Source organism: Hyperoodon ampullatus (genome assembly GCF_949752795.1).
Source record: "Hyperoodon ampullatus genome assembly, chromosome: 1".
Classification (NCBI taxonomy): domain Eukaryota; kingdom Metazoa; phylum Chordata; class Mammalia; order Artiodactyla; family Ziphiidae; genus Hyperoodon; species Hyperoodon ampullatus.
In genome coordinates this window covers 89,182,962-89,305,687 of record NC_136914.1, presented here as the reverse complement: position 1 = coordinate 89,305,687, position 122,726 = coordinate 89,182,962, and the positions used below count along the sequence as shown (strand labels likewise).

At 37.2% G+C, this 122,726-nt stretch overlaps 2 protein-coding genes across 7 annotated transcripts; both read left to right on the top strand.

Moving 5' to 3' along the window:
- Positions 1–1,056: 1,056 nt before the first annotated feature.
- GABRA4 (gamma-aminobutyric acid type A receptor subunit alpha4) lies at positions 1,057–67,531 on the top strand (the record flags this gene model as incomplete). 6 transcript variants are annotated; one of them, XM_079707265.1, is made up of 9 exons in its annotated part: positions 1,057–1,085; positions 1,561–1,679; positions 16,063–16,130; positions 17,092–17,312; positions 17,481–17,563; positions 20,223–20,366; positions 22,047–22,199; positions 29,590–29,849; positions 66,998–67,531. In XM_079707265.1, 9 exons carry the CDS (start codon positions 1,057–1,059, stop codon positions 67,529–67,531), a joined length of 1,611 nt encoding a protein of 536 aa, XP_079563391.1. The 6 variants fall into 6 exon arrangements, with proteins under 6 accessions (XP_079563391.1, XP_079563392.1, XP_079563390.1 ...); XM_079707264.1 differs by having other exon boundaries at positions 1,068–1,153; XM_079707263.1 differs by having other exon boundaries at positions 1,068–1,153; positions 1,561–1,760.
- Positions 55,969–58,503, top strand: LOC307055222 (serine/threonine-protein phosphatase 6 regulatory subunit 3-like; the record flags this gene model as incomplete). Its single annotated transcript, XM_079707253.1, has 1 exon — positions 55,969–58,503. One exon carries the CDS (start codon positions 55,969–55,971, stop codon positions 58,501–58,503), a length of 2,535 nt encoding a protein of 844 aa, XP_079563379.1.
- Positions 67,532–122,726: the final 55,195 nt, after the last annotated feature.

Sequence of the window (122,726 nt, the reverse complement as noted above, 5' to 3'; positions counted from 1 at the left end):
ACACACACACACACACACTTTCTTTTTTCCTGCTCTCTCCTCTCCCTCTCCCCAGCCATCCTTTTCCCCTCCCTGAAGCATTCTGGAAGTCGAGTCAGCTCTGTTGTGAAAGAAAAAGAGCGTCAACTGTCTCAAGAAGTGAAAGTGATTTTGACCAGATGTCCCTCTTCTCTACCTCTTTTCTGCCCTCCAGAAAAGGGATGGAGCAACAAAGCAGAGGGCCTGTGCGTGCCAGGCGGCTACGGATATCATAAAGGAATTTGGTATCTTTGCAGCAACAGCTTGGCAAAGGAGTTGACTACAGAATGAGGCTCAAGTCCACTTCCTAACAGTTTGGCGAGAGTCCGCCCAGTGAGTTGCAACCCCTTTTACCAGGAAGAATCTTCTTTCCTTCGGCGCCCCCCAACACCTGAAGGGGAGAGTCCCAGAGGTTGTTTCCGTCCAGATTTGATCCCCTCTCCCTATCCTGGTCTCCCATTCCCCAGGCCCAGCAAGCCCTGCCATGTCGCCCTTTCTCCACCTCCAGCCTTGAAAATGGGTACAAACAGGTCCTCAAACAACCTAAAGAGAGAGGAGCCTCAGGGGCTTAATCCACATCCCAGCGGGAGGGAGAAGTGGAGGCTAGGCTTTGCTGTGGGCGGGGACACCTGTGGTGGGGCGTGGCGAGCGCGAGGAGGGGCGGAAGCCCCTTGTTCTAATCCCCGGGGTTAAAGGTCGGAAAGAACTTGGCTCAGACCTTCCGTGCCTGCGCCCCACGGTTAACCCCAGCAGGTTCGGGGTGCGGGCACGAAATGGTGTGAAGGAGATACACAGCTCTCCATACACTGGAGAGCTCGGCAAGGAAAGGAGGGGGCGAGGCAAGGCAGGAACCGCCTCCCCGGCCCGCGTGCACACACGCGCCCACCGCGGCTGGGGCTGGCTGAGCGCAGGCGAGTGTGAGCGCGGGCGAGTGTGAGCGCGAGTGTGCGCACAACCGCGGAGAGCCTCTGCCCTCGCCTCGCACCCTGCTCAGGGCATCTGGAGAGCCTGGAAACCTGAACAGGCTTAAAGTATGGCATGTTGCAAAGATGGTTTCTGCCAAGAAGGTACCCGCGATCGCGACGTCCTTCGGGGCCAGTTTCGCCCTCCTGCACTTCCTGTGCCTGGCGGCTTGGTGAGTTCCCCGAGGTACTGGGGGCCAGGGGAAGATGGAGAAGGGGCCAGCTCTGGGTCCCCTCTGGCCGCCAGCCACCCCCCCACCAAGGGCGAATTTGACCCTCTGGTCTCCGCTGTAAGGTCAGCGGCCCGGAGCCGGGCTTTGCTCTGACCACGTAGACGCCGAGAGCAGAAGGGGCGCGGGGTGCAAGAAGAGTGTGGATATTGGGGTCCGTGTGCGCGGGGTGCGCCTTTCCTGACCATTTCTCTCTCTCCCCCATCCCTCCGCCCTGCCTCCTTTAGTTTGGGGCAAGAGACTCTTTTCCTAGAAGATAAATCTGTTTCCACCTGTTTGCTGATCAATTCTTAAAATAACCCCATCCGCCCCTGTTTTTTTTTTGTGTGTGTGTGTGTGTGCGTTTGCAGTTTAAACGAATCCCCAGGACAGAACCAAAAGGAGGAGAAATTATGCCCGGAAAATTTTACCCGCATCCTGGACAGTTTACTCGATGGTTATGACAACAGGCTGCGTCCTGGATTTGGGGGTATGAACGATTTCAAACGCGCAAGTGTGTCCTGTGTGTCTCTCTCTGCGTCTGCCTGTCTGTCTGTGGAAATATCATTAGGTATGCGTCGCGTGCAAAAATGAAAAATCTCTCAATCTCTCTCAATCTCTCTCAATCTCTCCCTCCCTCCCTCCCTCCCTCTATCCCTTTCCCTCTCCCTCTGTCTCTTTTCTCTCTCTCTCTCCCCTCTTTTGATGAGACCTCTGACCAGAAACCCGCCCCCACCCGTACTTTTCCATCTCCCTGCCCCCTCAGAAGATTGGCCTCTCCCGACCACCAATTACCTTCCGGGACCTGGCTGCCGGGTGGGCGAGGTTGAAGGGGAAGTGTCCGTAATGGGAACTCGAGGCTCAGCTGCCCTGCTGCGCTGCGCCCCGAGAATGGACGGCCCCCTAACCTGGCCACTGCTCAGAGCAGGTTGAACTTGACACAGCTGATCCAAAATCCCCTGTCCTCCCACGCGGAATCAGTTCCTCTACCAAAACCTCGACCCTGTTCTGCCTAGGACAGGAATCAGGGGCACAAGCTGCCTGCTCTCCTAGAGAACCCCATCCTTTCCTATTCTTTTCTACCTTGGGATGAAAGTTTACTTTATTTGGAGAGGTGGCATTTACTACCCTCCTAAGACTTTGGAATCGGGTATTTCTGCTTTATTTCTTCCTTCAGTAAATGTGTATAAAGGGTCTAATAGAGGCACATCCATTAACAGCACTGTTGTTCTTTTCCATATTCATAGCCCCTTTGCTTATGTAATGAGAATCTATGTGGCAAGCATTGTGCTAGGCACCAGGTTCAAAGAAATCTCAAGATATTATTCTTAACCTGAAACACCCCCTCAGTCGAGTTCAGAGAGAGAACATGCGTCTTCACCCAAAGTGTTGGCCCATGGCTTCTGACCACCAAGTTCCTGTTCTTCCCAGTACTCTGAGCTAGTTACCCTCTTGGGAAATGAGTTGAATAAGACATAGGCTCTATCTTAAAGGATATAGATACATTACTGTTTAACCCTCACAGCAACCCCAAGAGAAAGCTATTACTGTTCCTATTTTACAGATGAAGAAATTGAGGCTTGGAAAGATAAGCGACTGGTCCAAGTTCACAGTTAATAAGTGGTGCGGGCAGGATGTGAACCCAGATCAGGTTGTGTATTTAAAAGACAAACCCATGAAGACTAGGATGCTATCAGATACTCTGTGAAGAGTATCATAATATTAGAAGCACTGAAGCATTTCATTTAAGCTTCCTATGGAGGGTGCTTAAGAGATAAGAAGATGGGGAGTGTAGAAGGTAAAAGGGAGCAGCATGTTCCTGGGAAAGAGGACAGAATTAGACATTATTTCAAAGTTGTTTGGTCCCAGCCTATAAAGAATTGTTGGAAATAAAAGAGAAGTGGATAGATTAGAGCTGGATGAGTCTTTAGAGTCTGTCTTGTCTTGTTCTCCTCATTTAACAAAGGAGAACACTGAAGATTCAAAAGAGAAAGTGATTTATACAGGAAACATAGCATATTAGTGATAAACTGGAATCCGGTCTTGGAATCAGGAGGCACTTTTTTTCTGGATTTTATTGAGAAGGTTACAGAGAGCCATTGAAGGTTTTAATTCAGTTTTTGCATGTTGACAGTGATAAAGATGGATGAGAAGGATGAAAGATTCTCTTGGTTCTTTTCACGTTGCCTCTCCAGGGGTAGGATGCTCAGCACCGCATTTGGCTTCATGCAAATCTGAAAAGAGGCTTCCTTACAGAAGTGAATCATTTGTCAATGCACGGTCTTTCATAAGTGACTGGGAAATTATCACTTTAGATTAAAAATAATTTTGTAGATAAGGTTTCAGATGATGTGATGCCATTTAAGGCTATATTATATCAATAAAAGACGATTTATCTGCCCATAAAGTTTTTAAGCTTGACATTTCAAGTAAAGAAAAAAATGATGGAAGTATGAAATCACATGTAGTTTAAATATTCATTAGTGAATTGATGTCCCTGAACCTAAATTAAAGTGAAAAGTTATCATTGAAATCATATGGTTTTATTATTTAATGTTGAAAATTAAAATCATATCTATGCAGTTGGTTATCATGCAAGTTATAATTCAAAAAGAAGAAGGGATCCATTGGAGTTGCATCTTTTTTACCAACTTCCCTCTCCCATGATAATATATAGACAATAAAATGAATGAAATCAACCTATATAAGACATTGCTGGATTTTGGTTAGCTGCAGTACTGCTAAAATGTTTCAAGGGCAATATCAGTCATCTTATTTGTCTCTGCCAAGTGATCTTCATTGCCCACCTGGAGATCCTTTTATAGCTTTATGGGAAGGGGTTGAATTCACATTACTTTAAGTGTTAGCAGTTGATTAATTATTAATAACTTACCATGTAGCACAATTTTTGGGGTTGTTGCTCATAAATATTTGTGGTAAATGTAATTCATTTTTTAGAAGTGGGTCATTCTCTGTAAATACGTAGTATTCCAAATGTGACAGAGGAATAGTAATTCTTACCTGCAGAAAATGTGTAATCTGTTTACAAGATGTTATAAATGAGCATCACTGAAAATAATAAGAAAAATCATTGCTAGCAGAGACTCTTGGATGCCACAGGTATGATCCCTTCTTTGACATTTTATACTTTGTGGAAAGTTTGGCATTTTATAAATGAAATGAAAACAATTCAGATTTTGACCAGTGTGCTAAATACAGATTTACTCCCTGGTTCCTTTAATCCTACTCCTGCTCTCTGTAGAGCATTTACTTTATATCTGTTTATACAACTTAGCAGTGTTCCATACAAAATAAAGCTAAAAGCAAAGATCTGAATTGAAATTGGAAGGTTTGTGATTGCTCAGTAGGCCAGGCAAGGGTTGAAATAGATTTGGAAATGAAATTATATATTTTTAACTCGGCAGCACAGATTGCAATGGGGAAGTAAAAGGAACTGAAATGGTTCTTGCTTTTCATCCCTCCAAGATCTCCTTTCCCTTGTCTCCCACATTCTCCATTAGAGAAGGAAAGGGGAAAGGTGAGAAGGGAAGGAAGGAGGCAGAGTGGGAGAAGCTAGATTGTGACATCTGAGGGTAGAGTTCTTCCAGCCTTTGACACATCAGTCTGCTACTATCCAGAAGTAGCTTGCACCTGCTTAGAAGCAGCACACAGTAAACCATTCCACAAAGGAGCTGGAAAATCATCCCCTTGGCTCGTATCCACTTTCAACACTATTACACACCATCTTAAAAATGCATAGCTAAGGTACTAACCACCAGGAAATAGTTTAGGAAGCCAGCCCGTACCCACTTCCATTTATTGAAGGATTATACAACCTTTTGTGCATGTCAGTCTTTTGAGGCAAATGATCTGGAATAATAAATGCTTCCAGATACATATAAACAGAGATGATTGCCTTAGATCATCTTCTACAATCTCTCTGAAACGGCAGTGGAGCACCAGGGTCAGTTTTGCAAGGTTGTTCACCAGCACAGTAGGACTTCAGATGAGTAGGGTTTTCTACAATTTTGAAAACATTTTCACATACAGTGTCTAATAAGATTATCACAACAAGGCAAAAAGATAAGCAGGGCAGGCATCATCCTTCTGTCAGGGAGGAGGCTGAGAAAAGTTGTAATGAATTACCCAATAACCCTGTAATTGACAAGTAATTGACAAGCAATTGACAAGGCGGGAACTCACTTCTCACTCTTTAAACCCTTAGGCAGCTGGTCTTCTGCTACAACCACTTGTAAGACTTTTTTGCATCCTTCTGTTGAACAAGAGTCAAATTTTCATTAACAGACCTTCTTGTTACTAAGTAGTCATTAAAATAAGCAAAACTACATTTCCCCCAGAGGAGTGAAATGAGAACTTTTATTTTAAAGCTCTAATAACATTTTAAAATGGAAAAGCAAACATTGGGGGAGTGTATACACTTAGGTAAATTTGGAAGAATTTTCCCACAGAAATAAAAACTTCTTTGCAGTGTTTTCAAATGATCTATATCTCAACCTAAAAATTAAACTGATGTGCCATGTGCTAGCTTTATTAATTGAACATAGACAGAGAATATATTTTTGTAAAGTATATAGATGAAATGAACACTTGAAATGCCCAGGGCAACAGAAAAATAAAGCTTCATTCTCTTCTGACTTGTCACGTTCATTCATTCATTCATTCATTTGTTGAACTAATAGATAGTGAGAGACTGTTATGTGCCAAGAGCAATGTTAAGTTGTGAAGATATAATTCTGAATCAGATACAGGCTAAGCAGTGTAGAGAGATAAAAATAACAAGGACACAAATAATAAAGTAAATAAAGACAATGCTATGGAACAATCCAATAGTATGCTAGAATAAATCGGGTGAGAGATCTATTTCAGATACAGTGGACAAGGAAGTCTTTTAAGCTAAGACCTAAAGGTGACAGACATGGAAAGAGTAAGCAAAAGTTGTTCTCAGGCAGCAAAAAAAGCAAGTGCCAAGATCCTAAGGTAGATAATAAATGAGTGAGATTTAGACAGTGAAGGGTGTCCCGTGTGCCTGGAATCGAAAAGCAAGAGGAAGAATCTCATGGGACTAGCTTGGAGTTGTTAGCAGAGACCAGATCATACCAAACCTTTGGTAAAGGAGTTTCCTTTTATGAACCTGGACATCACTGGAGATTTTTAGGTGGAGGGAATGACATGGTATGACTTAGATTGTAACATGATCCCTCTGGCTGCTACATAAGAAAAAGAAAGACTTAGATATAAAGTTGGAACAATATTAGAAGCAAGAAGACCGAAAAAACTTTTTATTCCTTGGTTCTCTCCATTAAGTTAATGGTAGCTTGGAATAAGATGGTAGATGTAGCAAAGATGAATATAAACGGATAAAAGTGAGATATATTTTGAAGGTATAATTCAGCAAAGAATTGGTGATGGATTCCATATAGGTGGTAAAGGAAAGGGAGAAATCAAAAAGGACTCGTGGATTTTTTTAAGAAAATGGACAGAGAATAGTGTTATTTAAATTGGAGAGGATTGGAGGAGGAACAGTAATGGGAGGGAGGGTGAAATCAAGACATCCCTGGATATGTTAATCTTAGGATACATGTGTGGCATCCTAGTGATTGTACTTGTCTGGATATCAGAGGAGAGTTTTGTCTGGGGTCATCAGTATGTAATGCTGTGAGAATATATGTCTAGAGAAGAGTATAGGAAGAGCAGAGAAAAGAGCCCACAGCCAAGCCTCAAGGAACATTGACAACTGAAATAAGGGCAGAAAACGTAGAATTGTCAAAGGAGAATGAGAAGGAGTAGGCTGTGATATAGGTGGGCACTAGGACAGTGTGAGTTACAGTCAAGAGAATGGAATATCTTAGGAAGGAGGTATGAGACACCTCTCAAGTTCTTCCAAGATATTAAGTAGATAAGAACTGGCCACACGGAGATATTTCATTTTATTCACTTTCATCAAAAATTCATTGATCATATAATATACGCCAGGCACTGTTCTAGGATGGCACTGGGGATACACTGGTGAACAAAGGACACTGTTTTCTGCCCTCCTGAGCTGATACTCTAGTGAAAGAGACAGAAAAGGAGCAACAGAAATAAGCCAAATATAGAGTATGTCAGATGTTGATAACTCCTATCAAGTAATACAAAGCAGGGGAGGAGGCTGCAATTTTAACTAGAGTAGTTAGGAGGGAGAGACTTGAATGAAGTGATATTTGTTTTTTTTTAATTAATTAATTAATTTATTTTTGGCTGCTTTGGGTTTTCGTTGGGGCGTGCAGGGTTTCTCTAGTTGCAGCGAGCAGGGGCTACTCTTCGTTGTGGTGCGTGGGCTTCTCATTGCAGTGGCTTCTCTTGTTGTGGAGCACAGGCTCTAGGTGCGTGGGCTTCAGTAGTTGTGGCACGCGGGCTTAGTGGTTGTGGCTTGTGGGCTCTAGAGTGCAGGCTCAGCAGTTGTGGCGCACGGGCTTAGTTGCTCCGCGGCACGTGGGATCTTCCTGGACCAGGGCTCGAACCCGTATCCCCTTCATTGGCAGGCGGCTTCTTAACCAGGGAAGTCCCTGAAGTGATATTTGAACTATGATTCAAAGTAGGTAAGAGCATAAGCTGCATTTGGGTGGGGTCTTCTGGTTAGAAGTAACTGCGTGCAGACATGGTAAGCATGGAATTGTCACTGCAGTGAAGGTAACAGGGCTGAGGAGTAGGAAGGGGTCAGTGTGATATAAGGATGAGGTAGTATAAAGCTTTGCAGGCTGGTGAGAACTTTGCTTTTACTCTGAATCATATCAGAAGTAAATGGAGGGGTTGCATTAGGGGCGAGACCTGAACTGGTTAATTTTTAAAGGCTCACCTTGGTTGCTGGATTGGGAACAGTGAGTCAGGGTCAAGGGCAACTGCAGAAAGGTTTTTAGGATCAACCAGGCAAGAGATGATGGACATTTTGACCAAGTTGGTGGCAGAGAAGTTTGTAAAATTGTAAGAAATGGTTGGCTTCTGGCTATTTTTCAAAGTTCTAGTCTACTGGTGACAGCTAGAATATGGGATGTGAGAAAAAGGGAGGTGTCAGGTGTCACTCCAGAGTTTGGGACTTGAACCTCTAGAAAAATGGAGCTGCCAAGACTGTGGCAGAAGCAGCTTAGGGATGTGGCTGAACAATTGTATGTGAATATGTTACGTTTGAGATGCTCATTAGATGTAAAGTGAAGATAGGCTTGGAATTCAGGGATACTGGGTATGTCAATAATGTATGGTATTTAAAGCCATAAAACTAAAGAGATCACCAAGGAATTAATGGTGATAGGGAAAAGGTACAAATATTGAGCTCCGAAGTCCCAAGTGTTAAGAGGTGGGGAAAGAGGTGGAGGAATCTCTGTCCCAAGAAGACTGAAAAGTAGTGACCTTTGAGGTAGGAGGAAAACCTCAAAGAGAATGTACAGATGTTAAATAAAGAAAGAAAACAGTATTTCAGTGTGGAGCAGGATTGGTCGATTATGTCTAATGCTCCTGGCAGACAAAGAAAGATAAGAACATAAAATGGACCACTAGATTTAGCAATATCTACATTTTCAGTGAGTTTGACAAGGGCAGCTTTGGTGGCATGATGAAGGTGAAAGTCTGATTGCGTGGGTTCCAGAAAGAATGGGAGGAGTTTCTTTCTGGGCATTTGTACAGAGGAGCAGAGAAATGGGCTGGTAAATGGAAGGAGAAAGTAGCATCAAGAGAGCTTTTTTAAAAATAAGAGAAATAAGATTTTTTAAAAAGTTTGTGGGAAAAGTGCTGTAGATAGGGAAAAACTGGTGATATTGACAAAAGGAATTTTAGTGGATCCTGAGCATGAAAACTAGATTATAATAGATGATGGAGTGAATAGAAAGGGGAGAATTCCAGGCACTAGGCATAGGTATTTTCTTCCCCCAGAAGTTTAAATACGAAAGAAAAGAGAAAGAGGGAAGGTTGCCTTTTTTAAAGCTGTTTGTGTACCACTGGAAAGAGACAAGTAGAGAATAATATTAGAGTGGAGGGAAGGGATAACTGAAAGAAAGATGCCTGTGTGACAAGAAGAGACTGTAGAATCCAGAACACAAATTTACTTTCTTATGCTCTTAGTTTTTAAGAAAAAAGATGTACTGGTGCTAATATATATTTACAGGTTCTTTAGGGCAAGAATATGCAAAATGCATTTGTTGTTTCCTAAAATAAGCACTAAAAATCTAGATATAGATTAACCTAGATATAGGTTATCAGTAACTTAGTGGACATTTAGATGATATTTCACTGGGATGTTAGCTTTCTTTTAGATGAAAAATACATCAACTTGCATTTCGTATATCATTAAACAAATAGCTGCTTTATTATCCAGGCCTTTTTTATGTATTTATTTTAAAAAAGCTTCTGCTGCACAGAACTGGATTCTGAATTAATAATCCATGGTTCATGACACACTCCCATGATTGGTCCCCATATCTGTGGACCTTCTTTTTATCTATCCATCTATTCATTCATTTACTATAATAAAATAGAATACACTTAAATAATTAAACCTTGACAACTTACTCTGCTATATGGTCTCCCTCATCCTATTTGCCTGTCTTCCCCACTCAAAGTAACCACCATTCTGAGTCCTTTTTAAATTATTGCATAGCATGGGACTTCCCTGGCAGTCCAGTGGTTAAGACTTCGCTGTCCAATGCAGGGGGTGCGGGTTCGATCCCTGGTTGGGGAGCTAAGATCCCACATGCCTCGTGGCCAAAAAACCAAAACATAAAACAGAAGCAATATTGTAACAAATTCAATGAAGACTTTAAAAATGGTCCACATCAAAAAAAAATCTTTAAAAAAATAAATTATTGCATAGCTTTATTTGAATATCATTTAGCTTAACTTTACTCTTTAATAAATTGAAATTTTAAAAATTTAATTGTTTTGAACATGCTATTTACAATCTTTTGATGCTTTTTTCACTTAATTGTGTATTCCTAAGACTCATTCTTATTGTTGTATATTGCTATAGATCATTCATTTTGGCTGCTGCGTGATACACTCATTGCACAAGAACAAGCTGATTCATCTGCTCTGTTGGCAATAGGCATTTTGCTTGTTTCCAGGATTGTGTTGCTGTGAATATTCTGGCCCAAATTTCCTGCTGTAAATGTGCAAGAGTTTCTTTTGCATATATATCCAAGAATGGATTTTTCTGGATCTTAGTGTAAGTGGGAGTTCAACTTGATGAGATAATGCCAAACTGTTTTCTGTGGTAGTTTTACAAATTCAGACTCTCATTTACAGTGAATATGAGATTCAGGATCCACAAACCCTTCAACACTTTGGAAAAAGAATATATATGTGTGTATATATACATATATATATATGTGTGTGTATATATATATATACACACACATATATATGTATATATAAATATATATATACTTGAAATGGTATTTTAACGTGAAATGATTTGCATTTTTCTGATTTCTAATGTGGTTGAACATCTTTTCAAATCTTTATTGCCTACAAGAATTTTCCTTCTGTGAATTGCATTTTCATCTTTTACTCACATTTTATTGTTGTTTTTAGTACTTTATTTATTCATTTATTTGATGCCTTTAATATTTAAAAAGTAGAGCTTGATTGATAGGATCATACCATAAAGGAAGCACTAATCTTTAAGGTCATCTAAATAAAGCTCTATAGTTATTTGCTTTCTCAACAATATCAGTAGACATCTGTTCCTTGTTTAATATGCAGGAATGCTAGTTTTTCTATATTTTGTAAGTGACAAAGAGAATTAGAGCCTTATTTAAATATTTCACTAAGATTCCTTGCTGTTGTTGTTCCTCTTAAGTACTTTAAGTCTCTTGATTTGGGAAGACACATTAATAGTGTTTTGTAAGATGTAGCTGGATGCATGGATGTAGGTGGCTGAAAACCCAGAAATCTTTCCTCAAGCGCATGACTGGGGAGGCAATGTGGAGAACAGGGAATGAGTCGTTTCAGCATCTGCAGAACTGCTTAAGTCTCTTTCCTGGGTGTGATAGCAAATTGGATCCTATTACTGGAGAAGAAATTAAAAAGTGATATTTTTGTCCAGGTCTCTACAGCTGAAGTAAACAGTGGGGAATTTTGTGAAATGTTAATTGCCTTCCCACTTTCCAAGCAAATAATAAAGTTATTAGATTCATTAATAAGATGGGAGTATTCCTCTGAATTTGATCCTGGTGGTGTTGGCTCCTTCTTTCAAAGACTGTAGAAGATCACTTTGCCTTAGGAACTGTCCACTATATTTGGGGGATTAAAAACTATTTCCCTATTAGCAAAGTAGTAAGATTTTAAAATAAAAGACGTCTTTTATGTTACACAAATGCATAGAGAATTATGAGAAGTCCTTCCAAGCTGAAAATTATCTGGTTTCTATGTAATTATGCTCTTAGGAGGGTTGATTTGAACATCCTAAACAGCAGTGTTAGAGGAAGCGTCTCTAAGAATTACTCTTAATTGCATAGCGACCGTGATTCATTGAAAACTGATTTATTGGAAACCTATTGCATGTAAGGCCCGGGATTTGTTCAGGGAGAGGATATAAATATAAATAAAACACGAATTCTACTTTAATCAGGAAATATTTTTAGCTTAACTGATGTAACAAATGAATCCCAGTACTTTTTCCTTTGGGGAGATTTTAAAATCACTGCTGGAATGATATTAGGAACACAATCAAATACATAGTTTTCACTACCTGGTATGTGTAAAGCACTGTGCTCATTTGGGATTTCCAAGAGGATTAAGATTGGTCTTTGCTGTTAAGGAGAGAAAGACTCAAGCAGGCTATAATAAGAATAAGAGCAATGCATAGGAAGAGCTGCAGTAGTAACGTAGTTCAGAAACTACTCATGAAACAAAATGGGAGAGGTAGGTATGGCATGTTATGTACTAGATAGAAAATTATATGTAAATAATTAATGGTTGATTTATTATTTAATGATATAATTAGCATAGTAAATCTAGAACATACTTTGTAGATCAATCCAGGGGGTTATAATTCTGGCTCTGGAATATAATATTTAACCTCTGTGAGCTCAGTTTCCATGTCCATAAAATTCTCATGAAATATCATCCCTGGAGGGTGTTGTGAGGATTGAATGAAATAACATATAGGAAGAGCCTAGTATCCTGCTTGGCACATAGTAGGCCTTAAATAAATAGTAACAGTATCTTTGCTTATTGTTCTTTGGGAAGAACCCCATTTCTTGAGAGCAGTTCCACACATACATGCCCCTTGATCTGTCCACTCTCCATCCCAACTGCCACATCCTTAGTCCACGACACCGTCATCTCTCACCTGGCCTAGTACAGCAGCCTCTTAGAAAAGCCTTCTTCTACTCTTGCCTCCCTATAATTTGCTGTCCATACAACTGCCAGAGTGATTCAGATCATATATTTAGATCATATATTTTCCTTACGTCAAACCTTTGATGGTCTCCCAATGATTACGGGACACAAATCAGACTTCTTACCACAGCCTATAAACAGAGGTAGAGCTGGACTGCATATCAGAGGGAGAACACTTGCGGAAAGAACACAGGACAGATGATTAACCTCTGTGTTCATTTGCTTCAGCTGCCGTAACAAAGCACCACGGACTGGGTGGCTTAAATAAAAGCAAGTTTATTTTTTCACAATTCCGGAGGCTAGAAGTCCAAGATCAAGATGTCAGCAGGATTGGTTTCTTCTAAGCTCTCTCTTCTTGGCTTGTAGATGGCCATCTTCCCTCTGTGTCTTCACATGGTTTTTCTTCTGTATGTTTCTGTGTCCTAATCTCCTCTTCTTATAAGGGCACCAGTCTTATTACATTAGGGCCCATCCTAGTGACCTCATTTTAAGTTTATTCCCCTTGTAAGGACCCTATCTCAAAATATAATCTCATTCTGATGCACTAGGTGCTACTTCAACATATGAGTTTAGGAGGAACATAATTCAGCCCATAACAACCTCTTTCATGAAGATTTATACAAGTTTAAAACAGTGACAATAACATATTATAAATATGTTGCTTAAAACATACCACTTTCAGAATATGGCCAGAAAAGTAGGTGCTCTGTCCGAGCCTTTCCCCTTGAAGTTCTCCTCACCTGAAATGCATTCTCTCAGCTCTTCCAAAGGCTCGTGATCATCATCCAGATATCAGTTTAAAAGTCACTGCTTTGAAGATTGGCTAAATAATCTAGAGTGGCTTTCCCAGACTCTCACTCTGTTACTGGCCTCTTTTGTTTCTCTTATGAATGACAGCATTCTTCCATTTAATTCATTTCCTTATTATTTATACTTTCACTCCCCCAGTAGCATGTTAACTCCCTGAGGCAGGGAGCTTGCGAGTCTGGTTTACCATTGTATCACCAGGGCCTAGCATGGAACCTGGCATACAGCAGGTGGTCACTCAATAAATGTTGACTGAATGGGTATCCGAATGACATTTCTCTACCAATTATACGTTTTTAGGATCTCATTCAATCTCAAAGACCTTTGTGATCTTAAAGCAAATACTGAATAATGTCACAAATACCAAGCAGTTTTCAAGAATCATTGAAAAAGTAGTATGTTATGTAAGAATTTGAAAACATTCATTATTATCATGGAATCATTATAACCTTAAGAATTAGCATAAACCCACACACCTTAAAATAAATGTATAAGGAAAAATATGATTGGCCTAAATCCTCCCTCTCCTACCCTTCCCCCACTTCAATAGAACACCTATGGTATTGATATTTTACAGGACATGGTTTGGTAAATAAATACTGTTCTAGAAAACAGATAAATGCTTTCTGTGAACTAAAGTGAACAGCATCACCTAGGAACTTGTTAGAAATGCAAATTGTCAGGCCCCACCTTAGACCTAATCTAACAGCAAGCCTGGGGTGGAGCCCAGCAATCTGTACTTTAGCAAACCTACCAGGTGATTCTGATCCAGTTAAATCTTGAGAACCAGTGTCCTAAATTGATCTTCAAAGTAACTGGATTTCTCAAGATTCTCATCAAACAGTCCTGTTGTCAGGACCTACTCAACCTTATTTGTTCTGAGTAACTTATCTCTCCTTGTCCTGACTTGCACTGAAGTAGAGTTTTTAACACTTTAGCAGTTGTCCTTAAGAAACAAGCAGAGTGATTTTTTCCACTTTTGAATCTTTTTGAATGAAATCTCCATCTACTAGGGTTCAACACACATTACTTGCTTCCTGGATTACTGATCTATTCCTGAAACACTTTGGCTTTACTATCATATTTTTGTTGTTGTTGTTTTCATTTTCTCATTCAAATAAAAATTCAATTAACTTCTCATATTTATTCTCTCTGTTTTCCAAAGGTGTTATTTTTAAAAAATGAAAACCCATGGCAGATCAGCCTGATCTCTACTTTTTCTCTTACTATACTTCCAAAGGATATATTTTTCTTAGGATACTTATTCAAAAAAATAATTTTCTTTCTCTTTCAAACTATTTTTCTTTCTGTGGCTCAATCTTCACCATATAGAGGGAGAGATATTCTCATTTGTTTTATGAGGGTAACTTTAGGCCTAGGGCATTAAGCTATCCCAATTGTTCTTTGTCTTTTTTGGCTTTAAGTCCAATTGCCCAACCATTATTCAAGGGAAATAGTCCATCTTGATAGCAGATGTTATTCTTTCCAGTATGGAATAGGTCACCCCTGGACACACAGTGTTATAAACCATCATTTAAGAAATGATGTTCAAGATCACAACAATTTAAAATTTTTATTAGTAATTAAAATTGATATGTATAATAACAATTGCTATCATTATTGAGCACATTATGTTCTGGAGACTGGGACAAGTGATTTACGTGTATTATTTCAGTTAATAGTCATTAAAACCTTTACCTCTGATGATATGTGACTTGACCAAGATCATACAATTAGAAGGTGTTAGAGCCAAAATTGAACTCCAGAATTTCTGATTTTAAGCATCGTGCTAAACCCAGATTGCAGCAACTTTCCTTTGTCTAAAATCTGTGTCAGCCCATTGTCATGATGCTCCCACGTTTCTCTTCTGCCAGACACACCCATATACTTTTTCCTGAACCAGGTTTATTTAGACTTAGGAAAGAACCTCAGTAGTGGCCATTATTGGAAGAAAAGAGAAACTAATACCTGTTAAGTACTTTCATGAGAGACTAACTGTGTTCAGGGTCTCATAGGAGCAATTTCATTTGATCTCCGTCAACAGTCTTGCCTGATAGTTATGGTTGCTGCTGTTGAGGAGTTAAGTAACTTGCCCAAAATCACACAGCAAGTAGGTGGTAGAGCATAAATAGGTCTAACTTTTAGGAGAGCTTGACTTTGGTCCTAATTACCAGTGGATGGTTTACCTATTGTTAGAGGTGACATGACTCATTTTTGTGTTTAAGTTTTTACCAATATCCTTAACTTGCCAAAGATGCATTCCTTACAGCCATTATGGTTTTTCTCCTCCTCACTCTTGTGGTTAAGTTCCCTCTTTTTAACAGCTCACTTCTTTACTAAAGACCAATCAGATGATGGACTAAAAAAAGTCACAAAGGCTAAAAGCTTTTGTTCCCTGCACTGACTGTTGTAACAGTGCCCAGGGGTGATGTATCTTTGAAGAAATAAGGTTCCTGGTAAGTAATTGGGTGTTCTTTTTGACTGTAAGTAAACATTGCTTTCTGGTTTTGTTGTTCTTTTGTCTTCATTTTTTGTAGAGCTTCATTGTCTCACTGAAAATTTAAGATGCTTGTAAAAACGATATGTAACCTGTCTTTACTTTTTAATTATCAAACCCACCTTGCCTATAAGATTGGTAATTATTTTTTCACACTTATTTACTTCATACTTACTAGGTCCTGTTACAGAAGTGAAAACTGACATATATGTCACTAGCTTTGGACCTGTTTCTGATGTTGAAATGGTAGGTATTTGGGAAATTAAATGTACTTTTTGAGGTTTGAAAAAAAATGCAGAAAAGAAGGCAATTAGCATTTATTTTGTAATCGATCACACAGAGCTAGAAAGTCAAAGAACAGCCTAAAAAGTTTACAAAAGTAAGATGTTGAACTTGCATTTCAGCTCTAACATTTGAGTATTTTTTGGTTTGGAATCATTCTCAACAAAGAAAAGAACGTTCTATTACTAGTCCCCATAGTACAACATGTATGTAGTATTTTTTTCCCTTAGAAAATTATTGAAGAGGAGAAAATTAGAGAGTGTTTTGGTATGAAACTATATTGTAGTCCTAACTGCATTTAGAATTCCTTGTTGGCCCAATTGCTCACTACCCCTCCCCCCCACTTCCATCTCTCAGGCATAAAAAGCTTAGAATATCAAGCACTGGTCAAGATAAATTTGTCCATTCAGTTCTGTTCTCTAATATTAAAGGTTTTCAGTTTCCAGGTCAAAAAGACTACTTTACTTTTTTCCTTGACTCTAGGCAAATGTTAATAAATTCTGTGGTCATAAAATTTATCTTACATATTTTACTTTGCCTTAAAGAGATCCCTACAATTTTATGATTAATTATGCAGTGATATTTGTTACACATTAATTTTGCCACTTGATTTAAAACAAAGTACAACCGTAATTACCTGGTACTGGTGGTTTTATTAAATTATAGTAATTATTCTTGAATGATTAATATGTATGATTATTTATCTAACAAATGTAGAAGATTAAGGTATAAAGATGGACATAACATGCTTTAATTGCTGACACTCTTTTTTGCTCCATTGATTTTTAAAAAAAATTTTGCTCCTATTTGTTTTTATTTGGGGTAGTCTTTTTGGAGTGGGAAAGAGGCTAGAATTTAATACATTTTTCTGCATATTTATGTGTAGTCATCTGTGATTGAATATGTCACAACCTAATTTCCCTAGGAATACACAATGGATGTGTTCTTCAGACAGACATGGATTGACAAAAGACTAAAATATGATGGCCCCATTGAAATTCTGAGATTGAACAATATGATGGTAACAAAAGTATGGACTCCTGATACTTTCTTCAGGAATGGAAAGAAATCTGTCTCACATAATATGACAGCTCCAAATAAGCTTTTTAGAATTATGAGAAATGGCACTATTTTATACACAATGAGGTAGTCATTTTTCTTTTTTGCTTTTTATCTTTTTAACTCTCTTTTTTCCTTTCTTCCCTTCCTTCCTTCCTTTCTTTTTTTCCTTCCTTCCTGCTTCCTCATTGAGGGATCTTTAAATTACTTTTAAAGAAAGTGTTGATTTTGTTTAATTGCCTTTTTCCATCATAGACTCACCATAAGTGCAGAGTGTCCCATGAGATTGGTGGATTTCCCCATGGATGGTCATGCATGCCCTTTGAAATTTGGGAGTTGTAAGTTACAATAAAAATGTTGTTAGAATTTATGATTATCTCACACAAGCTGATATTTTTATATGTGCATGATTTTCCATAGTCCAACATTTAAATCACTGTCCCTGACAACAACTGTCCAAGGTTTGACTTACAGGAGACTGTTTATTATCTAATATATTTAAATAAAGAAGTAAAAACAACCCCTTTTCCCCAAAAAAGCAAAAACATATTTCTACTTACCTAGCCTACCTAGATAGCCTAGGTAGATTGACTCATAATTAATAAGTTGGTGATCCGTGGTGAAATTTAGGGGCCTCTGAACTCCATGTGATGGTGGTGTAACATAGAAAGTATAAATGATCTTTTTGTTCTTGTAATTTAATAGTTTCTGTTACAAGCAGAATCCTTTATGGCAGACTTGAAAAAAGCAGAAGAAGGTTCGGGGCTTCCTGACATGACATAGGTTAGAATAGCATAAGCAGCACTGTTAGTATAAAAGCGGCCGAAGCATGACCAAAACAGAGTAGGAGGTGTGGTCTGATATGTAGACAGAGCAAGACAGTATAGTGCCTTATAGACCACATTAAGGAGTTTGGATATTATTCTAAGTGCTTTAGAACACCTTTGGAAGGATTTACTAAGGGGTGTGGCACCCTTTGATTGACATTTCACAATTTCATTTCAGCTTTTCTACCTAGGAAGGATTGTAGAGATGCTAGAGAGAAGCAGAGAAGAGTTGGAGGCTGTATGTGTTAATATTGATACAAAGATGGTGGTGGCTTAGACTAGGATGGAACCAGAGGAGATGTGAGACAGATGGATTGGGGATATTTTGTGGACGTGAAGGCAAGAGGATAAAATGAATGGGTAGGACAGAATATGGAATTTCTTTCCCCCTAGCTGCCTTCTCAGAGATTGCAGCAAAATGTGATCGTCTCTCCTAACGTCTCCCTCAAATATTTGACTCAATCAGAATCTACCAAAAATAGACGCTGACTTTTACTATTGCTTCACATACTTAGTCTCACTGATTGTGAAACTGTTGCCTGCTGTTATCATTGCTCATTGCTTAACTTAATGAGACTCGGCAGTCACCATTCTTTTTATAACCCCCAGTAATCACAATATTCTGTTGGCCTAACTTGAATCTAGAGAGGGTCCTTTGCTCCCTGACCAGTGATTTAATGAGAGAAGATAAAAACAGAAAAAATACGTGGACAGAAAGGTCGATCTTACTGGGGCCAGAATTTAAAACTATTTGTGCTATAATTTAAATTTCACCCAAGATAGCTCTAATCTAGGGAAAGTCCTTTCCCACACCCACACCCACCCCCGCCCCCAGATCTCATGGAACACTCTTCAGAGTGACTTGAACATAGTTGGTCCTCCATCAGGGTTTGTATAAAATAAGGAAATTATTCCTTGGAAGCTGATGATTTGGGGTTGAGAACTGAAAAGAGAGGCCCATCATACTTATCAAATAAAGATACTTAATTACTTTGGAAGGTGAAAAATAACATTTAACTATGTTTACAATTCATAGGCATGAGAAAAAACAGGGGGAAAAATGGTTATAAGATAACCAAGAGTAGGATACCTGATTTAAAATATCATGCAGGATCATAGCATTCTGGGACTTTAACTGTATGATTAAGCATAAATATACTTCAGAAGATAAACCTTGACACACAATTGTATAGTGCTAAATGACAACACAAACCTTATAGTTTGTTTTGCAAAGTCGCTTATAAAGATAGTCTCCCTAGGTATCAATTCCTTTTGTAGAATTAAGCACTTTCACTGAGGACCTACTGTGCTCTAGGCCTTTTAGGAAGGTTTGCAGAGGGTAGCATACAATTCATCTTTGTTCTTCTGAACTCATTTGTGTGTGAGCCAAGCTATCTGTTCTGGGTAGACTGGTAAGCAAGCAGCTGGTCTCCATTTGTACTGAACACCAAATAATAGAAAATGGGCTTGAATTGCCGCTGGGAGGGATTTGTTGAAGATAGAAGGGAAAATGTTCTGACTGTGAGAGTTTAAAGGTAGTGGAACTGGCTGTGTAAGTACATTCCCTGGAGAGCTTTATAAACAGCATAGCCAGTTGTTACCACAGAGTCGTTCCCAAAAAGCATGGGTATTGCCCAGAGGCAGAGTCTGGAATAGGTGACCCCTGGAGAGCTCTCCCAACAGTAGGATTTGCTCTTTTTGTTTTTGTTGTTGTATTATTATAGGCAGCATCTGGTACATTTCTAATTGGCAGAGCTGCATTAGGATGGAAGAAGTCGATATTGGTCAAATACTGGCAGTGAGTTAGAAAGGAAGGGAATAGCAGTTGGACAGTACTTTTGGGGGGTTTATTATTAATGCTTTTCAACTGTTTATCCTATTAGTATGGAAACATACCAAGTGCAGTGATGCATACATAGCATTTTAGTTGCCTTAGTTGTAGTCTCCCCTCCAAACCTTTGGCATAAAAATAAGAAATATGCCCAGTTGCAAGGCTGTTTATTTAATCTCTACAGTCTTCTCAATCTTAAACATGTTTGAATAAATCATAATGATTCTTGTTTTCATTTATTACATCTTTCCTGAACATGTGTAATATTCTTAATCATTGACCATCAATGCTGATGGAAAAGGAGCTCTGGATCTAACCACATTCTATGCTCTCATCCAGATGCCTATCCGAAGAGTGAGATGATTTATACGTGGACAAAAGGTCCTGAGAAATCAGTAGAAGTTCCAAAGGAGTCTTCCAGCTTAGTTCAGTATGACTTGATTGGGCAAACTGTATCAAGTGAAACTATCAAATCCATCACGGGTGAGATGTTTAACAATTTGAGTCAATATGCTACCTGGCATTAGCAATGGAGTTTTGTCCTAGCTTCTTCATTGAAATATCTCGTGTTTTCAGGGGACAACTAAAAGTTTCCAGAAATGGAGTTGATGCATAAATCACAGTTCAGACTTTCTTTATTTATATTTAAATCTTGTTTTAGTTTAAAATAAATTCTGAGTTGGTGACATGTGAGAAGTGACCTGGTTTTCTTATTCAGAAACAAAAGCCAATAATCAAATATATCAAAACTGTTTTAAACAGAATTCGGAGGCAGGAAATCTGACCATTGATTTTTTTTTTTTTTTTTTTTTTTTTTGCTCTACGCGGGCCTCTCACTGTTGTGGCCTCTCCCGTTGCAGAGCACAGGCTCTGGATGCGCAGGCTCAGTGGCCATGGCTCACGGGCCCAGCCGCTCCGCGGCATGTGGGATCTTCCCGGACTGGGGCACGAACCCGTGTCCCCTGCATCAGCAGGCGGACTCTCAATCATTGCGCCACCAGGGAAGCCCTGACCATTGATTTTTGAGCACTGGATTTCCCTGTTTTTTGGTGCTTTCCCCAAATCTTTTTTTTTTAAATCTTGCCCAATTTTTGTGGTGCTACGCTACCCTCTTTTCAAAAGTAAAAGCAAAATATAAAGCTTAATTATAAAATATATTAAGGGTATATATTAAAGCTGTCACATGAGTAGATGGATGATTATTATTGATGATTCTTGGTCTGTACTTGCTTTGGGGATATGAATGGTAAGAAACATAGGATTTAGTTTTTGTCATATTCAATGGGGAAAAACAGCTAATTCTTGCTTGTTCTAAAACTATTCCTTACATACACATATCACCATGAAAAAATATTTTTTTTGAAGACATTTCTTTTCCAGCCTGTAAGTGGGATTAAAAATACATTTTGGGAGGATTTGAGGCTTCTGAATCTTGGGCTTCACAGTCTGAGAATAAAGCTACTGCTTCCTAAGTAACTTTCTGAATATGCTACTTTCAGATGTAACATTAAAAATATTATCAAGAGCTACCAGAAATCTTATGGTATATTTACTTATTAGCTTTTTTAGGTTTTTGTCTAAATGCCAATAAAACATGCCTGAACTCAGGGATGTTATGTATGGCTCTATGTTATATGTGTTTCTTTGTATTTTTCTTCACATATACCACATTTAGAAATAAAGCTCTTTCCTAAAACTAAGACAGTAAGATAACCTTTCCCTAAGCATATATGTATATATAATGTATACCTTTGTATTCCAATTCTTTCTAAAATTAAGCTTTATATTTTCATGTGTGTGTGTATTTTCATTTTTTTCTAGTGATTTTCCATAAAAGTTAGGTCTAACTTCTGCTCTAGAAAATGCTGAAAATGAAGGCTAATCGCTTTAAAATAGAAAGCACTGCAAGAATTTTTACAAAGCTATAGCCCAGCTTATTAAATTGCTTAATTACTACATGCAACAGAAATGTTTTTCTGTGTAATGACGTGCAGTATCATTCCCCCCCAGTTGGGAACTACATATATTCAGTGCTTGTGTTGTTATTCAATCCAATACTTTCTTTGCCTAGAATACTGTTTGTTAGTCTGAAATATGATTATAAAGCCATTGAATAATTGCCCACAGAACCTATAACGTATTTTCCTCATGTTTCATTCGCAGGTGAATATATCGTTATGACGGTTTACTTTCACCTCAGACGGAAGATGGGTTATTTTATGATTCAGACGTACATTCCATGTATTATGACAGTAATTCTTTCTCAAGTTTCATTCTGGATAAATAAGGAATCAGTTCCAGCTAGGACTGTATTCGGTAATTATAATAATTTCTTGGGTATTTTTGTCCACCTTACATTTTGATCATGGGAATAACCTTTAGATATCATCTCTAACAAAATATTAAACAGTAATATATCTGGCTGTGCTAAGTAAAGAATCACATAAGGTTTCATTTTTATCAGCCAATACAAAGTAATAAAGCTTGAGAGGATATGGACAGTCCATCCCTTCCTTTGGGGCTCCACCAGATTTCCTTTATTGAGAACTGGCAGGTGAAGACCAAGTGTGAATCTGAATATAATTTCACTTTGGGTGATGTTCTTGGGTTCCTAGCTTAATGCTGTGTAGTTGAATTAAAAATCATATCTGTGTGTTGAAATGAAATGCATTGGGAGCTTAAAATAAAACAAAAGTCGTGGATGAATGAATATGAAAACGTTAGAATAATTTGCCTTTTAATGAAGAGGAACAAAAGGCAAATGGTTTAAATGCATGGAATTGGAAGTATTATATGTTTAATTTATTAGCTTATTGTTATATTCTACCTACATCTTTTTTTTCAGAATACTACACATTTTATTCTTTTTGTTTTTACAGTGGCTTCCTATATATCATATTCTTAACCATATGAAGTCCAGAACACCTGAGTTTTAAATTTTTATAGCTGAAAATAAGCCTTTTGCATATCAGCCTTTCTTTTAAATATTAAAATTAGTTATAATGATATTTATTTAATTCAACATATCTCTCTATTCTTTTTCTATTGATTGTGAGTGGCAAAAGCATTCAGTTAAGGGATGAAAATGATCAGAATTGCTCTGGAATGGAGGTATAGTCCTCACAAGAGATGCCAATTTCCCTTTGCTTTTTCTACTTGGTAGAAAGCCAAATAGAAGCCATGGTATAATATCCCTCATCACACAATAGCTGAAGGGATGTTGGTGAGAAGGAACTGGAGAGAATGGGAACTTCTCATCCCACCCCTGATCCATTTAGAGAACTTCTGATATAAGGGCATCTTAGTGTTCTCAGTGGACCTGAATGTGGGGTGTTTGCCATGGACGCCCTCCCCCACCCCTTTAGGTTCACTCAAGAAGGTTTTGGAATCCTACCAGGGATACTCTTAGAGGAGGGTCAGTGCTGGGGGTAGGGTGTGACCTCACGAAGGCAGTGAACAGGTGTTATGGCACTATCTACTTCGTAGAGTTGTGAGGGTTCATTGCAAGTGTTGAGTAAATTTTAGCTATTAAAAATAGGTGTGAAAATGAAAGAAAAAAAAACACATCTAAGCTTTGGACTCCAATAGGTCAGGTTTTAAAACCCACATCTGCCACAATTTTCTCTCACAAAATTGTGATAACACATCTCTCCTTCATAGACTAGTAAAGATTTAGAATTATGTGCGGTACTCATTACAGGGTATATGGAGCACTTAACACATATTCGTTACTCTTTACCATATGCTCTATTGCATAGGGGAGATTTATTTTGTTATGACCTGGTTTCCTTGATTATTAACTGTTTTTAAAAGAAAATATGCATTATTATCTAATGCCAGACACTTTGCTAAATTCTTTTTTTTAATGAAATACAGTTTATTTGCAGTGTTGTGTTAGTTTCAGGTGTACAGCAAAGTGACTCAGTCATATATATATATATATATATATATATATATATACACACATATATGTATATTCTTTTTCATATTATTTTCCCTCCGAGGTTATTACAAAATACTGAGTATTGTTCCCTGTGCTATAAGTAGGTCCTTGTTATTTATTTTATATGTAGTAGCGTGTATATATTAATCCCAAACTCCTAATTTATTCCTCTCCCCACTTTCCTCTTTGGTAACCATAAGTTTCTTTTCTATATCTGTGAGTCTGTTTCTATTTTGTAAATAGGTTCATTTGTGTCATTGCTTACATTCCACATGTAAGTGATATCCAATGATATTTTTCTTTCCCCGTCTGGCTTACTTCACTTAGTATGATAATCTCTAGGTCCATCCATGTTGCCGACAAGGGATTAATCTGCTAAATGCTTGATGTCCATTCTCTCATTGAGTGCAGTGAGCACTCAGTTAACCTTGGGTCTACACATCATGTCCAGAGGCAGCCTGACTGGGCAGGAGGTATCTGCTGAGGCTGAGAACCAGATCAAAGTCCCTTAGCTTTTCCTCGTACAAAAAATATTAATATTTCGGGAACTATCATCTTTGAAAATAAAAATAAAATTACTTTTACACATATACCATCTTTTTTCTATGTTCCTAAATAATTTCTAGAACAGATAATATTGACCCAGTAATGATGCCTTTGATTAAGAGGTAGTCATGTCAAAAGTGCAGACTCTGGAGCGAGACAAAAGTTGTAACCCCAAAGTCTACCACTTATTAGCTGTGAACCTTCAGTGAGTTATTTCTGCCTGTTTCCTCACGTGTTACAACAGGATACATTGTTGCTACTACATAGGGTTGCTAGGAGGATTCAATTAGTTAATTTGTTTTTGTTTTTTTTGTTTATTTTGGGATTTTTGCTTTTTTAAAAAATTTTTATTTATTTTTGGCTGTGTTGGGTCTTTGTTGCTGCGCACGGGCTTTCTCTAGTTGTTGTGAGCTGGGACTACTCTTCATTGCGGTGCTCAGGCTTCTCAATGTGTTGGCTTCTCTTGTTGCGGAGCACGAGCTCTAGGCACCCGGGCTTCAGTAGTTGTGGCGCATGGGCTCAGTAGTTGTGGCGTGTGGGCTCTAATGCATGCGAACCCAGTAGCTGTGGCTCGTGGGCTTTAGAGCACAGGCTCAGTAGTTGTGGCACACGGGCTTAGTTGCTCTGCAGCATGTGGGATCTTCCCGGACCAGGGATTGAACCCGTGTCCCCTGCATTGGCAGGCAGATTCTTAACCACTGTGCCACCAGGGAAGCCCCCAATGAGTTAATTTGGATAAAGCCCTTGGAACAATGCCTACCACACAGTAAATACTATTTTTAGTGTCATTGATTACTATGACAGCTCACGCTGCCATCTCCCTCATTTGAGAATCACTACTTGATACTATAATGTGAATATTCTCCATATTTTCTAGTTATTGTGATTGGCTGATAAGCTTTGAATGCTTTCTTTGTTGATTATAAACTCATAGCCACTGTTTTGTCCAATTTGTCCCCAAATAATAGAAATTTCCAGTGGTATGGGGAGAGATAGCATTGATTATATATTATATTGGCCACCCAACATTTCCTATCCAGATAAGATACTGTAAGGAAATTAAGTAGTATGTGGTAAGGATACCGGTAACACTAATAATAATGATGATAAGATTTGCCATGTACTGATAGGGGTCATCTTATTTAATCTTCACGATAACTCAGCAAGGTAGGCATTATTAATTTCATATGGCTAAGGATATAGACTCAAAGAGATTAAGAAACTTGTATAAAGTCATATATTTAAACAATAGACCCAAGACAATTTCTGCCTAACTTTGAGAACTCTCCCATTTCTACCCTGCCTTTCTTTCTTTACAGGGGGTCTGGGGACATGGGGGCTTATGGAGAATTCCAGAGCTGCTGAGTGAAATTGTATGGCTGTGTGCTGAGGATACTTTGTGGGTAGCTTTTTCCATTGGTTTCTTTCTGATTGTGCTCATGTACCAAGATATTGGTTTTGATTGACCAGGGAAATTATGCCCAATAATTAAGTCTTCTAAGACCTAAGATGTGTCAGAATGGTAATTATTAAATTGTTTATTGATGCTTTCGATGGTATTTTCTTAAGGAATTTAAGTTTTAAGTATTTGCGGGCACGTAAGCACTCTCATTTGAGATTCAGGTAAAAAAAAAATTCTGGTCTAGTATTTATCTTTCCAAATTCTCATTTTCCTCTTCACTCAAGGAGAGAATTTTCTGGATCAGGGTTGTCTTTCAAGATCATGCAAAAACAAAACTAAAAAAAATCAGTGTAAATATGAAAAGTAGAGTGTGCTAAATTCCCTGGCAAGGGCTTCTATCTCTAAAGTTGTATGCCTCTAAGTTTTCTAATTATTCCAGTATAGTAAAACATGAAATCTGAGTAAATGCCAGCTGGCATATGTACATCATTACTAGTTCATTTTCTAGGAGTGGCTAGCCAAAAATTCACTCTTGTGTACAGTCTTAGCCTACTCGTACATGTCCTCTTCCAGCTTCTGGGCCAACCAATATGGTGCATATTCAGCACTCTAAAAACAGGAATTGGCGTCAATACTTGAACGTGTCAAAAAAATTCCATGGTTATTAAAGTGCTTTCAGGGTAGATGTGGTAACGGATGTACTATCTTCCTCGATGCAGAGGAAGCATGGCTTCTTATCTGAAAAGTTGGCATCTGTTTGCTATTGTGTTGGTGTTTATTTAACCAAATGTTCCACCTAAAAACAGGTGTAATAAGCCCATTCCTGTTGTGCTAGTGCTTTCTTAAATTTGAACTCCAGGCAGATAAACTTTTTAATGTCTAAAGGGATGGCAACTTCAAACACTCAGCCAATTGTTTTTGCCAGTTACTTTCCTAATTTTGCCAACAGTCATAAAATAGGAGCCATAATATCTGAAGGGTCTTTCTACAAACTTTAGAATCAAGTTTACCCTAGACAATGAAAGAGAGATGGAAAGCGGCCATATATCCAATGTTTTTGCGTAGATGTCCATACATTATTTAACGTATTCATAAACCTGGTGATCCACCCTCCTTAACATTCAGAAAGTAATTTTTGGATTCATGGCTCAATAATTGAATTAATACTCTGCTTACTTGGCATTAATAATGGAATTTCTTCTCATACTGCAGGAGAAGAGGAAGACCACTACCTCTGGTCCTCAGGAGAAATTGTTCTATTACCAAAAAAATGTTCAAAGCAACATGGAGAATCTTAAGTTGCTTACATTTGAGTTTCAGTTTCCTTTTTGATTATCACAGTATGGTCTCTGTGAAATTTTCTGATTTCTGAGCAGTATTCTTATTTACACTGCACTGTTCATTTTTTATTTTCAAGTGCTTTCAGCACAATTTCTATGCTTAATAGAATAGAGGAAACATGCTTAATAAAGTTGTAAAACATTTTTGAATTCTTAATAGGCCATTAAACTTAAGTTGTTATGAATAAGAAGAAAAACTTTGATATATCTTTAAATTTTGTAGCTAAAATTTTTCAGAATTAATTTAGGGTTTATTCACATATCTCACAATGAGCATGGGAATGGTGCCATTTTCCTGAGATTTAAAATAGAGACCTAAAAGTCCTGAGGTCTCTTTTCGAAACAAAGTCTACTAAATTCACAAGATTGCATTTTCATAGGCATTTAAGTATTTATATATTTGACTGAAAAACAACACATTCTAAAATCTGTTTTTGACTAATAAAATGCTAAAAATAGCATGAATAATTTTTAAAAGAAAATACAACCAAATTCTCAACTTTCTTCCTTTGTATAGTTTATGGAATGTTTCTGAAAGATCCATAGCTCAGAAGCTACACAGTTGCTCTAATTTTTCATGTTCTAAACATTGACAATTCAGAAGGGACTAGAAAGAAAATGGATTGGTGAAGAGCTGAAAAATGTATTTTTATTTACAGTGCATTTATCATGTGCTTGGCACTACGTGAAATAAGGTAAATCCTGAAGCAGTGTTAGACATTCTGCCCTTAAGAAGTCTATGCTCAATCAAGTAGTGGAAACAAAGCTCACACAAATGGAACAATTAGGGAACAATACAAGGCAGAACATAATTAAGTGCTGAGTTGAGAAGACAGAATTATTTCTCCCTACATCAAAATATTATTATTCTTGGGGCTTCCCTGGTGGCGCAGTGGTTGAGAGTCCACCTGCCGATGCAGGGGACACGGGTTCGTGCCCCGGTCTGGGAGGATCCCACATGCCGCAGAGCGGCTGGGCCCCTGAGCCATGCTTGCTGAGCCTGCGTGTCCGGAGCCTGTGCTCCGCAGCGGGAGAGGCCACAGCAGTGAGAGGCCCGTGTATCGCAAATAAATAAATAAATAAATAAATATTATTCTTTTATTATTGCATGGGACTCTGTTTTTTCAGTTTAACATGTGTTATTTGGCTTTCAGCTATGGATTGGCATGGACTGGATATAGTTTATGCCTTCATCATTGTTATTGTCATCATCACCATCCCCAAACACCTGGGTGTGTCAATTCAAGAGATTTCCTAGGCATTACATAGAATGAGTTTAAATGGATATGGTAAATTTCCAAGCTTAACTACGTAACATAGATTAGATACACAGAGAGACAAAGATTCAGAAAGGGACAGTTGTGCAAATATTAGCATCCTTACGTAATGCGTTTCTCTATAGTTTCAGTGGCAAGTGGAATTCTTCCATTGAGAATGGGGACTGACTTTTTTCCCAGGCTGAGGAGAAGGCTTTTCTGGAGATGATATGCTTCAGAAGCCTATTGATGCATGAGAAGTACCTCTATTCTTGTTGCCAATATTTTCCTGCCAACCATAAACTGATGGGCAGTAGATGTCCAATATTTTTAAAGCCAAATTATTCTAGAAGTCTATTTCTCAGGAGTATACCTATGTTGTTTTATATAAATTAAGCTATTTTACAACTAGTAAATTTATTATTTTAATTCAATAAGTAATATTCAGGTAAAGACTATAAATACATATAACTTGTGCTTTTTCTGATAGAGATTCTCAACAGCAGTGGGCCATGCCTACCCCAGGAATTCTGATGCTTCAATTTTCATTGCTACCATCTTCCCACTCCTGGTTGAGAGTCAGTGCTTCAATGAGTCACACTTCCTGTTAGGTGTGTGTTGAGTTTCTCAGGTACATTGGCCCAGGTGCTAACATCAACCCAATATATGTTAGGTGCCTTACATATTTTTTTTTTTTTTTTTTTTTTTGCTGTACGTGGGCCTCTCACTGTTGTGGCCTCTCCCGTTGCGGAGCACAGGCTCCAGACGCACAGGCTCAGCGGCCATGGCTCACGGGCCCAGCCTCTCTGCGGCATGTGGGATCTTCCTGGACCGGGGCACGAACCAGTGTCCCCTGCATCGGCAGGCGGACTCTCAACCACTGCGCCACCAGGGAAGCCCCCTTACATACTTTTAATCTTCGTTATAAACCCAATAAGTGGGTATCAAATGAAACCAGTGAGTTTTCCTAACTTAATCCAACTCACACTGAGCCAGTGATTAGAAGAGCCAGGATTTGAACCATCTCTGTCTCTCACTCCAAAGCCTGTGCTAATTTCACTGAACCACTATGACTGGAATCTTACATCAAAGATGGTTTGGTTTGAGTTATTGTAAACTTTGTTACCCTCACCCCACCAAATTTCCAGGTCTTTTTGTTTGTTTTTTTGCATTGAAGTAACCATAAAGTATTTTGTCTCTTTGCTCTTTTGCTTTGAAGGAATAACCACAGTCCTCACCATGACCACACTGAGCATCAGTGCACGGCATTCTTTGCCCAAAGTGTCCTATGCAACTGCCATGGATTGGTTCATAGCTGTCTGCTTTGCTTTTGTGTTTTCGGCCCTTATTGAGTTTGCTGCTGTCAACTACTTTACCAATGTTCAAATGGAAAAAGCCAAAAGGAAGACATCAAAAGCCCCCCAGGAAATTCCAGCTGCTCCAGTGCTGAGAGAAAAGCATCCTGAAGCACCTCTGCAGGTATTTGACTTAATATCCTTTAATTTAAGATTTCAGCATCTTGGTCAAGTTTGCATTGCTGAGGAAAAGCTAAGAAGTTGAAGATCCCAATGACAATTTGTAAGTCATTTAAAAATCCAGAAAAATATTAAAGGCTAATCATGCATTTAAACTTTAAAACTGTGATTAGTGGCTTAAAAGTTAAACAGCTCTGGATGAGCTTGAGGTACACAGCTAGTTGTTTGAAAGTTCTTTTCAGGATTAAAAAATTTTTATAGAGAGGGGCAAAATCTTATGTGTGCACTTAAAAGAAACCTGTGGATACCCTTAAGTGGGTTGGAAAGGCATCTCAGTAGATTTCACTGAACAAAGTAAAGCAGCAGTTCTTAACATAGCTCCACATGAGAACGATCCCATGGGGCTGTGCCCTTGTATGGTGGGGCCTTGTGACAGGGGTGGGATTCAGTTCAGAGACCAGGCAGGCAGGGAAATCCTGCCATAGAAGATGACAGTAGAACAGTTAGGTTAGGGATTTAACCTGGCAAGGATTAACTGTTAAGGCTCCTACAGTTTATAGCTCTCCTCCCACAGGGCTCTGGACACTGGTTCTCTAAGAATGGCACGTGAGCAGATAGGAAAATTATTGTCCCTCCATTAAGTAAGTTTGGATAGCTTACATTTTCCTCTAAAGGAATCAGTTTCAACAAGGTTTTCAAAATTATTAGAATGAATTTTGTATACTATTTTCAGTCAAAAAAACCCCCTGATTATCCACAGTTTTATTCCCTTTCCAATTCCCCATAGGTAATTTTATGCCCTTTCTGCCTTTTACTGTTGTTTCATTTGCTTTGCTTTGTTGTGTTGAGGCCTTGGTAGAAGAATTCTATTTACTCTCCCTTTAAAAAACCTATCTTGTATTTACTTGTTTACTTTACTTTTTTTTCTAATTACTGACAAGATTTATTTTAATTTCATCTTTCTGCAGGTTAATGTTGTTATTCTTTTTTAGCTTTTGAGTTTAGTTCTTATCAATTTATTTTCACTGTTATTTAATAATAAAGTTTCCTTTATTGCAATGAGATTTACTTTGCATATAGTGTTAACCAATTCATAACTTTTGATATGTTATATTATTGTAATTATTTGCTAAGTATTCTGCAGTTATGCTGCTATTTTTCTCTACAAGCTCAGAATTATTTGGAAGATAATGTGAAAGTTTCCAAATGGGATTTTGTTTATTTGTCTCCATTGTATTTTTCGTTGTATTACTTTATGTTCAGAAACGTTACTTGTACAGATTTGAATATTGTTGATATTTTCATTGTGTCCTGAGTTATGCTAAAAGCTTATAAATGTTTGATGGCAATTTAAAGGAGTTGACTGTTAGTTATTAAATTAATTTTACCTAAAACATTATTATTTCACCCTCTTAATAAGTCACTTCTTGATCTTTCAAATACCAAGAAAGTTATGAAAAATTCTCCCACAAATATTATGAGATTGTGTTACTGCATTTTGCATTTTAACTATTTTTGTTTTATGTGTTTTGATGCTTCGATATTCAACATGTAAAGATTTATAACAACTCTATTTTCATATCACTCTATTAATTTAATAATAAAATAACCTTTTTGGGGAGGTTCCATATAATGCCCCTTGAATTCTATTTGATCTGATTTTATTTTTTTTTATTCTTTCTTAATATTAACTTTTGTAGTATATTTTTATTGCTAAATTTTCCTATTTTTTCTTTTCTCATGTACTTTGGAAGCTATATATCATATTATTATATAACCAGTGGTTATCTTTAAGCTTTAAAATGACATATTGTAACTTATGATTTTCTAATATTGTTGAAATTATAACATATACTGACTCTTCCATGTAGCTGTTAACTCTCCCCAACCCCAGGATTGCTCAAGTCTAAAGATTCTGCATTTGGAAATATTTTATATATAAAATTTTTTTCTGTTTATAATGAGTTGATGTAGTTCCCTTTTCATTTCTGCAAGGTGATGAGGCTCCTTGCACTAGTGTTATAATAGTATAAATACTTGAAAGTACCCCTTAATCAGCGAAAAACCATTCTGCAGAATTTCCAAAGGTGAGACGAGAACTAATAGTTCCTCGAAACATATCTCTTGACTACTACAGCATCACTGGTGAGTGGTAGGTTGAGTACATCCAGTTGGCTAAGTCCACTCTTGGCAGCATGGGCCACGTGCTGGGTGCAAATGGCATAATCAACATTAAGAAGATGAAAGTTGTTTGTGATGGGCATAGAGTCATAGTATTTAAGGGTTGAGAAGGAGTTTATAATAAATCTCATCAAAATATTCATCATATGTTTCATGTCCTCTACGGCGTGTAACCATATATGTATCATAACTTAGATTGCTACAGCAGCTTCCTGAAGAATATCTATGTTCTAAGGACAGTGATTAATGGGTTGGCCCACGCATCCTCCAGAGTACATATTGCTGCCAGAGCACAGCTGGCTTTGGAGTGTCAGTTGTCATTGAATAGTTCAACTTTGAAGGTTGAGAACACATTAAAATTGAGGAAGGGAGAGAGAAAGAGAGAAAAATATATATATAGATAAATAGGGAGAAGGAAATCAAGATGGGGAAAAAGTGTGTTAAGAGCAAAATTTTAAAACATGTTACTGGAAGGAAATATTCTAATAATCTTATGAAGTTTGGAGTTTCAGTAGAGATTCTAATCAAACAGCTGAAATTTGCTTATTCTAATATGTGTTCCAACTTGTATGGCTATTTGCTAACTTGAATGATGCTGCTTTGTTTAAACTGTGTTTAAACTCCTCATTTGAAATTGGCTTCAGTCTGTACAATACTTGATAATTCAATAGTCCTTTGGGTTAGCTCACTAGTGGTTTGATTCATTGTCACCATATGTGACCTATGGACTGTTAATGGCCTGGCAGAGGTTTATGGTGACCATTTTTATTTCTTGGGAACTGGAAAGCTTATGGTTTATGGAATATTCATGAAGCAAGGAGAAAAGGCCAACTGGAAGACTCTAAGAGCAGCTATGGGCAGCTTGAGTATGTCTTTAGGCATCTCAGGAGGCAAAGCAGCTGTTTTGCTTTTGCTCAACATCACCATAATTCTGCCTTTGACTCTGTCCTTCCAATATTGAAGTTGAGCTCTATTCTCGTGGTTCTATCCTTCCATACCCTTACTACTTCTTAGAGTACCTACTTGCTCACTGACTCAGGTGATTTGGATTAATAGGATGATTTGGAAAATAAATAACTATAAAATAAAATGTGGAGATTTCTTAATAAAATCATACTTAAAACTTACTTGAAAATATATTCTGTAGCCCTTGTTCAGTCAGAAAGTATACATTAATGTATGCATGTTGTACATTGTGAAAAAATCCAATGATATAATGACTAAAATTACTTGGACTTCTAAATTGTGTCAGGTACTATGTGATATGCTTTACATGTGCTACTTAATTTCAAGCTCACAATAACTATTTTATAGATGGAGAAACTGAGTCTTTTTTAAATATCTTTATTGGAGTATAATTGCTTTACAATGGTGTGTTAGTTTCTGCTTTATAACAAAGTGAATCAGCTATACATATACATATATCTCCATATCTCCTCCCTCTTGCGTCTCCTTCCCACCCTCCCTATCCCACCCCTCTAAGTCTTGAAGTTGTTAAGTGATGTAATCAAGATAATGCAACTAGAAATGGTAGACCAAATAGAATAGAGAAGAGCAGTGAAGCACGTTTAATGAAGAAGCTAATTAGTTTGCGTTTAGACACGTGGAAATTTCGAGTGGGACATTTTCTTCTATCCCATGATAATAATGACTTACTTTTTTCGAACTACAAGTGCGTATTTCTCCACTCTGCACTTTTCCTTTCCCATCTACCTAATTTCTTTGTCTATTTCCATTTTACTGTAACTATTCTTCATGGACTTCTCAATATTAAAGCGTTCATAGATTCTTACAAGGGTATTTGTAAAATCAAAGAGCTATTTGCTCTGTTTAGGGTGTTTAAGAAAAATATGATACAAAAAAGAATATATAAATAATTCAAGATACACCTTGGATTCAATAATTCAGTTGTACTCATGAGAATCTCCTTCTTTACTATCCATTCTTCAAAGTCAAACTCTAGCCCTATTTCCCAGATGAGGATCATTTTGATAGAACTTGAGGATGCCAAGGATATGGTGTCAAGTATCCACATCTACAAAATAATAATAGAATCTGCCAGAAAGACTGATAATGAAGATTAAATTACATCCTGCATGTAAAGTACATGGTACAGTGCTTAGTACCCAGCAAATAATAGCTGTGATTATTTTTTTTAAGTACAGTTGATTTACTATATTATATTAGTTTCATTTGTACAAACATAGTGATTGAATATTTTTATAGATTATACTCCATTTAAAGTTATTATAATATAATGGCTATATTCCCTGTTTTGTACAATATATCCTTGTAGCTTACTTATTTTATACATAGTAATTTGTATCTCTTAATCCCCTACCCTCATCTTGCCCCTCCCTGCTTCCCTCTCCCTACTGGTAACCACTAGTTTGTTCTCTATACCTGTGAGTTTGTTTCTATTTTGTTCTATTCATTCGTTTTTAAAAAAATATTTATTTTATTTATTTATTTTCCTTACTTTTTTTTGGCTGCATTGGGTCTTAGTTGTGGCACATGGGATCTTTGTTGAGACATGCAGGATCTTTTCATTAAGGCGCACGGTCTGCTCGGGTTTCTCTCTAGTTGTGGTGCACAGGCTCCAGGGCGTGTGGGTTCTGTAGTTTGTGGCATGCCGGCTCTCTTGTTGAGGCATGTGAGCTCAATATTTTTGGCGCACACGGGCTTAGGTGCCCCGTAGCATGTGGGATCTTAGTTCCCCGACCAGTGATCGAATCTACGTCCCCTGCATTGGAAGGTGGATTCTTTACCACTGGACCACCAGGGAAGTCCCTCATTCATTTGTTTTATATTTTAGATTCCACATATAAGTGATAACGTAAAGTTTTGTCTTTCTCTGTATGACTTATTTCACTAAGCATAATACCCTCCAGATCCATCCATGTTGCTGCAAATGGCAACATTCTTTCTGTGGGTAAGTAGTATTTCATTGTATATGTATACCACATCTTTTTAATCCATTCATCCTAGGTTGCTTCCATGTCGTGGCAACTGTAAATAGAGCTGCTATGAATGTTGGGGTGCGTGTATCTTTTCAAATTAGTGTTTTTGTTTTCTTTGGAAATATACTCAGGAGCAGAATTGCTGGATCATATGGTAACTCTGTTTTTAGTTTTTTGAGGAACCTCCATACTGGCTGCACCAATTTATGTTCCCACCAACAGTGTACAGGGCTCCCTTTTCTTTTCTTTTTTTTTTTTGCGGTACGCAGGCCTCTCACTGCTGCGGCTTCTCCTGTTGCGGAGAACAGGCTCCAGACGCACAGGCTCAGCGGCCATGGCTCACGGGCCCAGCCGCTCCGCGGCATGTGGGATCCTCCCGGATCGGGGCACGAACCTGTGTCCCCTGCATCGGCAGGCGGACTCTCAACCACTGTGCCACCAGGGAGGCCCAGGGCTCCCTTTTCTCCACACCCTCTTCAGCATTTGTTATTTGTGGTCTTTTTGATGATAGCCATCTGACAAGTGTTAGGTGATGTCTCATTGTGGTTTTGATTTGCATTTCCCTGATGATTACTGTAGCTGTGATTATTATTATCCTTTATTTCCTTAAGCATCTTCAACGTTTAAAGTCTGCATCACATAATTTATCACTTATAATATCCTGAAGTATTTTGCATAAATTGTTTCATATGTGATTGCTCTATTTACCTACCTAGATGGTGAGCTTCTTAATAAAACTGGTTATGGCTTCATTCTGTCTTCCCATACAGCCCATAGCACAGTGTTTAATAGTCACAGTTGTTTATTATAATGAGCCAACTATAGGAATCGAACAATAGGAAATGTGGAGCCTCTAAAAACCAATATATTTATCAACAATTTCCAAAAGCATTTGTATTTTATGTAAAATTCTTCTGTAAATGTGAACATTAGGTGGATGTTAAGTAGTGAGCTAGAGCTGGGTCACTGTGAGGATTGAGAACAGCAGCTACTCATTCTGAGACACTTGTCAGCAGTTGGACTTTGCTAGTGGACAGCAACAGGGAACTGAGGACGATGCTTTAAAAAACAAAAAAAAGCAAAACAAAAAGCCTCTGCAAATCTACAAGTGCAGCTATGCATTATGAGAAAAGCATAGTTTGTTGTCCTTGGGTCATTTTAGTCACCTCACTTACACAGGTATCAGTGCCTTTGACACCAGTGTTAAATACAGTGATATCCCAGTAAATGGTAATACACAAGCTTCATTCCATTCTAACAGGCTCTACAAACTAGGTCAGTTTCAGATTTTCATTTCAATCATTCTCAAAACTCCTCTTAGAAATGCTGTGCTTTAAATAGTTTAAGCTAACATGCAAAAAACTTTCATTTTTCCATTTATCCTTATTTCTCTCATTTCTTAACTTAGTTTAAAATCTCTTTCCTTGGCAGTTTGAACAAGGAAATGATGAAGTATTGTCAGTTCACTTGACATTTCGGTATGTTGGTGACAGAAGTTTAATGACGTTCTTTGAATCATATAAATTGTACCTCCCGGAAGCCATACCTTTTTCAGTACAGAATGTTCTGTAGTTAGTAATGCTCTTTAGGCAATGAGTAATTGTTTAATTGCACAATTATTAAACTGGTGATTTAAGTGTCAAGAATATCAGAATTATGTTTCATTTCCAACCATATTTTTCATATGGTAGTTTTGTTATGTGTCACCTGCTGATTCGTGAGACATCGTAATTTTGCTAAGGCAAGAGAGCAAATCTCAGGTGGTAATTTAACAAGTGTTTACTGAGCAACTACTATGTACTAGTCACCATGCAAGGCACTTGGATTCAAAGAAGACAAAACCTGGGCACTTAGTCTAGTGAAGGAGACAGGTTATTAATCTTGCAAGTGACTATATGTAGTATATAGAAGTATGGCCTGAATCCTGGTTTTAGAATACTTCAGTATACTGCTTATAGCAGTATAATCTTACTCTCAAATATTCACTTCTACCCTAGACCTATGTGCTGAAATAAAGATCTACATATCCAATTACATACTGGGAACCTATTTTATTTATGGCTGCTTTTATGGAATACCTATCAAGTGACAGTAGGCTGGGAATACTCTGAGGGTAGTGGGGAAGTTGACATTCAACAATTAACTTCAAATAGTTAAATAATGATAAATGTGAAAAATGCTATGAAGGAGAGGTAGAGAGGGTCATGATAAATTATATCAGAGAGTTAATTTGAGACTTCAAATTAGCCTTTGAAATGCAAAAAGTGACAAGGTAAGGGATGTCATTCAAAATGACAAAGGGAGGAGAAACGATCAATTTTAGTAGCTTATTGAAGCAATATTGTGAATATCTTGGTAACTGTTGGTAATAACATCACACGGGAAGAAAAATGCCAACATTAGCATCATAATTGAATGGCTATTTTCTCCTCCAGAAGGGGAAATGCCATAATTTCAATGCTGCATCAGGAAGGCTTGATATATTGCTAGTGTTCAAGGAAGTAGTAAGGCATCTTGTAAACCTAGTATAACACAGTTTAGGAGTGTGTGTGTGTGTGTGTGTGTGTGTGTGTGATATAGATACAGATTAATAGTAAACTTGTCCATTTATTTTCATATATTCTGTGTTTACAAATATCATGACAAAGGAAGAAGCTGTGAAGCGTATTTACATAGTACATAGATTGGGGGAGGTAGCTTGTCACCATCATTGTCATCATCAACATTGTTATTTATTTATTGTCTTCTATGTGCCATATATATATATATATATGGTGCTAGTTGCTTTACATGTGTTATCTCTAATCTCCACAATACACCCTGAGATGAGTTGTTGTGTTGTTATACACATAGTTTTATGGTTGAGGACACTGAGCCTTGGTGAAGCGTTTTGGACACTTTCAGATACACCGTGCTGTCTCTCACCTAGAGAAAACAGGCAGGCATCGAGGGATTTTTGTCTCTACTCTCAGTTTTCCAGTGTAGTTTTGATCACACAACCCAATATTTGAGTTTGAATTTCTCTGTTAGATGACAAAGTTAAGCAAGATTATATCCAAATTCTCTTCTAATTTAAAAACCTGTTACTACAAACTCATCCACTATCTATAACTAATGCCATCTTGCTTTATACTCTTTAACATATGCTTACTTTCATAAGAATGGATTCTAGTGAGGATGGTTCTTTTTGGGGTCACTGAGACAGGTCAAATTAAATATTCAGATTATTTTATGCTCACTTACACAGCAAAAATCCATACTGTTCCAACAGCAATAAGAGCATCAACTGATCCTGTGTTTAGTATGCACCAGAGAGTATTTTAAATATTTTACATATATTCACTTATATAATTGGCATAGCAATCCTGTCCCATTTTCATCCTGTTTTATAGATGACTAATTGAGGCACAGAGCGGCCTAAGTGATTTGTCCAATCACACACCTCCTAAGTAACTGAACCAAGATTTAAACCCAGATGGTCTGGCTCCAAAGTCTAGGTTTACAGCCCCTAGAAATTGCCACCCCTCCATTGTAACCTCATCCCACACTGCTGACCCTCTGCTGTGCCTACCCTCACACACTCACTCCCCAGCCCATTCCTCATTTTTCTGAAGGTTGTCTTAATGTTCACATTGTTGAAAGTGTAAGCCGTACTATAAAACTCTACCCCATTCATAAACAAGCCCTATCCCTTAGCTGGTGGTTCAGGTTACACAGAAGCCAAAATCTCAGAAAATTAGCCACACTCTCCAAATTTCTAGTTTTGCATAAAATATATATGGATTTTCTCAAGGCTAAAAATCACCAATTGATTGAGGTCATTTTGACTGTAGACCAATCCATAGTTTTCCCAATTTTTTGACATTTTAAACATCTAAAAATGTTAAAAAGAATTTCTTTTATTTTTGTCTTGAAATAACTGATCTGACGTGCATTAATATATTCAATCAACAATATTTATTTACAACATATGTACCAAAGAATTCTGTTGTCAAGGTGGTGAGAAAAATTTTAAAGAATTTCAAAAGATAGTTTTTGCCCTAAATGAATTTATACTGTGTCAGGTGACAGTATATTGATGTAAATAATCAAGAGGAATAGGTATTCTGTAGGGACCAAGAGATGTAAAAAATGTGCTGAACTTTGGGAGGGGCTGGTAGGAGAACTCAGTCTGGCAGTGAGGTGTATTTTATTGATGGTCAGCAGACAAAGGAGAGTAGCAAGGAGATAAGCCAACTCATTACTATAAATATCATTAGTTTGGTTTGTGATTTTTATGGGCTAGCTTGAGGATCACTCTAGAATTGCTATACAATTAATAAACTTTTACCGCATTGTTGGAATTTTTATTACTTCTCCATTTACTCTGTTCCTTCTCCAGCACACCTGGCACAAATTTGCTAAGAATCTAGCAGTTGCTCAAGAAACACCTACTGATTGGTTTCATTCCTCCTATAACTGAGATAGATGCTCAGTCGTCAGGGATAGCAATATATGAAGGAACTGTACGTTTCCCAGGTGAAATTTTTGTTATTAAAATTTTTTCTTAATGGTGTTTCGAATTATTATTAATTTGGTGATCTTTTTCTGTGTTAGTAATGTGAGTGGGCCAGCACTTCTTTTTAGAGGGGAAAAAAATTCAGTCAGCTTCAAAAATATACAGACATTTGAAACAAATTCCCTCAATGTTTAGCTATATTTTCCAGCAAGTTGTCTTCCCTAAGCTACTGAGTAAGATTATTCATTCCTTCTGGTTTATTTGGCTAAGCTGCCAATTTCCCTTTTGCTATTTTGAGGGGCTAATTTTCCCACAACATAATATACATTGCTAAATCTCCAGCTTTTCTCTCAGCCTCAGATAATTTAGAAGTTTCAAGATGCATCAGTTCGGGTATTACTTATTTCATTTCATTTGAATAAATCAGAGGATATTATGCATAAAAATGTCTTTGGCAGAAGGAGATTATTATGTATTTTGATCAATTTAAGGAGAGGGCATTTTCTACTCAGATTGTGTGGCATGGTGTGCTTTTCTTAATATTTTCTAGTATCTCACCTTCCAGGGGATTCTTACCCTGCCTAACTTTGAATAATACATCATATTCTTTCACAATGTCTCTTTTGCTGCTTTTATTTGTGAGCCTGAATTTTCACGTTCTTCTTGCTTAGCTATCCTGTAGGATTCTATTCTTTCTCCTTCATTAGCTCTTTCTTGAACTTTGACTTTAATTTTTAAAATTTACTGTTTCAGGCTTCCCTGGTGGCACAGTGGATGAGAGTCCACCTGCTGATGCAGGTGACACAGGTTCATGCCCCGGTCCAGGAAGATCCCACATGCCGCGGAGCGGCTGGGCCCGTGAGCCATGGCTGCTGGCCTGCGCGTCTGGAGCCTGTGCTCTGCAACGGGAGAGGCCACAACAGTGAGAGGCCCGTGTACTGCAAAAACAAAAAAACACAAATAAGATCTACTGTCTTCACATAGACAACTAGCGTGGGCGTTTCTTTAGCCTCTCCCAGCGTCATGACTCCCTAATGATGTAGTCCAGTGAATTTAGCTTCTCTCTCAAACTCTCTCTCTTTTGGGAGTAGTTTGGCTAAAGCAGACTTTTTTACTTACTTTTACTTACTTTTTGTTTGGCTAATTGAAAACAGTTGTAGGTTCCATAGTTAGACAAAAGTCTGTCTTTAGGGAATTCAAAGAGGACAATGGGGGTGTGAAGATGAGGTTGGGGGTTAGATTCCCTGTGAATGCTTTCTATTTTTTGCTTCCCTAAAAAGTTTTTACTAAGTCCAATCAGTTTAATGTAGATATCGAGGGGTCACTTGAGAGTAAAAAATTGTACCATGAAAATTTTAGATAACGGGAGGGAGGTAGGGAATGAGAAGGACACCCACCATTTAGCACATCTGCACTTTTTCTTTGGCCAGGTTGTTGGCACTTGAGGGTTAACATTTCCAACACTTCTTGGCAAAAGGTGGTGAGATCTCTGTACCCAAAGAGCAGAAAGTCAACTCTTCATATACAAAATGAGTGTATTATTGTCTCCAGCTTATCCAACTATGAACACTTGTGTATATCTGGGATTATTGGTCTGTTGAACAGATTTTTATTTTAAAAGAAAACAATTTGAAGAATACAAACTATAAGACCAATGCTTAACACAGACCCTGGCACCCAATAAATGCTCCTCCAATATTTGTTGACTGAGTCAATGAATAAAAGAATGAATGCAATGTGGTCTCTGTAAAATATTACTACTACTAATAATGACCGGAAAGAGAAGTCCTAGATGACAACAATAACAGAGAAAACTCCCATAAACCCATTCCAGCACTGTGTTTTTATTTTTGAGGCCCACATGGAGCTTTGGGATTACTGAAGGAAATCTAGATAACTCTTTTATTAACCTGAACCTACCTGCTTTCTTTGGAACTCTTCCCTAGGAAGGAGCTGCTTATCCCTGCCTTTTCATTGTGCCTTTTTTTTTTTTTTTTTTTTTTTTTGTGGTATGCGGGCCTCTCACTGTTGTGGCCTCTCCTGTAGCGGAGCACAGGCTCCAGACGTGCAGGCTCAGCGGCCATGGCTCACGGGCCCAGCTGCTCCGCGGCATGTGGGATCTTCCCGGACCGGGGCACGAACCCATGTCCCCTGCATCGGCAGGCGGACTCTCAACCACTGCGCCACCAGGGAAGTCCATCATTGTCTGTGCCTTTGACCCTTAGTTTTGTTGTTTGGGTTATCTCTGTGTCTTAATATAGATGAGCTACTAGATGGGAGATGAGAGTCATGCTCAACTCTGCTGTTGAGGCTATATCTAGAAAACAAGTAAATGTTCTCTGGTTGCATGTGGAAAAAGGATCTAATTGATAGTCTTCTGAGAACTGGTTTGAATGGAGAAGCTCTGGGAAGGGCATCCTGCTTGGAAGGTGAAAAAAAAGAAGCCTCTGTGGAGCTTGAAAGGTGCTTCCCTGGAAAGTGAGCAAGAGCTGGATAACCATTTAGTAACTTGCTAGTTAGAGTCTCAGAGCAGATCCTTAACTGAAGAAATGTTGACAGCAGCCATGAGTGGACAGCTGGGCACTTGATCTTCCCCTGCTACCCCTTCCATGAAGCAATGAGCCTGTGATTTGTTTTGAGAAAAGCCAGGTTTTATTTGGTTGAACCATGTAAAAACACCATTTTTGCTGGTTAAAAACAATTTTTAGAAAGTCAAAACTGGTCTTTTGAAGTGAAGATGAGGCCAAGATCTGACTTTTAATTTCCTTTATCAGCTGCCTCTTTTTGACAGCAAAACAGGTAATTAGTAAGAAATTGTGCTAGTGATTATAGTGATTAGCATTTTAAAATTTATTAGTTAGTTTATTTGTTTTCAAGGCAAAGATTGATTTTGGAGCTGAGAATGTCAAAACTTTGGAGCTGTACTCCTGGTGCCTGATGGGGGCACATCCTCTGTAGGCATCTTAATGCTCTCAGTAAGATTGTTTTGTTGGTTTGTTTATTTAATTTTGTCTTGAAGCCAGAGGAGCTTCAACAGGCACTTTCCCCTGTGCTGAGCTCATTCTTGCTGCTTCTGCAAGCAAGAAACCCACTTTGCTAAAGCCTTAGCTGATCCTGAAAAATGTTAACATGCTTTCTGCTTAATGTTTGCCAACGGGCTGATCTAAAAATGGCACCAAGGAGGTTACCTATTATCCACAGAACAAGAATACATTTCAGGACAGAAATAGATTATGGTCAGTGGAGACTTGATCTGCTGACAGAAAGTTATATTAGTATCCCTAAGCAATTCATAAAAATAAGAGATTGTACATGGTGAATCCTGTTTTTTTTTAAATTAAAAAAAACCTCTCTCCTTTAGTAGCTTTCAATATTTAAGCTCTTTTTCTCTTATTTTTCCACAGTGTTTATTTGTTGAATTGCATTCATCTTTCAAAACTCCATAAATCACTCATTTTTGCACATTTGCAATGGGTTTGTACCATAGCCAAATTTATTTTATCAAACTCATTACTGCATATACTTTAAAGACATGTATCGAAGCATCAAATGAGGTAGAATTTGGGATGATTTAAAAATAATTTTTTAAATGGAACATGCAGTTATTTTCTATGTGATCTTCAAGTTCATAGCAAATTGGAAATTTTTGTTACTTTTTTCAATTAATGTATGATGGATAGGTTGATGCTCTCTTTGCCTGTAACTACGCAAGTTTCTGCCTGTTGACCTACCAGTAAACATTTGTTCTGGACAAAATATCCTGGCTTGACCAATGGAGTGTATGGTTACCCTAATGATGGAGCAGAAGTCTTCCTCTAGCACTGAAAATTTGCTAAAGTATTTCAGTTAAATGTTTTCCAGATAACAATCTGAATGTATATGACTGTAATATTCATGCTAAAATGGAGTCAAAGGTTAAAATTAAAATCCATAGGGAATTTCAGAATCTCATGAGGCAATCTGAGATAATTATTTGCTACAATTAACTTCCTGGTTACTATCCAGTCATTCTGTAGCCATTAAGTGGAACTAGCCACTCACAGTATTAGAAATTAGAGCATCTAAGTTACGTAAAATCTTAGTGTCTAACTTCCAAGACTCATAAAATTGAAGAAAACAGAGAAGTAAAAAGGATCTCAAATCTTCATTGTTTGTGCAAAGTAGGGGCGAATTGTTCTATAATGTAAAACAGTTAGATACTGTTGCTTTATTCTCAGAGATTTTATTATTGGAGTGTCTTCCTCATTTTGGAAAAAAAAAGATACAGAAAGATGTAAAATTTGGGGCAGAAATATGTAGGGTGAAATCAGAAGTATAAAAGTTAGAAGAGAAACACTGAATAAGATATCTCTTCTGTGTTACTTGCTGGGCTCTGCTTTGTGTATTACCTAAGCACTTCAATTTTTAGGGTTTTTTTCTGTGAAGCATTAATCGAGGAAATCCTAAAGTTTCAGCATATATGTTGGCCTGAATGAGAATACATGCTGGATTTGTACTGGGAAGAGAGGGTACAAATCCAATTGTCACATTCTGGATAGAACACTGCTGTTATTTGGGATTCTGGGATTCTGCCGGATAGACCTGATTTTGCACTGAGTAGTATAACCTGACTCGTTATAGAGCTGTTCATCTCAGCAATAACTACATTAAATATGAACATTGTGTATGTTTATTCCAGGCCAATCTGCCAGCACAGTAGAGCTAGCACAATCATACACTCTAAGCAAGGCAAGCAATGAGACAGAATTTGTTGTTGTTTTTTCACTAGCTCGCCATAGTGTGCTTCCCCAGTTTGAATGCTTTCTGCCATCTGATTATTGTGTTTACTCGGTGGTGTTCTTTCTTCATGTCATTAATATCCTATTTTCTGGCTGAGGTTCTCTTTATTTATGATAATAGTTTGATAGGTTTCCAAAGGATAAACAAGTGTGATTATTTTAATGGTTCAAGTACAATTTGGAAATTGAGTGGCGGTCTTATGGCTGTTTCAGATCAGCCAGATGTGTTCATGGCCTAGGCCCCAGCTAGGTTCACTACTAGAACAATTTTAAAGGGTGCTGAGGTGATAAAGACATTAGCCAGAAGCCTCCTGATATATTGATGGTAGATGATAGGTTAAGATAACAAGAACATATGTCCAAGTGGACTATGTTACCCCTTGTGACAATTCATTCGGTGCTACCATTTCCACATATGCACTCCCCATGCTGAGCAGATATACCTGTAATTCAGGTCTGAAAATCCAAGTTATCCAGGTACCAAAAAGAACCAAAAAGCTAAATTAGGTAAAAGCACTTTTTGGTATACTGTGTAGTGCCAACCTATATGAATATGCCACAATATATTTAGTTTTAGTGCAAAGCTAGTTTTTATGACACCCGAATGCTTCGAAAGCTGACAATGCATGAGTAAAAAGGGACTCTCTGTTAAGGATAAAAATTTAATCAGAAACTCATTCCAAAGTTTAATTTCAGTGCTCAGTTTTGGTTTTTTTTTTATCAGTAATTCAGCAAGCTGACATTAAAAGTTGCTCCAGTCCTCTTTTTAGACTGATCATTTTAACTGTTCCCTCCCTAATTACTCCACCAAGCAGAGAGAAAGAGCCTGTGAAGCCTGGCTCCCAGGCTTTTTAAGAAATTAATGAATATTGCAAAAATTGTGTGGTGCCAGAAATCATTTTTCAAGACGGCTGCAATGAGAACCACCCCCACCTCCCCGCCACAGGCTATCCATCCCACATGCATTTCTTACAATGTATGGCGGACTTTTTGTTCCCTCACCCTTGAACCTGGGTGGACCTATGACCACAGTAGAAGTAGTGCTTTATGACTGTGAGGCTGGCGACTCAGGACTGCTTTCTTGGATCCAGTCACCATGCTGTAAGGAAGCCCAGGCCACATACAGAGACCACAGGTAAGGTATTCTGACTGACAGTCCCAGCATCAATGGCCAGGCATGTGAGGGAGGTGACTCCAGTACCAGCTGCTTTGACTGAAACCACATGAGAGACACTGAATGAATGAGAACTGCCTAGCTGAGTCCAGCCAACCTCCAAACCCACGAAAGATGGTGTTAAAATGATTGCCATTGTTTAAGGCCATGATCATTTGGGGTAATTTGTTATGCATCACTAGATGGCTGGAAAACACATCTTTTAAGTCAGACATACTCAAGTCAAATACTGACTCTTCCTGCTGCTAATGAGATGATGTCAGCCAAGATCTCAAATTTCTCTAATTCTCTTTGTTCGTCTTACAGATGTTTAATCTGGTATACTGCAGGTGCTCAATCAACATGAGTTTCCCCAATCTCCTCCCTCCCTCCCTCTCTCCTTCCTTCCTTCCTTCCATCTTTTCCTTTTTTGCTTGCTTACTCCTTTCCTCCCCTTCCTTCCCATGTAAATTCAATGGAGTGCAGCTGCTTTTGTGGTAGGCCATTTTAAACTGGAATGTGTTAGTACCAGGTGTGGATTTAATTGGACCTTTACTTAGAATGCAAGCAGACAGAATTCAGGAGGCATTTTTTTTTTTTTTTTTTTTGGTGAAAACTGCTGAATCACTTGTTCCAAAATCACCATAAAATATGCTCAGACCTTCCACAAACAGTGTGTGTGGTGTGATCAAGTGCCTTGGGAGAGTGGGGTAAATACATTTTTAAAAAAGGAAATGTTTCCATCAGTTCACAGCGAACATTATCTGAATTCAGTTCAGGCGAAGAATATCTTAAAAAGCTAGATAAAGGAAATGAAGGCATGAGCAACATGTTATTTGTAGGAATGACATACATTATCTCCTTGGCAACTGCAGGGTGGCATGCAATTTGGCAATCTATGTTGTGTCATCTTGGATGCATGGAAGTCACTGTTTCCTATGGAAACAAAGGAAAGAACAACATGAGAAAAAGAGTTCTGATTTTAGTATGCTGAGAAAGTATTTTAAAACCAAGAGGCCAGCAGCCTTTCACAGAAGAACCAGAACTCAAAATGGCATTAAATTTTCATTTATTAATTCCACAGTGCTTTGGAATATGGATGAGATCCAAATTTGCTTTGGCCCTGCTGAGCTTTTTATTCATGCTTTATGGTCAAATGATGACTCCAGACATTTGTGTGGAACTTTCAATGCCCCGGGGTGTAGTAGGTCTTTCAGAAACATTAGGACATCAGCTTATGCACGTTCATTTGTTTACTCATTCAACAAATATTTGTCGAGTGTCTAATTTGTGCCAGGCATTGTGCTGGGTATTGAGGCTACATAGACCCTTTGCTTTATGTCTTATCACCATCTTGTCATATCCATGGGATATTGTAGTAGTTCTTTATCTGAAGTGAATCAATAATTTAGAAAACATTCATTTAGCCCCGGCCTGGAGAGCCTATTATATTGGAGCCAAGGGATAGCAGAAATGAACCACATGGCTGCACAATATTTGATGGGGCACAGAACAGTTCTCATCATGGCTTTTCTTTGGTCAATGATTTTGGTGAATTTTCCTAGGTACAGTCAGCTTGTTTTCATGGCCAGCTTCCAAGTGAATGGCTCCAAAATATTTATGATAGCGACTCATGCTCAATATAATTTCATTTGGTAGGTAATTTGATGAAAATGAATGTCTTAAATGAAGGAAATTCAGACTGCAATATAGCTGGCTAGAGTCTAAAATTTTCCACCTTGATGAAATTCAAAGAAATATCAACATTATAGGATGCTACAAAGGCAGCCCACATGGTTGCAGTGGGACCGCTTGATCACAGTAGGAGAATGAAACGGCTGGTGAGGTGAGATTAAAGCGTGACCTCGGTGTTGCCAGTGTTACCAATGGGCTCCTGGGAATTCTTGCACAGTAGTGCTGGAGATAAGGACTTGAGATTCACTGTGGAATGGAAGCCTGGATTCAAGAGTCAGTTCTTTCCAAGGATGATCTTGCCTTTCATTAATCTGTTTAGTGTCTCCAATGCATGGCCTTTCCTGTTTATTCTGCATCCACTCCCAACCTCATCACAGCAGAAGCTGAGGCATTTATCCACGTTTCTGAGACCTATAAAAGAATGACTGTGAAATAGACAGTTAATGTCCACCAAAGAGCCTCACAAAAAAAGCCTTCTAGACTGACTATTCTAAATAGTGATTTCAGGTGTTCTAGCTCTGAGGAGTCAAAGCCATATGGCTGATTTTATAATTTCAGTATTAAAATTAATGACCAGATTTCACTTCCTGGATTTTTCCTCCCTAGGGTCTTATTTTACTATGTCCTCTCTAAGAGCAATATTTTAGCTTAGAATTTTCTTGGGTTTGTGGATATATTCATGGAAGATTTAAATAGCATTGCAGCTGTACAGAAAAGCTGTTCTAGTGTGTGCTTTGAAAATCAGCTTTTCAATAACTGATAGCTTTAGAACTGTGATTGAGAGGAAAAATCCAGTCCTTGTTAAACAAGCTATTTCAGCCACTGGCTCCGTGTTTCAAGCAGTTTGAAGGAAGAGTGGCTTACAACCTCATCACTTTGCTCCCAGAGAGGCAGGTTGGTGCCCATGGCCCTCGTGCATTTCCTGTGTGGCAGCAGAGGGCACGAAGAAGGTGGGCCTAGATCCAGGAGGTGACTCTCTTTTGCTCCATAACGATCACTCAGCCATACTTTTAAACAGGCAAATGCATGAAATGGGAGAGGAAAGACATTTAATTCTGGTTATCAGTTAATATTCCAGGATTGACTCATTAAACAGTCCATTAACTACTGTAGTGGCCCAGGGAGTATAATCTGGATAGAATAAATGACTGTCATCTGGTTTTCAAGTGGATTTAAATGGGCTGCTTTTGGCTATATAGCTTTGCCAACTACTTACCTCTAGGGACACATTGTGTGAGACTCATTTTTGCTGTTTTGAGTGTATAGGAGTGAATGATTTTGTTGTTGATTTATTTCAATAGAGTTTACTCATCACTTATTTAAATATTATTTAGTCATTGGACTAATTTTGATTGAATGCTTCTTAGTTTGTGGTACTGTGCTGGTCTGTGGGGAGAGGAAATTGGTAAGTCAGTGTTGCAGCCCTAAAGAAACTCACAGTTGGGAGGGGCACTCACGCAGCGTGCTGGATGCTAGGCTAGGAAGAAGCATAGGATACTGTGTGAAGATGTCACAGTCCAGATTAGCATCTCTGTGGTGGGAGATTCTGATGAGGGTGGAGGGGCTGTCAGGTTAAACTTCTCAGAGGAAGCGATGGCTAAGTCCTATCTCAGAAAACACAAAAGGGAGGCAAAGGTGATAGAGGAAAGGGAGTGAGAAGAGGGTGTGACAAGCCCCTGAAGCAAGACAATACAGCTCATCCTTGTAGAACTAAATGAAGACATCCTGGCTAGAACCCAGGTGTTTTAATTGGGTTTCCCCCAAAGCAGACTTTGTTGCAAGGATTTGTGTGCAAGCAATTTATATTTGAACTGATCCCCAGATCACTGTGAGGAAAGTGAGATGGCAAGGAAGACAATCCAATAAAGTGTTCTAATGAGCAGATTTACCACTGTGTGCTCATCGCGCCAGAGGCTCTCCCAGAATTCGTGTGGAACCCACCTCAGAATTGTCCCGTTGGGTGGCAGAGAAGTTGAGGTACTTATTTATCAACTCTTATCTCTTGTTGATTAGGTTTATTCAGGAGATGTTAACTTTCTTCTACTTCTGGTCAAACCCTCCCTCCCATTCCAGTCAAGCTCCTGTAGACAGAGCTCCCCTTAGGGGAGAAAAAGCTGGTAAGACACAGCCTGTCTGGAGTGATGTCTGGGTAAACCAAATGAATACAGACCAGGCACTCATAGCATATGCTACACTAGGGCACCCAGAGTGGTTAAGAGGAGGGTTTGGGAGTAAAGGGGAGATGTAGCTGGACTGGAAGGCAGGATCCAAGTCATGTAGAATGTTACGTCATGTAGGTGTGTGTGTGTTTAGAAAAACAATAGCATACCAACTGAAAGACTTTAAACAAGGAAGTGGCATTATGGATGTTACATTGTGTAAATATTATTTTACACATAATAGAAGAGAGAGTAGAGAGAGGGAATGTTCATAAGGATATGAGGTCTGAGAACTTTAATAGCCTCTGAGTAGCTAAGTGAGAAATGTTGAGTGCCTTTCCATGGCTTTGAAGAAAAATAGGAAGATTGGAAAAATACTGAGGAAGCTGGATGGAAAAGAATAAGGCAGAAGGAGGTAAGAATCATTGAAGTTTTGTGGCTTGCAAAGCTAACTGGAGCATGTGCTAGTCTCTAAGATCTAGCATGTTTGTTTGGATAAATGTATTGGGTTCATTGGATATGAATAAATTTGTACATAGATTTGACTTTGCTCAAAAGGGCTCCTTAAGAATTTGGGGCTTTCCCTCCACCTTTTTTTTTAATTAATCAATTTATTTATTTATTTTTGGCTGCGTTGGGTCTTTGTTGCTGCACGTGGGCTTTCTCTAGCTGTGGCGAGCAGGGGCTACTCTGCCTTGCGGTGCACAGGCTTCTCATTGCGGTGTCTTCTCTTGTTGTGGAGCATGGGCTCTAGGCGCACAGGGTTAAGTAGTGGTGACTCACGGGCTTAGTTGCTCTGCAGCATGTGGGATCATCCCGGACCAGGGATCAAACCCGTGTCCCCTGCAATGGCAGGTGGATTCTTAACCACTGTGCTACCAGGGAAGCCTTCCCCTACTTTTGTATCACCAGAGCCAAGAACAGTGCCTGACATACAAATTGTCACTCAATAAATATTTGTTGACTAATCAAATGAATGAATGGATGAATGAATGAATGAAAAGTTTGTTATGCCCCTAGTACATGTCCTGCTGGAGATATGGGTCTTCAGGTTGGAGAAAAATTTGGGAAGTAGACATTGATTTTATGATATTGATATAAATATGGTAATCTAAGCCACTGGACAGGTTTATTTATTTACCTGAAGACTGAAAAAACTGAGATGTCTGAGAGTTGAACCCTGTGGAAAGGTGACAATTTAGAATTGGGTAGAGGAAGAGCATTCCACACTGGAGACAGAGAAGGGTAAGGGGAACATACCTAGATTATGGAATTTATAGGACCAATTTAAAGAAGGAAGAAGTGATAAGCAGTGTTAGATGCTGCCAAGACAGTATGTAAGATGCAGATTTTAAAAAGTGTCTACTGGATTAATCCACAGAGTTCCAAGGGAAAGATGGGAAGGGAAATAAAATAACAATGGGTTGAAGAGTAAATGACAGGTGAAGAAGTGGCAACATTAAGTGTAGACAATTTTTCCCTATACTGGCAGTGATAGAAAGAGTGGTAGCTGGAAGGGGTCAAAGGTTAAGGAGTTTTGGGACTTGATATTTTCATTTCCTTCTTTGTAATATGAGAAAAATTTTGGTATGTTATATGTTGAGAAAGTGCAAATATTTTTTAAATTGCTAATATGATTAAGTAGAACAATAACCACAGGATTGTTGATTTTATGCTCTCTTCAAATATCCATCAGCCTAGAAGGAAATCTCTTAAATGGGAATCCTCAATTATCTCTTCCTACAGTTGGCAGATTTGGGCAAGTTGGGTTTTAGCTAGTTCTTAGCATTGCTGCAAGGAGTGGAGCTAATTATTTTCACCTAGGAATAGAAAGCAAGATGAATTTTGAAGAGAGCACAAAATGTAAGGTTCCCACACATTCCCAACATTTTCTGAGGTGGATAGTTACAATATTAATTTAACACTTAGTTCTGTTGAAAAAATACAATGAATACCTGAGTATAGAAATAATGGAAACTTCTATTATAATATTTTATTTCACAGTGACTATCTACATTTTTGTCTTAGACTATGGATAACAATATCAAAATAATATTTAACAAGTATTGATCACTTACTGTGCTTCAGGTAGGGTGTTAAGCACTTTATGAATACTAATTCATCAATAACTCAGTAGTTATCATTATTATCCTCATTTTACCCAGGAGAAATACATAGCACAGAGAGGCTAAATAATTTCCCCAAGACCACACAGCTAGGATTTAGCAGAGGCCAAAGCTTGAACCTACCTGATTTTAGAACCTATGGTTCTGACATTGGTTTTTAACTATCAGTATACTGCCAATAAGGATGAAAATGAAGATAGATATTTGGTAGCTTTTGGTTTTAGGATTCATTTTATTGGTGTCTATAGAGAGCACATTTCTCTTCCTGCCTACCAGATACTTGTGTCTTAGCTGCTTGGCTGAAGTGGTTACATTGGTGTTATACATTAATGTGCTGATGAGCCATTTGCCATAAATTGCAGCTCAGCTACTGGTTTAATTCCTGCTAAATTTGCAATCTGCCTTTACTGAAGTGCAAAATTTCCTTTCTTGTCCTAAAGTGGTAGAACATGCAAAAGAGTCTAATACCTTATTTTCTAGCTCAAGTAAAATTATCTAGGCTCAGAGAGAATTTTAAAATTTTCACTTTGGCGGAACAGCTGTTTCAGCATGAGAGCCTTATTAAATGTCGAATGGTTTTGCTAATGCCTCGTTGGAAACTACAGCTGACAGCATGGCACTTACTCCTCAGGACAAGTCAAATTATTTTCTGGAAAAAATCAAAATGGCTTCAGCTGTTTAGGGGGTTGTCTGTTTGACAACTGGTGTGGTAGAATATCAATTTCTTCTGCTGACTTAATATGTTGTTTTACTATGGATGGAGATTTGTAATGAATTGTGTTAACAGGATAATTCAACATATGCTTTATGACCAATTGACTGTGCTTCCACTTGTAAAGACTAGGGAAAGGGATTGATTTTTAAAATATAAGAGCATACACAATAGGTGCTTAATGAGTACTTTTCTGCTACATACACATGTGTACACACATTAACTTTATACATAATTTGGCACATGCATTGCTGAACTTCATTAACTTTAATTATTTGTAGATACTTACATGTTTGAAGAATCATTTTCAAGTCAGAAACTAGAGCTAGTGCTTATGTTTAAATCTTCCCTGGGTTACAATTAAAGTTGAAATTGCAGTTTCCTATGCATGGTGGGGGAGTGTTTTAGTTTTTCCATATATTTGAGTAGTAATTTTGTAAACATCTTTTGCAAATTCTATATTCAAACTTAAGGGGAAGTCTGCGGAAGGACGTTGAGGCACAGCTTCCCTCTTGTAGAAAAACTTCATAAAAATGTGTTTATCATATAGAAGATGCATATTTTGAGTGGTGATGCTGGTTCATTTTTCAAACAACCTGAAGAGAAGTTTTCTTCAATTAAAAAAGAAACTTGGCACAGCTAGATTACATTTTTGGTTAAGATAAAATTTTCTGTAAAATAAATCATCTAAATGTGGACCTATTTATAAATATTTATTTAGGCCTGAATGTAGAAGTTATATGGGATACAAAGTTATATCCATAAGCACATTATGACAACTAAGCACCAAAGAAGTTGAACGAATATCAAGAAAAACAGGAGCAAGAACAGTTCATAAAAACTATACAATTTTTACAGATACTGGAAAGGAAGGATTAATCAGAGGAAGATTTTTCATGGGATAATGTGGATCAAACAGTAGTACAGTATTTACCTTATAATAGAAACTAAATAAATGTAACTAAAATCCAAATCTGAAAAACCAAGCTGTTCATAAATGTCACTTAATCTGGTTTGGGTTGTGTGGACATTTTTCAGGTAAATTCTTTTTTGCTTTCTTTTAATCCCATTAGTGTAGCTTTTTAATATAGCAAATTAACATATTTGCTGTCATAAGGAGCTTCCTGAAGTGGCTAAAATTGTTAGTTTGGGATGCAAATCATGACTCGAACCCATTTTAACTGTCTGACCTTAGGAGAAGTACCCAACTTTCTTAGGCTTCAGTATCCTCATTGGGAAAATGAGAATATTAATACTATTTCCTGGGTGGTTGTAGATGGTGTGTGAGGTTATTTGTGAAAACCATGTAGTGTAGTGCTTGGTCCCTAGTAAGTGCTCAATACATTGTAGAGATGTTGATAAAGATTCAAGATTTCTGTCTGGCAAGTACTAATATCAGATGTTAATTATTTAGAGTAGCCCCTGAATGGGAAGCATTGCCTTAACAGTCTATTTCAAAAAAAATGTAAAAGAAAAGGGAGATTTTAGAACATCCTCAAGGTATCTCAAATTTTAATTGACAAGGAAAGTTATTGGTCTTCTTTATCCTTGTACCACTGAGGAAAAGCTTTGAAAATTGTTCCCCTACCACCAGGCACTTTGTTCCCTTTCCCCACAGTCCCTCTTCCCCCTTACTTATCCCTGAATTTCATCTTATGTGTCACTTTCACAAAGAGGCTCTCCCAGCAATCAGGCTATGCCATGTACTCCCTAATTTAAAAAAAGTTTCCTTGATAGCATTTATCGCTTGTTATAACTTTTTAATAATTCCTGGCAGAAGTTGCAAGGCCTATACTTTTTCACCTCTGTATTCCCAGTTTCAACAAAGTAATTTGAAAAATTGGACACTCAATACATATTGTTGAATGAATGAATGAATTGGGTAAATCATTACCTTTAATAAGTCCTTCATTGCTTTTGAGCTTAAACATGGATCTTCTATTACTCACTTCCAGCAAGAGATGAAGCATAGGACTTGAGCCTTTTTTCCTAAAAATAAATCTATTAAAGCTATCATGAATGTTTAGATTCAGTAGGTAAACATTATCTAATATTTCAAAGAAATTCAACCCCCTTTAGGTAAGATTTGTAGCTCATCAAAGACTTCCTTACACAGCACAGCTATGATTTTACAAAATGACTTGGATGATAATTCTTGAGCTTTGGAATTTTCCCCCCAAGCAGAAATATAATGAAGATCTGGTCTTGATAAATTATTCCTTTTTAGACATTGCCCCTGTTGCCTTTGCTGATGCAGATAAAATTATGACTCAGACTACTTGCTATGCCAGCCTCCTATAGGGTTGGCAGGGATCTGAATTTTTCTGGATGGCTATTTATTATAGCACAGTTTCATTATAATAAAGTCATATCAAGTCTATATTAAGAAAAAAAAACATTGTCCAAATGTTTTCTAAGTTCAACTATAATTTTCTGAATATTTTAAGGCTGAAACAAATCATTTCCATAGGATGATTGCTTTAAAAAATGAATTTATTTGGACACCCAAGTTAGGAATTCAAAAACGTAGCAAGATTTCTTTTGCAATATTTTATCAGATATCTACTTATATTACCCCTACTTTTAAGGATTTAAAAAGTATTCTTAATATAAAATGTGAACAGAAGTTATAAATTGTTATTAATGACATTTTTCCAATATTTAAACAAACGCATGCTCTGAAATCCACAACACATGTACACACACTGTGACATAAAAGTCATAATCGGCAAGGGAGGCAAAAATATTTAGGGAAAAAATACTGGGTAGTTAAAGAAGGATCTGGAGCTAAGTCCAAATTAGAAGTTTAAATGAAAATCCCAGTTAACTGAAGTCCTCTGATTTGGGTGAAGAAAAGCTGAAAGGAACTCAAGAGGTATCCTGGGAGAACTCATATGCAGGCAACTTAGACAGTTTAGAAAGATGATGTAGATGCCCCCTGGTGGATATATGGAAGTGTTTTCATTCACCAAGGACAAGTAAAAATATTACAAAGAAATCAATGCTTAATTCCTGTCACAAGCATCTCAATTTCTCTACGTGTCTAGTATCTTAACTCTACCTAGGATTTGGGGTTATCAGAAAAGGATACTGGAGAAGAGAGAACAGACTAGAAACAAAGAAAATATCTGAGAAGAGAAAGCTGCAAGTTTGTTTAGGTTTTATTTTTTTCCTGAGAGGGTTAACATTCACTATTTAAAAATCTTAAGATAGTTGTGTCTTAAGTTTAAATTTATTAAAGTTAGATGATTGTCTTAGTCTCCTCAGGCTGCCATAGTCAAATTACATAGATTGGATGGCTTAAATAACAGAAATATATTTTCTCTTGGTTCTAAGGGCTAGAAAATCCAAGATCAGGGTTCTGGCAGGTTTGGTTTCTGGTGAGAGCTCTCCTTCTGGCTTGCAGACTGCTGCCTTCTTGCTGTGTCCTCATATGACACAGAGAAAGAACTCTCTGGTGTCTCTTCCTCTTTTATAAGGACACTAGTTCTATCTAATCAGGGCTCCGTTCTTATGACCTCATTTGATCACACTTCCTTAAAGATTTTATCTCCAATATAGTACCCCCCCTCAAAAGGGGACACAATTCAGTCCATAACAATGATTAAAACCTCTTAATGCATTTTGGGCGCTTCGCTGATGGTGTTGGTGTGCGCGTTTCCCGCCTGAGCGCAACTAGTGGCGAGTCGCAGGCACCTCCAGGGGAACTTCTGTTTCATGTCGACCATCCCACTTTATTCTGCTAATCTGCTAATGCAGTAAATTGGAAGACAACCATTGCCAGGATAACCTGTAATGGACAAGGAGCCACAGAAAAGAAAACATTTCTTTTAATTTTTAAACTTGGTTTGAAAGAGCAGCATGTTTTGGAAATTTGATCTTCACTCATCATCCCACATAGACACACTTCTAGAAAGAGAAGATGTAACACTGAAGGAGTTGATGGATGAGGAAGATGTTTTACAGGAATGTAAAGCTCAGAACCGCAAACTTATAGAGTTCCTGTTAAAAGCAGAATGCCTCGAAGATTTAGTCTCATTCATTATTGAAGAACCGCCACAAGACATGGATGAAAAGATCAGATACAAGTATCCAAATATATCTTGTGAGTTGCTCACTTCTGATGTCTCCCAAATGAATGATAGACTGGGAGAGGATGAATCCTTGCTAATGAAATTGTATAGCTTCCTCCTAAACGATTCCCCCTTGAACCCACTACTTGCCAGTTTCTTCAGCAAGGTGCTAAGTATTCTTATCAGCAGAAAACCAGAACAGATTGTGGATTTCCTAAAGAAGAAACGTGACTTTGTGGACCTTATTATGAAGCACATAGGAACATCGGCCATCATGGACTTGTTGCTCAGGCTCCTGACATGCATTGAGCCCCCACAGCCCAGGCAGGACATGCTGAATTGGTTAAATGAGGAGAAAATTATCCAGAGGCTTGTGGAAATAGTTCATCCATCGCAAGAAGAAGATCGGCATTCAAATGCATCACAGTCACTTTGTGAAATTGTTCGCCTGAGCAGAGACCAGATGTTACAAATTCGGAACAGTACAGAACCAGACCCCCTGCTTGCCACTCTAGAAAAGCAAGAAATTATAGAGCAGCTCCTATCAAATATTTTCCACAAGGAGAAGAATGAATCGGCCATAGTCAGCGCAGTCCAGATATTGTTGGCTTTACTTGAGACACGGCGACCAACATTTGAAGGCCATATAGAGATCTGCCCACCAGGCATGAGTCATTCAGCTTGTTCGGTCAACAAGAGCGTTCTAGAAGCCATCCGAGGAAGACTTGGATCTTTTCATGAACTCCTGCTTGAGCCACCCAAGAAAAGTGTGATGAAGACTACGTGGGGCGTGCTGGACCCTCCCGTGGGCAACACCCGGTTGAATGTGATTAGGTTGATATCCAGCCTCCTCCAAACAAATACCAGCAGTATCAACGGGGACCTTATGGAGCTGAATATCATTGGGGTCATATTGGACATGTTCTTCAAATACACATGGAATAACTTTTTACACACACAAGTGGAAATCTGTATTGCACTGATTCTTGCAAGTCCTTTTGAAAACACAGAAAATAGCACAATTACTGATCAAGACTCCACTGGTGACAATTTGTTATTGAAACATCTCTTTCAAAAATGTCAATTGATAGGACGAATACTTGACGCCTGGGAAATGAACGAGAAGAAACAAGCCGAAGGAGGAAGACGGCATGGCTACATGGGACACCTGACAAGGATAGCCAACTGCATCGTGCACAGCACTGATAAGGGCCCCAACAGTGCCTTAGTACAGCAGCTCATCAAAGATCTTCCAGACGAAGTCAGGGAGCGATGGGAGACGTTCTGCACAAGCTCCTTAGGAGAAGCTAACAAGAGGAACACGGTAGATCTAGCCTTTTCTGATTATCAGATGCAACAAATGACGTCCAATTTTATTGACCAGTTTGGCTTCAACGATGAGAAGTTTGCAGATCAAGATGACATTGGCAATGTTTCTTTTGATCAGGTATCAGACATCAACTTTACTCTCAATACAAATGAAAGTGGAAATATTGCCTTGTTTGAAGCATGCTGTAAGGAAAGAATACAGCAGTTTGATGATGGTGGCTCTGATGAGGAAGATATCTGGGAGGAAAAACACATTGCATTTACACCAGAATCCCAAAGACGATCAAGCTCGGGGAGTGCAGACAGTGAGGAAAGTACAGACTCTGAAGAAGAAGATGGAGCAAAACAAGACTTGTTTGAATCCAGTAGTGCCAACACAGAGGATAAAATGGAGGTAGACCTGAATGAACCGCCCAGCTCGTCAGCCAGCTTTGATGTCCCCATGGAGACAGCGCACGGGGCTCCCTTAGACTCTGTGGGCTCTGACGTCTGGAGCGCAGAGGAGCCGGTGCCGACTAAGGAGACAGGCTGGGCTTCGTTTTCCGAGTTCGCGTCTTCCTTGAGTACAAAAGACTCTTTAAGGAGCAGTTCTCCAGTGGAAATGGAGACCAGCACGGAGCCAGTGGGCCCGCTGGCGCCCAGTGTGGCTGCGCTGGCAGTGCAGCCGGAAGCGCCAGGCAGCGTGGCCATGGAAGCCAGCTCTGACGGAGAGGAGGATGCAGAAAGTACAGACAAGGTAACTGAGACAGTGATGAATGGCGGCGTGAAGGAAACTCTGAGCCTCACTGTGGATGCCAAGACAGAAACCGCGGTCTTCAAAAGTGAGGAAGGAAAACTGTCTACCTCTCAAGATGCTGCTTGTAAAGATGTGGAGGAGAGCCTGGAGACGGCAGAGGGGAAGTCTGCAGCCCCCCGGCCCCGCAGCAGCAGCCCAGAGCAGCGGACTGAGCAGCAGAGCATGCCGGGCGATGCGGCGGTTAACGGCCCCGTATGATGAGCGTGCTCCGCTGCCGCCGCCGCTGCTGCTGCTGACCGGGGACCGCAGGCGCCACCGTGCGGGGTCCGGGGCTGCGTCGGGAGCCCGTCGAGCCACCGCTGCTGCACTCACTCTGCAAGGGATCAGGACCAGCAACCTTTATATTCTAGAGTCTAAGACGTTGTACAGAGAAACCCAGAAGTGTACAAATATTGCACACTGACAAATACCAAGAATTTTTGCATATGTTTATATTGTATTGTTCTAAATAACGGGTAGCCTGTGAAATAAGATCTTGCCACCCATGTAATAATAGAAGTAATACTATAGTTAAAATGGCTGTAAGAATAGTTTTATAAAAGTGAATACACAGATCTATTGTATTTGAAACATAACTATTTGACAATTATTAGCGTGACCAAAGTATTAGGCAGTTTTCATACATTTTTCACCTTGTACAAAGTTCTGAATTCATTTTTCTTCCAGGTCGGCGAGGAGTTATAGGATTGAGATGCCCTTTAAGTGTTATTTTGGTTGTTCTAACTTACAAAAGTGATTTTGAATAAGAAATACTTGGTGTTCCTTTTATAACCAGTTTTTGATTGGTAACTGTTTTCTGTATTGTTTAAAGCGGATCAAAAAATGTAAGTCTATTGGTAGAGATTAAGTATTTATTGCTACAACTTAGTTGATAAATTGATGTTATTGTAAAGCCATATGTTCTGTTAAAGTCTTGTTTGCTTGAACTGATTATCCCTACAGGTGAAACACTAGAATATTTGGAGTGTAAAAAAAAAAAAAAAAAAAAAAAAAACCTCTTAATGTTTTTTTAACCTTCTTTGACATTTGTTGCCTTGTACTATCCCCAGTCTGGTGTCCTTCATTGTCCCATTTCCTACTTCCAGTTTAAATGTGGAAGAAAGTCCTTTTGGCTACTGTAATTGAACAAAGATATAAAGTAAAAAGAGTGCCAGACCAATAATGCCAGACCAATATATCCACAGATACAATTCTTTTTAACATTCCATTACATTTAGAAAGTGGGCCAGCCAAACTGAGTTGCTGAAGTTCTAATTGTGAACCAGTGTTCTGTGTATGTCTTTTCATAACATCTTGAGGTGTGAATATCATCCTGTAGGGTTGGATTACAACAGTTCCTCCGGTCTTTGCTGTTTCCCTGATTACCAGTTTCTAGACTTTACTGATAGGTGGAAAGTTCCGGAAAGAGATCAGTGATGTGTTACGTTAATACAATGAGATGCCTTTTTTAGACAACCCACATATTTTCTGGACATTGAAATACTTGTGGCTGTAGGTTATTTCCTACATGTAGCTTTGACATATGGTTGTGGCAGCTGGGTAGTTAAAAGCATGTGAGCTGGGTGCCGGGTGCAGAAGAACCGCTCAGTAAAAATTAACCATTGTTGTTGCTGTTGCTTTTATCCTAGATGAGCTTTTTATGTTTGTCTTACACCATCAGTTATCGGATTTACTCTAGTGTTAATCCTTATCTTTACAATGTCTAAAATGTATTTTAATTTTGTTAATTGAATTTTATATTTCCTTGTGTTTATTCTTATTTTAGCCAGCAACATTCATTTCATGGCTGACTTCACCACAGACTGTCCTTTGCTTCAGTGGTCCTCCACCTTTCTGATTATTCAAAACGGTGGCCTTATTTTTATAGAAATATAGAAAAAATATTCTAAAATCTTGTCTATGATGATTTGTTCATGAGTGACATACTTTTTTATTTTGGAGGAAGGATCTTGTTATCTGCCTTCTGGATTATTTCTATATAATGTTCTTTTGATGCCTATTATGTACTAAGCACCTTACAGGCGTTTTCTTATTTATTCCTTATGAGGAGCTACTGTTATTCTCCTGTTTTAACAAGGACTTTGAGGTTTCAAGAGGTCAACCAACGTGTCAGATATCCCACAGCTAGTAAATGGCAAATTCAGTATTCGAGTCCAAGTCTGTCTGATTTGACGGTCCACAATCCTAACTATTTAGCCAGTGTTTCCCAACTTCTGATTCCTGATGACTGGCAATAGCATAACTAATAATTAAGACTTGCTCCAAAAAGGCCCTGAGACTGATCCCAGGTTATTCTTATAAACACTTGGTGTGACTGTAATGCCACTTATTGAGCGAGAGAAGATTCATCCAGCTCAGTGTTTGCATTTGAAGAAAGTAAGTGGAGTGTGCTTTGCCCTCTACCCTCTCCAGTGTTATGTTCTTAGCGTTGGTGAACATAGCTCCTGGAGCATTTCCAGGTAGCATTCTGGTCAAGTCCAAGTCTGCTTGATCAAGCTGAGAACTTCTGCTCTGACTGGTGAAGTCTCCAACAAAAAAATTTCCTCTCCTAGAGCCATGTATTTATACAAAACCTTGGCAAATAAAAAGAAGCCCTAGGAATCACTATGAAGCAAAACTAACTACAGAATCGCATATCAAGAAACCCTACTATTTTAAACTTTCAACTTCTAAATATGTAAAGACAAAATGAATGCATTCTGTAAGACATTGTTCTCTGGTAATTCCAAATTGAAGACATATATTTCTTATCCAAGTGCCAGATATTGAAAGTAATATTTCTATAGCTTATGGAAATCCAAATGTTGAATTAAATGCTAACATTGGGAGGAAATGAAATACAGTAAATGGAGAACTCGGCATTTTCATTTCTACATTTTGTTGTTCAGTGTGTAACAATTGATGAAATATTTAGCATGTTTATTTGTAGGGGATGTTTTTCATTTCTATGTGGTAGCGTCTTTTAAAAACACTACTGATGGTCCTCTGTAAATCATTACCTTGGGGTTTAGTTCCAGCTGCTGTACAATAGTTGTTTATTTCCTTATTAAATAAGATGTGTGGCTAACCCCTGAAGCCCTGTCAGAACAGCCTTGAATAAATGTCTTTGCATTATTGATTTTTTTTGGTATGTAAATCATTGATATTCTAGAATATAAACCTGTTCATTTCTAGCCTTGTTTGTTTTTAATTTAGAAGGGTGAAATTACATTTTATTAAACTTCATTAGCTTCTCAAGCAAGCAATATGAATGTAGCTTGCATTCTGCAAACCTCGTTGTAGTCACATTATCTCATTGCTGCTAGAGTAATTAGTTGAGTTGAATTTTCTTTTTGCAGTTGATAAGACTTCTTTAGAAATCGTGTCAGATCACAGTCATGATTGACGAATTACTTGGATTTGCTCCTGTTTGCCTGTTGCTGCTTTAATTTGTTGTTAATGTTTGAATCTACAACCTCGCATCTCTATCCCACCAGTTTCCCTTGCATCTGACTATTGTGACTAATGACAAAATGATTTCAAACTTAATCATCTTTTAAAATTCAAATTAAGCTTAGGTGCTTTTCTTGTTTGGAACCAGTGTGTGTGCTGAATACTGATGGAGCCACTGTACACTCTCTGTGAAACATAACATCACTCTGACTGTCGCATTTGTTGTTCCAAAACTTGAAGGCTGTGTGAATATTATTCTCAGTGAGTCCCGTGCCAGGTAGCTCAGCAGATTTTTCAATCCTTTCATGGTTTGTCATCATGGAAAATGCCAACTACTTTTTACATAGTAGACCTTGAGACATCAGTGTAAAATAACTTGAGTATCATTTGGCTGCCTGGCAGAGAACAAAGATTTAAGTCTCAAATCAGTCTAATTCTCTTTTCCATATATAGGTTATGATATTTCGAGTGTTGAGACTTCTTAGGCATTCTTAGTCAGCCTTGGGATTGAGTCAGTATAACTTATATAATTTAGGTACTACCTGCAATATTCTAGAAATATGCCCATAAACAAAGAAATAGTAATCTGCTGAAGGTCAGATAGAAAGTTTCTGACACTTTCTCTTTAATTTGAAAAAAGAACCTTGACTCTGTACTATATCCATTTCAGTGAAATTTATTAAAAAATGAAGTAGGTGCCTGCTGTGTGCATTAGCCTGTAATGATTAATAAGATAGTTTTACACTCTAGAAGTTCACTAATACTTTAAAACTGGGAATAAAAAGATTTGACCTTTGTTTTCAGATGTTAATCCTAGTGGCACACTTCATACTGCTCCCTCCATTTTCATAAAGTCTGGTGCTTCATTGATTCTTTTTTCTGGCCACCTTGGACTGACCCTCTCTCTTTGACTTGGGATCACTGTTTTCTCCAGACATATTCTTCAAGTCTCTGCTTACATTTGTTTGATACTTATAACTTGCATAGCAATGGATGTTGTCAGAATATAATTTTCAAACCATCAAAAACATGAGTCATGCAAATATGGAATGAACCTGTATCAAAGTTTTATCTAACTCATTAATTAAGGTGTAATTAAATTGTAAAACTGGTTCAAAATCTTTTTTTGAGAAAAACCTATAAGTAGCCATTAAATTTTTTTCAAAAAAGGATACTAGAATGAGATTACTAGATTAGATACAGAAGTAGTTAATATCCTTCAGGGCATCAAAACCATAACCTTTGGGGCTCTTTTCTACTGGACAGGAATCTATAAGTTAATATGCAACTTCACAGTGTTTGGGGTCAAATCCAATATTAAACAGCAAACTCAAACTCAAGTATCTTCCCCTAGAGACTTAATAATCCTTGGGTGGACTTTTTAAACAGTACTTCATACTGACATTGCAGGGACATGCTGTACTCCTTTCTCATTTCCAAGTCTTGAATAATTTTTTAACATTATACTTGACTATACAAATACTTGACTGACTCAAATATATAGGTGTAGTTTATCAAGTTCCTTAATGCCTCATCCACATTTGTGCTTCCAAAGGCTGTGCGACATGGCAGAGCACTCAGTAGGTCACTCCCTCTATGACTTTCATCTACCATAACACTTCTGCTGTTATTCTCCTCTACCGTAAAATGAGAAACTGGAATAAGTTGATCACTAGAATCTCTCCTAGCTTTAAAGTATGGTTATTCTTTAAGAATGGAATTATAAAGGGCAAAATATCTTGGTCCTTTAAAATAACGTGGAATAGACAATAGGGTCCCCTAATGGTCTTTGATGAATTCTGGGCAGACTAGCTCTCTAATTATCCTAGACTGTCTGAGAAACTTCCCCTGACAAGAGGTGTGGCAATAGCTCCTGTTAGGCCCTTGATTTAATTGGTCTATATACGTTGTCTGGTGCCACAATAATGCTGCATAACAAACAACTACAAAGCCTCGGTGGCATAGAAAAAAACATTTATTTTTGTTTTCAAGTCTGAGTCAGCTGGGAAGTTCTGTTGATCTTGATTAGGCTTGGCTCAGCAGTTCATCATTTCTGAGCTGGGACAAACACAGGTGTCTAGTGGTCAGCTATCGGGTGATTAGGATAGCCTCACTAGGATGACTGGCTCTGCTCCAAAGGATCTCTCCAGCAGGCTAGCCCAAGCTTGTTCTTGTGGTGTTGGTGGCAGTGTTTTGAGAAAGAGTGGAAGCAAGCAAGGAGTCATAAAGCTAAGACTCAGAAATAACTCACCCCCACTTCCACCACATCCAGTTGGCCAAAGAAAGTCATAGTAAGTCTGTGGGGAAATAGAGTCCATTTCTTGATGGGAGGAGAAGGGGAAATTCATTTTACAAGGGGCATTAATATGGAGAGGGAGGACAAATTGGTGCCATGTTTGTATTCAATCAGCCATATTAGAACATAATTTACAGTTGGGATTTCAGGATGTTCCCAAAGGATTCTGATCTGGAGGGAAGGAAGACAGGGTCCTATAAGTGTTCTTGTGCTTCCTTCTGGGGTGCAGTTAAGTCACTTAGAGTTAGTTTCATCTGTTAAGGTCTTACTTTTAAAATTCATTAGGCAGGATTAGAGCAGTCTTAGGGGGTAATTATTCCATATTACTGAGGCAAGGCCCTTCTGAGGACTTTACCAAACGCTACATGAATGTTGAGATTTTCCATTATGTCTGGTGGGAAAATGCACTATTCCTGGCTTGGTATGTGCTAGGTACCATTTCTTCTAATCCTTTCAGGTGGTTCTTTTTGCCTTGGGTAGTTACACTTAAAAATGGATCTATGCTTAGCAAAATTCTCAGTGGGGACTCTTCAGACTTTTTGGACTTTTCTTTTTGGCATCAGCTTCTCTGGTACCTTTTCCTGTGAACTCTAGCCACCTTGGTTTCCTCACCTTCTCAGCTTCATCTCCTCAGTTTAGGTAATCTGTCAGATTGTTCCTGGATTCTCCTTTCCCGGTCTACAGCATGCAAACTCAAGTTTTTTTCTTCTCTCTCAATGATTGTGTCCTATGTTGTCTAATGTCCAATATCTTCAAAAACAGTTGTTTTACAAATGTTTTTAGTTTTTTTGTTATTTCGTTCAGGAGAGTAAATTCAGTCCCTGTTACTCCATTTTGGCCAGAAGTAGAAATCTCCAATTCTTAGAATTCAGTCTGAGGGAAAATATGAGTTTCTAAAGATTATGGGCAACCCAACTTTTGGTAGAAGAGGGCAATATGCAAATATCAGACTATATTTGAAAATATATATTTCTCTCCTGCTTATCCAGTTTGTCCTTTATTACTCCCTTCCCTTCTCTTCTTGGTATATTTAGCATTTTGCCACAGTTTGACCCATCATTCTGTTTTACTTTTTGTATATTTTTGATTGTGTCATGTGTGGGTGTGCATTTTATCTTCCTAGTGATATTGTAAACTCTTTAAATGTTGTGGATACACCTTATCCTTCTTTATATTTTTCACCATGTGTATAACATTTTAGAATTAATTCTAATTAATTGATTATCCCTTTCTGTAAAGAGGGACTCAAAATCTGAGGATTAATTAGGTGGTGTTTACCATGTGCTTTGTAGAGGAAAAGTACAGGGTAAATAATTGTACCTTTAACTTTTAGGTTGATGTCAATTTTGGTTTCACTTGTTTCCACCTAAATTGGCTGCCATATGTTAGACTACAATTTCTCATGAGTTCAGCTGCAAACTGTTTAGATGAATACTTCAGGCTGACATGAAGAATACATTCTAAACCTCTCAGAACCTGCTTTGGCTCTGCATGTTGTGAGGCTTTTTCTTCTTTCTCTACTCAGGGAACTTGAAGCCATAATTCACAAGTATATAAGATATGGATTGAACACTTTCAACCTGCTTGATAAGTGTAGTATTGAAAAAAGATTCTACTTGTAGAATAAACACTTCTCTGTAAGGGAGCTTACAGTTAATTGTATGTAATATTATCCATAAAATTCCTTCAGACTGGCTCCTTTTACTCACTCACTTGTGAGCTGTTCTTCCTCTCTCTCTCTTCTACTTCTCCATCTCCTCACCCACCATTTATTTCATAAAATGGTGGGGGAAGAGGGTAGAAAAAGTAATTACAATATACCCTTAATATTACTTAGAATAAACACAATTAAGGCGGAAATGTGGTTGCAAAAAATCGTAGTATCTTCTAAAGACAGACATGATTATTTTGGGAATCATTTGAGCAATTACTTTCCTTCATTAGTATGGACAGTCTATAGTTGGCTATATGGTTATTTATCATGCCTGTCAAAATATAAGAATTAATTTTAATACTGACCATCTGTATTCAAATGCAGTCTTGTTCTACAGATAAAATAATTTTATGGAAAATAGTGAATTCCATTTTGATTTAAACACTCTTTATTGGTAAAGTTTGAACTGAGATATTTATGCAATGATATGGTGATGCTGTTTATATGTATAATACAACATTTTATTTAAAAATGATTTTCCTTTTTTTCGGCTGTGCCACGCGGCATGTGGGATCTTAGTTCCTGACCAGGGATTGAACCCACGCCCCCTGCATTGGAAGCGTGGGGTCTTAACCACTGGACTGCCAGGGAAGTCCCCAAAATGATTTTCCTTTGTATTTGCATTACTAATTGTGGTGAAAAACTAAAATGCATGAGGATTTCTAGACTTTATATAATAATGTCTATGCAAGATTATGAAAATAATTCCCAGGGATTTGGAAATTAAAGCTTTTGGAGCTTCTGTCTTTTTTTAAGGAATGTTATACACATGTAGATGGTTATTATTGTTTTTATTCTGTGCCCAAAGTAGATATAGTTCTTCCTGTTTATAAAGCAAACATGTACAAAACTCACTGAAATGTATACAGCATGTCAGAGAATATTATTTACAATAAAACTCAACAAAGAAGTTGTACAGCTATCATCATGAATTCTTAAAGTCAAATCAAGTATAACTCTAGCTTATAGTCCTAAAAGCCTAACCTTTCTATAGATTTAAATTCTAATACTTTATAAGAATGGATAACATTTTGAAATAACAGATGTTTGATTCAGAGTTTCACATATATATATATGTCCTTTTTTAGTTAGGTATTTTTAAGCTTTTACATCAAGTTGAGTGACTATAGTATATTAATAAAGGTTTATTTTATGAAAACAGCTAATTTTTAATTATTTGACCCATTTAAATTTTGTATAACTCTACATAGAATTACATAGCCAATATAATTTTTAATATACCTTTTCAGAACTCAAATGCCAATCTGAACATGAGAAAAAGAGCCAATGCCTTGGTTCACTCTGAATCTGATGTTGGCAACAGAACTGAGGTGGGAAACCATTCGAGCAAGTCTTCCACGGTTGTTCAAGGATCTTCTGAAGCCACACCACAGTCTTACTTAGCTTCCAGTCCAAACCCATTCAGCCATGCAAATGCAACTGAAACTATATCCGCTGCAAGAGCAATTCCACCTGCTTCTCCTTCTCCACCTAGGAGAACTGGGTATGTGCCCCGACAAGTTCCAGTTGGATCTGCTTCTACCCAGCGTGTGTTTGGATCAAGACTGGAGCGAATTAAGACCACAGTTAATAGCATAGGGGCTTCTGGGAAGTTGTCAGCCTCTACTGCTCCCTCGGCTCCACCACCTTCTGGATCTGGCACAAGTAAAATAGACAAATATGCCCGCATTCTCTTTCCAGTAACATTTGGGGCTTTTAATATGGTCTATTGGGTTGTTTACTTATCTAAGGACACTATGGAGAAATCAGAAAGTCTAATGTAATTTTGTTGCTATAATAATTTCCTAAAAGATGATGAACTTCATGCAGAATGTCTTTTTAAATGTTTTTAAAGATAAACAGTTGTTCTTCACTAAAATAAAAATTCCATGTAAGTTTTCCATTTAAAAAATTCAAGCCAGTCATTGGGAGAGTTAATTAATTCCTCAGTGAAGGGAAAGTGAGCCATCTTTCATTTCAGAAAGATGATTTAAATAGAATCAATTCAACATTCAAATTAGACAGGATACAGACCATCCTGGAAAGTTGGGACAAGAAAAATAGGGCTATTAGAGATCCATGGTGCATATTTATGCGTTGAAATTTGAAAACAGACTATGACATTTTCTAATACACACTATGAATATCAACCAGCCACCCTAAATTTCCCAGTGGCACTGCCCTTAATCAGAATTATCGGATATGATATGCGGTGACCTTTGGAGATCCTCTTAGTATCTTCAAGAAAAGGACTTTCCCTGTTAAATGAAACATTTTTAAAAGGAAAATGGAACACAACAAATACTGACCAATAGAGTGAAACCTCTGCTGCAACAAAGACAGAGACCAGGGAAAATGTGTTCCCTGCCATATGTTGGCTAAACAGGACTTAACAGTTGACTTGGAAATTTGTGCTTTGAGCCAAAGTTTAACTTATTGTATGAATTCCTTTTGATAATAGTTCATTCAGTTATGTATTCTTTCAACATATAGTTATTCAGAGCCTACCACGTTCCAGGCACTATGCTAGGCACTGTCTCTCTAAATAAGCTTATTCACCTTTACCTGCAATGTTACTCAAATAGTAGAACAGTCAATGCATGCTAATGAACCATCAACTAGCAGCAGACACTGCATTCTTTAATGGAGGAAATTTATTTAGAGTCTGATGACATATTCAAAATATTTGTTTCTCCTATATTGATGGCGGATAACAAGTGTATTGTTCATATAGCCACTTTTGAGATTAGTACACATTAGCACAACTTCAGCAATTGACTTCAGAGTATAATGAAAATGTGGTACAGATTGTTCTCTAAGTGAAAAGCACTGTATACCTCAAAGTAGAAATCTGGGCACTGTAAGACCTTATAGATTACCTGTCTCAAATTTGATCAGAATCACAGAATATAATTTGATCAGAATCACAGAATCATCAGAATTAGGAATCCAGTACAAGGCTTTTCAGATGCTTTTCCCAACATAGATCTATATCAACTGGTGAAATGCTAAGCTTCTAGGGAGTTTTTGTGTCCATAGTTCTGTATTTCTGGGTAGTTCTGTGTTTATTTTGGAGGGGGGGGGTAGTTTTTGTATAATTTCATAATGAAGGTGAGTATTTTAAAATGAAAAGAACAGCAAAGGACTGGAGTAAAGAAAAAAAATTATAGCCACGGCATAGAATACTGCTGACTCTGTTATGCAATTTATCAGGATTTTCATGAGCTGATTTTTCTTTTTCATTAGGTAGGCTTAACAACTTAATTGAATTTCTTGCAGCAGTCCTAGGCCACTAAATCTGGGTCTAGTTTTTTATTGTGTTACTTCCAAGATTTTTCTTCTGTACTTCTCTCTTCCTGATCTGGGGTATGTGAATGAATGTGTTCTGGATGTTTGGGGAACATTTTGATAGAAATGGCCACCTTGCAAACAGGATCTCTTATTTTTTAGAAAAGAAATGATACTAATTAATCGGCATTAGTTTTTTAGTTGTTGCATTGCCTTGAACTGGTTGTATATGAGACCTGTAAAATGTGCAAACGCCAAATATTAATTGTGGGTCATATCTGAGAATTCCTTCTTGGCTATGTCTCTAGGTATTTCTTAGAATCATCAATAATTTTAAGGCTGAAGAATACTTTAGAAATCATCCAATCCAAACCCCTCATTTACAAATTGATGCCAGTAATATGAAGCCCAGTAAAATTGGTATATATGTATATATTTAATAAAGAGTACTTATACAAAAAAGCTCATAATAAATTATTTCATGAATGTGAGTAGATTTCAAGCCTTGAGGACAATGTTTGAAATTGTGGTTGGAAGCTATGATTGGTCTTTATTCAAAAAAAAATGACCTTATTTATTTGGTAAGGAATATATTCCTTGCTGGTCTGTTAGCCTATTCTTAAGAAATAGTTCATTGGCTTCCTTTTTTTAAAAGAAATTCTTCTCCTATAAATTTTTACAGATTTTTAAAGGGATAAAAATAAATGATTTTAGATTTGTAGATCAGTGATACAGGTGGATTCACAGTTTTTTCCTTACCGTTGTATTAGAAAAAGGTTTTAAAATAAATCAGGTGGCCAAACAAGGAGAAAGGACAAAACTTAACCAGGGATTCTTAATTGTTAATTGGAAGAATAAATTGAACAGTATGTTTAATCTTTCGTATGAAAAGAAATTATTTCAATTGCACACAGCGTTAGTAATAAAAACACATAGTTTGCTTTCCTTAACTCAATTCCATCAAATGAATTCAAAACTAAATTTTTTATTTTGGGCACCATTTCTATCTTTTCAATAACTCAGAGCTGCATTAAATGGAACACTTTTGTGAAGAACCAGTCACTTTTCACTATGATAAAACGTCACAAGAGTCATTATTAGAGCCTAAATCCTGGCAATTTGTGAAGAAGAATGGCTGAGAATGATACCTTTGTATGTCTCTTTTTTTTTTTTTTTTTTTTTTTTTGCTGTATGCGGGCCTCTCACTGTTGTGGCCTCTCCCGTTGCGGAGCACAGGCTCCGGACGCGCAGGCTCAGCGGCCATGGCTCACGGGCCCAGCCGCTCCGCGGCATGTGGGATCTTCCCGGACCGGGGCACGAACCCGTGCCCCCTGCATCGGCAGGCGGACTCTCAACCACTGTGCCACCAGGGAAGCCCATGTATGTTTCTATCTTTTAAAGATGAAATTCAGAATTGTTTTCTTTAGAACCAGGATCTATATTCTAGCTTTCAACTCCAAGTTGGCCACTAACTGCTGCATAATAACTTCTAGTTTCCTCCAGGCATGACTAGGGATGATAATATATTTACATGATTAATCCACAGTTGAAAATGACTTGCATTTGTGTATATACAGAGCATTTGAATAATGTGTACTTTAAATTGGACCTCACAAATCTTGAATTCAAGTCGGCAGAGAGTAGAGTCACCCTTTTTCACAGATGGACATGAATCATAGAGAAGTTAGTGACAAGGATAAAAGTACTGAGCTGGAATGAACTTCAAAAGGTCATTTAAAAAAAATCAAAATTTATGCAAAAATTGATGAGGAGCAAAATACCCAAATTTTAAATAAATATGGGACCAGTATTAATAATTTTTCCTTTTGCATCAGGCTCTAATATTACTTGGCATGGCATTGGTATAGATGGTGGAAAAAAAGGATGCATGTAATTTTATGACTGTTGATGTGGAGAAAAAAGAGTGATGGCAGGGAAGGCGCCACAGAGATATTAACTGAATTTTGTAGGATGACTGGGAGTTCTTGCCCCTCTGCCTACTCCCACAAGCAACAAAAGCACATTTGTACCGCCATCTGAAGCTTGAAAAGAGATATAGATTTGGAACTTCAATGGGAACTCTTACTACAAATAGTTCAAGGTATTGGGAGGGAAGGTGAACGTGGGAAGTGAGAGTTGCTGATGTTGGAAAGACCTGCTGGGGTGGATTAGAGAGAGTTTTGTGTAAATTACCTAAGAGATTAGACGTGATCCTGGATTAGTGGCAATTTATTGAAAACCTTGCAGGATAATAAGATGAAAATGAACATGCTATGCTTCTGTTTTAGAGAAATCATTTGATTGCTGTATGAGCTATGGAATGGAGGGCCATGAATCTAGAGGTAGTACAAAAATTGAGATATCTCATTTTTCTTTTCTCTCTCAATTAATCTTTGCCTTCTAATTCTTCTTTTAATCCCAGTGACTTCATTGTCATTTGTAAAAATGCTATGAGATTGTTAAAAATAAAGATAGGTATTACAGAAAATTAAAAACAGTCTCAAAATTCCACCATGGAGAAATTGTTAATATTTCATGAGTATCATGCCAGATACTTTTGTATAGATGTTTGTTTTGAAAAGCAGACTGATTGATTAAAAGACAGAATTTTGTAAATTTAGGAGCCAAATATGCCATATATGAATGCTGTTAAATAATTTTAAAGCATTAAATTTACTTTTGTCTAAACTGAAGATAAAAATATAAGGGTAAAACTTAAGAAATTTTTGAAATTTTTATAGTGTTTAATCAAAGCAGAAGATTTGATGGACACCATGTCTTTTTATCCCAAATTTCAGTCTTTATTTCAGGAATTATTTTTTTCCTATTATGTGTCTAAATGATTTTTTTCAGAATGTTCTTTTGTTTCCATATCTCCTTATAGTATTCTCTACAATCACTTTTATGTTTTTAAACTTGTTGTCAACTTTTGTCAGCCATAACCCAAGTGAGTTTTCAGTTGTGTTTACTCTGTTTTGTAACCTCTAAAATAATTTTCATCTTCATAATGGTTTTCTTCTTTTCCCTTGCTTTCTTGGTCTGTGCCACTTCATTTTTTCATTTCTTTCTGCTTGTTTTTATAATCTCTTCATTCAAATATCTCTTCTTTGAGCTTCTCACTCTCTTAATGAGATCATGTCTATAATTTATTTGAGACTACAGAGAACTATTTATAAAAATTTTTCCTCTGTTTCCTGAAAAAATTTTCTTCCCTGGTATGAACTTCATCTGCTTTTCCATTGTGTTTTTGTTCTTTGCCTATGTTCCAGGCTGGTTTCTTTCTATTAATCACTGAATGAAGCCAGCTATTTACTGAACTATAGTGTGGGAAGTGATGGGAGAATGAATCAGATCAGCCCACGGCAGCTATTTAAATTTCAGGTTTCAAGCCCACCTCCCCAAATCTGTTTTATCTTCTGCCCAGGGACCATATTATTTCTCTGTTGTTGACATCTGGGTGGTCTATTTGGCTCACAGTGTAGAACTCTCGGTTTTACTTTCTCTGCGTTGTTAGTGCTTTAATGGTTATTGCCACTTCTTCCAACTTTCCCACTGTAATGCCAGTAATCCATATCATCCAGCAGGCTGTTTCACAGCTATCAAGTAGAGTCCACTGGCAATTTTTTCTTTACCCCCATATTCTACCATTTGGAAATAAATAACTGGAAACCTATGTTTTTCTCTTGCCTTTTCATACTCCATGTCATGGTGGCTTCAGTCTTTGGAGGACATCTCAGGACCCTAACACTCAGTAAGATCTATATCCTATCAGGATATGTGTGCCAGTCAATATTCTTTCTCCTGTTAGTGCAAATGTCTCTTCATTTGAAAGCTATTTATTATAGTTTATGGTCAATTACTTGTAATTACAGATATGGTTTTCATTTTTCTTCCCAATTTTTCATTATTATGCTATTTTTTAGAGGGATTTCATAGCAGAGGAGTGAATTATAAATGCTTTTATTTCACCCTTCTAAATTGAATTCATCTATAATTTTTATTTCCATTAGATCAAGGTTGACCAGATTATCTTTTGCTGATGTCTTTTACTAACAACCAGAGCTATATGGTTTTTCCCTTCTGCTTATCAGGTGTCATTGGAATCAGGTATTAAAACTGAATTAAATCTGTGATGATACAGTTGATAGAAAGGACTTCCCTTTGGGGAAGGAAAAGAAACTATAATAACAGAAAATAAATATCTAATATTATTTCAGTTAACCATTGGCTGACATATTCTTTCTCAGCCATTTGTATCTGTGAATGGTAGTCTGCATTCCATCTTTGCAGATGTTTGCTGATATAATGGAGCATGTTTGATGTCATTTTACTATTATGTATACTGTTTCCTAGTTCAAACATCCAGTAAATCAGGGCTTTCATTTTTCAAGATACATACAAATTATTGTTGGTTGATGAGGTAAGGCTTTATGATTTTACCAAGTTTCACTGTAAATTGAATCAAAGTCCAAAGTTTTCATGCAAAGCCACGCTCTATGTTACAAGACATTGAATGGCCATAGTAAATAAGAAGTTAAATTTTCCTCTGGTTTATCCTTAATGATGAAAACTTAACAATTTTCTGCTAAAAATGTTGAAAACTGAAGAAGAAATATAGTATTCTGTTTGGATTTTCAAGTGGAATATTTCACAAACCAAGGAATAAAAGCTTATCTGCTTGACCTCTGAATAATTTTAAGTTGTTTGCTTCATTGTACAATTGAAAATATTACTTATCATGAAAGTAAAGCACAATAATAATACATATTTTATTATATCATAAAACCTAATTTTGTCATCCTTTGAGCTTCATTATTCTTGCTCAGTCAGAAAGCAGATAATAAAGTATGATATTTAAACAGTTCAAGATTTGGTAAGAGATACAGGTGTTTTGATTTCATGGGAATACAGTTTTCTTACAAATTACACATTTCTGGAGCTTATAGCAATCACGTTTGCCCCCCTGAAATTGATGATTTTATTCTATGTAAGAGTATTATAAATGATAATGAGGTAAATTATAGTGAGGAGCACATAGTCATTATGATTTTGTTTTGGCAGATTTATTTTGAAAATAGGGATATTATCAAATGTTGGTTTAGTATTTTTAAATAATTCATCAGAAAGTGATTTTTTTAAATTCTATCTCTTTAAGCAAACTTCCCTTGCTTCTCAAAGTTAAACTTATTACTGGTGGTAATGAACTTCCTTTGCTTCTTAGAAACAAAATTTATACCTGAGCATAGCATGGGAAATAATCCAGGTTTCAACTTCTGCTGGAGAAGGAGTATTTAAGGTAATAAGGATTAAAATTTCCATAAAATTTGATCACAGATACTTATATTTTAAGGTACATATACTGGAGCTAAACTCTGGAATCACTAAAATACAAACATTGTATCTACCTAATGCAATTTTTCTATTTCAATTCAAAACAATAAACATAAATATCTCTGGAATATTTGGGGAGCTTAAGAACTTTTTTTCTGCATATAAATATCCTTCCTTTAAATTGGTCGCAGTATTGTTTCTGACATAATATTTCACGTTTGAAGCTCTGTTTTTACTTACCTTAAATTCCCTGCATGACAAATACCATCATCTAGGTTGTAGTTTTGCAAAATTCTCATGGTTGGGAAATTTCTTTGTGGGTGACGTGGATGAAGAAAGTTTCTAAGGCCCATGAGATCTAATGTGACACAATAAAAGCCTTTATGTGGTTTTGATTAACTAAAAGGGTATCAACTGTGTGTATTTTATATATATATATATATATATACACATACATATATATATACATACATATATATATGCATATATATATACACATACATATATATACACATAAATATATGTACACATACATATATATATACATATATATGTACACATATATATATATACACATACATATATATATACATATATATGTATGTGTATATATACAAAATTTCTTTTCTGATGAGTCAAAATGAATAAAGTATAGCTATCTATGCCTTAATCCTTACTTGTGAAACCAAAGTTCTGAGAAACCAAAGAATGCTAACTTATAAAAATATGTGAGCTTATGTTTTAAAATATCTAGCTCAGAATATTAGTGTAATTATTTTGATGAGATGAAGCACTTTGAACATTTCTGATGGTCTTTAATGAAAATTTTGTTTTTGTTTTTTTAATATTTTATAATGTACCATGAAACATTTTAATGTAACCTTTCTTGTTCTAAAACAATGGTTTTCTGAAGAAAAATTCAGCTTTTTTATTTATATCTTTAAAAAAGAGAACATACCTGAGAGAAAAAAAAGTTGACCACAGATTTTCCGCAACATACACACACATGTTTGTGTATGATGCGCACCAATAAATTACATAGTGTAAGTAGTTTCCTTTTTTGTTGTTCACTTTTACGATATATTAATTAAGTCCCCTTCATACTTAATTGTATTTGTTCAGTTAAACATGATTCTTGTTATGGACTGAATGTTAGTGTCCCTCCAACATGCATATGTTGAAACCCCACCCCACCATGTGATGGTATTAGGACATGGGGCTTTGAGGAGATAATTAGGATTAGATGAGGTCATAAGGGTGGAGCCCTCAAGAATGTGATTAGTACCCTTATAAGAGTCAGGAGAGCTTGCTTCTTCTCTCTGCTCTCTGCTACATGAAGATACAATAAAAAGCTGGCAGTCTGCAACCTGAAAGAACCCAACCATGCTGGCACCCTGATCATGCACTTCCAGCCTACAAACTGTGAGAAATACATTTCTGTCCTTTAAGGCACCCAGTCTATGGTATTCTGTTATGGCAGCCTGAACTGACTAAGGTAATTCCCTACTCTATTTTTTTTTAATTATTTTATTTTATTATTTATACAGAAGGTTCTTATCAGTCATCTATTTTATACATATTAGTGTATATATGTCAATCCCAATCTCCCAATTCATCCCACCACCACCACCACCCCTGCCACTTTCCCCCCCGTGGTGTCCATATGTTTGTTTTCTACCTCTGTGTCTCTATTTCTGCCCTGCAAACCGGTTCATCTGTACCATTTTTCTAGGTTCCACATAGATGTGTTAATATATGATATTTGTTTTTCTCTTTCTGACTTACTTCACTCTGTATGACAGTCTCTAGGTCCATCCATGTCTCACAAATGACCCAATTTCGTTCCTTTTTATGGCTGAGTAATATTCTATTGTATATATGTGGCACATCTTCTTTATCCATTTATCTGTCGATGGACATTTAGGTTGCATCCATGACCTGGCTGTTGTAAATAGTGCTGCAATGAACATTGGGGTGCATGTGTCTTTTTGAATTATGGTTTTCTCTGGGTATATGCCCAGTAGTGTGATTGCTGGGTCATATGGTAATTCTATTTTTAGTTTTTTAAGGAACCTCCGTACTATTCTCCATAGTGGCTGTAACAATTTACATTCCCACCAACAGTGCAAGAAGGTTCCGTTTTCTCCACAACCTCTGTAGCATTTGTTGGTTGTAGATTTTCTGATGATGCCCATTCTAACTGGTGTGAGGTGATACCTCATTGTAGTTTTGATTTGCATTTCTCTAATGATTAGTGATGCTGAGCAGCTTTCTATGTGCTACTTGGCCATCTTTATGTCTTCTTTGGTGAAATGTCTGTTTAGGTCTTCTGCCCATTTTTGGATTAGATTGTTTGTTTTTTAAATATTGAGCTGCATGGCCTGTTTATATAATTTGGAGATTAATCCTTTGTCCATTGATTCATTTGCAAATATTTTCTACCATTCTGAGGTCTGTCTTTTCATCTTGTTTGTAGTTTCCTTTGCTTTGCAAAACCTTTTAAGTTTCATGAGGTCCTATTTGTTTAGTTTAGTTTTTATTTCCATTGCTCTAGGAAGTGAATCAAAAAAGATCTTGCTGTGATTTATGTCAAAGAGTGTTCTTCCTATGTTTTCCCCTAAGAGTTTTATAGTGTCCGGTCTTACATTTAGGTCTCTAATCGATTTTGAGTTTATTTTTGTGTATGGTGTTAGGGAGTGTTCTAATTTCATTCTTTTACATGTAGCTGTCCAGTTTTCCCAGCACCACTTATTGAAGAGACTGTCTTTTCTCCATTGTATATCCTTCCCTCCTTTGTCATAGATTAGTTGACCCTAGGTGCGTGGGTTTATCTCTGGGCTTTCTATCCTGTTCCATTTATCTATATTTCTGTTTTTGTGCCAGTACCATATTGTCGATGACAGCAGGTTTGTAGTATAGTCTGAAGTCAGGGAGTCTGATTCTTCCAGCTCCATTCTTTCCCCTCAAGACTGCTTTGGCTATTCGGGGTCTTTTGTATCTCCATACAAATGTTAAGATTTTTTTTTCTAGTTCTGTAAAAAAATGCCACTGGTAATTTCACAGGGATTACACTGAATCTGTAGATTGCTTTGGGTAGTATAGTCATTTTCACAGTATTGATTCTTCCAATCCAAGAACATGGTATATCTCTCCATCTGTTTGTGTCATCTCTGGTTTCTTTCATCAGTGTCTTATAGTTTTCTGAGTACAGGTATTTTACCTCCTTAGGTAGGTATATTCCTAGGTATTTTATTCTTTTTGTTGCAATGGTGAATGGGATTTTTCCCTTAATTTCTCCTTCTGGTCTTTCTTTGTTATTGTATAGGAATGCAAGAGATTTCTGTGCATTAATTTGGTATCCTGCAACTTCACCAAATTCATTGATTAGCTCTAGTAGCTTTCTCGTGGCATCTTTAGGATTCTCTATGTATAATATCATGTCATCTGCAAACAGCGACAGTTTTACTTATTCTTTTCCAATTTGTATTCCTTTTATTTCTTTTTCTTCTTTGATTGCTGTGGCTAGGACTTCCAAAACTATGTTGAATAATAGTGGTGAGAGTAGACATCCTTGTCTTGTTCCTGATCTTAGAGGAAATGCTTTCAGTTTTTCACCAGTGAGAATGATGTTTCCTGTGGGTGTGTCGTATATAGGCTTTACTATGTTGATGTCCGTTCCCTCTATGCTCACTTTCTGGAGAGTTTTTATCATAAATAGGTGTTGAATTTTGTGAAAAGCTTTTTCTGCATCTATTGAGATGATCATATAGTTTTTATTCTTCAGTTTGTTAATATGGTGTATCACATTGATTGATTTGCATATATTGAAGAATCCTTGCAGTGCTGAGATAAATCCCACTTGATCATAGTCTATGATGCTTTTAATGTGTTGTTGCATTCTGTTTGCTAGTATTTTTGTAATTTTCTTTTTTTGTAGTATCTTTGTCTGGTTTTCTTATCAGGGTGATGGTGGCCTCATAGAATGAGTTTGGGAGTGTTCCTTCCTCTGCAATTTTTTGGAAGAATTTGAGAAAGATGGGTGTGAGCTCTTCTCTAAATGTTTGATAGAAGTCACCTGTGAAGCCATCTGGTGCTGGACTTTTGTTTGTTGGAAGATTTTTAATCACAGTTTCAATTTCATTGCTTGTGAGTGGTCTGTTCATATTTTCTGTTTCTTCCTGGTTCAGTCTTGGAACGTTATACCTTTCTAAAAATTTGTCCATTTCTTCCAGGTTGTCCATTTTATTGGCATAGAGTTGCTTCTAGTAGTCTCTTAGGATGCTTTGTATTTCTGCAGTGTGTAGTGATTTGTGCTTTTTTTTTTAATTTCTGAAAGTCTCACTGATCACCAGATCCTATTTCCAACTGAACTGAATACTAGTTAGAAAGTACCTGCCTTTTATTGTCAGTATTGATAATAGAGAGGTGTAGCTAATGTAGAAGAAAGTTGAAGTGAACATCAAACAAAGCTATTGTCAAACACAAGCATGAATAGAGAGGTAAGAAAAATAAGTTAATGGAACATATAGAGGTATTATGACTTTTCAAATTGGATGACATCAATTATTTAAATTATCCTAGTTTCATTTGTTTTAAACTTCTATGAATAATTTCTACATAGCTCATATTTAAACATTAATTTTCTTTCTAATTTGTAGCAGAAGCTCAATGCTGGCCACTTGGTTATGGTTCAGTAATTGTGAACTTGCTTAGAATGTTACCTAATCTATATTATCATCCTCTGTGCATTTTAAAAATTAATCACTCCCCTGAGGTAAATTATATGAAATTCTTGCTATTATATTCTAGTACATTTTCTTGATGTCAAATATGCATCTGTCATGTGAATTCTTAAATGTTATCCCTCTCATTTTATTCATTTAATTCTTAAATGTTATCCCTCTCATTTTATTCTGGAGGATATAAATAATATCATTCATTTAACATTGTTTGGATTGTGTTCTCATTTAAAAACTCTTCAGTAACATTCATCAACCTGGTATTCTAGACAAACGAATTCAGGAATCTGTATCATTACCATTAAGATAAATGCTAATCAGTAGTACCTTTTATTAAGTAAGACCCATATGTCTGCTTGTAGAATATTATTGTCAAGATGTGCCATGTGCATTTATCAGTTGAAAACTAAACAGATTGATACATGTGTACTCTTAACAGAAGGAGATATCTCAGTTGGCATTTATTCCAGCACTCTGATACATTTCCATTTCTTCCTTCAGTCTCCTGCATTTTGCCTCCTCACTCACTAGTGTCAACTTATGGTGCCAAAACTCCTTCCCTCATAGTTTATGGTGTTCCTACCAGTGTCATGGAGAGAAAGTAATGAAAAATCCTGTCTTCTCCCGAATGCAAAATGGAAAGGGTAAAGTCATCATTCTATTTTTGTGTATTTTCAAGTGCATAATTTTCTAACCAATCCATCATATAATATATAATACTCCCCCATAAATGAGAACAATACATTCTGACTCATAAGTAAGGCTCAGTCTAATGTTTCTTTTAGCATAAAAGCAAATGTGAGGGGAAAAGCTATTGCTTTTTATTTAGGAAAAGGAAGCATTGTGAATAGAATAATACCTTCTGGCCACTCTAAGAATAAACCATAGAATTGAAAATGCCCTGTAGAGACTGTGCTAACTGAATTATTCGAATACATCCTTCAAAGAGCAGATCTAAAATGCTGGCATGCCTCATAAAGGTTGAGTGATATGTAATCCATTTTTCATTACACAATTACTCCTTGCATTTCTGCTCAAGTGGTGGCCTTATTTAAGCTCCTTGATCTCGCATCTCCAGCCCTACCCATTCTACATACTGATGTCAGAATATTTCGGTTCATTTTACACTTACCTTTAAGTCTCTGTTGGTTGGCTCTCCATCACCTTTGGAATAAAATATTAATCCTGACCATTACATTCAGGGCCCAACACAATCCAGCTCTGATGTCACCTTCATCCCCTCCTTTCACCTCTAGCATCTAGCAACCCAGGACAACATGAAATTCTCTGAACATATGCATGACTGTACATTGGTGTCTTTTCAACCTATATTCTTTGCCGTGATTGCCTTTCTTCTACTCTTGTTTTGTTGATGAACTCCTATAAATCACAGCACTAATATCCCTACTCACTGAGTGCATTTCTGATTCTCATTAGTAGAATTAACCCATGGCATTTCCCCATGTTTCCTACATCTATTTTTGTAGTAACTTTCAAATGAAATTATAAACTTTTTTTTTTTTCTTTTTTGCGGTACGCGGGTCTCTCACTGTTGTGGCCTCTCCCATTGCGGGGCACAGGCTCCGGATGCGCAGGCTCAGTGGCCATGGCTCACAGGCCTAGCCGCTCCACGGCATGTGGAATCTTCCCGGACTGGGGCACGAACCCATGTCCCTGCATCGGCAGGCGGACTCTCAACCACTCTGTCACCAGGGAAGCCCGATAACATTTGTTTTTTATCTGTGAAGTGACTATATTTGGATAATCATTGAAGGGACTGTGCTCCCTGATCACAAGTTCAGTTTTATCTTGTAAGTTTAACAAGATTAAATTAATTTGCCCATTGCCTTATAACAAACTGAGGATCATAGCATAGTGCTTGGCTGTTTATAGGTTTAGTTTATTTTATAATTTGAATTTAGTTGACTGCTGAAGAGGACAGTATGCCAACAATAGCTTTCACTTTATTTATACATTTTGATAAAATAATACATAATTATTTAAAAGAAGTAGGATAAACAAATTCCTTCATACAATTCCAATTTAAGATTGTGTACTATGATTAAAACACCCATTTTTTAAAGTGGAAAGGTCCCCGCCGCAGTTTTATTGAGATATAATTGACATACAGCACTGTTTAAGGTGCACAGCATAATGATGACTTACATACATCATGAAATCATTATCACAATAATTTTAGTGAACATCCATCATCTCATATAGATATAAAACTGAAAAAATAGAAAAAAAGTATTTTTCCTTATGATGAAAACTCTTAGGATTTACTCTGTTAACAACTTTCATCAATAACATACAGCAGTATTAATTATATTTATTATGTTCTACATTACATCCCCAGTACTTATTCTCCTTATTTATCTTATACCTAGTTTGCACCTTTTGACTGCTTTCATCCAATTCTCCCTCCACCTCGCTCCCCACTCCTGATAACCACAAATTTGCTCTCTTTTTCTATGAGTTTGTTTGTTTTGAAGTATAATTGACCTATAATGTATGTTAGTTGCTGTTATACAACATAGTGATTTGATATTTCTATACATTTCAAAATGGTCACCGTGATAAGTCCGGTTATGTCACCATACAAAGATATTACAAAGTTATTGACTATATTTCCCATACTGTACATTTCATACCCATGACTCATTTTGCAGCTGGAAAGTTTGTACCTTTTAATGTTCCTCACTTATTTCTTTTCTCCCCCCATGTCTCTCCCCTCTGACAACCACCTATTCTCTGTATCTATAACTCTTTCTGTTTTGTTATGTTTGTTTGTTTTGTCATTCAGAATCCACATATAAATGAAATCATATAGTATTTGTCTTTCTCTGTCTGACTTATTTCACTTAGCATAATACCTTCTAGGTCCATCCATGTTGTCCCCAATGGCAAGATTTTATCCTTTTTTATGATTTATGGCTCAGTAATATTCTATTGTGTATGTGTGTGTGTGTGTGTGTGTGTGTGTGTGTATGTGTATATATCTTCTTAATCCATTTGTTTATTGATGGGCATTTAGGTTGCTTCTAAATCCATTTGTTTATTGATGGGCATGTAGATTGCTTCCATGTCTTGGCTATTGTAAATAGTGCCGCAGTGAATGTAGGAGTGTATATATCTTTTCTAATTATTATTTTCATGTCTTTGGATAAATACCCAGGAGTGGAATTGTTGGATCATATGGTCATTCTGTTTTTATTTTTTTTAGGAATCTCCATACTGTTTTCCATAGCGGCTGTACCAATTTACATTCCATCTAACAGTGCAGGAATGTTCCCTTTATTCCACATCTTAGCCAACACTTATTATCTGTTGTCTTTCTGATAATAGTCATTCTGACAGGTGTGAGGTGGTATCTCAGTGTGGTTTTGATTTGCATGTCCCTGATGATTAGTGATGTTGAGCATCTTTTCATGTGCCTGTTGGCCATCTGTATGTCTTGTTTGGAAAAATGTCTATTCAAATCCTTTGCCCAGTTTTTAATTCAGTTGTTTTTTTGATGTTAAGTTGTATGAGTTCTTTGTATATTTTGGAGATTAACCGTTTATTGGATATAGTATTTGCAGATATTTTCTCCCATTCAGTAGGTGGCCTTTTTCTTTTGTTGGTGGTTTCTTTCACTGTGCTAAAACTTTTTAATTTGATGTAGTCCCACTTGCTTCTTTTTGTTTTTGTTTCCCTTGCCTGAGGAGACAAATCCAAAAAACTATTACTAAGATTGATGTCAAAGAGCTTACTGCCTATGTTTTCTTCTAGAAGTTTTATGGCTTCAGGTCTTACAGTTAAGTCTTTAATCCAGTTTAAATTTATTTTTGTGCATGATGTGAGAGAGTAGTCCAGTTTGGACAGCTACATGCAAAAGAATCAAAACAACCATTTTAAAATGCTCTTAATTAAAGGTATTATCCTGATTCTATAATTCTGACATTTAGTTGGTAGCAATTGGACAGAGACTCAGACCTGTGTATTTCAAAGTTGTTGTCAGGTTGTATATTTTTACTAAATAATAAATATAGCTTTACTGTTCTTGACTGTCTTTTCCCCACTTGCCACTTGGTAAGAGCATATTTATAGAAAACAAAAAGGATCAGCTTCACACTCATATCACGGTTGAAAACTTTTTATATCTCCTGAGAACTTTTGTTTGCCATTTAAGTGTTCATTTGTGATTCTTTGACAATAATCATTCTTTGAGTTAAAGTCATGCCTTACTCAGACAATACAAATTGTTTTGCAATAAAATGTCTAATAAGTAACTATAGGTTAGAATCGGTTCCACTGGTTTTAGAAGTAGAACATTGACATTACATTGTCATTCTATGAAAACCTTACTTTAGTTCATTGCTCATAGCGTGCACCAAACTCCTTCCTATAGTGAGAATAGGAAGAGAAAAATGGTATCAAGGATATAAGAGAGTGAGAAAAATTAGAAACAGTGGTAAGAAGTATTTTGAAAGAAGTTCCACAATAGTTTTTAAAGTTGGCCAGGAGTAGAGTGAAAAGAAATACTTTACAAAGAAGGGATGCCATTCTACCACTTTTGGATCAGTTTTCAAATCTTATGTAATTAAAAGTTAACCTTGTGCCACAACAATAAGTTGGAGAAGACAGAATGAGAAGAGTCTTTTTCAATTAATGTAATGTGATACATATTCAAGCTTGCTGCTGTTCTTATTTCTGAATTGTTTGTGCAGAAACATAGGTGTTTAGTGGTGTGGACACAATCAGGTGTTTAGTGCTGTGGATACCATTTTTGTTGCTGATCTAGTGTTGGTTGGTTTTGTGGATATAAATGCAAAAATAAATCAGTCATTTCTTCTACCTAATGGCAAGAAATGACTTTCTTAGAATACAAATTGATCTTTATATTATTATGTAAGAATAATTGAAAGATAGAAAAGAAACTGTGGAAATAAAAACAGAGTAAGGGAAGAAATACTCTGAGGATATGAGGTACATAAAAGCAAAATTAGCACTTTTAATTTAAAAAGTGATCTGTTGTATTCCTTGTGTCAACATGCCTTCATCTTTGGGAATTCTAACATGCCCCTGGCTATGAACGCTTCAAGAACAGACTACATGTGATCTCGTATTTTATTTTACTTTCAGTGTTTCAGTATTACTCTTAAGACTACATGATGTACATATGGATGAGAGCTTATATAGCAGTGATTCTTATTCACTTGTTTTTCTCATTTGAGGGAAGAAGAAGCATGTCTGATACTATATAAGTAATGGAATCATATGTATATGATATAGATATATTTTTGTATTAATAGTAATGCTTTTACTTTTAACTTTAATCTTTATAGTGTCTTCATAGTTTATATACATCTTGCCATCTGATATGTTGAAGCTGAAAGTATTTTCCATGAGTTCAGTGCATGATGGCATAAATTATTAGGCAGGCACACACACACATACACAAATGCACAATACTGTAAATGAGAGACTACAAACTGAGATATGTAAGGTGACAATATACTACCTAGAGGTAGGTTAACATAGTGCTGGTCTAGGGGCTCTAGTTTCATATATCACTTAATAGTGTGTGACGTTAGGCATATTATTTAATCTCACTGTTGCTTAGTTTTCTCATCAGTCAAACAAGGATAATTACCTCAAGAGTGATTTTGATGTTTAAATGAGTTGATTCATATGAATATGTTTTGAAAAGTACCTGGCTCATAGTTAAATGCTCAATAAATGATGGGTTTTATTCCCAGTTATCAATTGAGACTTAACAAACTTCCCCAACACATTTGGTGTCTTAAAACCATAATTTGTTATTTTTCTTTGTTGTTCTCTTGGCTCAACTGAGTGGTTCTCACTTGTAGTCTCTCATGGAGTTGCAGTCAAATGGCAGGTGAGGATGGAGTCATAGGAACTTTTTTTTACTCACAGGCCTGATGCATGGACTGAGAGGCCTACAGTCGTGGCAATTTGAGGATTTCTCTCTTTATGTGGCTACCTTGTGCCTTCCCATGGAATGGCAGTCTCATAAGTCACATTTCACATACAGGGAAGCTAGCTTTCCCCAGAGAAAGCATTCAGTGATAGGAAGTGGAAGCAACAAGTCTATTAATGTCCATCCTACAAACTGGCACAAATATGGCACTTGTGCCATATTCTATAGGTCAAAAGAGAGTCCCCTCAGATTCAACAAGAGGGGACTCAGACCTTACCTCTCAATGGGAGGAGTGTCAAACAATTGCAGGCAACTTTAGTCTGTCACACATATTAACATTATTCAGTGGCCTATTTAATGAATACTGATGTTTCATTACTTCTTGGAAGTTGATAACCTCTGTGGAATTTAGATACATTTGCCCTAGATTCACCACACTGAGATATTTTTAAAAACACAGTATTTGGGCTTCCCTGGTGGCGCAGTGGTTGAGAGTCCGCCTGCCGATGCAGGGGACGCGGGTTTGTGCCCCGGTCCGGGAAGATCCCACATGCTGTGGAGTGGCTAGGCCCGTGAGCCATGGCCACTGAGCCTGCGTGTCTGGAGCCTGTGCTCCGCAACGGGAGAGGCCACAACAGTGAGAGACCCGTGTACAGCAAAAAACAAACAAACAAAAAACCCCCAAAAAACCCCCACAGTATTTGGATAATTATATTTATAATCAGTACAGAATTTCGGCCTATGAAAAAATAATCCCAGCCTTATTCCCCTTTGACCTGTGTGATTTGGTGTGCTGTTGTGTGCACTGCCATTACCTAATAGCCAAAAATCAATCCAGAGGACAGGACATAGAGGAAGAAACATTTGTCCTTCAATAAAATCCATAGAGGATACATGTCTCTACACTTATAGCACATGGAATAAGATTGTGAAGAGAATCATACATGTTTCTCTCAGCAGGGTGTAAAAATTAGAGGTCATTCAGGTTCCAGGGAAAAGAATTACCAGGGCAGAGTGGCTTCTTCCTAAACCTTAGCTAAAAATGGCAGTACAATTAAGGAAAGGGACTCCAAGCTTTGGGACTGTGACGTGGAGATACAGCCTTCTACTGCTATTAAACAATTCCCCTCAACCATCCCTTTATTTAGCTAATTGACTCCAGACCTTAGTGAGCAGGCAGTTGAGCCAGTTAAGTGGCAATTTGAAACAAGGAAATTTTTAAATTAGTTTTTGAAGTGCAGTATCACAAATTTAGACAAGCATTTCATATGATCTAGATAAATGGAGATGTCAGTTCTGTCAGATAACCTGCAAAATATTAGTTATAAAGAAAATAAAAACACAAACTTGCCAGGAAGCATAGAGTCTCTCAAGAAATTATGTGTGGATGGTCAAGCTGTAAGGCTGTGTAGCTTGGTATCATCGACTAAACACATCTTACAAGTGCTAATATAGTTAGATAATTATTTTAAACTTGAATCATTTCTTGACCAAGGCATTATTTTATGACATTTTCTCCTGAATTCCATTGTTTGTTTCCCTTTTTATCCTATTGAAATCATACAATTGCAGTATGATGGTTGTAGAATCACAGCACAGCAATTAAAAATCAATTTCCAAGTAAATTAATTTATTCACTTGGATTTCTTAAACACCTTGAAGTGTATGCATATATAGAAATGAACACTTCTTAAAATTCCCTTTTATGTCCCATCCATTTCCCCATATTCCACAGTTATTCCCTTATCCCTGCCTCCAAAACTCTTCCATAAATGCCTCCCCAAGACCTATATCATGCACTTCTCATCTGTTTTACCCTTACTGTTTTTCATCTAGCTCTCTAGTTGAATTCTTCCTCATATTCCATTATGAAGAAAAGAACCAATGTGGCAATTGACAAGATTTTCCTTAGAGATTTCCAATCACTCCTTCTCCCCAACATGGATTTCTGAGTGGGATCTAAACTGAGAAGTGGGGAGGGGCATTGGTATTCAGAGATAGAGGAGAGAGAGTTATGGGAAAAGAAGAGAGGCAAGCATAGTGTGCCACTTCTCACTTCTGAGATTCAGCTCTATGACTGAACAAAACAAAATCTGTATAGTTAGAAATAACTATCAAGGGAGGGAAGTAAACAAAATATATGTAGTTTGTTTAGAGAAGATCTTCTCAAATGGGACTCACTTCCACTCCTTATCTGGAGAGTTCTGAAGGTGACAGGCTCACAGAAGCATGCCACACCAAAGAATGTATATCCTATTTCTTGGCATCTTGTCAAATATAGTATTTATCCCAGATTTTTAATTTTTGATGAAAAATAGTATTTACATTTGCATTAAAATATGTCAGGGTGGATTTGTTAGCTCTTGACCTTATTCTTTTGGTTTCTGCCATGATCTCATTTAGAAACGTGTGAAACATGTATAATAAACATTCTGATGTTAACACATGGTCAAACCTCAAAGACAACCCAACAGCAGACTGCCTCTGGTTCTGATCTTTCCAGACCCAACATAACCAGGATCTTTCTCTTAAGAACATTATGGAAGACATTCACTAATAAAGCATTCTGGTCTGGGACACTAGCAGCTCAGGATAGCTAGGAAAGCTTGGTCATGGTGAGCAAACTATCTGATGCTCTTCTGCTTACCGTGCAGTTGGGATACCATCCAGCTGTGGCCTGGTTCATGCACAGGCCTTTGAGAGGCAAGGGGCCTCCCTAAGATACCAAAAGGTGGGCTCAGTGGAACACTACAGATAAGGGTACCCAAAACATGCCTGCGCAGCTGAGGCTAACTTATACTACTCTTGAGCTCAGACATAGTAGGCTGAATTTTCTTACAGTTGTTCTGTCATTTACTATATACTATAAATACATAAGTATTTTATTGTTCAGTAAAACTTAAATTTGGCAATAAGCCTTTTCATGAGCAATGAGATTGAAAAAAAGGAAAGTTCATGTTTAATGAGATTTTAGATACTAAATATCTGTTTTTAAGTGAGTTGATAAATAATAAGTACACAAAATATGTGACTCTTTATCATCCACCATGAGAACATTAGTGACATCACTATGAAAACCGGAAGACATAGACTTGCTGTAGAATCATCAGCATCTACTTCAAAGGTTAGTAGTTATTTTAAGAAGAGTGTACTGGAAGATAAGAAATTAACACATACATGGCTGCAGTGGGTACATCTACATATAACATTGTGAAATAGACATTTTCCTTTAGAGTAAATGACTATTCATCTAGTTAGTTTTTCTTATTTTTAATCCCCAATTTTCTAGTGCATGTAGTTTGAGACATTGGCTGGTAAATAAGGCCAGTTTTATATTGTTGCTATCAGATGCTTCAAGAAGAAAATAAGTTAAATAACTTCCCATGCTTTTTTTTTTTTTTCCCTTTCAGCTCATGGAATCACATTACAACTTGAAAATTCATTCCTCAAAAGTAAAATGTCTGCTATTTTTGTGAATGTTATTTTGTATTAAGTTAAAAGGATTATATTTAAAATAAAGTTACTTGCAGTAATATGAATTTAAATTGGGCAGGGCATAAGGTCATAGTAAAAAATAAAAATTCTTGTTGAGAAATGTATGCAATGACTACATTTGCAAAATTGCCTGTGGTGTGTACATAATTCATAAATGCATCCAAACTGCAATTGACTTATAAACTGTAATTGTCAAACTTCACAAATATTGTTATAATGCATACAGACATACCTCGTTTTATTGTGTTTCACGTCATTGGGTTTTGTAGAAGTTTGTGGCAAATTGGAGGTTTGTGGCAACTCTCTTTGGGGCAAGTCTAGTAGAGCCATTTTTCCAAGAGCATCTGATCACTTCATGTCTCTGTGTCACATTTTGGTAATTCTTGGAATATTTCAAAGTTTTCATTTTATTTTACTTGTTATGGTGATCTGGGATTAGTGATCTTTGATGTTACTTCTGTGACTTGCTGAAGGCTCAGATGATGGTTGGCATTTTTTAGCAATAAAATATTTTTACATTAAGGTATATACATTGTTTTTTAAAAATATAATGCTATCGTACTTTTAACAGTCTACAGTATAGTGTAAACATAACTTTTATATGCACTGGGAAACCAAAAATGTTGTGCAACTTGATTTATTTCGATATTTGCTTTATTGCGGTGGTCTGGAACTGAACCCACAATATCTCCAAGGTATGCCTGTATATAGTTGGCCATAAGTATCTGCGGGTTCCACATCCACAGATTCAACTAAACACAGACTGAAAATATTTGAAAAAAAAATTCCAGAAAGTTCCAAAAAGCAAAACTTAAATTTGCAGTGCACGGGCAACTATTTAAATAGCATTTACATTGTTTTAGATATCATAAGTAATCTAGAGATGACTTAAAGTATATGGGAGAACGTGCGTAGGTTAGGCTATATGCATATACGATGGCATTTTATATAAGGAACTAGAGCATCCATGAATTTTGGTATTCTTTGGAGGTGGAGGGTTCCTTGGAACCAATTCCCCATTGATACCAAGGTACTACTGTATATAACAATTTGATGAACCAAACTACAAAACTCTTTGTTTTAAAGCCAGAATTGAGTACCAAAAAAAGAAAAAAAAAAGGACTCAAACATAATAGCATATGTTTTTTCTCTTTGGTTGCTCCTAAATAGGATTTTATGAATATTTAATTCTTTACAAATACATTTTGTAAATAAATTTCAGTGGTCTACAGAGCTACTCAATTTTTTATAAACAAAATTTTGTTGCATTGTTTTAAAATCATTTAGAAGTTTTAATTAAACAATTAAAAATTGTGCTAATAAAATTCAGGTTTTGAAGATTTTGTAGACTGCAGTTATTGAAAAAAAGTTTGTGACACAAGGAAGACATTTAAATTTATCTCTACAAAATCAAGGAATAACCTAAACAAGTTCAAGTGGGTTGTAAATTTTGTATAATATTGTTGCAGGAAGGGGAACCCCTTCCAGGACCTGAGAGTGGGCTCTTATCTAACACTCAGAAATGAATTGTTCGAGGAGACACACATGTTGACAAAGCAAGAGACTTTATTGGGAAAGGGTACCCGGTCGGAGAGCAGGACGGTAAGAGAACCATCTTCCGGCTTCTCTTACCATAAGGAGGAGGAGGACGACGGCTCTGTCACGTGGCTCGCAGTCTCAGGTTTTATGGTGATGGTATTAGTTTCCGGTTATCTCTGGTCAATCTTTCTGACTCAGGGTACTTCCTGGTGGCACGCGCATTGCTCCGTCAAGATAGATTCCAGCGAGAAGGATTCTGGGAGGTTGGTAGGACATATGGACTGGCATCTCCTCTCTCCTTTTGACCTTTCCCGAATTCTTCTGGTTGGTGGTAGCTTGTTAGTTCTGCATTCCTTACCGGGACCTCATGTCGTGATTACTATGGTGCCTGGCCAGGGCTTGGCAGTTTCAGTGAGTGGTTCCCCTGACAATTTAAGATTTAAATTTGAAATTCTCTAATTGTTCCTTGGGATATATATATATATTTTTCCCCCCTTGCGATATTTTAACCCATGTGAAGAATCTTTTGATGGAGCTCCTATTATAACAGGATAAATTCACGTTCTTAGAGAAATAAAATGAACTTTAAAAGACTTTCCAATTTGCAGCATCTAAATTTGGCAAAACCTTCAAAAGGATCATAAATAATGGAAAACTTATTTTATGAAGCTTGTGTCCTACGAATGTTTGCTGAAGATTGTTACTTTGAGTAGAGGCAGAAAGACAGCACTTGGGAAAATATTTGGACTGAAAAATTTACATATGTTTTTTTTGCGGTACGCAGGCCTCTCACCGCCGCGGCCTCTCCCATTGTGGAGCACAGGCTCCAGACGCGCAGGCCCAGCGGCCATGGCTCACGGGCCCAGCCGTTTCGCGGCACGTGGCATCCTCCCGGACCGGGGCACGAACCCGCATCCCCTGCATCGGCAGGCAGACCCTCAACCACTACGCCACCAGGGAAGCCCAAAATTTACATATTTTAAGAAAAAATAGGAATGAGATTTTGTTTAGCATAATTTCTCTGCGTTTTTCTTAAAGTATTATCATCCACAGTGAAGAGGAAAGATGTCAAAATTTCCTATATATCAACCATAAAATACATATTTGAGAAGACTGTAGGCAATTTAAAAAATTTAAAAACAATAACACCGTACTAAAAATGTATTCTTCAGAAAAATATTAGTGACTCACTATTACAGGCGATAAAGGCTGAAACACTAATTAAAATACATTAATATGTGTGAAGAATTATAATTCTGTTATTTTTAATGTTCATATTATAATGAAGACATTTTCAAGTTTTGCTTATGGGCTTCCCTGGTGGCGCAGTGGTGGAGAGTCCGCCTGCCGATGCAGGGGACACGAGTTCGTGCCCTGGTCCACGAAGATGCCACATGCCGGGGAGCGACTGGGCCTGTGAGCCATGGTCGCTGAGCCTGCGCGTCCGGAGCCTGTGCTCCACAACGGGAAAAGCCACAGCAGTGAGAGGCTCGCGTACCGCAAAAAAAAAAAAAAAAAAAAAAAAGTTTTGCTTAAATATAGCTGATTTAATTTTTAGAAATAATTTTATTTTACAAAATGAATTTTGAATTGCCCTCTGTATAAATCCATCAATATAAAATCTCAAAAGTTTATAATTTTTATTAATTTTATTGCCCCCTTTCACTTTCAAGGGTCATCGTTTGGAAAACATTATATGGTTGCCATAATTAACAACCTGGCATGTTTAGGAGAAGTCAGATACACTACAAGACTTGTAGTCACTCTCTGGTTACAGGCAAAGTTCCCTTGCGGCCTTTGTATGTAACAGAAGGAAAGAAATAGTGAGTTTGCCAAAAGATTGCTGTGATATGGAAGGAAAAGATTCCCACCGGCGAGACTATGCATTATGTAGAGGAACGGGAACACCTGTGCCAATGCTGTTTCCTTCACTATGGAGGGACATATATGAGAACAACACGCCTAAAGCTTCTCCGTCTTTTTACTTCTTCCCGTGGAGCTGGCAATCAGCTATCTGATTGGTCAGTTTTGAAAGAGGAAGTCTGCGTGTGTGACCCACCCCTTCCTTTCCTCCTAGGGAGGAGCGGTCTCTAGAAAGCGCCCACTTTACTCCGCCCCCCGGCCGGCAGTGAAGTTGACAGGTGCGGAATTTGCCTGTGCGCCATCTTGCCGTTGGCTTCCGTCTGTGCCGTAGTTGGTAAGTCTGTCTAATTCTGGAGTTTAGTATCAGCAAACCTGCCATTATAAGCCAGAGTCTTAAACATCTTTGCTAGCATTTATAAGGAAGTAGTTTGGTTTTCCTGCTACGTTATTTCTTTTCTTTTTTTTTTTTCATTTCTCTCTGGGTAAAAGAGAGACGTTACCCGCACGACCCTCCTCACCCCAACATCTAGGATATAAAGTGGGGATAGAGAGAAAACGAAAAAAGAGGACTTCCGTGCTGTAGAGTGTTTACGGAGTAAAACTTTGGGCATGCTTATGGCATGGCTGGAGTGGGAGGTGTTAAACTTGGACAGTTTTGGACTAGGCGCTGACCACATATTTTCAGCTGTAGTGGGTTGTTGCAGTTTGTGGCGATTTTGTTTACAAGAGAGTGGCCGGTTTTATATAAGCAAACCGATTTCTGTAGAGGCAAGTCTGCAGGCTCTGGGCTGTAAGCAAAGGCAGGCAAGCTTTGATAGGCTCAGCAAGCAAAATCTGACCGGTACAGCTGAGATATCTTTATTAAATGCATCCGAGCCAAATAGTTGCTGCTGCTTGACCATAAATTCTGCATACCTGATTTTTTCTAAGAAGCCTTGTCTGAGACAAGGGTTTAATTATAGAGAGGCTTTTTATGTAGTGGCCTTTTTTAGGTCTCAAAGTGTTTCTACTGTATCCAGCGGCATCTGCAGGACGTGTTTAGTGCCAGGCTTAGGTTGGTGACAGAGAAAGTCTGCTGAAATTCTGATTATCTTTTATATATATATATATTTTAAGATTATTTATTATTTATTTATTTAGGCCACGTCGGGTCTTGGTTGAGGGAGGCATGCGGGATCTTTCGCTGCGGTGCGCGGCCTCTTCGTGCACGGGCTTCTCTCTGGTTGTGGAGTGTGGATTTTCTCTTTCTCCAGTCGTGGCGTGCTGGCTCCAGGGTGCGTGGGCTCTGTAGTTGTGGCTCTGGGGCTTAGCTGCCCTGTGGCATGTGGAATCTTAATTCCCTGACCAGGGATCAAACCCAAGTCCCCTGCATTGGAAGGTGGATTCTTTACCACTGGACCACCGGGGAAGTCCCCCTTTTATATATATATGTATATATATATATATGTGTGTGTGTATATATATATATTTTTTAATAAATTTATTTATTTATTTTTGGCTGCATTGGGTCTTTGTTGCTGCGTGCGGCTTTCTCTAGTTGCGGTGAGCGGGGGCTACTCTTCATTGCGGTGCACAGACTTCTCATTGCAGTGACTTCTCTTGTTGCAGAGCTTGGGCTGTAGGCGTGTGGGCTTCAGTAGTTGTGGCACGCGGGCTCAGTAGTTGTGGTCCACAGGCTCTAGAGCGCAGGCTCAGTAGTTGTGGCGCACGGGCTTAGTTGCTCCATGGCATGTGGTATCTTCCTGGACCAGGGCTCGAACCCATGTCCCCTGCATTGGCAGGTGGATTCTTAACCACTGCACCACCAGGGGGGCCCCCGGGGCCCCCCCCTTTTATATTATTTTGAGTCTCCTTCAGAGTCAAGAGAGGGAACGTTGGAGGAATCATGTGACTTGTTGGTAAGTTTTAAAGTTGCTCCTACCTCTTGATCTCAGGTGGCTCTAAATTTGGTAATTTCATACAATCTGACCATGACTTTTCACTGCTGAGATTCAAACTGTGACTCTACCCATAGGAGGTTGATGGACATCAAAATTAAAAAAAAAATGGGGATCCTTACTCTAAAGAGCATATAATTTCTTCTTAAATTCAGAATGAGAAACAACTAAATAAAATTATTGCAAAAACAGTGGCTAAGAAAGCAAGTCAAAAAGGCTTGCTCTTGGGGTGCTCTAGGTCTAATAATGGATTTTGCTTAGGAGTTTGCATTGTTAGAGTAATTTAAAATTTGTGCTTCAAGTTAATATAGGACAATGGAAAAGTGGAAACAAAAAGGACAATAGAGTGGAGGAAAGAAAAACTTTTTAAAGAATAAAACCTGAGAAATTAGGGAGTGAATTGACAAAGGTGACATAGGAAATGACACTTTGAAGTTCCAGTAGACATCTATAAGAGAGAAGTGAAGATTCAAGAGGATATAAATGCTGTACAACAGAGTATTGGAAAAGGGAGAGGTGTTTAGTTGTTACTAGATTGAAATAGGGTCCCCAGGTCCCAAATTAATCAAAAAGAGAAAGAGGCAAGATCTCAAATGGTATGACTCCTTCAAAGAGAGTCAAGGAACAGGAAACCATTGAGAGGTCACAGATAAGAAATGATGTAAAATGCATTAGAACAGAATCCTAAACAGTGAGAAAACTAGGAAGATATGTAGAATACACCAAGTATCATTAGGTGATTTTCAGGTAATATAGTTTTTGTAGGTTTGCAGGGAGGTATAGTTTGTGCCTCAAAGGAACATGCCCAAGAATTAGGACTCAAGACAAGGCTCAGCAAGATAAGGCATACTGAAAGGAGCAAGGCAAAAACATGAGTTAAGTTTAAGCTTGAATGGGCTTGATATCAGTCTGTTGGGAGAAAAGTTTTTTTTGTGGAATTATCCATCTCAGGGAAGTGGAGGAAAAGAGATTTGTTTAAACAGTAGATACTTTCAGTAAACTCCGAATTTAGTGATTTCATCATTGATGGTAGAAATGATTCTGGAATTTAAGAAACAGAGGAAGAATTTAGGAAAAAACTGATGTCTAGAAAAGATAAAAAGGAAGGCGAGTATTCATTTCCAGCCAACAGCAATAATCCTTTATATTTTGGAGGGGAGATCAAATTAATAAGCAGGGTAAGCCGTTAGAAACTCAACTTCCTAAACAGATTAAATGGTTAAAAAATTAAAACTTTCTGAAAGGTGTAGGAGGAGAGAAGAAAATAAAAACTAGAGGCATATTTCATTGCTGCAGAAAAATATGTAGCAGAAAGAAATGCTATTCAAGGTCTGAACAATTCAGTGATGAAAGACACTGCCTACAGGAGCATATGGAAGGGGTATTAGTTCTCCGTGGGCCCGTAGGGTCTCGGCTTCAGAAGCATCAATTGGAGCTTCAATTCAAGAATCTGTTGAGAGTGATTTTCTAGCCGAAACAAATGGGATAAGAAAGAAGCCCTCCCTGAGAGGCAGGTTTCACCAGCTTAGCAATTCTATAACAAGAGGCAGTGGAAAGAGTCACTGTGGTGTAGGATTGAAAATATCTGCTTCCTGGAGATAGTAGGGCTTGTTTAGAATCTCCACTTCCAGCAGTACCAGAGAGCCAGTAACTGGGAGTTAAAGGAGGGAACAGAAATGAAGAGGTTTTTAAAATACGTCGCAGAGGGAAAAATTGTACTTCAAATAAAATCTGGTGATCTTGAGTGCAAATTTTTAAACTTTTCTGGAAGGCAGGAATGTTTCAAATGTCATTCTTTCAGAGAGGCAATGGTATGCTAAGTGCATTTTGCTCCCTCCCACTTCTCCCTTTTTGCTCTTACTTCTGTTCTATCCCCTGTAAGTTTTACTTATTTAAACATTTCTATAATACTTAGTAAATGCCCAATACAGTCCTATGTCCTTTGCAGATGTTAACTCATTTATTTTATGTATCAATCCTGTGCAGTAAGAATTCCTATAATCCTATTTTATAGATAGGTTCAAAGAGTTTAATTAATTTGTAAAGGGGACAGACCCAGGCAGTTTGGCTTGAGTCAGGCTAGTTAGGTAAACTCTTTAGTAGGTCCTATATTATGTATGCCTCCTGTGTCATTTTTAAAATGCAAATGCATGAAAATATGAATATATTCTTAATTTTTCCTTTTCTCTACAAAGGAAATCAAATTTTATACACTGTTCTGTACCTTGTTTTTTTCTCTTAATTGTGAATTCTGGAAATATTTCCATATCGATATGTACAGAGCTTCTCATTCTTTTTCATTGTATAAAATACTAATATAGCTGTAATATTAATATTTTGTTATGTGAATGTATCATAGTTTATTTAAATATTCCCCTGTGGATGGACACTTGGGTGATTTCCACTCTTTTACAATTAAAAATAGTAGTGTGGTAATAAATAAGCTTATATACTTGTCATTTTTGGCAGGTATATCTATAGTATAAATTCTGAGAACTTGAATTGTTGGATCAAAAGACAAATGCATATGTAGCATTGTTTATATATTGCCAAATTCCATAAGTCTTTTACCATTTTGCATTCTGCTTACAATATGCTTCATCATAGCCTCATTAACAGAGTGTTATGAAATGTTGAGATTTTTGCCAATCCTATAGGTGAAATGTGTTACTTCAATGTTGTTTTAATTTGTATTTATTATTTAATAATAAGATACGAATGAGTTAAATATCTTTCCATTTGTTTAAGAGTCACTTGAATTTCTTTTTCTGTGAACTGGCTGTCGTTTGCCCTTTTTCTAGGGAACTTCTAGTGTTTTATTTCTGTTTGAAATCTAGCTTCTCTTTTTATATGAGAGAGATGGACCTTTTGCCTCTGATGTGAGTTTCAAATGTTTTTTCCCATGTCAGTCATTTGTCTTTTGACCCTGCTTATTTTTTTAATATAGTAAAATATATCAGTATTTTCTTTTATGGGTTTAGAGTCACATTTAGAAATGTATTTCTCCAAGTTTATAAAGGAATTTGTCTGCTTTAGTACTTTCGTGGTTGCATTTTTTTTCCTTTATACGTTTAAATCTGATTCTTTTTGAGTTTATCAGTGGTCATGGAGTATGATATAGATTCAACTTTATTTTCTTCCAGATGACTATCCTTTGGGCTCTTTAAAATGTGGCTAGTAAAAACCTGTCTTTGACATGATACAATTTATGAATCCCTGAAGGAACTATACCCATTTCAGATACTGGGAATACCTCTGACTGAGAGGAAGCAGAAAAAGAAATTCATTAACATGAGTTTTGGACTTTCTCCTAGCAGTCTGATTTTAACATTTTCAAGCTGCAGCTCACAAAGGCATCAGAATTTGACCATAGACGTTAATTCCTTTGAACCTTAAAGTTTTTTGTATTTGAACTTTCAAGGTGATCTAATGTTTGGACTTTAATTTCTCCTTGGGAATTTAATAATTTAAAGAGGTTACTGTCAAATTTGGGATATGTCTATAATGTCAGAATTTTATTCTTAGAATTTAAGCCATTTGATATAATTGATATAATTGCAGGACCTCTGATAGAAAGGGTGAAAATTTGGAATAAGAGATAGAATTGGGAATAAATTTTCAGCTCTAGATTTAGAATGACTACAGATTTAATTTAGTTAATGTGGTTTTTGACTTGTTTTGGAGTATCCTGGGCTCGAAAATCTAAACTGCCAACAGTGGTTCTAGAAGGATACCCAGAATCATAGTTGGGGTGGGTGACTCAGTGATGGGAGCAAGAATGTCTTGATAGGCTGCTGATTCCTTTCTCTGGGGGAAGCCACTCCCCTGGCTGAGCTGAAGCTTAATGATAAAGCTCAGTGGTTTAAGAGAACAGAATGCTAGAGAATATTGGTGTATGGGAGGGATTGTAGAATGCTTCCTCCCTACCTCTGATGTTTCCTTTATGTGTAAGATCCATTGTTGTAACATGTCTGGCCTTTCAACCTAACTTCTTCCTAAGTAGTTCAGGGAGTTATTTGATTGTTGAATTGAGAAGAAGAAACTGGGAGCCCCTTTATCTCTGCTTGTTCTTGGGATTGAACTGTCCTCAGGAAGCTGCTCTGCTCTTCCATTTTACAAGGGTGGGTGAAGGACTGTCTCCATACCGTATTACTGAGACTAAAAGGGAAACAGCATAATTTTGGATTCAGTGCTAGAAAACATGTTAATGGATAAACCGCACTCTCCACCATCTGCTTTAATCAGACACAAAGGTAATATTTGGATCTCCCAATAAGCCAACTAATTTGTATTTCTTAATTCTTCAAAAATTGAGTAGGAGTGCCAATTATTGACCTTCCTCACCTCCAACTCCATCAAGGTGGGATAAGGACATGATAAGGACAATGGGGTGACTGAACTGAAATTTCAGATGCTATATTGTGTCTCATAACTGAGGTGGGAATCAAGTCAGCAAGGACATCACCATTCAGTACACTCAGTACATGCTCAGTAACAATCTATGTTTAATAGCTGTGTGGAGGGAATATATGCAAGTTATATCTCCACAAGATATCTCCAGAAAAATGAGCAAGGATCATATGCATACCACCCTTGATGCCTTAATTTTACATATACCTTTTCTGACACCAAAGTTTGAAATTACAGGAAAGTCTAAATTTAAAAACCAAAATTGAAGTTTTGTGTTAGGCTAAGTTTTTAGAAGCAGAAATAATGAGACTTAGAAATAAAGTAAGCTATACGTCATACACCTGAGTGTTTAGAACTGCCAAGACTGTAAAGTCACATCATGTTGAGCTTTGGGTTTTTAATATTCATCTTTATTAATTTTATTCTGAATGAGCCCTTGGATACTTTGTATCAGTGACAGATTTTTATTAATAATAAAAGCACCATCCCCACCTCTGCCCTTTGCCTTATACTTCTGGTGACAAAATGAGAGCCAAGTCAGTTGTTCCACTCAAATAGCCAAACTGTCTGTAGGCAAAGAACATGTTTTTTCTCTGCTTATTAAGTGGTAAAGAGGTAGCTGTCTTCCTCCCCTCCTGAAAGAGTCTCCTTGGAAACATGATGGGCCTGATTCGTAATTATAATACTTCTGTATGTAAATAAAGTCTCCCCAGAAGCCAGATAACCTTGTGTATCTCAGACTGAGAGATGTCTCTAAGTCTTGGGTCTCATTCCTCCTTGAAATGTAAATACCTAGGAATACTCCCCTCAGTGCTTTCACCCAGTACTTACAGACCTATGCTAGAATGTAACCCTTTGGCTTTGGAGGAGATAAATTTTATTATACTTCTGGATCAGAGCAATTTAGTACCATCATTAGGGAAACAAATGGCTACAGATTTAATCCTATGATATATGAAAATGATTCTAGGAGAAATGAAAGAAAGGATTCCCTAACTTTATAATGAATTCATTTTCATTTGGCAGAAGGATTGGACTTTTTATAGGAAATCTTTTATTTCCCACACATCCCTTACATGATTTTTCTGTCACTTCTGCTGGATAAAGATGTTAATACTACACTTGGGGCATAGCAAATAATTCACAAATGATAGCTATTATAATAATTATTATGCTTATTATTTTAAGATCTCAAAAATGCCTATATCCATGTTACAGAAAGAATCATTAAAATTTAAATTACTTTTTAAAAAATTTTATTTTATTTATTTTTTTATACAGCAGGTTCTTATTAGTTATCCATTTCATACATATTAGTATATATATGTCAGTCCCAATCTCCCAGTTCATCACACCACCACCACCACCCTCCCCACCACTTTCCCCCCTTGGTGTCCATACATTTGTTCTCTACATCTGTGTCTCAGTTTCTGCCCTGCAAACTGGTTCATCTGTACCATTTTTCTAGGTTCCACATATATGTGTTAATATGCGATATTTGTTTTTCCCTTTCTGACTTACTTTACTCCGTATGACAGTCTCTAGATTCATCCACATCTCTACAAATGACCCAATTTCCTTCCTTTTTATGGCTGAGGAATATTCCATTGTGTATATGGAATCCATTCGTCTGCGGATGGGCATTTAGGTTGCTTATCCATTCGTCTGTGGATGGGCATTTAGGTTGCTTCCATGACCTGGCTATTGTAAACAGTGCTGCAATGAACATTGGGGTGCATATGTCTTTTTGAATTACGGTTTTCTCTAGGTATATGCCCAGTAGTGCGATTGCTGGGTCATATGGTAATTCTATTTTTAGTTTTTTAAGGAACCTCCATACTGTTCTCCATAGTAGCTATATCAATTTACATTCCCACCAACAGTGCAAGAGGGTTCCCTTTTCTCCACACCCTCTGCAGCATTTGTTGTTTGTAGATTTTCTGATGATGCCCATTCTAACTGGTGTGAGGTGATAACCTCACTGTAGTTTTGATTTGCATTTCTCTAATAATTAGTGACGTTGAGCAGCTTTTTATGTGCTTCTTGGCCATCTCTGTGTCTTCTTTGGAGAAATGTTTATTTAGGTCTTCTGCCCATTTTTGGATTGGGTTATTTATTTTTTTAATATTGAGCTGCATGAGTTGTTTATATATTTTGGAGATTAATCCTTTGTCCATTGATTCGTTGGCAAATATTTTCTCCCATTTGGAGGGTTGTCTTTTCGCCTTGTTTGTAGTTTCCTTTGCTTTGCAAAAGCTTTTAAGTTTCATTAGGTCCCATTTGTTTAGTTTTGTTTTTATTTCCATTACTCTAGGAGGTGGATCAAAAAAGATGTTGCTGTGATTTGTGTCAAAGAGTGTTCTTCCTATATTTTCCTCTAAGAGTTTTATAGTGTCCAGTCTTACATTTAGGTCTCTAATCGATTTTGAGTTTATTTTTGTGTATGGTGTTAGGGAGTGTTCTAATTTCATTCTTTTACATGTAGCTGTCCAGTTTTCCCAGCACCACGTAGTGAAGAGACTGTCCTTTCTCCATTGTATATCCTTGCCTCCTCTGTCATAGATTAGTTGACCATAGGTGCATGGGTTTATCTCTGGGCTTTCTATCCTGTTCCATTTATCTATATTTCTGTTTTTGTGCCAGTACCATATTGTCTGATTACTGTAGCTTCGTAGTATAGTCTGAAGTCAGGGAGTCTGATTCCTCCAGCTCCGTTTTTTTTCCCTCAAGACTGCTTTGGCTATTCGGGGTCTTTTGTATCTCCATACAGATTTTAAGATTTTTTGTGCTAGTTCTGTAAAAAATGCCATTGCTAATTTGGTAGGGATTGCATTGAATCTGTAGATTGCTTTGCATAGTATAGTCGTTTTCATAATATTGATTCTTGCAATCCCAGAATGTGGTTTATCTCTCCATCTGTTTGTGTCATCTTGATTTCTTTCATCAGTGTGTTATAGTTTTCTGCATACAGGTCTTTTGTCTCCCTAGGTATTTTATTCTTTTTGTTTCATTGGTAAAATGGGAGTGTTTCCTTAATTTATCTTTCAGATTTTTCATCATTAGTGTATAGGAATGCAAGAGATTTCTGTGCATTAATTTTGTATCCTGCAACTTTACCAAATTCATTGATTAGCTCTAGTAGCTTTCTCGTGGCATCTTTAGGGTTCTCTATGTATAGTATCATGTCATCTGCAAACAGTGACAGTTTTACTTCTTTTCCAATTTGTATTCCTTTTATTTCTTTTTCTTCTCTGTTTGCCATGGCTAGGACTTCCAAAAGTATGTTGAATAATAGTGGTGAGAATGGACATCCTTGTCTTGTTCCTGATCTTAGAGGAAATGCTTTCAGTTTTTCACCATTGAGAATGATGTTTGCTGTGGGTTTGTCATATATGGCCTTTATTATGTTACGGTAGATTCCCTCTATGCCCACTTTCTGGAGACTTTTTATCATAAATGGGTGTTGAATTTTGTCAAAAGCTTTTTCTGCATCTATTGAGATGATCATATGGTTTTTCTTCTTCAATTTGTTAATATGGTGTATCACATTGATTGATTTGCATATACTGAAGAAACCGTGCAGCCCTGGGATAAATCCCACTTGATCATAGTGTATGATTCTTTTAATGTGTTGTTGCATTCTGTTTACTAGTAGTTTGTTGAGGATTTTTGCATCTATATTCATCAGTGATATTGGTCTGTAATTTTCTTTTTTTGTAGTATCTGTGTCTGGTTTTGATATCAGTGTAATGGTGGCCTCATAGAATGAGTTTGAGAGTGTTCCTTCCTCTGCAATTTTTTGGAAGAGTTTGAGGAGGATGGGTGTAAGCTCTTCCTAAATGTTTGATAGAATTTACCTGTGAAACCATCTGGTCCTGGACTTTTGTTTGTTGGAAGATTTTTAATCACAGTTTCAATTTCATTGCTTGTGATTTGTCTGTTCATATTTTTTATTTCTTCCTGGTTCAGTCTTGGAAGGTTGTGCCTTTCTAAGGATTTGTCCATTTCTTCCAGGTTGTCCATTTTATTGGGATAGAGTTGCTTGTAGTAGTCTCTTAGGATGCTTTGTATTTCTGCAGTGTCTGTTGTAACTTCTCCTTTTTCATTTCTAATTTTATTGATTTGAGTCCTCTCCCTCTTTTTCTTGATGAGTCTGGCAAATGGCTTATCAATTTTGTTTATCTTCCCAAAGAACCAGCTTTTAGTTTTATTGATCTTTACTATAGTTTTCTTTGTTTCTATTTCATTTATTTCTGCTCTGATCTTTATGATTTCTTTCCTTCTGCTAACTTTGGGTTTTGTTTGTTCTTCTTCTCTAGTTCCTTTAGGTGTAGGGTTAGATTGTTTGAGATTTTTCTTGTTTCTTGAGGTAGGCTTGTATTGCTATAAACTTTCCTCTTAGAACTGCTTTTGCTGCATCCTGTAGGTTTTGGACCGTCGTGTTTTCATTGTAATTTGTCTCTAGGTATTTTTTGATTTCCTCTTTGATTTCTTCAGTGATCTCTTAGTTATTTAGTAACATATTGTTTCTCCTCCATGTCTTTGTGTTTTTTATATTTTTTTCCCTGGAATTTATTTCTAATCTTATAGTGTTGTGGTCGGAAAAGATGTTTGATATGATTTCAGTTTTCTTAAATTTACTGAGGCTTGATTTGTGACCCAAGATGTGATCTATCCTGGAGAATGTTCTGTGCCCACTTCAGAAGAAAATGTAATCTGCTGTTGTTGGATGGAATGTCCTATAAATATCAATTAAATCTACCTGGTCTATTGTGTCATTTAAAGCTTGTGTTTCCTTATTAATTTTCCGTTTAGATGATCTTTCCATTGGTGTAAGTGAGGTGTTAACGTCCCCCACTATTGTGTTACTGTCAATTTCCTCATTTTTTTTTTTTTTTTTTTTTGTGGAACGCAGGCCTCTCACTGCTGTGGCCTCTCCTGTTGCGGAGCAGAGGCTCCGGATGCGCAGGCTCAGAGGCCATGGCTCACGGGCCCAGCCGCCCCGCGGCATGCGGGATCCTCCCAAACCGGGACATGATCCCGTGTCCCCTGCATTGGCAGGCGGACTCCCAGCCACTGCGGCATCAGGGAAGCCCTCAATTTCCTCTTTTATAGCTGTTAGCAGTTCCCTTATGTTTTGTGGTGCTCCTATGTTGGGTGCATATATATTTATAATTGTTATATCTTCTTCTTGGATTGATCCCTTGATCACTGTGTAGTGTCCTTCCTTGTCTCTTGTAACATTCTTTATTTTAAAGTTTATTTTATCTGATATGAGTATTGCTACTCCAGCTTTCTTTTGATTTCCATTTGCATGGGATATCTTTTTCCATCCCCTCACTTTCAGTCTGAATGTGTCCCTAGGTCTGAAGTGGGTCTCTTGTAGATAGCATATACATGTGTCTTGTTTTTGTATCAATTCAACAAGCCTGTGTCTTTTGCTTGGAGCATTTAATCCATTCACGTTTAAGCTAATTATCAATATGTATGTTCCTATGACCATTTTCTTAATTGTTTTGGGTTTGTATTTGTAGGTCCTTTTCTTCTCTGTGTTTCCCACTTAGAGAAGTTCCTTTAGCATTTGTTGTAGAGCTGGTTTGGTGGTGCTGAATTCTCTTAGCTTTTGCTTGTCTGTAAACCTTTTCATTTCTCCATCGAATCTGAATGAGATCCCTGCCGGGTAGAATAATCTTGGTTGTAAGTTGTTCCCTTTCATCACTTTAAGTATGTCATGCCACTCCCTTCTGGCTTGCAGAGTTTCTGCTGAGAAATCACCTGTTAACCTTATGGGAGTTGCCTTGTATGTTGTTTGTCGTTTTTTCCCTTGCTGCTTTCAATAATTTTTCTTTGTCTTTAATTTTTGTTAATTTGATTACTATGTGTCTCAGCATGTTTCTTCTTGGGTTTATCCTGTGTGGGACTCTCTTGCTTCCTGGACTTGGGTGGCTATTTCCTTTCCCATGTTAGGGAAGTTTTCAACTATAATCTCTTCAAATATTTTCTCTGGTCCTTTCTCCCTCTCTTCTCCTTCTGGGACCCCTATAATGTGAATGTTAGTGTGTTTAATGTTGTCCTAGAGGTCTCTTAGGCTGTCTTCATTTCTTTTCATTCTTTTCTTTATTCTGTTCTGCAGCAGTGAATTCCACCATTCTGTCTTCCAGGTCACTTATCCGTTCTTCTGCCTCAGTTATTCTGCTATTGATTCCTTCTAGTGTATTTTTCAATTCAGCTATTGTATTGTTCATCTCTGTGTTCTTTAATTCTTCTAGGTCTTTTTAAAACATTTCTTGCATCTTCTCTACCTTTGCCTCCATTCTTTTTCTGAGGTCCTGGATCATCTTCACTCTCATTATTCTGAATTCTTTTTCAGGAAGATTGTCTATCTCCACTTCATTTAGTTGTTTTTCTAGGGTTTTACCTTGTTCCTTCATCTGGTACATAGCCCTCTGCCTTTTCAACTTGTCTTTCTGTGAATGTGGGTTTTATTCCACAGGCTGAAGGATTGTAGTTCTTCTTGCTTCTGCTGTCTGCCCTCTGGTGGATGAAGCTCTCTAAGAGGCTTGTGCAAGTTTCCTGATCATAAATTACTTTTAAATTCATTTATTTCACTTTTAAAATGAATTTGTGGTTGAAATTTAGGTGGGATGTCTATCTTGAGTGTTGAAATTTTTGGAGAGGTATCTGCGTTTTTCTCATGGAAGACCGCTGTTTGGTTCACAACTACTTTTTCTCCCTCCCTGGTGAAAGAGTACCTCCCACCCCCACAAACATACATATCTGTACAGATGTCATGTATACACACATACACACATGTGCATGTCTTCAAGTGCACTTAGGTTTCTCTCTCTCTACAGCTTTGTCACACTGGATTTTATGCCTTCTAAGGTATTGAGACTTATTCCCTACTATTTGCTAAACCCAATAGTTGCGAGATGATCTCTCATTCACTTGCCTTTCTTAACTCATCTTTTAGGTTCTAGTTATAAGGATTCAAATTCATTTTATTTCCTGTGTAATATGGTGACAATTTTTTGAAATAGACAGGGTACAATAATATCTAGCTAGAAAGACAAAGCTACTTCTGGTGAAGTAGAAAATAGGGTATTGTAAAGCTATAGTAGTTGAAAAAGGAGAAGGATTGGGACTTCCCTGGTCCTCCAGTGGTTAAGGATCCACGTTCCAATGCAGGGGACTTGGGTTTGATCCCTGGTGAGGGAACTAAGATCCCACATGCTGTGAGGCAACTAAGCCCACGCACCACAACTAGAGAGAAGCCCACATGCTGCAACAAAAGATCCTGTGTGCTGCACCTAAGACCCAATCCAGGCAAAAATAAGTAAGTAAATATATTTTTTAAAGCCTAACACAAATTATTCTTAAAAAAACGTAAAAAGGAGAAGGACCAATATAGGTTGGAGGATTGATAATATTTATTGGAGGAGATGGTACAGGATTTGGACCTTGCTTTTTATAAGAAGTAAGGAAAGCGGACAGCATATCAGGTATGGAAAATAATATGAACTAAAGCCATTTCTTGAACACACAGTAAATTTTTTCTCTAAGAATAGTGAAATACAGCGATAAACAAGAAGTGATGAACAGCCCCCTTTTTTTTCATGATTTTGCAGTATAGTAATTTTACAGTACACTGTGATTCATTGATTACTTCTATGTTTAGGGAACAGGAGGAGATATGCTGTCAGCAATGAACCTGTCAGGTTAGACCAAAAAATTTAAGATAGCTGGTATACATAATGTAGGATCAACAAAAATTTTAAACCAGAAAGTGAAAGAATGAGCAGCAGTACTTTAGGAAATTTGGTCATTGATAAATTGAATGGAGAGAGTCTTGAGTCAGGAAGACCAATTAGGGAAATAGTTGAATAATCTAAACAATAAATGATGAGAACATCTAACTTAATTTTGACTTTTTGAACAGAGAATTCCAAAGAAGAGTCAACAGTTCTTTTAGACTTAATTTATGAATGCAAGGGAAGAGGTAATTCAGAGGTTCAAGACTTGGAAAAAAGTATATAAGTTTGGAAGAGAAAGAGGCAAATTCTTCTTTATGCACATGTGGATGTTGGTCAGTGGCTATATACAGGAGAAAAATCTCTATGTAAATAATGAACATATGTTACTGGAATTCTAGGCAAGAGATGAAGGTTTGGAATTCACCAGCCTAAAGGTGGTAGCAGTCATGAGAGTGAGTAAGCCTTCTAAATTATAAGGCTAAAGAGTATATTTTAGAGGAATAGCTCACAGAAGGTTAGGAGAAGAAAGAGTGAGGTGAAGGTCAGAGAACATAGCCAGTATAGTTAGGGAAGCTGAAAAAAATTGTGATGTCAAGCTAATGTGTCATATGCTGCTCTTAGCCTATTGATAACTAACTTGGCTGGACCGGCCTTTGTGGTTCTTATTCAGATTGCAAGATGTCCTCAGCAATAACTCAGAAAACTTTGAAAAAAAAAAAGCTTTATTACTTACTGGTCTTGGAAATTACATGGCACACCTGGGGCCATGCAGTGAGGGTGCAGTATGAGAGAGGGAGCCAGGGGGTGGGCGGGAGAGCTTGCTCAAGGGCATGGATTTGGGGTTCTGCTTTTACTGGGGTTGAGGGTGGGGGCCTAGGGTTTTGCAGGCTCACTCCTTACTAGTGAATTTAAATATAAAAGGAGGAATTTAGCAGGAAGAGAAAAACCAGTGGGCCCAAATGGGCAATTATCCAAATCAACCAAGATCTTCAAAACAAAGGAGACTGGGTGAGGCCTTCGTTTTTATCTAGCTATGTGACTGACAATGTGTTTGAGATAGCCATCTTTGAAGGGGATGCCCTTTAAGTGGATGCCAGGGCAATCAAAGCTTAAGTCAGGCACTTGCATTACACAAAGTAGAAAACTCAATTGTCAGGGCTTACACTACAAGTGGTGAGCTATATCAAATTTTCTTGTGAAGTAAAAGAAAATGAGATCTGAGAAATTCTAATTGATCTTCAAGTTTAAAGTATTACCCAAGGTGGGGTGGATGTGAAATGAGGAGGCCTGAACTCTTATATCCATATAAATTTGCACATTAAAGCACCATCACCCATTATTGTAGAATGATTTGTCAGATAAATTGTGAATGAGCTATTTAGTTTGAGCAGTGTAGAGGGATTGGGGGTAGCAGTATGGGTGGTGATAGGAGGGCAGTGCTGAGTTGGCAGCCATAGGGGTTATCCTGAGGGGTGCTTGAGAAAACAGAATACTTGTGTAGGGGAGGAAAAATAATTTCCTTTACCCTTCTAGGTTCTTGGCTGAGACACCCTCTATAATAAAAGAGAGATTAACAGGAGAAAAACAAATTTAGTTTAATTTTGTACATACATGGGCTCTAAAGATATGAGACCCAAAGAAGTGACCAAAGCTGGCAGCTTTTATACCTTTCAGGCAAAGAAAATGGACTGAAATAAAAACACACAATGTAAAAGTTGTGAGTTAAGTTTTATTCAGGGACCTTATTGAGGACTATAGCCTGGAAGACAGCCTCTCAGGTAACTGTGAAGAACAGCTCTGAAGAGGTAAGGGAGGGGCCAGGATATATATGAACTTTTTTGCTGGGAAAAACATGTAGTCAAGCATAAAATAGATTACTGCTAATTACAAGGAATAGACATCTCAAGTTAATGATTTTAGTGCTTTTCTATGTATGGGATAATGTGAAAATATGGGATCATTGAAATTTTTCCTTAGGTGTGTGTCTTAACTCTCTAGGGACCAGCATATCCAAAGCACAGAATGCTTCCTGTTTTTCTCCATCCTGAATTTCTCTGAGTGCACTGTCATTGGGCACTGCAGTGGCAATGGCTTGATCCTTGTAGAACTGGAATGGCAGGCAATATTTTTTCTGTTCAGTGCCCCCTGTTGGTCATAAATCTGACCAAGGTTTGGGAGGCATTTCATGACTAATTTGTCCCATGGCCCTAATAACTTACTCCTAGGTTAGGGGAGGATCTTGGTGATAGGCCATTTATGTGCTATATCTGGATTAGGTCCTGTTAATAAACTAAAATTCTCTGGACCATCTGTCTTACTGGTCTATTATGATCCATGAATTGCTTTTCCCTTGTTGCTTCTTCCCATATCTAGTGTTGCATAATTATAATTAATTTTATGTAGAGCTAAATAAGTGATCAGTTGCCTCAAGACATTTAGCCATCATTAATTTTGTTGAAGGTCTGGTTACACAATGGGTAATGCAAGAGACAACAATCTAATAAAATAGACAAGATATAAGTAATATAGCTAGTAACACATTAATAAGGTTGTAGTACAGCAGAGTGAGACACAAAGCACAAACAGTTTAAAAACAACAAGGAGTGAACAAGTTAAAACAATGATTAGTATAACTAGTTGCAGTCTGGATCACAGTAAGCCATCAGGTCCTGAGGGGAGCCAGCTGGAGAAGCCAAATTCTGAAGGGCTCACATAGAGAGAAAAAGATAAATGTTTCATCTTCATTTATAAAGGTATACTTCATTAACTTGCTGTAGGTCATAGCATAAAAAGAAGGGTTTTCTGGAAAACAAAGATTAAAAGCCCATAATATTTCAGACAAAAAGTCATAAAATTATAAATCATATTTATCAGTTCAATTTAATTAATTTTTGTTTCACTGGATGAAGCCATAAGGTTTTCCATTAGAGTTTTGAAATTTCTTACCTAGTTCAGCGGTATGATCTAAAAATCACCAGAAATCTGTATTTGTCAAAAATCCTTTATATGAATTTTCTTGAAGATCTTCATTTTTATCAAAGCATCTGAGTAAAATAATAACTGTCTATAAATGATGAAAGACTTAAAATGGCATGGTTAAAGATCTGATTACAGTGCAGTTGAAAAAGAAATTTGGTTAATTCTGTGACATACAGCATTTTAAGATAACTACAATTATGACTGATAACATTATACCAGCACATACCAGATTTTTAGGAATTCCATGTAATTTCTAGAATATCTATATTAATGGCATTTACCCATGCAATATAACCTAAGAAGGTTTATTACTACTTATTTGACATTTCCCAGGTAACTGAACAAACATACTAAATAGACCTAATTAATTTAATATCTCTCTTTGGAATGTATCAGGGGCCCTCTGAAGCATCCCAAAGTTAGCTAGATGTCAAAAGAACATTTAGAATTTGATTTGAGGAAGTTTGTCAAAGATAGCAAAAGGCTTAAAAACACTTGGTAAACTAGGATCATAGGTCATTTGAAACAGTACTTATTCACTCACCCAAAGGGACAATAAAAGATTTGAAAGGCAAATACAGAAAGTTACAGTGAATTAAAAGGTACAGAAACTTTACACTGTTATCAAAATCAGATCAGTATTCCAAGAAAACTTTGTTCTCTTAACACAGAGAGGGAAACAAATTCTAGCTTTGTACCAGCTTATTTTTACTATTAAAACTTATTTACTCAAATTCTATTCTAATCTTAGCCAATCAAGACCATGCACAAAACTCTTTTTTCAGGGTTCTTTTCCCACAAACCATCTATAACTTTCTTACTTACATTCAGATTTTGTCCTACATTTTCCCTTTCTTTTTCTCTCTCCAGGACAAAATCACTTTCTTTTCCCTTAACGACACGCATTTCCATTCCTTATATCTTTTTTCCTTTCATACACAGATGTTTTTATTACTACTTTTAGTATTTTAATTACATATATTAGAATTCTTAGTTTTTAAAAACCTTAATTTCTAGTGAAAACTAAGAAGTAAACAATTATGAACTGTTTTTTACAGTAGCATTCTGTAGATTGGCAAACAAATATTGTTTATGATTTCTAAAATGTACTTTTAAGGAAAAATTTTCAGTGTGGCACCAAACATTTTTGTCAATAATCCTAAATATCTTTAGTTTTTCTCCAAACAGAAACCTATGTTCAGTAATTAATGTTTCGGTATATTATTGGGTTGGCCAAAAAGTTTGCTTGGGTTTTTCTGTTAGATGTTATGGAAAAACCTGAAAGAACTTTTTGGCCAACCCTATATTTTATTTTGGAATGATCTAGATATTTAATAAATTTCCATCATTTAACTTAACTTAGCAAAACTCTATTTACCAAAAATCTGAAGAAACTATTTTTTAGTAGGCATAGCCTAAAACATAATTATTCTTAACAAGTTCACCTAAAACTTCTTACCCCATTTATATCTATTTAATTCAGTTGTTCTCAGCAATTATGTTTAGATTATGAGACTGTATACCAAGTCAGCCATCATGCCAAGCTTTTTTTTTTGCTGATAAATTTTATAACAGAGATAATATGACCTTATTTGACTTTTAGTGAACATAGTTACAATAAAAGTAAGACATGTCTGTATTAACTAAACCAACAAACTTAAACTTTAATACCACGTATTAATTTAATATTGAATATTTCTCAGATCACATGAACTTGAAATTCATTTGGGTTAGTTTCTATTACATTTAGAAGTATTTAATTTATAAGCACTTACTCTTAAGTTAATTAAATAGAGCTCTTTTATAAATTAATTTTGATTTTGATAATGCTATCCAGAGATAGAGAAATATCAAATTTATAACATACACACAGACATATAAACAGACATAACCAGCGATCTCATAGCTTCATTTCAAACTTAAACATGAATCAGGGATTACAATATAAACTTACTAGTTTATAAATAACAGTTGGAATAAGTTAAATTTATTTGCTTGGATGACTAAGGCTTTTTACTATTTGTGGGAAAGACTTTTAAGATTTTTATTTGTCCTTGATAAATCCTTAAGTAAGCTGTGAATTAGATTTTGAGCAAGGAAGCCTTTCCAGTAGTTTGTACTTTTAAAAAGGCCTCTTTTTCTCTTTTTTTTTTTTCCCCCTTTGGTTTACCTGATTGAGTTAACTAGTCTCAGTCTCAGGTCATTGTGGGCTGTATTTACATTTCTGATTTGTAGAGATTTGCAAGACAAACACAGTTGCTTTTAATTCCCCAAAGAACTGGTCTGCTGCCTAAATGATAGCAAAAAATTGATTTGCCCAGCTACATTTTCTTTAATTTGCTTTTTTATATCAGTGAGAATATTTCCAACTAAACTGGAAATCAAGAGTTCTATGTTCTAGAACTTTAGGGTTCATTTTATCAGGCCTTCAAAAGTTTGCACAAGGCATTCAACAAAGGCCCTCTTTCTGAGTGCACAAATTAAACCCAGAGCAATTCACCTCAGAGGCAAAAAACATCAACAACAAAAACCCCTCTATTATTGCCTTTATTAGCCCCTGAATATTAGTCCCCAGTTTTTACTTCATATTGTATGGGTTCAGGTAACCCTACTGGTTTCTTTCAGTATATTTAATTAATATTTCCAGAGGGGCAGGTTTATATGCCCTGTCTTATAATACCAGGCAGGGGAGCATTCCCCAGTGAGACTTAATAATCTGTCCCACAATATTATAACTAGGTAAAAGAGATTTAACCATCTTATATAAAGCCCGTTCAAATGCACTGATTTTTATAAAATTTCACCTAATTCTCTCAACTCTTATACCTTAATTTTAGCCTCCATTAGGACCCCACCAACAAGTATTATTCCTACAAGGAGTCCCAGAAACTTTCCCTTTTATCCCCTGGCCATTTAACCTAATTTTGTATAAAAGGCATTGGGGTCCTCAGTGAAGGGTCGAGCCAAGGGACCCAGACCCTTTTGTCAATCTTTTTTTTTTGCGGTACGTGGGCCTTTCACCGCTGTGGCCTCTTCCTTTGCGGAGCACAGGCTCCGGATGCTCAGGCTCAGCAGCCATGGCTCACGGGCCATGGCTCACGGGCCCAGCCGCTCCGCAGCATGTGGGATCTTCCCGGACCGGGGCACGAACCCGTGTCCCCTGCATCGGCAGGCGGCCTCTCAACCACTGCGCCACCAGGGAAGCCCCGGCTTAGTGTTTTTTAACTGAGCAAATCCCAGTACCTTTCAGCTGGGCCCCCCACCTCCAGTATCTTTCAATTGGATAAATCTTCCTTAATGTCTCTCAACTGAGGAGTCAGGTATCTTTTTATTCATCACCAAAAAAAAAACCTTGGGATCATCAGCCCATAGCAGGAGATCTAAGACCTAGGAGATATTTGCCCAGTCATCTAGACTCACTGAGGAGGTGGACTGGCACAAGTGACCTTTGCTGGTACCAAGGCTACAGATCCTGGTGGAATTCAGACAAAGGAGAGAATTCTGTTCTGGGTCCCTTCACAGTCACCAAAACTGTTGACTGAAAAACATACAACATAAAAGTTGTGAATTAAGTTTTATTCAGGGACCTTACTGAAGACTGTAGCCCGGAAGACAGCTTCATAGATAGCTCTGAGGAGCTGCCCCGAAGAGTAAGGGAGGAGCCAGGATCCACATGAACTTTTTTGCTGGGAAAAACATGTAGTCAAGCATAAAAAGATTACTGCTAATCATCTCAAGTTAATGATTTTAGTGCTTTTATATATATGGGAAGATGCAAGAATATGGGGTCATTGAAATTTTTCCTTAGATATGCATCTTGAGTATCTAGGGGCCAACATATCCAAAGCACAGGATGCTTCCTGCTTTTCTCCCTCCTGAATTTCCCTCAGGGTGTACTGTCGGTGAGCACCTGCGATGGCTAATGGCTTGATCTTCCTAGAACTGGAAAGGCAGGCAACATTTTTTTCTTTACAAAACAGATTTGTGAAGAATTGGCAAGGTGAAGAAGTCTGAGCTTAGGGTAGTAAATTAGTGAGGAAGAAACAAGTTTTGCTTATGTGGCCTTCTTGGCTCTGAATTCCCTATCTCTAGTGATAAGAATGTCTATCTCCTGGTTCAGGGAGGATACCTTTCTTATGGAAAATTTATTTCCTGCTTTTCGGGGGACAGAGGGTCAGAGTGTCCTTGAACCAGCTATTTTTTAAGTAACTTTAATTCCATATAATCAGTATGCCAGAGGGGCATATTTTGGGGTGGCCTGCCCTGCACTCTATCACTTGAGAGTGGTTGGTAATGGGCTGGTTCCTAAATTAGTGTCTTCTAGTACTACTGGGGGTAAATAACTATTTTGTTTCTTAACAGAAGTCTAAGTGATATTTCTCTGCCTTAGGATTTTCCTGTTATAGAGAGAAAGAATCCCAACTGAGCTGATGTTGAATTGTTATCTTTTTTACATGGATAAAAATGAGAAGAAATATGAAGATATATCACCTCCTCTTCTGTTTAAAGACCCAAAACAAGAGTGGTGGTAGGGGAAGGCAGGGGAGAAAGGAGATGGAAACTTAATTTTTACAAAAAAGCTAGCAGTTCATGACAGAACTCACAGCTTGAGAGGCCTGTATTTCCAGACAGTTGCCCCTGTCTTGACTCTGTTTGTTTCTGGTTATGTTGTCTGTGTCCCTGGGGTGAGGCTAAGGACAAAGGACAATTGGGAAGCCAGCCATGGCCCACAAAATAAGCCTTCAATTGTCATTTTAATATGTCTACCATTTCACCTTAATTTAATTTCCCTACCTCCAAGAATATATCTTGTTTTGTAAGTTCACAGGCTGACACATCATCCAGAGAGACTATTTATTTTTCCTATCTTCTTCACACAAATGCTGAGATTATTCTTGCAACAGTAATCAAGATCTTCTGTCTCTGGGTTGCAAAGAAAACGCATTCAACTGTACTTGAAGGAGAAAATTGAAATTCGGCAACAGATGATAAAGCACATTCTCCTTCTCTTTCAATTCTGTCTGCTCATATCAGCTGAACTGCATTAATAAAAGCAAAAGGGGACTGTTGCTTGCTATTGGCAAAATATACAATATTCAATTGCCCAAAACTCTGTATTAGGTGTGTTGCGGTTTACTCCTATTATGGAACCTTGTGCTTTTAGTCCTTTTTTTTTTTTTTTTTTTTGTCAGTGCTAGCATGGTGCAAAATGAACTACGAAAGTACTCCCTAGAGGAAGGTGTTTCCCACTAGCTTTAATAGCAGAGCTACTGTGAATTTTCTAGAAATATGATCAAATCTCAAGTATTTGAGATTGTCTTGCCTATCTGCTTGCTGTAACCTTTTTACATTACTGGTGTAATTATTTTAGGAAACAACTCTGTAGATTTATTAGCATGCTTAATGCTAGCTTTAATTATTTATTGCATTTATTGGGTATGCAAGTCATGAAATTGCCACTGGGTACGTTTACAAATAACACAACCACCACAATAATAAAAGGCATCCAAAAATAAAAGTAGGTTGGTACCTCTGACAGAAAGATTTCCATAAATAAAGGGCGTACTGCAGATTTTTCTTTTTCCGCCATCAGACAATCTCATGGGCATGCCAATTGTGAAACCATAGTCAAATTTACAGAAATGCATGGGTAAGGACAAAATAAAAGTTCATACTCATATACACTCAAAATAATTCTTTTTAGCCAGCCCTGTAACAGGAGGCCAGTGGCTCAAGTATAGGCAAAAATTTGAAGTAGGAATAGTTTAACTTCAGGTGCCTTTAGACTCGTCTTTGTGTGCCTAGCAATATCTCCTTCTCAATTGGTATTGAGATCCTCTTCCTCATCCTGGCCTTAAATATTGAAGCATCCCGGGACTCTGTGCCTGGACCTCTTCTCTTCTTTAGACACTTTCACTCCCTAGGTAATCTTTTAATTACCATCCTGACACTGAAGGCTCCCCAGGTTCCATCTCTGACCTGAATCATTCAGACCCATATCCAACTGTCTACTTAAACCTAACATATCTGAACTTGAATTCTTGATTTTTCTCCACTAAGTCTGTTTCTCTCAGCGTGTTCCCCTTCAAGTAAATGATAACATTTGGTTGCTCAGGTCAAAAAATTTGGCATCACCCTTGACATCACTCTTCATTTCATATCCCATATCAGCAAAACTGTTGGTTTTACACTTTTGAAATTTATTGAGTCTGACTACCTCTCTCCATTTCTGTTGTCACCACTTTCATTCAAGCCACCGTCATGTGGAACCTAGAAGTTTACTTTATCCTTCTACCCCTTGTGTCTACTCTTGCCTCCATTTAGCTATACTTCATACATAGCCAGAAAGATCCATTTAAAATGTAAATATGCTATTACCTTCTGAGTAAAACCCTCAAATGCATTCCTGTCACACTCAGTGAAATAAAAAATCCTTATTCTGACCCAAAGGCCTTACATTATCTGCCTCCAGACTCACTAGTTTCTATCTGTAGTCGCTCTTCTCCAGCTGCTCTGCTACTCCTCCATGCTGGAAGGATTTTACCTCAGAGTCTTTGCACTTGCTGTTCCCCCTGTCCAGAATGATCTTCATCCAAATGTCCACGTGGTTTGCTCTTTTATTTCTTTCAGTCTTTGTCAGCTTGTCAGAAAAAATGTCACTGCCTGTCCTGCTCAAAGTAGCACCCTTACCCTGCTTTATTTTTCTTTACATCTTTATTTATTGTCTACATCTCCCAGTAGAATGTAAGATCTATGTGGAAAGAAATGTGGCCTGATTTGTCTTTTATATGCCCAAAGTCTCAAATGTCCTGGCATAGTATAGGCATTGAGTAAATATTTAGGGAATGAATGAATAAGGTGTCATTAATGTTCTAGGGGCTCCATTTGCTTTAGAGCAGTATCCTTTCTGTTCCATAGTCAAATCCATTATATTAATAGTTCCCAGCCAGTTGCCTCACCTGGCTTTTAGCAGCTAATCTGTACTAGAACAGAAGCCAAATCCTTGTGATTATGAAAACATGACATGTACTGAGGAAGGCCTAGACTTAGGCTACATTTCTACTCAGACACACCAGAGTAACATAAAGCTTCAGGCCTCATTACAGATTCTATTTAATTGGGGCTTAAGTCTGCTATCTTACAACCTTCAGCTAGAGCCATTGTTTCTGGAGTTTGGCTCAGTTGGCTGTGCTGGTTAGAGATTTCAAGGCTTAGGTGAATTTCTTTAAAAAATGCTGCTGGTATTTATTCCTTTGTGTAAATCATTTTTTTCCCCTTGTAGTAAAAGTAACACAGACTAGATTAATGAGGAAACACTGGAAAAACAACAACTGTAGAAAAAATTCCACTCCTCAGAAACAACCATTCTTAATTTTTTTTAATAGATCTTTATTGGAGTATAATTGCTTCACAATACTGTATTAGTTTCTGTTGTACAACAAAGTGAATCAGTCATATGCATACATATATCCCCATATCCCCTCCCTCTAGAGCCTCCATCCCACCCTCCCTATGTCATTGCAAAGCACTGAGCTGATCTCCCACTAGCTGCTTCCACTAGCTAGCAATTTTACATTTGGTAGTGTATATATGTTGATGCTGCTCTCACTTCGTCCCAGATTACAATTCCCTCCCCATGTCCTCAAGTCCATTCTCTACGTCTACGTCTGTATTCCTGCCCTGCCACTAGGTTCATCAGTACCATTTTTAAAAAAATTTTTTAGATTCCACATATATGTGTTAGCATATGGTATTTGTTTTTCTTTTTCTGACTTCACTGTGTATGACAGACTCTAGGTCCATCCACCTCAATACAAATAACTCAATTTCGTTTCTTTCTATGGCTGAGTAATAGTCCATTGTATATATGTGCCACATCTTCTTTATCCATTCATCTGTTGATGGACATTTAGGTTGCTTCCATGTCCTGGCTATTGTAAATAGTGCTGTAATGAACATTGTGGTACATGTTTGTTTTTGAATTATGGATTTCTCAGGGTATATGCCCAATAGTGGGATTGCTGGGTCGTATGGTAGTTCTATTTTTAGTTTTTTAAAGACCTTCCATGCTGTTCTCCATAGTGGTTGCATCAATTTACATTCCCACCAACAGTGCAGGAGGGTTCCTTTTTCACCACACCCTTTTCAGCATTTATTGTTTCTAGATTTTTTTTTTTTTTTTTTTGCGATACACGGGCCTCTCACTGCTGTGGCCCCTCCCGTTGTGGAGCACAGGCTCTGGACACGCAGGCTCAGCGGCCATGGCCCACAGGCCCAGCAGCTCCGTGGCACATGGGACCCTCCCAGACCAGGGCATGCACCCGTGTCCCCTGCATCGGCAGGCCGACTCCCAACCACTGCGCCACCAGGGAAGCCCTAGATTTTTTGATAATGGACATTCTGACTGGTGTGAGGTGAAACCTCATTGTGGTTTTGATTTGCATTTATCTAATGGTTACTTATACTGAGCATCTTTTCATGTGCCTCTTGGCCATCTGTATGTTTTCTTTGGTGAAATATCTATTTAAGTCTTCCACCCATTTTTTAATTGAATTATTTGTTTTTTTGATATTGAGCTCCATGAGCTGTTTGTACATTTTGGAGATTAATCCTTTGTCTGTTGTTTCATTTGCAAATATTTCCTCCCATTCTGAGGGTTGTCTTTTCGTCTTATTTATGGTTTTCTTTGCTGTGCAAAAGTTTTGAAGTTTCATTAGGTCCCATTTGTTTAATTTTGTTTTTATTTCCACTACTCTAGGAGGTGGGTCAAAAAAGATCTTGCTGTGGTTTATGTCAGAGTGTTTTTCCTATGTTTTCCTCTAAGAGTTTTATAGTATCTGGTCTTATATTTAATCCATTTAGAGTTTATTTTTATGTATGGTGTTAGGTAGTGTTCTAATTTCATTCTCTTACATGTAGCTGTCCAGTTTTACCAGCACCACTTATTGAAGAGTTCTTCTTTTCTCCATTGTATGTTCTTGCCTCCTTTGTCATAAAGTAGGTGACCATATGTGTGTGGGTTTATCTCTGGGCTTTCTCTCCTGTTCCATTGATCTATATTTCTGTTTTTGTGCCAGTACCATACTGCCTTGATTACTGGAGCTTTGTAGTATAGTTTGAAGTCGGGGAGCCTGACTCCTCCTGCTCCGTTTTTCTTTCTCAAGATTGCTTTGGCTATTCGGGGTCTTTTGTGTTTCCATACGAATTGTAAAATTCTTTGTTCTAAATCTGTGAAAAATGCCATTGGTAGTTTGATACGGACTGCATTGAATCTGTAAATTGTTTTGGGTAGTATAGTCATTTTCACAATATTGATTCTTCCAATCCAAACACAAGGTATATTTCTGCCTCTGTTTTATGTCATCTTTGATTTCTTTCATCAGTGTTTTATAGTTTTCTGAGTAGAAGTCTTTCGCCTCCTTAGGTAGGTTTATTCCTAGGTATTTTATTCTTTTTGATGGTAAATGGGATTGTTTCCTTAATTTCTCTTTCTGATTTTTCTTTGTTAGTGTGTAGGAATTCCAGAAATTTCTGTGCATTAATTTTGTATCCTGCAACCTTACCAAATTCATTGATTAGTTCTAGTAGTTTTCTGGTGGCATCTTTAGGTTTTTCTATGGATAGTATCATGTCATCTGTAAACAGTGACAGTTTTACTTCTTCTTTTCCAATTTGTATTCCTTTTATTTCTTTTTCTTCTCTGATTGCCATGGCTAGGACTTTGAAAACTAGGTGGAATAATAGTGGTGAGAGTGGACATCCTTGTCCTGTTCCTGATCTTAGTGGAAATGCTTTCATTTTTTCACCATTGAGTATGATGTTTGCTGTGGGTTTGTCATATATGGCCTTTATTATATTGAGGCAGGTTCCCTCTATGCCCATTTTCTGGAGAGTTTTTATCATAAATCAGTGTTGAATTTTGTCAAAAGCTTTTTCTGCATCTATTGAGATGATCATATAGTTTTTATTACTTAATTTGTTAATATGGTGTATCACATTGATTGATTTGCATATATTGAAGAGTCCTTGCATCCCTGGGATAAATCCCACTTGATCGTGGTGTATGATCCTTTTAATATGTAGTTGGATTCTGTTTGCTAGCATTTTGTTCAGAATTTTTGCATCTGTGTTCATCAGTGATATTTGTCTATAATTTTCTTTTTTGTTATATCTTTTTCTGGTTTTGGTATCAGGGTGATGGTGGCTTCATAGAATGAATTTGGGAGTGTTCCTCCCTCTGCAATTTTTTGGAAGAGTTCGAGAAGGATCAGTGTTAGCTCTTCTCTAAATGTTTGATAGAATTTGCTTGTGAATCCATCTGGTCCTGGACTTTGGTTTGTTGGAAGATCTTAAATTACAGTTTCAGTTTCATTACTTGTGATAGGTCTGTTTATATTTTCTAATTCTTCCTGGTTCAGTCTTGGAAAATTGTAACTTTTCAAGAATTTGTCCATTTCTTCATGGTTGTCCATTTTATTGGCATATAGTTGTTTGTAGTGTTCTCTTATAATCCTATTTCTGTGGTGTCAGTTGTGATTTCTCCTTTATAGTTTCTAATTTTATTGATTTGCATCCTCTCACTTTTTTTCTTGATGAGTCTGGCTAAGGGTTTATCAATTTTGTTTATCTTCTCAAAGAACCAGGTTTTAGTTTTATTGATGTTTGCTATTGTTTTCTTCATTTCTATTTCATTTATTTCTGCTCTGATCTTTATGATTTCTTTCCTTCTACTGACTTTGGTTTTCTTTGTTCTTCTTTCTCTAGTTGATTTATGTGTAGGGTTAGATTGTTTGAGATTTTTCTTGTTTCTTGAGGTGAGATTGAATTGCTATAAACTTCCCTCTTAAAACTTCTTTTGCTGTTTTGGGTCATGGTGTTTTCATTGTCATTTGTTTCTATGTATTTTTTAAATTTCTTCTTTGATTTCTTCAGTGATTTCTTGGTTATTTAGTAGTGCACTGTTTAGCCTCCATGTATTTGTGGTTTTTACAGTTTTTTTTCCCTGTAATTGGTTTCCAATCTCATAGCGTTGGGGTCAGAAAAGATGCTTCATACGATTTCATTTTTCTTAAATTTTCTGAGGCTTGATTTGTGACCCAAGATGTGATGTATCCTGGGGAATGTTGCATGTGCACTTGAGAAGAAAGTGTATTCTGCCAGTTTTGGGTGAAATGTTCTATAAATATCAATTAAATCTACCTGGTCTCTTGTGTCATTTAAAGCTTGTGGTTCCTTTTTTATTTTCTGTTTAGATGATCTGTCTGTTGGTGTAAGTGGGGTGTTAAAGTCCCCTAGTATTATTTTTCTTTCTTTATTTTTTAAAAATTTCCCTGCCTGGAGGGGTGGGATAGGGAGGGTGGGAGGGAGACGCAAAAGGGAGGGGATATGGGAACATATGTATATGTATAACTGATTAAATTTGTTATAAAGCAGAAAAAAAAAAAAAGACCCCCTTTTGGCATCAGAATAAATTTTGCAACAGCCTTCTTTAAAAAAAAAAAAAATGGATACGAGAGTTTCAGTTTGCTAAGATAAAAATGTTCTGGAGACGGATAGAGTTGAGGGTTGCATGACAATGTAAACATACTTAATATAACTGAACTGTACACTTAAAATTGTTAAAATGGTAAAATTTTATGTTATATACATATGAACACAATAAAAACAAATAAATTTTTAAATATAAAAGGTTTTTACTGGGATATACTAACTTGAAGGGCTTAGTTAAAAATGTTAAGATTTGAGAGGAATGTGAAATGTGGGTATTCAGTCAGTTACCATCATTTGAGATATTTAACCTTAAATTTCATAGAATAGTTACCTGCAAGTGCAAAGAGACTCTTAATATTTGTATTTTCAAGTTCATCATTAAAGTATTTTATTCAAGAGGAAAAAAAAAAGTTAAGAGCAAATGTTTCCTACTAGTAGATAAATTTAAATTAATAAATTGCTGACATCCTTTTGAAAAAATGCCTAGTAACATGAAATTTTATTTTACTCTTTACTTCCACATCTTTGTTTTTTGATGTGTTCTCCTGAATACAATATTTCTTTATCAATATATATAGTAATCATGCTAAACACTGTTATTTTCTCTTACTATATTATACATATGGTTATGTTTAAATATATTTCATGGATAAATTTCAGGATATATAGAGAAAGAGAAATAAGTCTTCAGGGCTTCTCTACTCCCATTTCTTGCTTTCTCACTATACATATATGTGTATATATATATATATATACACACACACACACACACACACACACACACACATATAGAGAGAGAGTTTACATTGATTTATAATTAAAAAAATAAAAAACAACTTTTCTTTCATTCTTCATTTTTGGCTTCTTAATATAAAGTTTATTAGTTGAGAATAAAATAAAATAGAGTAAAAGTTTGCAATCATTCCTGAATAAGGCACATTGTACTCCAATTTATGTTTAGACATTGATTCGAATCGAAAATTTAAAGGTCTAAATGTTGGAAGTCTTCAAAACAGTTTTAAACTTGCAGGTTTTTTATTAGAAGTCAAGATGAGTGACTGATAATTTACACATCTGATCAATAAACCTAACGTTCTTTTTATAATCACTGTCATTTAATATTACTAAGCATATAAAAATCACTAATCTCTGAATTCCCTTTTACATTACAGTGAAGTGTTGGCATTATCAAGTCTTAAATTAGATTGCATAACACAACTGACCTTAATATAGTAATAAGAACCTTTAGTAGTAGAACAAGGTGAAACTAAAATTTCATAGAAATGACTCTGCCTCTTCAAGAAACCCCTTGTTATTTAAAAATGTATTATTTTTAGCAAACTGTAATTGTATTATTTTAAAAATCTTATTTAGAGTTAAATGATTGAACACTGTCAAATCTATGCTGTGTTACAGGACTTAAATGGAGCTATAAACTTGAAAAAAAAATTTTCCCTAGTATTACTGTGTTACTGTCGATTTCCCCTTTTATGGCTGTTAGCATGTGCCTTATATATTGAGGTGCTTCTATGTTGGGTGCATAAACATTTAAAATTGTTATAACTTCTTCTTGGATTGATTCCTTGATCATTTATGTAGTGTCCTTCCTTACCTCTTGTAACAGTCTTTATTTTCAAGTCTATTTTGTCTGGTATGAGTATTGCTACTCCAGATTTCTTTTGATTTCAATTTGAATGGAATATCTTTTTCCATCCGTTCACTTTCAGTTTGTATGTGTCCTTAGGTCTGAAGTGGGTCTCTTGTAGACAGCATATATATAGGTCTTGTTTTTGTATCCATTCAGCCAGTCTGTGTCTTTTGGTTGGGGCATTTAATCCATTTACATTCAAGGTTATTATTGATATGTTTGTTCCTATTTCCATTTTCTTAATTGTTTTGAGTTTGTTTTTGTGGGTCTTTTTCTTCTCTTCTCTTTCCCACCTAGAGAAGTTCCTTTAGCATTTGTTGTAAAGCTGGTTTGGTGGTGCTGAATTCTCTTAGCTTTTGCTTGTCTGTAAAGGTTTTAATTTCTCTGTCGAATCTGAATGAGATCCATGCTGGGTAGAGTAATCTCAGTTATAGGTTTTTCTCTTTTATCAGTTTAAGTATATCCTGCCACTCCCTTCTGGCCTGCAGAGTTTCTGCTGAAAAATCAGCAGATAATCTTATGGGGTTTCCTTTGTATGTTATTTCTTGTTTTTCCCTTGCTGCTTTTAATATTTTTTCTT